This window comes from Eublepharis macularius, chromosome 19 (assembly GCF_028583425.1).
Source record: "Eublepharis macularius isolate TG4126 chromosome 19, MPM_Emac_v1.0, whole genome shotgun sequence".
In the NCBI taxonomy this organism is placed as follows: Eukaryota; Metazoa; Chordata; class Lepidosauria; order Squamata; family Eublepharidae; genus Eublepharis; species Eublepharis macularius.
This window is the reverse complement of record NC_072808.1, coordinates 19,673,168-19,807,033: the sequence shown is the minus strand read 5'-3', so window position 1 is coordinate 19,807,033 and position 133,866 is coordinate 19,673,168. Positions and strand designations below refer to the sequence as shown.

The 133,866-nt window shown below is 48.5% G+C and overlaps 2 protein-coding genes and 1 long non-coding RNA gene across 8 annotated transcripts; 1 reads left to right on the top strand and 2 right to left on the bottom strand.

Moving 5' to 3' along the window:
• The first annotated feature begins 16,702 nt into the window (after positions 1 to 16,702).
• On the top strand, positions 16,703 to 54,318 carry CRB3 (crumbs cell polarity complex component 3). 6 transcript variants are annotated; one of them, XM_055003218.1, is made up of 5 exons: positions 16,941 to 17,035; positions 40,117 to 40,356; positions 44,251 to 44,300; positions 45,452 to 45,592; positions 53,966 to 54,318. In XM_055003218.1, exons 2-5 carry the CDS (start codon positions 40,281 to 40,283, stop codon positions 53,984 to 53,986), a joined length of 288 nt encoding a protein of 95 aa, XP_054859193.1. In that variant the 5' UTR covers positions 16,941 to 17,035; positions 40,117 to 40,280; the 3' UTR covers positions 53,987 to 54,318. The 6 variants fall into 6 exon arrangements, with proteins under 6 accessions (XP_054859190.1, XP_054859193.1, XP_054859192.1 ...); XM_055003217.1 differs by lacking the exon at positions 53,966 to 54,318 and adding an exon at positions 52,460 to 53,393; XM_055003215.1 differs by lacking the exons at positions 16,941 to 17,035; positions 53,966 to 54,318 and adding an exon at positions 16,703 to 16,888 and having other exon boundaries at positions 45,452 to 46,237.
• Positions 54,319 to 54,471: 153 nt separating this feature from the next.
• Positions 54,472 to 125,373, bottom strand: DENND1C (DENN domain containing 1C). The gene is made up of 23 exons (XM_055003219.1): positions 125,301 to 125,373; positions 121,058 to 121,122; positions 119,171 to 119,214; positions 117,637 to 117,686; positions 114,835 to 114,954; positions 114,570 to 114,639; positions 114,389 to 114,469; positions 111,420 to 111,515; positions 110,802 to 110,855; positions 106,693 to 106,803; positions 103,355 to 103,455; positions 84,929 to 84,974; positions 83,623 to 83,724; positions 80,389 to 80,514; positions 77,690 to 77,791; positions 76,745 to 76,832; positions 69,351 to 69,391; positions 67,410 to 67,481; positions 64,682 to 64,738; positions 62,073 to 62,210; positions 60,161 to 60,216; positions 55,596 to 55,809; positions 54,472 to 55,478 (listed from the first exon to the last, which is right to left on the bottom strand). Exons 1-23 carry the CDS (start codon positions 125,315 to 125,317, stop codon positions 54,876 to 54,878), a joined length of 2,454 nt encoding a protein of 817 aa, XP_054859194.1. The 5' UTR covers positions 125,318 to 125,373; the 3' UTR covers positions 54,472 to 54,875.
• Positions 99,350 to 100,156, bottom strand: LOC129345978 (uncharacterized). Its single transcript, XR_008598667.1, has 3 exons — positions 99,955 to 100,156; positions 99,679 to 99,798; positions 99,350 to 99,439 (listed from the first exon to the last, which is right to left on the bottom strand). It is a non-coding gene; the product is annotated as an uncharacterized LOC129345978 (long non-coding RNA).
• Positions 125,374 to 133,866: the final 8,493 nt, after the last annotated feature.

Here is a 133,866-nt window from a genome sequence, read left to right as displayed (position 1 = left end):
TAGGCGATGTATCACATAGCATTGTAACACTGTAGCAATGTAGCAGCCATACTGTGCGGAAAACCCCTAGGCAGAAGCTCAGTTACAGCAGCAATGAGAACAGACTAGGGCAGCGGTGGGCAATTGTTTTGGCTCGGGGGCCACTTTGTGGGAGCGGAGGTTAGCGGAGGGCCGCACCTTTTAAAATGATTGCATTCATTAGTTAACTTTGCATTTCAGAAAAGGTATAAATTGTATCATAAAAATCAATAAATATAAATTAAATAAAATAGTGGTAGTTTTATTCAATTTATTTATTGTGCTAATTTCATATCATCTATAGCTGCAAATCTCGGTTCAAGGCAGATTTTTCTGATTGTCTTGGCGGGCCACAAAAAACTCTGTAGCGGGCCGCATGTGGCCCGCAGGCCGCAATTTGCCCCCCCTGGACTAGGGAATTGCCTCTTTGTAGAAGCAATTGTCCAGTCTTTGTATGGCGCCCAGCCCTATAGGGCCTCCTTTCATTTACAGACAGTGACAATTTTAATTGCTGTACCTGGAGAGAATGCTGTTGAAGGTACAGCTGCAGGCTGGGTCAGGTGATTTCCTTGTTGCTGGGCTGGCACCCACATACCTTGGTAGCAACATCTAAGGATCTTGGAGGCCACATTTGAACAGCCCTTCTGTTGCCATCTTCTGCCAGCAAGTAAAGACTATTTTTATTTACAGAGGAGTTAGCCTTGTTAGTCTGTAGTTACAGAATAGTAAAGGGTCCAGGAGCACCTTTAAGACTAACCAACTTTATTGTAGCGTAAGCTTCCGAGAACCACAGCTCGAATGCATCTGACGAAGAGAGCTGTGATTCTGGAAGGCTTATGCTACAATAAAGTTGGTTAGTCTTAAAGGTGCTATTGGACCCTTTACTATTTTTATTTTGTCATGCATTCCCTCTGGGATCCCGCTTTCCCCAATATCTTGAACTGTTGTTTTTATCTTTTATATTTATTTTAAGTTTTGGTTTTCAATCGTTTTAATGTTGCATTTTATGTGTTGGTTTTAATGATTTTTCAGATGACGTTTTAATTTGTATGTTTTAATTGGTTAGCCACCTTGATGGCCTCATGAGGGCAGAAAGGTAGGTAAAAAAATCTTGTTAGTAATAATAAAAAGTAAAAGCCCCGGGGAGAGGCCAGATGGAAGAAGATAGCAGGGGCGTCCTATAACTTGAACGGTACCAGATATAACTTTCATTGCACCTGCTGAAGGCACGAAAGCAGGCCAGGCCAGTTTTTCTTCTAGTCAGCGGGCAACTCTAAATGACCCACCTCTAGCTGAAACTCCCCCTTGCTCTCACGTTCTTTCCCACTGTTTTAACCAGCTGTTTTTCAATACTCCCGCAGGCTCCCCATTGTAAACCCCCCCCCCAGCTACAGCCAGAAGTCATATGGGTAACAAGTTATAAAAACAAGAACTGCTTCTGAGCTGACTCCTTTGAAAAGTTGTTGGTAACGTGTTCGATGAGTTAAATAACTGGCTGCTTAACTTCGAGCATATGACCCTGACCCTGAGTTGGGCCAGTACCATCTTTCCCAGCCAGCCAGCCCACCCCACTTCCCTAGATCCTTTCATCCCACAAAGCATTGAGCACTGCAGTCAGCCCCTTCTCCGAAGGCATCTTCCATGTTCAGAGGAAGCATGACTGATGCTGCCATGCTGCCTTGCCCAGGTCTAGTGCTATGGGAGCAGCAGCTGCTTTCAGGCCATGGTCTTTTCCAGCCTGCCCCCCAGAGATCCTATGGAGGCTGGGGCTGGGTCCCTCTGCATGCATAAAGCTGCCTTCTGCTGAACCAGACCCCCGGTCCATCAAGAACCGTATTGTCTACTCAGACAATACTGCTCTCCAGGGCATCAGGTGGGGGTCTTTCACATCAAATACTTGAGATGTCAGGGATTGAACTTGAGATCTTCTGCCTGCTGAGCAGATGATCTTTTGCTGTGCCAAGGCCCTTGCTGGGTGATATATGCTGGGGCTCTAAAGCTGCCTGCCCCAGAGCTGGCAATAGCGGTCCATCTATCCCAAGCCTCTCAACTGGCTAGCGGAGATGCTTTGGTGGATCTCTTGCCCTTGCAGATCAGGAAGCCAGCTGGTCCTCTCCTCCAGCCAGGAGGGGAAGGAGTTCTGAGACTGGACTGAAACCTCCCCACGCACAATTTTGAAAAGCTGCTTCCGTCCCTCGTCACGGATGCCGAGATAATTGGTCCCCATGAATGAGCCAGACGCAGATTTCCACGTGCTGCTTACCCCCTGCCTCCTGCTGTCGTAAGCGCTTTTAAGACCTGCTTTCGTACATGCCTGATCCTTCTGCTTTGAATGGTCTGTTTGTTCTTTCCTCCCCCTAGCGGGGCAAGGCTGCTGCAGACGCTGACCTAGTGGAGTGCTGGGCTCACACGCCTCCCCACCGATGGTCTTGCTGTGTGTGTGAGCCAAGATGTGACCCTAACATTGCACACAAAGCAAGCCAGTACCTGCCCCGTCATTTGAGGAATCCTTTCTTCCCCCTCACACCAGCTGCTGTTAACTCTGCCTTCTCTGCACGGAGAGCACAACCAAGGCACCTCCCCTTGGAGTGTCACCTTCTTTCTTTCTTTTCTAGGTATCCTTGTGTGCCTTTAACAGTTGCTGGGAACGTGTGGGACGCTAGCAGTGAAGCTCTTCTTCACCCTTTACCTCCAGGACAAGAGAGCTTCACATTCTGAATTCCTGCAAGTTGCGGTTAAAGTCATGAGCTGGCAACTCTTTCAGGCTGACCAAAGAGGTTCTGGCTTTTGTACCTGTAACATTTGTGTCGCACAGCAAGGGAAGCTCATTAAATGCAGATTAGCAAAGTGGCTCCCCTTGAAATCCCCTCTTCTACACCACAATTAAAGGTATAAAAGCCTTGCCCTTTAAGAACACAAACGGGCCCAGCACTCTGTTTCCAACAGTGGGCAATAATAGGCTTCTGGCAATAGTCCCCCTGTCACTTTTTGCCCCCAGTGTTTGGACAGGAACATTTCCCGTTGCGATAATCAGTCATGATTCATAGGCCTCTCCTTCCATGAAGGTGTCTCATCTTTTAAATCACCTGAACAGCTTTTTGTGGAGGTCAGCTCTATGAAGAAGTATCTTCCTTTGTCAGTCGTTAAATTGTGTGTGTGTGTGATGTGCTGTCAAGTCGCCTCCGACTTGTGCTGTCCTAATGAATGAAAGACCTCCAAAACGTCCTATCATTCACAGTCTTGCTCAGATCATAAAATCATAGAATCATAGAGTTGGAAGGGGCCATACAGACCATCTAGTCCAACCCCCTGCAAACTGGAGGACGTGGCTTCACATCTATACACAGTAATGGGAAATACCATAGTTTGGATTATCTTGATCCTGGTTCCCAGAGAGACATCTTCATCTTGTCGTGCCTCTGGTGGGGTGAACCACCGTATGCTGCCACCACTCTGGGATTTAGGGTCCCTTGGGAAGGCCCAGAGTACCCTCCCAAACCTTCTGACCTCCGTAACTTGGCCAACAGGCGTGAGGACCTGGCAGAGTAACAGCAAACAAAATAGTTTATTTACAAGGAGGTCAGTTAATAGCAAACAAACAAGCAAGCAAGCAAGGTGCATTAGCAACAATAGATGGGTGAAATCAAAATAAGCAAAAGGCCCTAGCACGACTGAACTAGGGTTGCCAGGCCCCATCAACCTCCCGGCAGGGGACAGGCGTCTGGCACTTATTTGGGGAGAGGGGTGAGTGCGGCGGAGTATGCATGCGTGCGCCCGCACAAGCATGATGATGTCACTTCAGGAGTGATGTCATCGTGCGGCCCCTGGGCAGGCGACTTTTTCGGGTGCTGTGGAGCACGCTGCAGCACCAGAAACAGACCGTTCTGCTGTGGATCAGGCCAGTTTATGAGGCGCTGTGGAGTGCAGGAGCATTGCTGCACTCCACAGCGCCTCAAAATGGGCCCAATCCATGGCAGAACGGGCCTGTTTTGGGCGCTGTGGAGCACAGAAATGCTCCTGTGCTCTGCCACAGCTCAAAAACAGGCCCAATCCGCACCGAAACGGGCCCATTTTGAGTGCTGCAGAGTGCAGAAGTGTTCCTGTGCTCCACAGCAGCCCTGATCCAGGCCAAAATGGCCCGATCCCGGCAGCTGCAGCGCATGGGAGTGCACTGTGCTGTGGGGGAGTGCACAAGGAAGGTGCACCCCCCTGCTGCTCAGGTAAGTGGGGGTGGGGAGCGGGAGATTCCTAGACTGAACTCCCTGCCCCTCTGCCAGGCCTGCCTTCTCACCCTCCCTGGATGAGGGCCTCTCCCGCTAGCAGAAACCACCTCTGGCCTGCTCCCTGGGAGAAAGAACTCAGGCTTTCCCCCTCCCAGACTTATATAGCACTAGCCCCCGGTGTTCTGATTGGCCAAAAAGGGCGCCAAAATGGCCCAGGGGCTCCTGGGAATTGTAGGCAGGCTCACTCCCACTGCTAACAGGCTTCTGATGCTTTGCTAAGCCTTCTTGGCACAGCCAGATCATGACAGGGGATAATAATAACATGCTTGGTAAACCACTCTGAGTGGACGTTAAGTTGTCCTAAAGGGAGGTATATAAATCAAATGCTGTTGTTGTTGTTGTTGTTGTTATTGTTTACTCAAGACTGGCAGCAGCTCTCCAGGGTCTCAGACAGAAATATTTCACATCACCTCCTGCATAGTCCTTTAACTGGAAAGACCGGGGATTGAACCTCGGGCCTTCCGCATGCCATGCAGATTCTCTTCCATACACGCTATCCTGACAAACCAGGCCCTTAGAGAGGAAGGTCATCTTTAGGGCGGCAGAATGTCATGTCTGTAGCCAGGGCTCAATCTAAAAGCCTCTGAAACGTCGCCGCTGTCCTGTGTAGGCCAAAGGGCATAACCTTGAACTGAAATAGCCCTTGGTGGGTGGCGAAGGCCATCTTTTCTTTGTCCTCTTCCCTCATGGGAATCTGCCAATACCCCTTGGTCAGATCTAGTGCCGATAAGAACTGTTCTATGAGGACACCCGCCCGGGGCATGGGGTAGGCATCGAACTTGGTGATCTTGTTGACTTCCCTGCAGTCCATGCAGAACCTGACGGATCCATCGGGTTTCGGCACCAATACCACTGGGCTGCGCCATGCACTTTGGGATGGTTCGATCACTCCCAGCTGGAGCATGTTGTTCACCTCCCTTTCTACCTCCTCCCACCTCTTGCGGGGAAAAGGTCTCCAAGGGGTCTGGGCCACTTGACCACGTGGGGTGGGTATGGAGTGGGACACCAGTGAGGTTTGGCCAGGTAGGTTAGAGACGCTCTCTGGCAGGTCTCCAAAGTTGCTCTAACTGCTCCCTCTGCAGGGGTTGGAGAGCTTCATCTATTACGGGGGGGGGGGGGTCCCGTTCCTGTCTCCTTGGGCCATCCAAGGTAGGTGTCCCTCTGGAGGTTTGAGCGGGTCCTCAGCCAATTGACATTCGGAGGTGAGTCGCCCACACCATTCCTTGAGATCATTTACATGCCGGCGTTTCTGCTGCTGCTCTGACTCCCTGCACTGGAACCTGGTGTTGGCAGTAGTACATGCCTAGAAGGTGATAGCTGGAAATGAGCTCTCCAGAGTATCAGCTCCATCTGCCTCCTCTCATCCCAAGTTGTTGTTCTGACGGCTTGCTGGAAAACTAGCCCTGCATCTAGAGAACTGACTTCCTCAAAGACACATGCAGCTCCTAACTGAGGACCATGCCCCAAGACAACCAGTTAACGGGAGTTAGGCTCATCTGGGTCCAAGGTAGGCTTCTTTCGGGCAGGCTCCGTGGCTGCCTCTTTCAGAGCAGTTCGCACAGCCACCCCCCTTGATGAAGCATAACTATCTCTTGCCCCCTCATGGTCACTCTCTTGTAATAAGCCCAGATGGGTGAGAGTCAAGCACAGCAGTGGTGGGTTACACCTCTCCAAGCAGTCGGTCCAGAGCCTCAGGCCACAGATAATCAGTAAGCTGTCCTATTGATGTGACATGCCTTATAAATCAGTTGCAGCAGGGTTCAGAAAGAGTGCTTCAGAAAGAGAAGACTTGCTTTCCACTTGGAAGAGCTCCTCTGGGCATCTTTGTGCAGATTCAAAGGCAGCAGAGAAGTGACATCTTAGAGGATTGCAGAATGCATCTGTCATAGCCATGAAAGCTTGTGCCACACTACAGGTCAGTATTTAAGGTGCCACACCCTTCTAAATCCATGGACTTCAATGGGCTTAGAAGGATGTAACTTTGTTTAGGATTTCAGTGCGATGAATGATTAGTTCATCGTTGTGTCTTCTGTGCAGTCCCACATGGGAACTGTGGAGGCACAGATCAGCCTGTGCAGTTCCCACGTGTGCCTGCACAGAAGAACGCTCAACAAACAACATTGACAGGTAAGAGCAACCCTGTTTTTTACCTCAATCAACTAACCTGGTTATCACTTTGGCTGGTTATTTGCAGATTTGAGGTAATGTAATAGAGCTTTTCTCCCACTAGGGGGTAGAAACGCACAGGACAAGTAACATTTGTAAATGTCACAGAGGAGTTAAAAGGTCGAACATAAAAAGATGGAAGGATAATTTGGGAGGTTATTGGCAGAAAGTGACATGGTCTTGCGAAGGAACAGACTCACAATCCCTGTTCCCTCAGATTCCAAGAGTCAAAATAACCCTGTGGCTGTTCCAAGTTGGTGCCACGACCCCTTTTCACTTTTAGAATCTCTCTACTCGAGACACCTCCGCGCGTGTTCGTCAGGTGTTAGCCAGGAAGCCTAGTTTTAAACTGTGCAGATCGCTCCTCAAAGTGTTTGTTAATTTCATCTTCACCTCCCCAAGGGCTCTGTCAATTTCACTTGTGCAGTCTAAAACTCTGTGGGATCGCAGCCAGAGGGCAGCGAGGAATGGAAATGGGCTGGAGCTGCCTTCCAGATATGGGCTTGGACCGGGAGAGGTTCTAATAGGCTGAAGTTTCCCTTCTGGCTTCTCACAGCCCCTTCACACAGCTCCAGTGTATAGCAACGCCTTGGTCCTGCCACTGCCTCTGTCTTTTTATACTACCCCTCTCAGCTAACATTTCATCTCCCAACGTGTTCTTCTTGTGTCAGATGTCTCGTGTAGAGAGACTCAGGGAGGTACCAGACTTTTTTCTGGGTAATAATTTCTGCCACCATCAAATCTGAAATTGACATCTGGATTTGTACAGCTAGCGGCATGCATCTGCATTGTTATTTAGAAGCTCTGCTTAATTACTGCATCTCCCACTTTGCTTGTACCAGCTACGATGTGGATGATCGATTGCACCTTTGCAATTCTGAGCCATCACACTCGAGAGATGCCCTTCCCCTTCACTGCTGTTTGGAAAGCAAGACTGAATAGGCACGGCGTATTTACAGAGATCCCGCCCTGAGCATTCAAAATACAAGGAAGTTTAACAAACAGAAGTAAAAAAGCGAACACCTGCTTCAAGCTGAGCGTCAAGCTGAGCAAGAATACAAAAAGGTGAAAACACGAAATCCTCTAAACCCTAATCTCTATACTTATCCTAAACAATGATCAGTCAGAATAAGCTAATAAATCTCGAAGTGGCATCATTTAAAAGTCCCTCATTACCTTAGTTTTCCGTGTAGGGACTTCTCCCCATTGTCCCTCAACACATGAACAAAATGGAGTCCCTAAGTAAAGGTTTAGTCCTTCATGGTTTCAGTGCTTGCGGATGCTGTGACTTGATGGTAGCTGGGGACAGAGATAGCACTAGTGGCGTTGGTGGATGATCTCCGTCTGAATATAGACAAAGGCCATGCCTCCTTATTGCTCCTCCTGGATCTATATGCAGCCTTTGACACAGTAGACCATGCAATCCTGTTGAGGCGTTTAGAAACAGAAGTGGGCATCAAAGGACATGCATCGTGTGGTTTAAATTGTTTCTTATGGAATACATTCAAAGGGTTGCCATTGGAGATCAGCTATCTCAGGAATGGGATTTATGTTGAGGGGTCCCGCAGGGCACAATCTTATCTCCCATGTTATTCAACTTCTGCGTAAAGCCTTTAGGAGAACTCATCCACAGCTATTGAATTGGATGTTATCAATATGCAGATGATACCCAACTCTACATCTCACTATCCAGGTCCCCTCAGGATGTAGTGGAAATCTTGTATCGCTGCCCAACAGCTGTGGTGAAATGGCTGGAAACAAATTGAAATTGAACCCAGACAAGATGGAAGTAATGCTTCTTGGGGAGGCAGAGATCTTGAAGGACATTGTACTTCCCACTTTTGATGGCGTTCATCTGACCCTTGCTGACTTGGTTAAGAGCTAAGGGGTCTTAACTGGATCCAATGCTACTACTAGAAAAACAAGTTAAGGCAGCCACAAAAAACACCTTTTCAAACCTTACTCTAGCCTGGAAGATGGCTTCTTACCTCGACCTGGCCGACCTGGCCACCCGGATCCATGCCATGGTTATATCAAGTCTTAACTATTGTAATGCACTATACATGGGTCTCACATCTAAGTTAACTAGGAGACTCCAATTGGTGCAAAACTCTGCAGTGTGACTGTTATCAGGAGTGAGCAGGAGCATGAACATCACCCCCATTCTGCAATCACTCCATTGGCTACCCTTCAGTTACCGTGCTCAGTTCAAGGTTTTGGTTATCACATACAAAGCTCTTCACGGCCTTAGTCCAACATACCTACAGGACCGCCTCCTTCCCTATGTTCCTATGTGGCAGCTTTGCTCATCTGAACAGGATCTCCTGCAGGTGCCACCCTGCACATGGGTGAAATCAACAGCAGCCAGTACACGGGGCTTTCTCTGTGGTGGCCCCTGCCCTGTGGAATGGCCTGGCTAAGGTCAGGAGAGTTCCCCCCCCCCACTCTCCTAGCTTTCTGCAAATGATTCAAAACCGAATTATTCAAAAAGGCTTTTGCATTGTGGGGGGGGGGGAGTCTCAGATGCTTCGCTAATGAGTTAGGGACCATAGCCTTCACCACTATGTTACCTTACATACTAGCTGTTGTTTTAAATTAATATGTGCTCCTATGAGCTACCTGTGCTTCATGTTGTCTAAAGTCAGCCCTATAATTGCTTGCGTTCTGTTTCAGCATTTCTTCAACACTGTATTGGATTCTTGCTAATGCTGTCTTTGTAAACTTGTGTTTATTTACCCTATGGCCTTGTTTATGCATCTAATGAAGAGAACTGTGGTTCTCAAAAGCCTATGCTACAGTAAAATTGGTTAGTCTTAAAGGTGCTACTGGACCTTTACTATTTTGCTACTACAGACTAACACGGCTAACTCCTCTGGGTTTATGGAAATGTCCTTGAAACTGACTGTACTAACCTCACACTGTGCAATCTGCCTTGAGTTTCAGTGAGAAAGGTGGACTAGAAAGACATTAACAACAACAACGACAACAACAATACTTGGGAGCAGCCTATCAAACTCAGTTGGTCTTAACTGCAAGTAAAATGCATAGAAACAGGCTGCTAGAAAATGAGCTGTGACCTAAGCATGTTCTAGTTCCTTTGTGGAATTACATCGCTGACATCCCTTCTTTCCGCCCTAAAAGAGCCCTCAAGGGTAAAACGATTACAGAGTAGCAAGCAGCATAAATGTATAAATTAAAACATACAAACAGGAGTGTTAATTCAAGCAGGTGAGTAGCAATGAACATAAACCAGCCCTCCAGAGCATAGGAGATGCCGCATGCAGGGCCAGAATGAATGCCTAGTACAGGCTGCGCAGGTCTGTCTGGAGAACATAAGAACATAAGAACATAAGCAAAGCCATGTTGGATCAGGCCAGTGGCCCATCCAGTCCAACATTCTGTCACACACAGTGGCTAGAAATCCAGTGCCATCTAAAGGACTGTCAGTGAGGCCAGGACACCAGAAGCCCTCCCACTGCCTTCCTTCCAGCACCAAGACAACAGAGCACCACCTCCCCACAAAGAGAATACCATCTATCTCCTGTGGCTAATAGCCACTGATGGACCTCTGCTCCATATATTTGTCCAGTCCCCTCTTGAAGCTGGCAATGCTTGTAGCTGCCACCACCTCCTGTGGCAACGAATTCCATGTGTTTATCACCCTTTGTGTAAAGTAGTATTTTCTTCTATCTGTTCTAACCCGACTGCTCAATAATTTCATAGAGTGCCCACGAGTTCTTGTATTGTGAGAAAGGGAGAAAAACACATCTTTCTCTACCTTCTCTAACCCGTGCATTATCTTGTAAACCTCTATCATGTCTCCCCTCAGTCGTCTTTTCTCCAGGCTAAAGAGCCCCAAGCGCCTCAATCTTTCCTCATAGGGAAAGTGTTCCAACCCTTTAATCATTTTAGTTGCCCTTCTCTGTACTTTTTCCAGTGCTATGATATCTTTTTTAAGGTGTGGCGACCAGAACTGTACACAGTACTCCAAATGAGGCCTCACCATCGATTTATACAGAGGCATTATGATACCGGTTGATTTGTTTTCAATCCCTTTCCTAATAACCCCTAGCATAGCATTAGCTTTTTTTATGGCAGTCGCACACTGTGCTGACGTTTTTAGTGAGTTATCTATCATGACTCCAAGATCTCTCTCTTGGTCAGTCTCCGCCAGTTCAGACCCCATCAACTTGTATTTATATTTTGGATTTTTGGTTCCAATGTGCATTACTTTGCACTTGGCTACATTGAACCTCATTTGCCACATGGATGCCCACTCTTCTAGCCTCGACAGATCCCTTTGGAGTGCCTCACAATCGGCATCTCTTTCTCCCTTATCGACCCCTACACCTGCAACTGCCTCCTAGAACACCTGCCTGATGCCGCATCATTTGCTCCCTTCAAATCTTACCCCATAAAACTCTTTTCCTTGAGGCCTTGGGCATAATTCCCCCCCCCCACCTCTACTGAAACTGAGCTTCATCACATATAGTGGATTGCACAGCTACTCTTCTTACCTGGATGGGGGATACACTTCTGGGCAGTAGTATATGTGAAAGGGATCTTGGGGTAAGAGTGGACTGTAAACTAAATATGACCAGTCAGTGTGATGCGGTGGCAAAAAGGCCAATTCAATCCTGGGTTGTATCAAAGGGGCCATAGCATCGAAATCGCAGGAGGTCATAGCCCCTCTCTATACTGCCTTGGTCAGGCCACACCTGGAGTATTGTGTGCAGTTCTGGAGGCCTCACTTCAAAAAGGATGTGGACAAAATCGAGAGGGTGCAGAGGAGAGCAACGAGGATGATCAGGGGTCTGGAGACTGAGCCCTACGAGGTAAGGCTGAGGGCCTTGGGAATGTTTAGTTTGGAGGAGATTGAGGGGGGACATGATTGCTCTCTTTAAATATTTGAAAGGCTGTCATTTGGAGGAGGGCAAGGAGCTGTTCCAGTTGGCAGCAGAGGGTAGGACCCGAAGCAATGGGCTTAAATTACATGCAGAAAGGTACCGGCTGGATATTAGGAAAAACTTTTTCACGGTCAGAGTAGTTCAAAAGTGGAATCAGCTGCCTAGGGAGGTGGTGAGCTCCCCCTCACTGGCAGTTTTCAAGAAGAGGCTGGATGAATATTTGTCAGAGATGCTTTCGGCTGATCCTGCACTGGGCAGGGGGTTGGACTAGATGGTCTGTATGGCCCCTTCCAACTCTATGATTCTAACCTCTTCAGCTACCTCTGCCTTTTTCTTGCCTCCCATGCAAAAGTTCAGATTGTAAGCTCTTTGTGGTAGAGACGTGAAAATTGCAAATACATCCATCGGAGAACAATAAGCATGGCACCACCACAGAGAAGGCCCTGTCTTTCATTGCCATTGTCAGATGCCGGCAGCACCTGCCATTCTCATGCCTGAGGGCCGAGGGCTGGGCCTGGATGTTATGATCATCTGTGCCGTTAAGTTGTGCAGTAAGGTGTTTCTTCACTCTCATGGGATATAAATCTGTTTGTTCCTGAACTCATCTCTCCTAGACTATCCTTGTTCCTACCTCTGAGACAGGAGCCCACATAACCCGGTGTGTCCTCCCCTGCATAGATGTTTCCCAGTGGAATTAGCCAGCCTCTAGGGAAGGGGGGAGGGATGCCAGCCTGTGGGTGATGTATGTTCTTGATACTTGCTTGTACCTCATTCCTGACAAAGAATCCAGTAAGATCATGATATGAGCAACTTTTCAATAAAACTTTACTAACCACAGTGGAAAGTCAGTTGGCAGATCCTTACAACCATCCACCTACATTCAATTGGTGGGATTAGAACATAAGATGAGATTGCTGGATCCAACTTGTGCTCCAACTACTTCAGAATATTGTTTTACACAGCAGCCAACCAATTGTCCCGGAGGGCCAAACAAACAGGGCATAGAGGCTGAAGTTCTCCCCTGCCTCAAAGCACTCAGTTTCAGAGGTTTACTGCCTCTGTATAGGGATGCTCCCTTCAGTTACCAAGGAGAGTAGCCATTCTTCATGAATTTCCTTTTGTCTGTTCCGAGTCTCTTCCCCAACTATGTCATAGGGAGCCCCTGAATTCTAGTATTATGGGAGAGAGAGAAAACTCTCCTGCTGTTCGCTTTCCCCACCCTATGTATAATTGTCAGACTACGGAATCCCAGTTATCTAGAGTTCGTCTCCCCCCTTCTGCAAGAAGCACAAAGTTTCTTGATATCAAAGGTTTATTGAAAGGCAACGCTCAGGATACAGTTATCCATATTCCAAGGACTAGGAAAGTCTTGGCTGAACAAAGGCTTTGTTGAAAATGACACACAAAATGAAAGTAACAACACTTCAAACACCCATTCCCAGCCTCCCCCCTTAGTCCTGTCTAGAGGGCCTGGGAAGGCGAGGACGTCAAGGTCGGCCGGAACGGGTTGATAAGAATTCTTCGCTCCCATGAATATATGCGGCTCAGGCAGCACCTGGGCCTGGAGGGAGAGAACTAAACAACTACAGATTATGAGAACATGGCGTAGCTTTGGCTTGAGAACTGACTAGCAAACTGACACTCTGACATTCTGCCCCCCCTTAAGACCCCTCCCCTCACCCTTCTGCTCCTGCTTTCTCTGGGTACTTTTTATGGAACTTAGCAATCAGTCTGGGAGCATTTACATGGGAAGCTTCTACCCACTCACGAAACCCCTCCTCAAAGTCCTTCCACCTAACTAGGTAAAAGAACTTATTGTGTCTGGAGTCCAAGACTTCTTCAATTTCATAGTGAACTTGATCTTCTATCATGGTTGGGTGTGGCACCAATCTGCTGGGATGCCACTCAGCTGGGGGAGGTGCTTTTTTGAGCAGGCTGACGTGGAAAGTTGGGTGGACCTGGCGTAGATAATAATTTTATATCATGTCTCCCCTTAGCTGTCTTTTCTCTAGACTGAAAAGACCTACACTCGCCAGCCTTTCCTCATAGGAAAGGTGCTCAGCCTTGGGTTCTCCAAGATGTTGAGAGACACTAAGCAGCCATTGTGGGTCTCTGCCCAACAATGCACTGTTCTCCCAAACCCACTAGATGCTCTGGGTATCTACTCTGCCACCAGCTGCTTGTTTTTATTTCCCAGCACTCCTAGCACTCCCTCCTTGTTGCTGTTTACAGGCTCCACCTAGCACCTCTGAGTGGGAATACATGTTGCAAATTAGCTGGAGATGCTTAAGTGCAGGATTGTATGTGTACTCCTCAATTCATGTGCATGCTGTTCTTGTTCAGTACACGTGAATGCCATTTTCACGGGAGCTCCCTTTGTGTGATCACATCTGCAAGTGATTCCAGAGGGCAAAGTACCAATTCCACTCTGTTTTTGCTGCACGAACAAGTACTGTAGGCACCTTTGACTTGCCAATTTGCATTTCTTTAAGGTATGAGAAAGTGTCAAGATCTCCATTTCAATGAATGGATGTGGTGGGGAGGGAAACTGAAATACTTTTAGCAGTTGAAAAGGAACTAATGTGAATGTATTCACATGGAGCAAACTGAAGTGTGACTGTGCGAGCAAGGGCTTGAAAAGTTGGAGAGGAGACAGGCGAAATGAGATTCATTTGAGCATCCCTGGGTACTTAGGGATGTGTATTTCCACCCTCTCTCTCCAGCTTGCTCTGATTAGCTAGCTACTGCAGGGACAGCTTACTGCATTTCGATACTCTGGGGATCTAGTGATCTGTTGATCAGCCACCTCCCTTTCCCTGGCACCCTTTAGTAACATGTTTAAGAGGGGCTTAGCGTGGTTACAAAGAATAACCTTCCCGCATTTAAAATAAGGAATTCCTTATTAAAAAGGAATTGTCCATACACATACTTTACACAGCAACTGTGAGCCAGGATATAAATTAAATACACACAGTCTTCTGTCCTGACTGATGTTAAAGATAGGCTGTTTTCAAAGTTATAGTGTTATCTCAGTCTTCCATTACTTAGTCTTTGTCTGGGCTGCCTAAGGAGTTAACCACATAACCACATAAGCATCCTTTTAGACCTGATACCTTTCTTCATTTGAACTGTCTGGGGCTCAATTAGTGACGTTTCCAAGCTTCCTAGAGGGGTTTAATTCTCTGCATTCTCCCTTTTAGCTTCCTTCCAGCTCCTCTCGTTTTAGCAAGGCTTCCTTTCTTGAAATCAAATGATTGTGTTGAACTTTGGGGGTAACTTTCCCTTGATGCGAATGTTGAACTTAACAGCATCACCGTTTCCAAATCAGCATGACCAAATTTACACCTCACACCAGGTTTAGAGTCCGGCTCAAGTCCAAGTTCAAAGCTGCTACTCCTCTGGCTGGCTCTGTGACCAGCGGCTCCAATGCACAGTCATTTGGGATGTCTAGACAGCTTGAATCTGTGGCACGAGCATATAATTACCCAATTAATGCAAGGGGAGTGTCAGTCGCCCAGTATTACAACATTCTCCCCTCTGGTCCATCTTGAAATCTGCTTCCTGGTTTTGATAGGGAGGGAGAGGAAAAGTACACCCCCCCCTTTTAAATAACCCTTAGGGACCAAACTACCTGGATATGCCATCATATGTCAACAATGCTTCAAAAAGTGGGCAGGTTTTCACATGGGAATAGGCAGTCATTCACATTCCCACCCCCACCCCCCCGGAAAGCTAAGAAGCAGCCTTCTAATTGTGCCTGGAAACTGAGGGAGCCATTAAAAACTTTTAGCATCAAAGACGTTTCAGTTGGGATGATACCAGTTCATGAACAACTGTGGCTGGACTACTTCTGCTCTATCTCACAAGTGCATGATGTTGCTGTCGCAGACTTAGTCAGACAGCTGGTGCGTCAAGAGCTGTTTTCACACTGCTTACCGGCCACAGAACATCGCGCCGAGCTCCCGGAACGACAGCATCTTCCTGGCACGATTTCCGTTCTCGCACGAAATCGCGCCAAGAATACACTGTCATTCTGGGAGCTCGGCGCGATGTTCTGTGGCCGGTAAGCAGTGTGAAAATGGCCAAGTTCTACTGAACAATACAATAAGCAGTACAGGAGAACATGTCCAGTACTTTCTGTATCCCTCAAGCCACAGGCACAATACCTTGTGGAGTGAGGAATTTTCTTAAACCTCCCATGCAGTACCGCAGAAGGAAGAACATTAAAGCGCACTAACATAAATGCTCCCCGGAGGTAAGGAGAAGTCAAACAAGAAAAATACTCTGCCAAAGAACCATTAGAGGAAATCCCTCATCTCATAGGGGAGCATCTACCAGAGGCGAGGCTCCTAAGTTCTTCTGCTCTCTGTGTTATGAAATAATAATTATAAGAATATCATAATGAGTCTTTTTTGTGAAAGGTTTATTAGAACATAGAACACAATTTTTGAATCACAGTTTGTTGCTTAGTTTTCACGATATTGTGTTGCTGTTATCCAATTATCATGATACTCTCTTGATGTTGTACCTCTGTGATGGACAAACAGGTCAGCCTCTCTGCAAAAGAATAAATGGACATTAAAAATAGTGTTCACAAAGCAGTGGGGGAACAGTTCAGTCTGTCGGGACTTGGTTTCTGACCTCAAAGGAACCGTCTGAAGGGAGACTAGCATGAAAGTGCTGAACCAGGATGGATTAAGGGGTTTCACAGCATTTCCCCCTGGGCTAAACGGGGATTTGGGATTTTAGTCACATGATACATTAACCTGGGACATCCTACCCATTATAGGTGTTAGTTAGTATATAGTTTCTGTATTTTTTTTGTGACTAGATTTGTATTTTGCATCATGACATATCAACCTGTGCTCCTAACTGCTGCTATTTTATGTGTTATCTGTTTTATATTTTATATTGTATTGTTTTACTATTGTTGTTTTTAAACTGTTTTGAATGTAAGTTATATGGAATGTTTTTACTTACTTGTAATCTGCCCTGGGCCTGCTTCGGGGAGGGCGGAATAAACATTGAACGAAAAGAAATAAAATGGCTCTCTTCCTTTGTCATTGATTGTTTTCCACTTTAGATAGCTGCACCAATTCGGGTTCCCAACCTCCAGAACTACAACTGATCTCCAAGTGACAGATCAGTTTCCCTGGAGCAAATAGCGGCTTGCCAGGTGGAATCTGTGGCCCTACACTCGGCGGAGAGCCTTCCTCTCCCCAGGCTCCACCTTCCCCGGGTTCCACGCCCCCCCCCAAACCTCCAGGAGTTTCCCAACCCAGAACTAGCAACCTGACATTCCAGCCTGTCTCCCAACAACCTGCGGCCGCGGCCTCTCCTCCTTTAGCACCGCTGGAGCTGGAATCCGCTTTCAGGGGCCCTACGGGCTCCGGCTCGTTTTCTCCCTCTCCAGGTGCAACTCAAGGGCAGACATTTGCTGGCTTGGGGCAGGAGCCCTTCCCTGGGCCCCGCCAGCCCCGCCTTCCCGGAAAGGGCAGCCGCCCGGCAGGCCAGGTGAGAGGGGGCGGGGCCGCACCTGGCTCAGGTGCGCAGGGGGAGGGGCGGCCCTGCCAGTCACGTGCCCCGGGGAGGCGCAGGCAGGGGCAGAAGCGCGCGCCGTCGAGCGCCAGGCCGGAGGGTCCCGCGGGCGCAGCCCAGCAGGTGAGTGGCGCGCCTGGGCCGGGGGGGGGGGAGAGAGGCGCTGCCCCCGGGTCCCGCCGCCGCCTCGCCCGGCCGCGCCTCCCGCGGGGAAAAGGCCTGAACCGCCGCGGGTTTCCTCCTCGCCAGGGGTTCGGTGCGGCTGGCCCACGGCCCGGCCCGGCCCGTTTGGAGGCCTCCTCGGGGTGCCCCGTCGGCGGCCCTGGGCCGGCTGCTCGGCAGGGCTGGGGCGCGTCGGCGCCTTCCCTCGGCGTTGCCGCACGTGCGCCGCGGGCTCCGCGTCCGGCGCTCCTCGCAGGGCTGCCAAGTGCCATGTTAGCGCCGCGCCCGACACGGAACTCCCCAGCGCACGTCTGAATGGGCGTCGCGCGCCTGTAAAAGCGAAAGCGTAACGAATGTGCGTAAAATCCCGAGAAGGCGCTCTTGCCGAGAGGCTTGGAAAGGAAGTGGCCGGGTCCGTCTTCCTTCCTTCTTTCCTTCCAAGGTGGTTTTCTGGGGCTCGTCGGCAGGGCTCCATCCGCCTTCCACCGATAAGTTGAGGGCGGCGACCCCAAACTCTGTCAAAGGGAATTCCAGCAGGTGCAGCGCCCCCCCGCTCCGCCCTGCTGCTCCTTCTGCGGGGCCACTTGCTCTTCCCCCGCCCCGTGGTTGAGTGCCAACTGGCTGGGCGGGGGGGGGGGGGCGCGCTCTGGCCCGCTTCCCTGCCTTTAAGAGCGGCTTGGAATGCAAGAGCCAGCAGGTGAGGCCTTTTCCTTCCCGGAGCTCTGCATTCCCCTCTGCTCGGAGGAGCGCAGCCTGCTGCTCTTAGAACAACAGGAACTTCTGGCAGGTGGGATCCGCTTCTAAACTTTCGCTGCTTTGCAAGATTGACTTGTTGCTAAGCGACTCTGCTGTTTTCTCCTTTCCTAACATGAAATGCAGGAATTGAACAAGCTCCTGCTTTATTTTTCACAAGTTTAGTGTGTTTGTGTGTATACAGCCCCCCCCCCCCATTCGTGAACAACAGGCTGCTTCACAGCTATTTCCCACACTCTGCAAAGGCAAACCCAAGTTTGCCATTAAGCCTCCCGGAGCTGCTTCTGCCAGCCACTCACCCTGTTATTCCTCCTCCCCCCTGGCCTGGTTGCTCATCTACAAGGGAATCACCATCCTCTTTTGGGTCCTGACCCGTATGGTCCGTGAGCCAGGGGCATGCCCAATTGATGCTCCCCACCGCATGAGGTCAGGAAAGCTTCCACTGTCCTGGACTTACACAAACAATGCAAAACTGAATTATTCAAGAGGCTTTTAAAAAAATCAGATAATAGGGATGTACTGTAAGGAATCAGTCTCAGCGGGATGCATCAGTAGTGGTCTCGGGACCAAAGACTTTACTACTACGTGCTACTGTTTGCTATCTGCTTCTTCGTGTATGATCCTACCAGGTAGTTCTGGATTTTTGTTGCTTAATGTATCTGTTTCAGCATGTCTCTATTAGATATCTACTGGCTTAAATCCTTGCAAATTTGCATTTATAGACTCTACTTATTGAAATGTCCTTGAAATTAACTGTACTGAGAAAGACAGACAATAAATAAAATGTTGCCTTGGCTAATTAGAAGAGTGCCGGATTGACAAATTCTGCAGGCACCAGAGACGGTCTGTTGTGCTTATGAGTGGAGTTGATGGGCGTTCATTTGACTGGCCTAGGGCTGTAAAACTAGGAGCAGAACATCTGGAAAGGAATGTGTGTATAGCCACATTGTGATGTCTGCCAGATAAAAAGGGACTGCCTTGTTATGGGTTTCTGTGTATGTGGGAGCTGTTTTTAGAGGATCTGGGGACTGACACGCGTTTGTTCTCAGAGGAAGATTGGGGATTGCCAACTTCTTTTTCTGGCAGGGCTCCTGTGCCCTTAACCTCTGGATTTCCTGCTATCCAAAAACCCAACGGCCTCACTCACTGTTAATTGCACAGGCATGTCAGCAAAAAACTTCCTACTGAATTCTGCTTGCCCTGCCAGAAAAGCGCACTTGCACCCCTATTTTTAATTCATCTAGCCAATATGTGTGTTTAATGTTTACATGTCTGGACCAGTATGTTAAAAGTTTTAGATTCTCAAAATGCGATCTATTGAAGAAGTAGCTGGAGATGGCATTTTGAAAGACAGCTAGAGTTTTACCAGGCAGATGGTTAGGAATATGCTTCCATTATTGTTATAATTCAAATTTACTTGGTTCATTCCTGTAACTTGTGCTTGGAGTGAAAAGAAAGATACCTTTAGACGCATTTAGCTGTTAAGTGGCTGCACCTGGTGAGCTTTCAGTATTGTAGACCATTAGACTTTGGCTACTATTGGTTTAGTCCGTGCTGTGGAAACAACACATCTGTTTGTTTTGGAAAGAGACGTTCAAAGGTAACTGAAATGTATTTGTTTTATGCTGCACGGTGGCTGCGTGAGCCGTGCTGGTTCCAAAGGCAGGAAGCCTAAAGGGCCGCCTGCTCTCTTGCACTTACTGACCGGGAGCCCAGTCCCACAGCAGGATCACCCCTGTGCAAACCTCATTTAAATAAACGGGTGTTATTCTGGCTCAGCTTTCGTTCTTATGGGTGGTGCTTGCTCCAGAAAACCTACTGAATTGTGCCCTGTGGGTCAGAGCAGTCTGCAAGCTGCTCTTTGCGGTACTGAAAATCCGACCCCTGTAAGGTGGTGGCTGTGCTCTGTCTGTGGTATTCCCTGGCCCCAAAGAAGTCTGCCTTGCCTCAACCAGGATCAGGGCCTTCTCGGCCTTGGCTCCCACCTGGTGGAACTCTGTCTGTGGAGACCTGGGCTCAGCAGGAATTGTTATCTTTCCTCTCGGCCTGTAAGGCAGAGATGTTCCGCCAGGCATATGGCGGTTGAGATGGATGAACTGGGAAACTGGCCTCCTGCCATAGTATGTGGGGGAGGGGGTTACCCCCATTCTGTTAACATCTAAAAGTTGGTCATCTGGCCCACGGATTGCTGTTTGGGTAGCAATATGTGTGCTGCTTTCTTTTCAAAATGGTATTGTTGTATTTATTGACGTTTTTAACTGATTTTAAATTGACATGTTTGTGTATTTTATACATGTTGTATTCCGCTCTGAGCCCGCTCGCCGGGAGAACGGATTAGAAATATAATTAATAATAATAGACTGTACAGAAAGACAATATGAAATCACTTTGTGAAATAATCATCAACCTCTTAATTGTTGAGGATACTGTTCTTGGTTGGTAACCTGGTTATCCTGTAAAACGGTGATGAAGCCATGGTGAACTCACCTTGACCTAAACGGTGAACGCTTGTCATCTAGAAAAGGAGGAGGGGGTGGGAATCTTAACACACCGTTTGTTTAGGCTAAAAATAGCTTGATTGCAACGCGTTTGTGGTTCTGTAACATTTTTGCTAGCCTTGCTTCGGTCTCGGCACAGCTTGAGATATTCTGGGGTTGTGCATCGGCAGCTGCTGCTAAGAAGGATCGGCATGGTGACTTCCCAACAACTTGGGATGACCTCATCCTGCTCGTGTTGATAGTTAAGTTGGTATCACCCCTCTTTTTACAGATTAGTCATAGAAACTTGTCAATGGGCATGGAAAGGAGTTGGCTATGAGGCATCCGTCTGACCTCATTTCTAGCTCTGATTCCAGCAGGAAGGAAAGGAGGGAGGGTTTTTTGTCAAGGCAGGTCCAAAAATACCAAATATCTCCTTCTTAGCCACAAGGAAATCCATTCCTGGATTCGGTTTCGTTTTCGCGGCCATGTCGGACGCTCCTCTCGGCAGGTCCGAGAAGAAGCGGCCGAGCAGCCTGACCGGGCAGCTGATCTGCAAAGGTTAGCCCCCAGGGCTCCCAGGGAGGGAGTCTGGGTCCGGGACGCGACGGGAAGAGCCCTCTGGCAGATCGAGGCAGGGGGTTAATTGCCCGTTTGTCCCTATGGAGGCCGGCAGACGTGCGCGGCACCTTGTGTGCTGCCGGGCCATGGAAAACGGCAAAGAACAGGATTAGGTGGAAGCCTGTAAGTAAGTGAATCCCTTCTGTTACTACAAGCACATGTGAAGGAGTGGTGGGATCTGAAGTTTAGAAGATTCGGATTCCCCCCCCCCTCGCAGAGTCTCAGAAGATTGGCGGTTCCCCCCCCCCTAAAATGGCAGCAAAAAAGCAGAGTCCTGCTTTGGGCAAGTCAGTTTCGGCTGCCCTGCAGGGAAGAGGCGAGTCGCTTGAGGAACTGGTGAAAAGATCGGTTATCGAAGCCATAAAACCCTTTGTTGACAAGTTGAATGCAACAGATCAAAGGGTGGGCTTAATTGAGAGCGATGTGAAAGCCATCAAGGAAGTAGTGGGGGGGGCAGAGAAGTCTGCTCGGGAAAATGCGTCACTTATGAGAGCAACGAACAAGGAGCTAAAGTTGGTGGAAAACCAGCTGATTGGGCTGCAAGTGGAGCGAACACAGACCATTTTGCGTCTCCAGAATGTTAAAGAAGAGGAAAACGAGGATTTAAGGGATCTTGCCTCGGAACTTTTAGCGACACCCGTGAGGGCAACTAAAGAAGAAGTAAAAAGCGCCATTTTGGGAGTCCGTCGGGCATCTTCAAAATATGCAATGAAGCGGCAGCTGCCTCGCGAGATTGTTATTGAGTTCTCATCCAGGAGGGTCCGGGACAATATCCTATATAACTCATATAATGCGGAGTTGGACTTTCTGGGAAATAAAGTCAAGATACTGAAAGACGTTCCATTTTTAGTCCGGAAGAGAAGGTTTAAGTATAAAAAGCTGGCAGCTCTTTTGAGGGAACGTGACATAAAGTAGAAATGGCTACTTCCGGAAGGAATCGGGTTTAGTTATAAAGATCAAGCTTACAAGATTAATTCGGAAGATCAGCTAAGGGATTTTGTGGACAAAAATCCAGAATTTGGGCCAGACACCAAGCAAAAAGAAGAAGATTTGAAGCCTGAAGGGAGGGGAGAGGCAACGAGCGCTGCGGCTGTAGCTGCTCAGAGAGAACTGCGTCCGAGGCCCGGGGGGGGGGGGGAGATTTAATTTGAACTGTAATTTGTATTTTGTAAGATCAACCATTCCATCATTACTTTATTAAGCTATTTTCTTTAATTATGGCAGTATGAAGGGAAAGCATTGAAGTGTAGTGTTTAGTGTTTGTGAGTTGCCTTCCCCATTTTTCCACCCCCCCTTCCCTCTCTTTTTTTTCTCTCCCTTCTTTCCCTCCCCTTGTACTATTGTAGTTTTTTGTAGTTTATTGTTCTAGATGTTAAAATAAAAAATTATTAAAAAAAAAAAAGGAAATCCATTCCTGGTGTGTGTGCTATGTGCTGTTAAGTCGCCTCTGACCTATGGCCGCTCTATGAATGAAAGACCTCCAAAATGTCCTATTATTAACAGACTTGCTCAAATCTTGCAATCTTTGATTGAGTCAAGCCATCTTCTTTTAGGTTTTCCTCTTTGTTGACTGTCTTCCACTTTTCCTAGCATTACTGACTTTTCCAGAGAATCCTATCTTCTCATGATGTGACCAAAGTACGGTAGTCTCAGTTCTGTCATTTTAGCTTCTAGGAGAATTCAGGCTTGATTTGATATAGAAGCCACTTATTTGTCTTTTGGGCCGTCCATGGTATCCACAAAACTCTTCTCCAGCACCACATTTCAAATGAATCAGTTTTCTTCCTGTCAGCTTTCTTCACCATCCAACTTTCACATCCATACATTTCACGGCCAACAAGCCGTTTGCTAGACAGGCTGCGTAGCTCTTCCTTTAAACAACTGCTCTCTGCTGAGAGCCGGAGCTCTACAAACGGCAACAGTTCCTTATGGGGGATGTGATGGAGTTATCAGCAAGGATGTAGATAATAGATGCGACTTTAACTTTTGGAAGGTTGCATAGACTGCTGCATAAGGGTAGTTTTCAGGCTAGGCTGGCCAGAATTCCTAGAACTGCAATTCCTAGGCATGCTTCCATTGACCTCATCATGATATGTATCTGATTAGCCAGATGCATCCTACAGCTGTCCCCTCGTGCACACACTGCGGCGCCTTCCTCTGCCCTCATTTCTCTCTCTTTCATAAGCCCAAGAGTTTAGAGGACAGTGTCAGAGAACAACGTTCCTTCATTAAGATAGGAATTCATTATTGGTAGAAGTGATAATTGTCCAGTTTTAAAGAGAAAAACTGGACTATTTAATGGAGAGAGAAAGAGCTATTACTGACTTTTAGTCATGGTAGCTAAATGAAGCCTCCATATGCAGAGGCAATCTACCTCTGAATGTAAGATGCTGAGGATGGCCAGCTGGCCAAGGCCATACTCCCATTTCATAATATTCTCTGCTGTCTCCTTCGAATAATAACATTCAATTTGTATACCGTCCTTCAGGACAACTTAATACCCACTCAGAGCGGTTTACAAAGTATGTTGTTGTTATCCTCATGACAATCACCCTGTGAGGAGGGTAGAACTGAGAGAGTTCTGAGAGAGCTGTGACTTACACAAGGTCACCCAGCTGGCTTCAAGAGGACGAGTGGAGAATGAAACCTGGCTCTCCAGATTAGAGTCCTGCCGCTCTTAACCGCTACACCAAACTGGCTCCCATCTCCTGAACATTCTGATCGTGGAAGAAAAAGAGACAAGGGAGAGATCTTGTCATTGTCTCGGGATGGCCTTACAAACCATCCCATCCAACCCCCTGCCCGGTGCAGGCACAGCCTAAAGCACCCCCGACAAGTCTTCACTGAGCAACTCCTTTTGGGGGGTGGGAGGTGGGGGAAACAAACCTGTGCAATCGCCACATTTGAACTCCATGTGGTTCTAGAAGGCAAATAGATAGGCCGTCTGACATTCAGCCAACTCATTAGGATGGGTATGAGGAGCAGGTATAAAAGGATAACTGTATGCAATTAAGTGTGTGGGGGGGGGTCTCACAGGGACTGGTGTTTGGATTTTGGAATGGCCATTTTCTCCTTGCTCCTAAAGAATCTGGGAGTGAGGAACGTTCTCTACAAGCAGAAGACAGGTACACCATAGAGAAGGGTATACATTAGCCTGTTTCTTGGCAAGGTATATTAAGATGTGCAGGAGACTCCCCCATCCCCACCTGGATTCAAATATGCAGTCTCTATCCCACCTGCAGCTTGAATTGGCCCAGTCCAGAAAAACATCCAACCCTTGATTTTATGTAATTGGTGCCTTTGTGTGTTGCAATACACATGCTAGGAAAACAGACTCCCTGTAAATGTTTATTGGTGGGTGTGTGAACAGGCTGGAATGATCTAGGCAGGAGAGAGTGGTGTGTAAATAGAGGGGCTCCTGGAGATGTAGACTATGAGAGAGAGAGAGAGAGAGAGAGAGAGAGAGAGAGAGAGAGAGATTTCAGTAAGGGTTGCCAACCCCCAGGTGGGGCCGGAGATCTGGAATAATAACTGATCTCCAGACTACAGATACCAGTTCCACAGGAGAAAATGGCAGCTTCAGAGGGCAGAGTCAATGACATCACATCCTACTGAGCTCCCTGCTCTTCCCCCCTGCCCCAATTTCCAGGAACTTCCCAACCCAGAGTTGTGGACTCTTCCTCCTCAAAACAGATGGAGCGCAGTTGGAGGATCTTTTGATAGAGGCTGAGGATTCTTTGCAGGGTCATGGAGAGGTAACAGAGGTTATAATGAAGATGCTTAGAAGATCTCAGATGATCTGGAGACAGCAAATTAAGATTGGGAAGGGGTGTCATCCAGTCTTGAAACACAGAGAAGGTACAGCTTTTAAGCAGCTGGTTGCAGTTGGAACTAGGAACAAAAGGATAAACAAAGGATAAACAAAATCAATAGTAGCCATGAAAAATGTACTAAGTTACATTGAGCAAATCAAGAAGTAACCTCCATATGACACTGAATTAGAAATAAAGTGCCGACTCATTTAATGTCTAACTCTATGGAAGTGTAAATAAATTGAATTTAAACAAGAACCAGCGCTCATTAATCAACTGTCCAAAATAAACAGAACATCTCAATCATATAAAGAAGACATATTTATGTCTCTACTTATAAGTTTTCCAGTGTTTCTTTCTAATTGCTTCTAGCTGTATCATTTATCTGAATGGGTTTACACTTGAGCAGGGCTTTTTTTCAGCTGGAATGTGGTGGAACAGAGTTCCGGAACCTCTTGAAAATGGTCACATGGCTGGTGGCCCCGCCCCCTGATCTCCAGACAGAGGGGAGTTGAGATTGCCCTCCGCACCGTTTGGCGGTGCGGAGGGCAGTCTAAACGCCCCTCTGCCTGGAGATCAGGGGGCGGGGCCACCAGTCATGTGACCATTTTCTCAGAGGGCAACCCACTGAGTTCCACCACCTCTTTTCCCAGGAAAAAAAGCCCTGCACTTGAGTAAGCATTTGCACTTTTTATGACTGAGATGTTCTATAAAATTTGGACAGTTGATTAGTAAAGTGCAAGTTCTTGTTTAAATTTACTTTATATACGCTTCAATAGAGTTGGACATTACATGAGCTGGCACTTTATTTCTAATTCAGAGTCATATGGAGGTTATTTTTTTTTTATTTGTTCAATGTAACTTAGTAAGTTTTTGGTTGCAGTTGGAAGGCAATGATTGATTCTAAAGAATGGAAAGATTCTTGAGTTGTGTCTGAAGAAGGGAACTTTGACTCTCGAAAGCTGAAACTCTGGAAGTCTTCTTGGTCTTGAAGGTGCCACTGAACTCAGACCCAGGCCTGTGTGTGTGGTGCATGCCAGCCTAAACTAGCTCTTAGGACCCCAGCTAGGGTGCAGTGAGCCTCATGTATTCATTGCCACAGGATGGGGTAAAGCAAAGGATCAAATTAATTCCTTGGAGGAAGTTCATCTCAACAGCTGGAAATGCAGCATTTGTGTTTTTGCATCTGCCAGTGTTGTGTCCCATCTTGCCCTGCTGGAAGACTCCCCCTGGGGCATTTTGAGAAGGGTCTTTTGGAGGTAGGTTGCCATCCTCCAGGTGAGGTGTGGAGATCTCTTGAAATTACAACAGATCTCCAGAGATCAGTTCCCCTGCTTTGGAGGGTGGACTCTATGCCATTATAACCTTCTGGGGTCTCTCCCCTCCCCTCTCCAAAGCATTATTCCCCCCCCCCAAAATCTCCTGGAATTTCCCAGCCTAGAGTTGGCAACGCTCGTTGGAGCTGATTGACTGGGCTGAGTGGACCATTTATCAGATTCAACAAAAAATCCTTCCCGTTCTGTAGATTATGCAACGTTGTTTGTTTTCCATGCTGGAAATGAAAGTGGTGATTGGAGTGTCCTCCCACTGAATAGGCAATCTGGAGAATCTTCCTCTTGCAAGGTTCTGCTCGGCGGAAGGTGTGGTGCATGTGAAAAAGAGAATTCTGCAGCATCGCTGCATCAACGGCTCTTTGTGGTTGTGGGGGCAGGAAGACTTGCTAAGCCTTCTGATTCTGTGATTCTAGGCATTAATTGTTTAGGCCAAAGCGTAACGTGAGCGCTGAGGGGCTGGTTTGTGGCCCTGAGGCCCGTTTGTGGCCCTGAGGCCCGTTTTCAATGTGCCTTAGTTGCCCATGTCCAGGTGGGACCGGGAGTTCTCTCAGAATTAAAACTGATCTCCAGGCGACAAGTGATCAGTTCCCCTGGAGGAAATAGCTGTTTGGAAAGGTGGATTCTTTGGTAGGATAGCCGTGTGAGCTCCCTCTCCTCCTCAGGTGGTGCCCCCAAATCTCCTGGGATCTTCCCATTCAGAGTTGGCATCCCTACGTCACCTCCAGGTTAATGAGTGGAAGATAATTACTACAACAATAGGAAATAGCTCAGAGCAGGAGTATTGGAAGCAGAAAGGAGTTCCTGTAGGCTGGTTAGTAGTTTTGTGAGAGATGCATCTTTGCGTCATTGGGATGTCTGGATCAGGCCAATTGTGTCTCTGACATCGACGTGCTGTGGCTTAGTCCTGTTGGGTGGAAGTTGTCTTAGTCTGCTTCTAGACAAGGGTGTGTGTGCCAGTCTGAAGGAGGCTGTGCGAGCCCTCCAGTCTTGTCAACAACAACAACAACAACAACAACAACAACAGAGCTTATATACCGTTCTTCTAGACAGATTAGTTCCTCGCCCAGAGCAGTGCGCAAGTTAGTGTTATAGTTACCCCCACAATACAGCTGGGGAGCTGGGGCTGAGAAGAGTGGCTTGCCCACGGCCACCTACTGAGCTCATGACAGGAGTGGGATTTGAACCAGTAGAGTGCTGATTCATAGCCCAGCCACTTAACCACTGTTGTGCATGCGCTTTGTTCCCAGTGAAAAGAGGTTGCTTTAAATCTCCCTGATCCTGTTGAGTGTCAGGGAGACTTAGACCAGAGTTGGGGTTCTGGTACCCCACCTAAGTTGGCCAGTCTCCAAGCGGAGCCTGGAGTTCTTCCAGAATCACAATTGATCTGCAGACTAGAGAAATTTTTTTCCCCTGGAGAAAGTGGCAACTTCAGAGGGCAAACTCTATGGTATACCATATATTCTAGGTGAAACCCCTTTCTAAATTATCCCCTCCCAGGTACCTACCACCCCCAAATCTCCAGCCGTTTCCCAGGACAGAATTGGCAACCATAACTCCACCTGTGGAACCCACAAAGGGAACATATTACAGGTGTTGTGTGCAAAGTTTCCTGCATGTATTCTGACCGAAATCAGGAACATGATTGAAAGTGAGGGGGGAGGAGGAGGAGGAGGAGGAAGAATCAACTTCAATTAGAATCGCCAACCTCCAGGTAAGGCCTGGAGTTTCCCTGGAATTACAGCAAATCCTCAGAGTGGAGAGATCGGTTCTCTTGGAGGAAATCACAATGTCAGAGGGCACACTCCATGGCATCACAATCCTGCTGAGCTCCCATCCCTAACTCTGCCTCCAAATCTCAAGGAATTTCACCAGGTCAGAGTTGGCAACCTTAGCTTGTGTATGTATGTCTGCTTGAACTGCAAAAAAAAAAATCAGGTTATTTTATTATTATTTGTTGTTACTTCTGGGTACTTCATAAATTGTAATAACGATGTGTAGAAGCCCCTGAACAATAACCACATTGTGTATTCAAAATCTCTTGTGTTGGTCAAGAAATGCACCCTAGCAGTACGAAGGAGGCTTCCCTGCTTATTTAATTTATTTAATTTATTTATGTCCTTTAAGTCTGCCTTTCTCACTGAGACTTGGGCAGATTACACAGTGTGAGATTAGTAGAGTCAATATCAAAGACATTTTCATAAACAATGCCAAAGGGGAAATAAATACTAGTTTAACAAAGACATAGCATTAGCAAGGATCCAGTACAGAGTTGAAGAAATACTGAAACAGCATAAGCAATTCTAGGACTGGCAATTCTAGGTTAGGTTGGAATGCAGAAGATATCCAGGGAAGGTGAAGGTGGGTCGGTGTGCAGATGGAGCAGATCATGGGGCATTACAGCGCACCACCATGCAAGGAGCTGGTAGTAGTTGTAAACTGCACATTGTCTGAGTGGGTGTGCCACCCTGGGAGCTCATTCGCTGCCTGGCATGCAGACCTGCTTTCAAACTGCAGCAAAAGCAAACTCAGTGCTCTTTGGTTGGTGACGGGGGTTGTTCTCTCCCCCCATCCCTGTATCAGGCTGATCTTTGGAAGCTCGCAGAGGCTGCGTTACGAAATGCTTCAGCAACTGTGCTCCTTGCTAACTGTCCTTCAGTCCCAGTTCAAAAATGCAAGGTGACTATTTTTAGATCGTTTTCCCACCCTACCCTGAAGGCTTGAGGGCAGGTCACAAAATCTCCCTGCCTCGCTTTATCTGCTCAGCAGCCCAGAGAGACAGGCTTGAGGACGAGACTGTGTCTTGCCAACAGCACCTAGGGAGCCAGACAGAGATCAGAACCTGGAATTTCTAGGTCTCTTGGAAGCATGACGTGGATTTAATAACTATTGTAATAACTCTGCCTGGCACCGAATGCTAAATTCCTCTTGTCCTGGGCAGAGAGCATTCATTCAGCAACACAAACTAATATATCGAGAAAGGGAAGAAAACAGTTAAAGCAATTTAGAAAATACAGTAAAGAATTTATAGTCATAACTCAGGATGTCAATAAAACAATACTCTGACCTGGACAGCCCAGGCAAGCCTGATCTTGTTAAAGCCAAGTGGGGTCGGCCTTGGTTAGTAATCGGATGAGAGACTCCCAAAGATGACTGTGATTACAGAGGCACACAATGGCAAACCACCTCTGTTAGTCTCTCGCTTTGAAAACCCCGGCAGGGGTTGCCATAAGTCAGCTATGACTTGATGGCACTTTCCACCACCAAACAAAAAGTGACATTTTACAGGATGCACTTTAGGATGTTTGAAGGACTTCACGTGCCGTATCTTTTGCATTTTCTGGGCATATGGGAGGGGGAGAGCAGAAAGGGTTGCCTTGGCTTCCGAATGCATGAAAAATTCAGGGCAGTAACGCTATCAATAGTTATTAATTATGATATCTAAAATGGAATTTAGCAATCATAGTAATTATGAAATATAATAACTTTGAGAAGGCAGAATGGTATAGTCCCGTCTTGTCAGATCTCAGAAGCTAAGCAGGACCAGCCCTGGCTGGAACTTGGATGAGAGACCGCCAAGGAAGACTCTGCAGAGGAAGGCAATGGCTAACCACCTCGGAGCCTCCTCACTTGTCTTGAAAACCCTTTGATAGGAGCACCATAATTTGGTTGTAGCTTGATGGCATGCACATACTTCCATGGAACTTCCACGTTTAGAACATCCATGCACCAGACATTCAAACTAGCTATTCCTTTTTTTGTGAGTTCATCAGGGAGCCACTCTGTGCGCCGCGAAGTCGCACAGCAACTCTGGGAAATGGGTTCTATAAAAAAAGGAGAGCGCAAATGGGCTTAGAAAGCTGCCGCCGTGGGAAGAAGAGCTCCTGCTTTTCTTCCAAGCTTTCCCCCCCCCATACAAAATCAGTGCCGGGGGTGGGGGCATTTCTCCTACTGCACGTGCACACACATGGAACAGCAGAAATGGGGAAACGTCTCCCTTCCATACTGGTTTTGCCTTAGAGGAAAGGCAGGAGCCTTACCTCTCCCTGTGGCAGCTTTCTGAGCCCATTTGCGCTCTCCTGTTTTTTTAATGGAAGCCATTCCCTGGAGCTGCTGTGTGACTGGGCAATGCATGGGTTGGCTCCATGGCAAACTCGTAAAAGAAGTAATGTCTAGCTCGGCTGTTCAAGGGATACGCAATGGGAAGGATGAATTGCTAAAGGCAGGGATCCTCCATTTTTTGCACATCACAAGTGATGAAGAATTGCTTCCTAAAATCATAAGGTGTAGCATTTCTGCAGTACCTTTACAGCCTGTAAGATAGGACAGTATGGTCCCCCTATTGCAGGGGGCAAAGCTGCTGCTGAGGGAGAGTGCCTTGAATGCTGAGATGTGATTGGAACCAAGGCTTCAAAATATGCCAGGATGTAAAAAACATGACACACAAAAATGCCTGGATATTCGTGTGTATGAGAGCCGTTCCACAATTCAAGAAACCTGTGCTTTTGTATAAGTTTGAGGCTGGAATTCTGCTCATCTTGGCTGTGTGTTTCCAAGCATCTATCTCATCCATTCATTTAGGTATATGCTTATAAACACTGTGTGAATTGGCCCTGCATGATAGCTTCTAGGGTTGCCAGGTCCTCCTGGCGGAAGATGGGGGCCCTAGCACCCACCTTGCTTTCTTCTTCCTTGTGCGCACGGGAAATGACGTCCTCATCTGGGCCAAATTGGCCCGAATTAGGTCTGAATCAGCCTGGAATGGGCTGCTGCTGAGCGAGGGAGCGCTTCTGTGCTTTGCAGCGGCCTGATCCAGGCCAAATTCAGGTTGAATTGGCCTGGATTGGGCTGCTGCCAAATGTGGGAGTGCTCCTGTCTGTGCTCCGCAGCGGGCCGATCTGGACAAATTCAGGCCGAATTGTCCTGGATCCGGCCTGTGTGAGTGCGCCACACCGCTGGGGAGTGTGTCTCTGAGAGGCCTATGCTTCCCCCACCGGCCAGGTAAACGGGGGTGGAGAGTGGGAGTGGGGGTTCCCCCACCTCCAGCGGGGGGCTGGCAACCCTAATAGCTTCGAATCTGGAATTTAGCAAGCAGGTTTGCAGACACCCCCTCCCCCCTGCTCTGTCTACCATAATGCAATATGCTCCCTTCACTCTAAGAAACTAGAAAGACGCGCAACAATTTCTAGGACTTTTAAGAGGCCTCTGGCGAGAACTAGCATTCCTTGCCCTTTTTTTCCAGGGCAAGGAATGCCGGTTCTTCATCATGAGCGGAGGCTGGAAGAGGCCCCCAGGTCCTTGGGTTGGAATTCTTGGCTCCCTGTGACTGCATCCCCTTTGGGAAGAACTTAGCGCTCCTGCTTTGGAAGGACAATGAAGATTTTGATGGATCCTGATGTTAGAAAGCAATTAACATGCTGCTGTTATAGAGGGTCTAGGGCCAATAAAGGCTTTTCTTCCTTGATTGGTTAGACTGCAGCCTCTGGAATAAGGGTGTCCTGGACTGTCTCTTGGGCTGGATAGTGCCTAGTTTTGAGTATAGTCACAGAGGTTGTCTGTCTTGGTCCCAAAGAAGGAGGGTGTAGGACTTTGTGATACTCTGGGAAGTAAGAGGCAGAAGAGGGTTTGCTACTGGCTTGGTTAGACTTAGGGGTGCTCTTCTGCCTGCCTCTCTTAGGAGAGGGGCCGTGGTTCAGTGGTTAAATATGTCCCACACAGGAGGTCCCTGGCTTTAATCTCCAGCTAAAAGGGGTGGCGTGAAAGAGCTCGACCAGAGATCCTGGAGAGCTGCTGCTCTCCGGAATACACAAAACTGATCTTCACAGACTGGTGGGCCTGACTTGGTGTAACTACAAAAGGGCCATGGCTCAGCAGAGGAACATCTGCTTTCCTGGGTCCTGGGTTCTGTCCTGGGTTCTGGCTCCAACATGTCCAGTTAGAATGATCTTTGAGTATGGGATGGACGCTCAAGAGCCGCTGCCAGTCTGAGCAGATGAGGTTGACTTAGGCCCCTTTCACATAGTTTAAAACGCCACTTCTGAGCAGTCGCCGCTATCACAATGGCTTTGGCTTGGCACCTGCTCTTTTCACACTGTTCGCAGCAGTTTCGATTTGGCATCCTGTTTTTCGTTTTAGGCAGGTTTTGATGCCTTGGGCCAGGGGGTTGGACTGGAAGGTCTGTATGGCCCCTTCCAACTCTTTGATTCTGTGCCTCGGTGCAGTTTTGGGCTTTCAGGGCTTTGCAATAGACCTCACACTTTTTTTAAACTTTGAGGATGCATATTAACGTTGCAGTGTTGGAACCGATCTCCACCTTTTGCTGATTGGGCTGTCCTCTGCCCACTGGAGAGGCAGTTGGTAGCAGGGTTCTGGGGGAAAACATGTACGACTCTCATTCGTTTTTTTAAAAAAGCCAAACCAGGAAAGGGTTTAAATGCTGCTTCTTTACCTCGACATTATAAATAATTCCTGGCTAATTCTGCTCAGACCAATCGACTAATGATGAAAAGGAGAGGGACAAGAAGAGAAGCGAAAGTGTTCACACTGGCATTAATCAGGACAGCTGTGACTCAGCAGCTAATTCAAAATAAAATTGCAGTATGTCCACAGGGAGATAAATTGGGGGTGCCGCGGATAGAAATTAGTGCTGCATCCCATAACTACCTTGCAAGTGTGAAATCCTTGCAAACATGGAATGCAAAACAGATACTGAAATGCTTTAAAATACCAGTGTGAAAAGGGTCTTTGATAGACCCAGGAATCTGCGTTAGGTAGCTTCACAGAGGTGTGCATGTCTATTCTGCTGTCGGGAACATTAGAGAACTGCAGCGCACTCCAGAGTGGTGCTGTCAAAGACTTTGGACTTGTGGCTCACTTGCCAAAGTAGGTTGATATTTAGCTCGCTAACTGGACTGACCTGTGCAGGCTATTCCAGTCTGAAATTCCACCTCTGCATAGCGTTGCCTGGGAGAGGACAGAAGAGTCCATTGCCCTGCAACATCATTAAGAGCTCTCTCTTTTTCCCAGCTGTTCCTGGGACTGATTCTCCTTTGGATGAGAACTCTGGAAACTTAGCGTCTTTTTCTAATGGTTTGTTTTGTTTGCAAATGTATATTAACCCATCGAAGCAATGGGCATTCCACACACAGGCATCCAAAGTGCTGATCCTGCACCAGATGCCAAAAGGCACATAGCATGGATCCTCTGCACTTCCCAGCCCATAAACTTGCAGTTTGGATTGTCATCTCTCTCTCCAAATTCAAAGTTGCAACTTCTTCTCTTTCCTGCTCAGACTACTAGCCTTAGCCCCTCCCCAGTTAAATTCCTTCCTTCCATTTTTTCTCTTCAATGGGGTCTCAAAGGGGCTTCTCCGTTATTCCTCACAACAGCCCTGCAAGGTAGGTTGAGCTAAGTGCGTGACTAGACCAAGATCACTCAGCAAGATTACGGGGCAGTCTGAAGATTCAGACCTGAGTATCTAAACCCTAGTCCGCTACACCATGCTGGTTGTACCTGTGCAGTCATTGTGTCCCACTGAAAACATCAATTAGTCCTCCTTGTCTATTAGCAAGTGAATCAGAATAATGAAAGTTTAGTTACCCAACGGGAGTAGAGTAGTAACTGAATCACCATGGTAAAGAAACTGAACCGATAGTTCCAGAAACCCTTGTTGATTGTCTCTTTGGGATGGTAAGTTACGCCTCAGGCGTCTTGCTAGGCAGAAAAGACTGTTCTTTGGGTGCAGATGTGCCTGCTTATCTTTCTGCTTAGTATGTAGATGTTGATGGTGACATTTGCAGGTAGCCCAATGAACAAAGCTGCACGCTGGCATCCCTTCGGCTTCCAATTTTGAATTGCAAAATTCTTGATGGTCTTTCCCCTATTTATCTATAGAGTAACACCTGGAGACAGGGCACGACTCTTCAGTTTTTAAGATTAACTTTGATAAAGTTAATATGGTAAAAAAAGGGGTAATGAAAGTTATAAAATGATTCAGAACTGTCAAATTCTGTTTAATCAAAGCCATGTGGAACAACCTGGAAATATTCTACTATATAAAAGGCTAAGTGTATTCAAGACAACTCGCTTCTTACCCTGGGGAACCACCAGAGGGTGCTGCTGAGGAGAGAAGCCCAGATGAGGCAACCAGACCTCCAGAGAGCGTGCCGCGGCAGGAAGCCCAGGCCAGGATTAGGAGCAGAGCAGGTGGCAATGTCCGCCCACCGCTTTCAACCAGCTGGAATCAGGAGCGGAGCAGGTGGCAATCCCTGCCTCCCACCTTCACCCAGCTGGGATCAGGTGCAGAGCAGGTGGCAATGCCCGCCCACCCTTTACCCAGTTGGGATCAGGCGTGGAACAGGGGGCAATACCCACCCTCTGCCTTCACCCAACTGGGATTAGGAGCAGAGCAGGTGTCAATGCCCACCCACCCTGCATTCACCTAGCTGGGATCAGGAGGGGAGCAGGTGGCAATGCCCACCCCCTGCCTTCACTCAGCTGGGATCAGGAGCCGAGCAGGTGGCAATGCCCGCCCACCACCTCCACCCTGCTGGGATTAGGCACAGAGCAGGTGGCAATGCCTGTCCACCCTTTACACATCTGGGATCAGGTGTGGAATGAGGTAATACCCACCCTCCACCTTCACCCAGCTGGGATTAGGAGTGGAGTAGGTGGTGATGCCCATTCCCTGCCATCACCCATCTAGCATCAGGAGTGAAGCAAGTGGAAATGCCTATTCTCTCTTCACCTGGCTGAGATCAGGAGCAGAGCAGGTGGCAATGCCCGCACCCTGCCATCACCCAGCTGGGATCAGGAGTGAAGCAGGTGGTAATGGCCACCCCCACCTTCACCTAGCTGGGATCAGGTGAGGAGAAGGTGACAGTGCCCACCCCCTACACCCTGCTGGGATCAGGAGCAGAGCACGAGGCAATGCCCGTCCCCCTGTTTAACTTGCTGGAATCAGGTGCAGAGCAGGTGGCAATCCCCCCCCTACTTCACCCAGTCAGAATCAGGCACAAAGTAGGAGGTAATGCACATCCCTTCTTCACCCAGCCAGGATCAGGAGTGGTGGCATTGCCCACTCCCGTTTCACCTGGCTGGCATCAAGTGTGGAGCAGGCGGCAAGGCCCATCCCTTCACCCAGCTGGGATCAGGAGTGGAGTAGGTGGTGATGCCCATCCCCTGCCATCACCCATCTAGGATCAGGAGTGGAGCAGGTGTCAATGCCCGCCCGCCCTTCACCCAGCCGAGATCAGGAGTGAAGCAGGTGGTAATGGCCACCCCCACCTTCACCTAGCTGGGATCAGGTGAGGAGAAGGTGAGAGTGCCCACCCCCCATTCACTCGGCCACGATCAGGTGCAGAGGAGGTGGCCATGCCTGCCCCCCTCTGCCTTCATCCGGCCAGGATCAGTGACAGAGGAGGAGGGAATGCCCGCCCTCCCCTTTCTAGGGCCCGTTGTATTTTTTCCCACAACAGTCTTTGTTGCTAGTGTCCAATAACTTGCTTTGCCTAATCTTGGTCTGCTCTGAGGAAGTGGGTGCTGGCCCATGAAAGCATCAACCTTGGTCAGCCTGTTAGTCTTTTAAGGGCCACAAGATTCCTCTTTCTTACTCAGACATGCCTTCCACGCCTGGATTAGTAATTGTAACTCGTGTTTCTTATGCCTCTACTGAACAAACTGGCACCAGTTCTTGGAGTAACGACCTTGACATCATCCTACTATATAAAAGGCAAGCTGTGCTGGTGATGACTCACTTTTTATCCCCGCACAGGCGCACTGTGGCTTGCGCAAGGATAAAGTGTCATCACCAATATGGCTTGCTTAGGGAGGGCTGATGTGTCCCTCACAAGGCTCCATGGTGGCCACAGGAAGGCCTGGCATGGCCCAGCATTAGAATCATAGAGTTGGAAGGGGCCATACAGACCATCTAGTCCAACCCCCTGCCCAGTGCAGGATCAGCCTAAAGCATCTCTGACAAGTATTCATCCAGCCTCTTCTTGAAAACTGCCAGTGAGGGGGAGCTCACCACCTCCCTAGGCAGCTGATTCCACTTTTAAACTACTCTGACCGTGAAAAAGTTTTCCTGATATACAGCCGGTACCTTTGTGCATGTAATTTAAGCCCATTGCTTCGGGTCCTACTCTCTGCTGCCAACTGGAACAGCTCTTTGCCCTCCTCCAAATGACAGCCTTTCAAATACTTAAAGAGAGCAATCATGTCCCCCCTCCATCTCCTCTTCTCCAAACTAAACATTCCCAAGGCCGTCAGCCTTTCCTCGTAGGGCTGTCTCCAGACCCCTGATCATCCTCATTGCTCTCTTCTGTATCCTCTCGATTTTGTCCACATCCTGAGGCCTCCAGAACTGCACACAATACTCCAGGTGTGGCCTGACCAAGGCAGTATAGAGAGGGGCTATGACCTCCTGCGATTTCGATGCAATGGCCCCTTTGATACAACCCAAGACTGAATGTGCCTTTTTTGCCACCGCATCACACTGACTGGTTATATTTAATTTACAGTCCACTCTTACCCCAAGATCCCTTTCACATATACTACTGCCCAGAAGTGTATCCCCCATCCAGTATTTGTGCTTCCCATTTTTGTGGCCCAGATGTAATACTGTGCACTTTGTGTGCTGGTGGGGAGGGCTGTGCTCCTGCACCAGCCTTCTCTGTCGCTGCAGCAGCCTCCTCAGGAGCTCCGGAGGGTTGTGCCACTGCAGATGCTGAGGCACTGGGGAGGCCCACCACCCTGGCACAGCCCTCAGCACGCCCCGAGCAGGCCGGGGTGTCACAACAGGCCATGGAGTGCTGCTGTGCTCCACACCGGCCTGATTTCCGCCACTTGAGACTGAATTGCAAGTGCAAGAACACTGCCGGGACAGCACAATGGGCCCTGAAGTGCTCCCGCACTCCGCACTGGCCTGATCGTCGCCAGTGTAGAGCTCAGGAACGTTGCTGGGGTGGTGTGATGGGCCACACGGGCCTGCTTTTGGCTCATTTGAGGCAGAAATCAGCCCGATGCAGAATGCAAGAACGCTGCTGGGGTGGCGCATGCCCTCACAAGGCCCTGCTAGAGCTTGTTGTATTGTGAAACATGATGGGCTTTGTTGCTAGTGTTTAATAATGTCTCTGAAAACATTAAGCCGTTGGGTTATAGGGCCTTTTCTGTAGCGGCCCCTATGCTTCCTGGAGGGTATGAGGAAAGCCCCATCCTTATTTGCCTTCAGGAGCTGCTGATTGTAAAACGTGTTTTTAAGAAATATTTTAATAAAAAGATTAAAATCCCATTAGATGGGGAAAAAGAAAAAAAAGAAAAAATATAAAGGAAGAAAGAGAAGAAAAAGAGAGTGAAAAGAAAAAACCAGAAAATAATAAGAGATGAAAAGAAAAGAAATAATATATAATAAACCATTTTCAGTTCTCTATACAACACACATAACATCATTGCAAACAATATACTTGTAGTCTTATTAATATATAAACTTAACCTTTTCTATATATCCCCCCCTTTTCATTTGTTTAGTTTTCCCAGATTTATCCTCTTATAAGTCAAATGCACAAATCATCAGTTCATTTTTTCTTGTTTCACACAGAAAGTCAGTAAGGGGTTTCTAATTCGTTATAAATGTAGACAATGTTTTATCTCTAATCAAAGCTTCAAGTTTAGCCATCTCAACTAACTCCTAACTGTTTAAGGAGCTCCTCAGAGGCATCTTGAAAGGCACTGGCAGTAGTGTGACCACTGGCCAGTCCTGTGCAGGATTTTTAAAAATTATTATTTTGTACTTCCGAGGAGGGGTATTTCATTTTCAGTCCTATTTTGTTTCTGTTGTTACTTGCCTTGGGTCCCACTGTATGAGAGAAAGGTGGGTTTATACACATATTCACTAAATTGATAACACTGAGAACCTGTTTGGGGGTAGTGGTTAGAGTATCAGACTTGGAGACTCAGGTTCGAATCCCCCGCTCTGCCATGGAAGCTTGCCGGGTGACCTTGGGCCAGTCATACACGAAGGAGAAGAGAATGGTAAGATGCTTTGGAGCCCCATTGGGCAGAAAGGTGATGGATGGATAGATGGATGGATGAATGAATGACCAACCTTTAAAATGAAAATAAAGCATCTCAAGTCTTCTTCAAGCCCTTCCTCAACAGGGGGCTCTTTGGGTATTGCCCAGTATTTGGCAATATCTGGTAGTTATATTTCCATTTTTGCAAAATGGGGCTGCAAGACTGTCCAGCGAGCCTGTGGTTGAACTGAGGTTTGAGCCCTTGTAGATGCCATGCTGGCTGGCTCTAACAAAAAGGTCAGTTCGTGCACCCTTCTAGGGTAGTGAAGGGAGGTGTGGCTCAGTGGGAAAGCATCTGCTTTGCTCATAGAAGGTCGCAGGTCCAATCTCCAGCATCTCCAATTTAAAAATCTTGGCTAGCAGGTCTTGGAGGAAATCTTTTTCAGTTCAAGACTCGGGAGAGCAAAGCAGGTGAAACGCACCAGTAACCATCTGGTCCTCAGCTAAAAACAGGCCAGTTATGATGACTTCCTCCAATTCCCTATTAGACAACATGCTGAAAACCTGGGATAAATATAGGAAAATCTTAGCTCCAAGTATTTCTCCCCTAACATCTTTCATTAACCAATATCGGTTTCCCCCAGGGAAGAATTTAAGTGAGTTTAGGGAACAGAAAGGCTCTGGGATATTGTTGATTATTAATTGGATTAAAATGGGACAATTCTGGATAAATCTATAGTGGAAGAAAGGTTTGGAATGAGGATATCTTGGTTTAGATATCTTCAGCTGAAAGATCTGTTCACCAAGCTGATCAGGTTCAAGGATTTGCTTCGGCCCCTAACTCCTTTTGAGGAAATGATTTGGAGTGGGAAAGATGGTAAACAAGGGTAGGATTTCAACCCTTTACAAATTATTATTAAGGGTGACACATAAAGACCCTCTGCCATACCCAAAAAATTGTCTGATTCTTTAAAACGGGTTTTCTCGGAATCTGATTGGAAACATATATGGAACTCCCTTTCCAACAAATGTAGTTGTTGGAATATTAAACTCCAATTTTACAACCTGTTGTCTGATTGGTATTTAATGCCACATAAATTGAACCAGATGAACAGGTCGTTGAGCCCTCTGTGTTGGAGACCTTGCAAGCAGGAAGGCACGACCCTACATGTGTGGCGGGAATGCCATTTCGTTCAGGGATTTTGGAGAGTGGTTCACAAAGAGATATCCAATGTGGTGGGTCTTTCCTTGCCATACTCCCCGGAATTTTTCCTATTGGATTTTTGGCCCGACTCTATGCTAGATAGGAATACCAGATCTCTTGTTTTGACATTAGTTGCCTCTGCTCGTCTGGTCATTGCTGGGAATTGGAAATCCCTCGTAGGCCCATTGCTAAAAAAATGGTATCAGAAAATCTGGGAGCAATATTTGATGGGTAGGATTATACACAATCCATTTTTTCGGAACTTGCATATGGTAGTCCCTTTATTCGAATATGATGAAATATGGAAACCAGTTTTAGATGTTTTAAATGCCAAAGAAGTAATCCCCCCAATGCAACAAAGTTTAAATGCTCGTTTATTGTAATTGGGTTTTTAACAATTTGCCAAGAGTTGTTTTGATAATTTCTTTTATGGGTTAATTTTAATCCGTTTCTTGTTTGTATTTTATGGTATTATCATTTCTTGTATTAAATCTTTTTCTGTATTAATTTTTTTTAAAAAAAATAACAGAAAAAAACAAAGCAGGTGAAATGGAGCTAGATGGACCAAAGGTTTGACTCTGTGTAAAATACTTTCATATGTTCTTACAGGGCAGTTGCTTGTTTAGGATGTCCTATTCTGCTAACACTGGTTATATAGTTGTTGTTTTTTTTAAACACTCATGGTTTGGCATTCTGTGACAAAGGTCTATATATGCTGGAGCTTTCTTCCAGTCCACTGTCTTGCCCAAAGCAGAAGTACCCATAGATTTTGAACATTTTGTTTCTTTTATACTCCAGGTAAAAATCCAGATTTTTAATTTCATGTATTTCAGGACTCTCCTATCACATCGCATTGCAGGACTTCGCCCACTGAGAACCTGGCAGAGGCATTTTGGAGGCAGCTAACAGTGCAAAAGGTGTGCGTGGCTGGATCGTCTTCACTGGGTGATCTTTGAGATCTCCACTTTCCCCCCTCTCCCGGCTGGGGAGGAGGGCAATGGCAGGCTCCAGTCAGCTAGCATTCCTGTTGACAGTCTCGCTCCAGTTCTTGGTAACTTCTGTGTTTGGCCAAGGTGGGTGCTGCTCTTGCCACCTTAAATGAAGTCTGTCTGATGGGAAGAAAGAACTCGTTGGGGAATGGAGGAGGGTTGACCGAGTTTCTGGGCTGTTTTCCCACTTTCTGGTGGATTGTGTCTCATGCTGGCTTTCTTTGCTTGCAAGAAAAGAACTGGCTCATTTCTCTAACTCAGCTTCCCTGCTCTGCCCCTTCAGGGGGGGAAAATCAAGGATCTCCAATGGACAGATCCCCCCCCCTTACCAGATCATGACAGATCCTCTGATGTGATGAACAGATGATTGTTGGGCTTTCAGGCCATCATGTTAGAGTGGAATGAAATTTTAAAAATCATGGCTTGGCAGGACTTACTATCCTTCCGCCGGGCCTGCAAGACAGAGTTCTTCCGCCAGGCATATGGCTGAGGCTGGGCCTCCACTGGTCTGAAAAAGGGGGTATATAAAATCTTAACCCTCCCTGTGAAGGCTGTCCACCATCCCATTTTAAATGTGTATTAATACACTGTTGTTTTAATGTAGATGAATTTTTTATTGTATTTTAGTGTGTTGTTATCCACCCTGAGGCTGCTCGTGGGGAGGGCGGAATAGAAATTTGAACTAAATAAATAAATAAAAATTAAAATATCATGAATTTTGTAAACTGCTGAGTTTCCCTACTCAAGTAGTGAACGTGAAATTTCTGAATAAAAATTGTGCTTCGGTGAATTTCGCTTCAATTCAAGAGCATTTTAGTATTTTTTGTTCAGGCAAATTGTGTATCTCAAAACTGTAATCTCCAAAGTACCGAATACTATTGCGTGCCTCTCTTTAAATACTGTCAGGTGAGAAACACCCGTGCATGTTGACTATGAAACCCTTTTGACTATTGGTCTGAATCCGGCAATACTCTGGAGCAAATATCTGAGGATCTTCCCTGCTTTCCCCTCTCAGAAGTCATTTCCAACTCTGGGAACACTGACTTAACCGGGTTGTGGGACCCTCATATGCGTGGCTGGACTGGAGTGAAGGAGGAGAAGAAGGCAACATTGCTTGCTTTCCCCTCTTTTGACAGCAGGGCTCCACTGAGAGAAGAAGCAGGAAGGGTGATTTCACCTCCTTTTTCTTCCTCTCTACAGTCCTTGGACCTGTGTAAATATTATTTCATGGGGGTTCTGCATCCCCCGCTGGAGGTAACTTTCCTGGCATCAGAAGTGGCTCCTGGGGAAAGAGGAAAGCATGGAAGTTACTGGATTCAACCCACGGCTATTAATTTTGATAACCTGTAACAAATCTCAGAGATGATCAAATAATGTTAAATAAAGGTACATTATTTTACCCCGTTATATTCTGTTCTGTCCGGTCTACACAGAGCCTAGAACTAAATTGCTTGCAGAGCTTTTGAAGGGCTTAAGCTCTTCCTTGGAAGCAGAGAAGCTGGCGTCCCTTCTTTTGGATGCTGACCCATTATCCTTTCATGCTCTTCTTGAACATAGGTTTTTTCAAAAATATAAGCAGAGGAGTTAGCCGTGTTAGTCTGTAGTAGCAAAATCAAAAAGAGTCCAGTAGCACCTTTAAGACTAACCAACTTTATTGTAGCATAAGCTTTCGAGAACCACAGCTCTCTTCATCAGATGCATCATATTGTAGCATAAGCTTTCGAGAACCACAGCTCTCTTTATTAGATGCATCTGATGATGCATCTGACGAAGAGAACTGTGAGTCTCGAAAGCTTATGCTACAATAAAGTTGGTTAGTCTTAAAGGTGCTACTGGACTCTTTTTGATCAAAAATATAAGGGATTAGTATATTAAACCTTTAATTAACTAACTATTCCCTTATACTCCAGAAACTCTGTCTCTTTTGCTTAGCAATAAGGATCCTCAATTTACCTTAGCAATCATAAAATGTGTCTTGGTCCTTTTAGCCCTTGCATCCCAAAAAAAGATAAGGAATAAGTATTTTCCGTTGCTCAAGATTTATAAATCAATAAGCTTCTTAGGGAATGAAAGGAAAGGATGCTGACACATTTGTATCAAATAGATTTCTGTTGTTTGCTTTGGTAGCTTGGAAAATATGAGCAAAAGCCAAAGGATGTCATGTTTTAATATAAGAATTTTTAGACTTGGTTATTTTAGCAGTGCTGTTCATGATTTATGTTTCTTTTCTTTTAATTCTCTGTATTTGTTTGTAATGGCCCTTGGCTACACAATAAATGCTTTTTTGCTTTATATAAATAATGTAAAATATTTGCATATCTGGAGCGTTTGGAGGATATTTGACATCCAGATATATCGAAGAGAATTTTTTATGAAATAAATTTACTTAGTATCTTGTTTCAAGTAGGTCAGTCACTCATATCGTCTAGCAGGAGGGCGAGTAACAGTTTGGAAAGGGTCATAAAACTCAGAAATCCTGTTGGTCGAGGTGCAGTCTGAAGTCAAGAGTTTTCCTGAGAGCAAAACTGAAACTCCCCCCTTCTTCAGAGTGTGTCATTCTGGAGAGAGAGGATTCCTTGAGGTGTACTTGTTCCCAGCTAGCTCCACTTGTAAATAGAAAAGCACTTTCAGGGTGTGTCTTCTGCAGGTTGCTCAGGTCGAGCCGTGAACTGGCATCTGGCTGAGTCACTTGTTCCCTTCCCAGTACAGCCAAGGGTGTGGATTCTGACGTTTGGAGAGAAGGGAGGGTGGCAGAAAGCTGGTTGCACCACTTTCAGTACTTGCAGAGACGGTCTAAAACAGGCACTGCGCCTTTCCTAGGAAGGGTTGAAAGCAAGGAGCTTACGCCTAACAACGAAGCCCTTCTTGTGGCTTTTGAAACATCGTTGCCTCCCTTTGCTGATCACAATTGCAGCCGAGCTTCCTCTCCCTGTGATGGGGCAGGTTGAAGGCAGATTGTCAGGTCTGCAAGTAGATGATCTAGCAATGCCAGGGTTAAGTACCCCAGATGCCCTTTCCAAGTCCCAACGTGCATATCTGTGCTCCACTGGCTACTAAGGAGCCCCTGACGAGTGGAGAGCAAAGAGTCTGAGGGCCTGCTGATGCAAGCAGTCTTGGGGTGTGACCAACACCTGTTTGACAGCAGAGGAAGAAGGCAGGTCTTACTCAACAGGAAGTCAGGCTCACTTCCAGCTCTCAGTTGATTGTATACTTGGTGGCACACCTGCCTTACATAGCTCAAAAACAAGTGGGTGAGAGTGCGTGTGTGTGTGGAGGTTCTTTGTACCAGTCTCTCAGCACCTCAGCCTCAAATTGACAAAACAAGTCCATTGTGTTCCCCTCTGCATCAATGCCCTGCCTCTTCCATGGATAACCACTGGCTAGATCAGAGCCCAGTGGCCCCTTCTGGGCTACCAGCACCACTGGCGCTCAGCTCCAGTTGTTCCTGGCTCCAGCAACCCTCCAGAGCAGCAGCCCACCATGGCCTTTCCTTGGAAGCTAAGTGGCCAGTCAGCCCTATTTTTCATTTTTAAGTACTCCAGGTGAACAGACTGTCCCCTGGCTGGCAATAACAACCACCTTAGCGCCAACATCACCCCAATCCCATCTAGAGGGCCAGTTTGGTGTAGTGGTTAAGAGCAGCAGGACTTTGATCTAGAGAGCCAGGTTTGATTCCCCACTCCTCCGCTTGAAGCCAGCTGGGTGACCTTGGGTCAGTCATAGCTCTCTCAGAGCTCTCTCAGCCCCATCCACCTCACAGGGGGATTGTTGTGGGGTAATAATAACACACTTTGTAAACTGCTCTGAGTGGGTGTTAAGTTGTCCTGAAGGGTGGTATAGAAATCGAATGTTATTATTATTATGTTACGGCAGAAAGTGGATAACGGAGGATATGCTGCCTGGATAAGACAACTGAATGGTCCTTCTTTTTCCCCTCTGTTCCTAACTCTGTTTTTTGTCCTCTCCCGAATCATTTAGGAAACAACACAACGGAACCCACATCTGTCTCTCCTCCATATCGCCTTTCGGTATGTATGTATGTATGTCGGTCTGAGTGATTTTTAGGGGTGACCGGCGGTTGAGCCAAATCTCCTTGTGTCTAGAGGAGGCTGTTGTAGCTCACCTTGGTTTGGCTCTCCTGTGGTGATGCAGGGAGAGGATTTGATCCTTTGCAAGCCCTGGCCTATTGTGGCAACTCAGTATGTGAACCTGCACAAAAACAATCATCGCAAATATAGAAAAAATTACAGCCAAAGAGGGAATCGCTATGATGGAACATAATTCTTGATGGAAAACAGGGGAGAGCTCTTTTCTCTGGTGTGTTAGCAGTGATCTCAGGAAGGGGTGAGCTAGATTTGGGCTGTAGGGCCAGGATCTGGGTCATATTAAGACCGAGTTGGACCAATTATTGATACACTGATGTGCAGCTTGCCAGAGCAGGTTGATCTGAATACGTGTGTTAGGGTTCCCAAACTCCTGGGGATTCGCCCAGCAATCAGCGGGAGGGGGCAAACTCAGGCACCTCTCAGCCGGCGCAGCAACATCACTTCCATAAGTGACGTCTTCGCGCTGGCCGCAGGACATCCCCGCGCTCAGTTTGGGGCTGCTTTGGGCCCTGAACCAGCTGAATCGGAGCCATGTGGAGCACGAGAGCACTCCCACGGCCAGCGCGACATCACTTACGGAAGTGACACCGCTGCGTGCATGGCGTGGTGATGTCATCATGCTGTGGCTGGAGCACACATGTGAAGATTAAAACCAGACCTGAGAAAGGTACATGCCAGGTCCCAACCCTCCCGGCGGGAGGCTAGAGGGACCTGGCAACCCTAACATCAGAGGGCCCAAGTGCTTCATTCAGACGGCAGCAGTTGGAGGGGTTCCCATGACAGCCCCCAAAGGTAATGCCCCCCCCCCATCCCTTGCAATATTGTACTTCTTGAACCAAAATATTTAAAGAGCAAGCAAAAGGGGCCAGGTTTGCAAAAGAGACTTTTGTGTGTTTATTCTGTTCTTAGCTGTCCTGCACAAAGCAAGAGGGAGACGAGGCAAGCAATCAGAATATTATACATAAGCAAAAAAGTAGCCATGTAGGATATATACAATGTGTGATTTATGAAGTACTCAGTGCTTAGAGTAAATAAATAGTGACAACAAACATGCCTTCATTTTCTTGGGGCAGAGCTCAGAGCTAGCGGCTGCCATCGCGGTGCCGTCCGTCTTTTGTGCGCTCCTGCTGATTGGCCTTCTGATCTTTATGGGACTCAAAATCCGAGAGAAACGCCAGACTGAAGGCACCTACCGGCCCAGCAGCGAAGAGCAGGTGGGTGCTCGCGTGGCGACTAATGCCAACCTTAAGCTGCCTCCCGAAGAGCGACTCATCTGAAGCGGGGAAAGGATGCTGCACTCGGGTGCTAACTTTCATGGAACTTAAAAAATGGCAGGGACTTAAAAAATGAAACGGACCTGCCGCTTCTCAGGTTTGACATTGCTAGCAGGGCCCTAAGTGTTCAAGACCAGCTGGCTGCAAACTTCTGTCAACAGAAGAGATCTCAGTGGCTGTCAGGGGCTTTTGAGGAACTCAAGAGTTGATGGTTGGCACTCGATGCAGTGGCAAGATCAGATCTCATTCCTCTCTGCGAGCGGAAAAGAAACGGCTTCTTGGTGCCAACTGCCTGGTGCTGGGCCCTCCTTTCTGTGTGCTGTGCAAAAGGAAGAACTCTTCTCCCTGGGAGTGGAGCGTGTTTCTGGGAGCCAACACCAGTTGTTGCTTTGTGTGTCTAGGAAAGGACATGGGAGTTGCCGTTGGGTTTTCTGGGGCCTTCCACTTGTGGTCTGGAGCACGTGGGGGAGGTTGGGGTTGTATATTTAATTTTTTTAAACGAGTGTATTGCACTACGCCTTGAAGTGTGCCACTATTTAATGAAAAATAAAATGCATCTCCTTTTTCCATTGCTGTGGGAGAAGATGGCAGCAGTCTGCTCTTGTAGCTTGTGCATTCAATTTCCTGGGTGGAAAGGTGACTCCTAAATCTCTTAAATAAATAAAAGGACGGCAGCACCAAACTCAACCCAACAGACTAAGTGAGGCAGACCCCAGAGGGGGGTTGGGATCCTTTTCTTCAAGCAGCTCTGAAACTGGACTGTGTTCCTTGTGCGCCACAATAATTCCAAGCGTCTACAAAGCCTTTTGCATGCATATTCAAGTGTGAATTTCTTCCAGTTGGGAGCCAGAGGCCAGGTGGACTGGCTCCCAATGAAGGAGAGATTGCCAGCTGATTAGAGCAGTCTCTTGGCTGCTGCTCCTTGTCAGCAGCAATGTTAACTTTAAATATTCTGAATTCCAGTCTCTGGGTTGCTTTGACTTATGTCTGTGCTCTGCCTTATCTACAATTGGGGAGTGGAGGAGACAGCCTTTCCAGTGGCTGATTCCATTTTAATGTGGGAGCATTTGAAGAAGCCAAGCTCTGAGAGCCAAGCTACAAGTGACGAATGACACTTGCCTGGCAAGTGAACTGACTCGCGTGTATTCCTCCCAGAGGAATGCATGTGAGTCTGCTCACTTGCCAGGCAAGTGTCATTCATCACTTGTAGCTTGGCTCTGACTCTCAAAAGAACATTCTGTAGTCTTTAAGGCACTACCCAACTGCAGTGTAAAAGTGGGATGAGTTTTTGATGATGTGGTAAACAGTGTTGCTTTCACAGACTGGAGGGGTATAATGTCAGTGCCAATCAATCTGTTCAGAGCCATGTGGAAGCCACTTTAAATCTCTCGGTGGCCACATAATTTCAGCCCTTTTGCACACAGTGAATCCCCAGAGGTTTCACTGCATGGCCTCGAGCTGCTTAAAGAAACTGGAGAGGAAACAAGCATAGAAAAAAGTGCAAGGTGGAAAGTTTAAGCTCCCTTTTCTAATTGGCTGGTACAGTCCCTAAAATGCTGAATTGCAATGAACAGAGGGCCAAGCTAGAAGTGACGGATCACACTTGAACAGCAAGTGAACAGACTCGCATGTATTCCTCCCTGTTCACTTGCACTCCACTTGCACTCCACTCGCTCACTCGAGTGGAGTGCAAGTGGAGTGTAAGTGAACAGGGAGGAATACACGTGAGTCTGTTCACTTGCTGTTCAAGTGTGATCCATCACGTCTAGCTGGGCCCAGAGAAGAGAAGGCTCTGCTGGCCTTCACAGTGCCATTCTTTTGGCCTTCACTGACACCTGATTGTGTAGCTGGCAGTTCCCGCCAAGAGGTCACGTAGAACGATATTGTGTGCCAAGGCTGGACAATACCTTTCCCATAGGACACCCCCCCCCCTGCCCGAGAGAACTTCTGTCTTCCTCTTGGGCAATTTAAACCCAGTCGGTGTCTTGAGAGGGTGAGGAAAACCGGCTAAAATTGTCCCGCTCTCTCCTTTGTTTTTGTGACTTCTTGCTTTTGTGGCCGAACAAGTCGCTGTCTTTGAAAGGGTGTCTGATTTGTGGACACAATCCTGTGGAGGTGTGGTAAGTGTGCCTAGTATATTTTCTCATGGCTTTGAGGTCAAGAAGCACATTGCATGATTGTGGCATTTGTTGACCAACTCCAGGAGTGGCCAAACTGTGGCTCGGCTTAGCCACGTGCAGCTCTGAAGAGGGCAAAGCGCAGCTCATAGGCCAGCAGGCTCTGTAGGGCTAGTGGCGCTCAGGCACGTCCCATTTTAATCCGGAGGAGCCAGGTGGAGCGCACGCGCGTATGGGAGTGCATGCCAGCTTTTGCTTGCCTCAACTGCCCCCTTCCTTAGCCTTTCAGAGACCACTTCCACGGCTGCTTAAGCCTCTTCCCCCCCCCCCACTTTTCATTTCTCAGAGCTTTCAGGGAGGGGGGGCTTGCCCCTTTCCCCAGGTGGAGACCATGGCTGTCACTCCATGGGAAAGAGGAAGGCTGCCTCTGCACAGAGCGGAAGGATATTCTCACAAACGAATCCTAGGCTCACTTATTTGGAAGTAAACCCCACAGATTTCAGCAGGGGTGGCTCCTGAGTACAAAAAGGATTCCATTCTTACAGATCAAACCTGTTCAAGGAGGTGAGCGTTGGATTGCAGCCTGATCCCACATACGTTCACGTAAATGTAAGCTTCGCTGTGTTCAATAGAAGTTAATCCCCCCAAAGAGGATTGCAGCCCCCAGAGAATACAGTTGGCGGCAGGGAGACTTGACTGGTGGCAGTGGAGGCTGTGAAGAGCCAGAGGAGCCGAATATGGCTGGGGAAGAAGGAAGTGAGAGAGACTCCCTTCCCCTGCGGTCTGTCAAAGGGCCGGGATCGGGGTCGGTGCTTGACCAGATGTGCTTGTGCAGGACTCCTTCTTACGTGGAACGGGCTGCTCTCCTGTGCCCTCGTTCTGCGTGTCTCGCCACTCCCTGGGCTGAGAGAACTCTTCCAGTTCTCTTCCTCCATCTTCCGATGGAAAAGAGTCTCAGTGTCATTAATTCTGAAAATTCTGCTGTTTTATGGACTCTAGTCTTTTGACCTGACGATAAGGCAGGCTCTAACTAGGTGTTACAGCCAGTACTATTTTTTTGGTACTCTGTGCAGTATAAGTTCCCGAGGAAAAAGTAGGGGCCAGCCATGCAGCTCTTTGTGTCTGAAGATTTAGAAACATTGAGCTGGAAGGGACCCAAAGGATCATCTAGTCTAACCCCCTGCATAATGCAGGACATTCACAGCTACCACCCGCTCCCCCAGTGGCTGGGGTTGCCAGGTCCCACACTGGGGCCCAAACCAGGGGTCATGGGGGGGGGGCACGCATGGGGAGAACTTGCTTTGCACACGCACTCTGGAGAACTTCCTTGTTGTGCCAGAAATGCCGTCATTCCCACCATGAAAAGGAAGTCAAGGTCCCCTACACGTGGCTGGTTTGATAAAACATTGGCCCCCAACTCTAGTTTATCAAATCGGCTCAGCACATGGGCCTTCTTTTCCTTGTCGTGCTGGGAATCACGTCATTCATGGCATGACAAGGAAGTCCTTCGCAGCGTGCAGGAGCGCAATCTGGAGCTCCTGGGCCCGTTCTGCATATCTCCCTTCCCCCCAGCCAGGTAAGCAGTGGGGGATGGTGGAGGCTGGGGAGTGGGGGATCCCCCACCAGGGGAATAGGATCCCAACCAGTTACCCCTGCTCTGTGCCCAGAGGAAGGCAAAAAATCTCTAGGATCCCTGGTTATTTGGTTCAGATAGGCTGCCTTTGATCTCTTCAAATGAAGATGAAGGCCTTGTCTCGTATAGACATTTGAATCATCTGACATGTGAAGAACATGTGTCGGGAGTTGAAATGTTAGCCAGGAAGGGTAGTTTAAAAAGACAGAGCCAGCAGCAGGGCAAAAGCTTTGCTATACACTGGAACTGTATGAAGGGGCTGTGAAATGCCAGAAGGGAAACTTCAGCCCATTAGAACCTCTCCAGGTCCAAGCCTGGCTCTGGAAGGCAACTCCCACCCATTTCACTGCCCTCTGGTTGCCATCCCATGCAGTTTTAGACAGGAGAGGTGAAATTGACTTCCAGGAAGCAAAGATGAAATTAACAGACCCTCTGAGGAGCGATCTCCGCCAGCTCTGTTTTTTAAACTAGGCTTCCCGGCTAACACTGCATCTCCCTACACTTGACGAAGACGCACCGAGGTGTTTTGTGTAGAGAAACTCTCCATGATCGGCTTGAGAGGCAGACTTCCTAGTCACAGCAGGCACTAGGTGGCAGCACCATCTAGCTTATAATTGGTCATCTAGTTTCCCAGCAAAAGGCAGACTGGAAAGAAAAATTTGGGAGCACCTTTAAAAGCAGATTTATTGTAGTGCAAGCTAGAATCTCATCTTGTGGGTGAACTCACAAACCAGTAAGAGATTTGGAAAAGCAGGAGAAGAGCACAATTGCTTTCTGGCTGAGACAGTCAGTAGTGGGTAGAGAGACGGAAGCAGCAAGTTCAACTTCCCTTCTGTTCATGTGTCCACTCTTCTCAAAGGTCCCCCAGGCATGGTGCATGCATTTCCAAATGGAACGTATTGCACTGGAATAAGGGGTGTGGTACCTGCAGCTTCCCTACAGATCTGGGAATAGAATCAAGCAGCTGTGCAAAATTAAATGACACTGAACACTGTAGCTCCTATTGACCACGAATGAAGCAAAGACCCGGAGACCAGGAAAACAAACGCTCCATTTTTTCTCTCTCAGAAGTCTTGGTTTTGAAATGTTGGGGTCCCTGAACTTGTATTGCACCTTTGGTTTTCATTTTGTTGATACAAGGGGACGATCAAATGGTCTCACAGTGTTTTGGTATCCGAAGGGGGGAAATCCAAGCGGCAGCCCATCTTCTGGCTAATTAGCATGATCCTCCACAACCCAGCAGGAACTGCATCAGAAAAAGCATTTCTGAAATGAACACACAGCAATCCTTTTGCCAACCTGCAGTCTTCTCCAGGGGGGTTGCACATCCCAGCTCCCTAGTGAATCGTGCCCCATCAAGGGCTGTCGTTCTTAATGGTATCCAAAATCCGCCACTTGGAAGTGGCCGCTTCTCTTTGCCTAGAAATATACATATACAAATTTGCATTATACAAATGGAAGATGATAAATATGAATACAAATGGTGTAAGCTGTCTAAAGAACCGAGATATTCAAATGTAAGTCTCAAAATATAATATTTCTTTTTCTTGTTTCTTTTCTAGATGAAGTTGCCTAAGAAAAATGATCTAGATGAGAATCACAGTTCAACAGGTTAAGCATTTAAATGTTGGAGGTCTCTACTGATTTCCTTTCTTTTCTGTCTGTAATCTTAGGTGGAGCCGCAAGGATGGATAAAGGGATCCTCCCTGCCCAACAAATGGCCGGCTATACTGTTAAGCTTATTTCACCATAAGCACTTCATCAGGGGACAAAAAGATTGGTCCGCTGGAATGAATGAAACTTCCCAGTAGTTCTCAATGGAAATTCAAATGCATTCTCTCTCGGCATACTACAAACTAATGGCCATACGCATCAAAGAGAATGCATTTGAATTTCCATTGAGAACTACAGGGCGCATCTTGTTCAAATTGACTGTAGCAGGATGCGGCGCTTGCATACGGACATCAGTTACTGGGGAGTTTCATTCATTCCAGTGGACCGATCTTTTTGGTCCCTGATGAAGAGCTTATGACAGTACAGCCAGCCATTTGTTGGCCTGGGGGGATCCCTTGGGGTCCTTCACCCATCTTCACGGCTCCATCTAAGATTACAGACAGAAAAGAAAGGAAATCAGTAGAGACTTTCGACATTTCAATACTTACCTGTTGAACTGTGATTCTCATCCAGATCATATTTCTTCGGCAAGTTCATCTAGAAAAGGAATAATAACAAGAAAAAGAAATATTATATTTTGAGACTCTTATATTTTATATTTAGCTTGTTTCTTTAGACAGCTTACACCATTTATGTTCCTATTTATCGTCTTCCATTTATGTAATTCAAATTTGTATATTTCAAGATATTTATAAGTATTTATTAAGAGCACTTGTCACTTTAGCACAGTAGATAACACTTACCAAATATTTAATTATTATAGCATAGTATTACTGGTTTTGTCCCCATTTGTGGTTCAGGTTCTGTTTCAGGGCCGCCTCTCATGTTCTTGCTCCCTTTGCCTAGAGGCCTGGTTGCCTCTGTCGTAAATGCTGAACTTGTTCCTAGAGGGTTCTATTTGACATCTTGTCTGAACAAGATGTGGCATACTTGTTGAACATGGTTCTGATCCTCCAAATGGTGTTCTGCCAAATGTTTGAGCTGCAGAGTGCCTTTGAACCTCTCTTACGTGGGCCATGTGTGAACGTTGTCCGTGTGGAATACATTGCAGAAGAAAAAATGGTTTGTTACAGAAATTAATGTTCATGCTATTGCTGCATTTAAGCATGAAATGATTCAGGAATGTGCTCTCTGTTGGCTTACACTCACCACTTAGCAGTGGGAATGCACAGTAGTTAAAAATATGAACGTACACGTATACATACACGCTTGAGACATAGCAGGTGGCTGCAGACTTAAGTCTCTTCTGTGCTTTCTACCAACTCATGTCTGGAGGGAGGGGAGAAACAAGCAGGACATGAAGAACTCTATTTTTATCCTGAAAGTAGAGCTGTTCCTCCATCTGTACTCACTTTCCAATTGTTCTTTCACATCTTTGAACAGGTAGGATACTCTGCCCAATCGAATCCAACAGTTACTAAAAATGTGTGACTCCGGAACCAGAAGTGAAGCTGCTGCCCCTGTACAATCCAAGTGTTGTGTCGGACTTGGCTACTCAGTGGCTGAGTTCCACGCTGCCACTTCCCCCAGTGGGCTTGGCCACTTGCAAACAGACACCTCTCCTGTTGGGATGCTTCAGAACGGACTCCTCCTTGCCTGAGCATATAGGGGGAATGGGTGGACCTTGCAGCATAACAGGGGAAGGAGATGTCTCTTCTCCAGGGGCTTCATCTTGCCATTGTAATCTCCTCCATTCATTTCTCTGTCTCATCAAAACCCTCCCTCCCCCTGTTTTGTAAATTAAACTGATTTCCAGTATTACTGTCTTTCTGCTTCCCTGTCCTTTTGGCTCTGAACTGCACCGGAGAGCAAGCAACAGCTTCTTCTCCTGCCCTGCCCTTTGTCAATTTGAGCACGGCTGTATACTTGACTATTCCTCCTTGGGTGTTGGAGGTCAACAGCATAAGGCACCCACCCAGGTCAGTTTCCCTGATCCCATTGCTGCACACTTCCACACTGAAACTGGGAGGAGGAGGAGTCAGCTTCATGTGTTCGTGTGGTTACTCCAGCAGTTGTCCATGGTCAGCAAGGAAGGGAACTCATTGTTGCAGGTTTTGTAAATTTATCTGAACAGATATGGAGCTGCCTTGCCAGCTGTCTGAACACACACAGCCAAAAGGAAACCAGAGTCTTGAAGAAATGCTCTGGTCCCAAGAGAGCACAACATTCAAAAACCAGTGGGGGAACATTTTAACTTTCCAGGACATTCAGTTGCTGACCTAAAAGGAGCAGCTCTCCTGAAGAGGAATTTCAAAGGGAGATTAGAAAGAGGGACTGCTGAACTGGCAACTGATAGTGAAGCTCAGGACAATGCATCCACCTGGACTGAATCGAGACCTAGGCTTCTTGTCTCATTGCCAATGATGATTTCTCCACACCCACTACCCATCTGCATACCCCGCCCTATCCAATCACGCCTGCTATTGTCATTCACTAGTTATTGTCATTTGGTGTCTGAAATCATCCCACTCGCATTCTAGCTGTATGTAAAGAAGTGAGCTGTCACTCATGAAAGCTCATTCCATACCACAAATTTTGTTAGTCTTCTAGGTGTTACTGGACTTTTGCTCTTTTCTACTGGTATCAAGAGAGTTTGGGGCAATTCATGCAGTCTTTAGTTTTTACAACTGTATTATAGCCATAAAACTCCCTAAATTTGGGGGTCTGAAATTCATCAAAACTACCGTGTGTATCTACTACACTCCACACCACCTCACCTCCCTCCCTCTATACAATAAAGGGCAGAGGCATTCTGTTAAGGACCCCTGGCTGTAGAAGAAACAGTTGACCTCAGTATTGGGGTGTTTGCATGATGACCAGGTGCTGTGGATAACATTTATCTTCTGCTTACTAGAGTAGAAAAGTTTTCAAAGTGTTTTGTTTGTACAGCCCACAGAGTCACAGACATAAAAAGAAGGGGAAAGATCTAGGGTGATAAAAGGACATTTTGGAAGACCTGGCATGTTGTGAAGGAAGCGAAGATCTCTGCTGGATTACTATAAACTTATGCTACAGAGCAGTTATGATGGCCGGAAGAGTGTTCAGTACCTTAGGTAGGTCTTTTCAAATGAGTGTATTCACTAAATGAATGTACAATTAAGTGTGTATATGGAGGAGTAGTTTTAATTAACTTTTTTAAAAAGTGGTTTTTAAGGATATAATTGGACTCTGCTGCATGATTTTCCCCGGAGTCTGCTGAATACTAGCAGCTAGGCGACCCGTATGCTGGAGTCAGGGCTGAACTTCACGGTTTGTCCCCAGATCAATTGTTTCCAGTGCTGCCTTTCGCAGAGCTGCTCCCCAGATCCACAGGCAGGGCTGGCGTAGCTTCCAGCCACAATAGAGATGGGCGCGAACCAGGCTGGTTCGCGGTTCGCGAACCAGTGGTTCATCAGAGTCCATTTCTGACGAACCACCATGAACTTTAGGTTGGTTCTTTTTTGGTTTGTAACTGTAGACAGCCTGGCACCGATCGACCAGTTTCCTAGGCAAAAGGTGATGGACTTCCTGCAGATCTTCTGCTGACCCGGAAGTGACGATTTACTGACCTGGATGTGACGTTTTCATGAAACAAAAGAACTGGTTCGTGAACAGGGGCGGGTTCGTGGAAGTTCATGGTCCATGAAATGCGATGAACCACGAACCACATGGTTGTTCCCCCCCCACTTGTTCATGCCCATCTCTAAGCCATAGGGATTTCTTGCTGAAGCTCTGTCTAGGAGGGTGCTCTCTCTCTCTCTCTCTCTCTCTCTCTCTCTCTCTCCCTATGTGCAGTCTGCTTTCTTTCAACAGTTCCCTTCTAAGCCTCAAATCTCTTTTTCAGTTCAGACACCCTGGCTTGGGTCAAAGTCCTGGAAACCAAAGGGTGGTGGGGGCTAGTGATCTTCCCAACAGTTAAGGCAGCCTCCTCTTCTAGGAAACCTGGCGTTGCTTTGAAGGGTGTTGCAGCTGATTGGGTGCTGGAGCCTCTGGGCGTTGGAGGATCAGCCTCCGGGAGGGGGGTGGCTGGAAAGGGAGCAAAGGTATGGCCCATTCCAGACTGCACTCCAGCCTCCACTGCTGTGCAGAATGCTGTTTCATTTTCACGAAGAGTGGAAGCCTCAGTATTGGCGCTGTGGGTCCTTGCAACCTGGGACAGCTCTGGATCAGAAGTAGCCCTTGCCCTCTCCTCTTCCTCCTCTAAGGGAATTGCTGCCTTCTCCTGGTCAAGGCTGTCCTGTGTCTTGTTGGGATCATGGCCCCAGAGACCGTTGCCTCCGGACACAGCTGTGGTAGATGGTAGCAAAGAACCTTGCATATTCTCTTGCTCAAGGGAGGTCAGGGGCATGGTGTCCTCAAGTGAAGAGTTCTCATCCTGCTCCTCAGACAGAGTTTCATGGAGGGTCTCCTCACTGGGCCTCAGCTGCAATAGACAAGGGGAGTCAGTTAGGGGTTCCCCCCCTTTCATTTGCAGCAACAATAGTGTTGCAGCTGCACACACCTTTAAGGGTGGCCTACATCCTGACCTTGCAGGGCTTACCTTAGTATAGAAGTTCCCCTCCTCTAGGCTGGAGAAGTCCAAGCTGCGTGTTCCATAGAGAGGCCGTCCCGCTTGGCTTGGTTCCAAGAAGCTTAGTGTCTCAAAGATTTCTCCTAAGAGATCAAGCCCACCTGGATCCAGGAATCCTGGCTGCAAATCTTCACCTCCAAGAGTGAAGGTATCATGCTCCAAAGGGGACTTTGGAAGAGCTGTGCTGGAAGAGTGGGAATACATGTAAGAGAACCAAGTACATTTCCATTTGGATACAGAAAAATACTGGTCCAGAGGAGTTAGTCTGTAGTTGCAAAATAGTAAAGAGTCCAGTAGCACCTTTAAGACTACGCTTTCGAGAGCCACAGCTCTCTTCATCAGATGCATGAAGGGTATGAAGAAACTGGCCAGAGACTTTTGCAACTGATTTGCATTTACATGACCCTCCCTCCCGGCACCCTCTCCCCCCTCTCCTCACCACCTTATATATCTGGTCAGTTTCTCCATACCCTCCATGCATCTGATGAAGAGAGAGGTGGCTCTCAAAAGCTTATGCTACAATAAAGTTGGTTAGTCTTAAAGGTGCTATTGGACTCTTTACTATTTTACAAAAATATTGATATTTGGAACAGCATCAGCACAAGAGTCCATAAAATATCCTAGGAAGAGTGCATGTTGACAAGCACAGCTTCCATCCCCCTGCCCTCCACATTATCTCTGGCTCCTGTCTACAAGTTCTTTACAAAGAAAGCAGGGAAATGGACCTAAATTATTGCTGTATACTTTATTGCTTTATACTTTTATTGAAACAGAAAATGCTTCAAGCAGAAAGTGAACGTGAGTGACACCTGAGTCCATTACCTTATTCGTTTACTTCATTCATAGCCTGCCTTTCTCACTGAGAGCTAAACTACAAGAGATGAATTACACGAGGGCATGCATGTGAACGGAGTTACAATGTTAGCCGGGAATCCGAGTTTTAAAAGATCAGAAGGTTTTGCTAATTTCTTCTCGCTGCAGAGCTGCAAAGATAGCTGCTCAGGGGGTTTGTTTATTTCCTCTTTGCCTCCTAAAAGGGGAGGTGAAACTGACAGAGCCTTCTGGAGGCAAAGAGGAAATTAACAAATCCTCTGAGGAGCGATCTTCTGGCTCTGTAGAGAGGGGAAATTGACAGAGCCTTCTGACCTATCTTTTAAAATTCAGCTTCCCGGAAAACATTGCACTCCCCTCATGTTCATGTTCTCGTGTAATTTGTCTCTTGTAGTTTAGCCCTGAGACTCAAGGCAGAGTAGAAAATATAAAAACAATGCCGTTGTTCAGTCCGTGTGAGCAATGCAACAGGACTGTGGTGGTAGAAAGTGCTGTTAAGTCATATAGCTGAATTACAGCAACCCCTGCTGGGATTTTCAAGGCAAGAGACTAACAGAGGTGGTTTGCATTGTCTGCATAGCAACCCTGGACTTCCTTGGAAGTCCCAATTACTAACCAAGGCCAACTCTTAGAATTGCAGTACTCCTGGTGTGGGTGTGGGATCCCCTGCTCCCACCCTCTGCCACCTGCCACCACTCACCTGGCCGGCAGGGGGGGAAGGCAGGGGAACAGGCCTCCCGGGTGCACTCCTGGGGCAGCACAACAACACCATTTCTGGGAGTTCTCCTATGCTTCATATGGAGCCTGTTTGGGCCCCCAGTAGGCTGAATTGGGCCTGTTTGGGACCCAAATCAGTCCAGTGCAAAGTGTGCGCATGCAAAGACAACAAAAAAGGTGAGTACTGGGTTCCCCCCACCACACGCACTGGGAGGGTAAAGGGACTGGGCAATCCTAGCAACTCTACTTAGCTTCTGAGAGCTGACAAGATAGAGCTTGCCTAGGTTATGCAGGTCAGGGTGCAAAAGGACTAGGATTATACAATTAGGAGGCAATGCAGACAACAGCAAAGATGACTATGGCATGCCGTGACACAACCGATGCAGAAAATGAATTACAAAAGGAGAAGACAAAAGCAAGACCAAACTGTGCAATAGACTCCAGTCCTCTACCCGTCTGAAAGTATCTTCCTGAATCATTCTTTTATACTACAGCCTTGTTCCATTTATTCAGATGCCCTCCTGAACAATTCTGTTTTACACATTTCAGAATCACAGAGTTGGAAGGGGCCATACAGACCTTCAACCCCCCTGCCCAGTGCAGGATCAGCCTAAAGCATCCCTGACAAATATTCATCCAGCCTCTTCTTGAAAACTGCCAGTGAGGGGAAGCTCACCACCTCCCTAGGCGGCTGATTCCACCTTTGAACTACACTGACCATGAAAAAGGTCTTCCTAATATCCAGCCAGTACCTTTCTGCATGTAATTTAAGCCCATTGCTTCGGGTCCTACCTTCTGCTGCCAACTGGAACAGCTCCTTGCCCTCCTCCAAATGACAGCCTTTCGAATACTTAAAGAGAGCAATCATGTCCCCCCTCAACCTCCTCTTCTCCAAACTAAACATTCCCACGGCCCTCAGCCTTTCCTCATAGGGCTCAGTCTCCAGACCCCTGATCATTCTTGTCGCTCTCCTCTGCACCCTCTCAATTTTGTCCACATCCTTTTTGAAGTGAGGCCTCCAGAACTTCACACAATACTCCAGGTGTGGCCTGACCAAGGCAGTATAGAGAGGGGCTATGACCTCCTGCAATTGTGATGCAATTTGTGGAACAACAGAAGTGTGGGAGCCTCTGGAGAGGGTAAATGAACACAAAAGAGGGTGGGGTCTGCATCTCTAACAGGAGTGCAGAACAGAAAATTTTAACGTGCAAACTTGTCTAAATTCCCCGAGATACGATTTGTTAATGAATTTCACTGAAGGCACAGAGGCTGAGCTCCTTAGTCATAGATCCAGAGGAGTTAGCCGTGTTAGCTCCTTAGTGAATCTGAAACTGTGAGATGCAGAGCAGGAGCCGCTTTCTCACCACACAAAATTATTGTCCCACTTCAGGATGTGCAAACTTAATCTGTCCTGCTCTTCATTCAGTGCTGAGGGCTGCTAGCTGGGTCTGGTTGGATCTGGTCTTAAGGGGTTTGCAGCTCTGGGGACTTTGTGCCCAGTTTATAAACTCCAGCTCCAACCTTCACTCCCATGATCATAAATAATATGCCTACATGCCTGTACGCTATGGGCAGCAATCCTAAAAACACGAGGGAGTTCCTCCAATCGACCTCAAGGTGAGTCATTGAATTCTAGAGTTGGAAGGGGCCTGACAGGCCACCCAGTCCTGTCCAATATAGGAACAGCATAAAGCGTCCCCGACAAGTATTCCTCCAGCTACTCCTTCAATGAGGGGGAACCCACCACATGCCCAGGCAGCCGATTCCACCGCTGAATTACTCTTAACATAAAGTTTTCCCTAACCTCTAGCCAGTACTTTCCCTCATGTAGTTTAAACCCATTGTTTCAAGTCGTATCCTCTGTTGCCAACAGGAACAGCTCCCTTCCCTCCTCTCAGTGACAACCTTTTAAACACTTAAAGAGAGCAATCATGCCTTCCCTCAACCTACTCTTCTGCAAACTGAACATTCACAGTTTCCTCAGAGCCAGGCTACAAGTGACGAATGACACTTGAACGGCAAGTGAACAGACTCGCGTGTATTCCTCCCTCTTCACTTGCGCTCCACTTGATCACAACGTGGGCCCTCAGTCCTTCCTTGCAGGGCTTGGTCTCCAGCCCCCAGATCATCCTAGTTGCTTTCCTCTGCACCCGTTCGTTTCTCCACATCTTTTTTGAAATGTGGCCTCCAGAACTGCACACAATACTCCAGGTGGGGCCTGAGCAACGCGGCATAGAGTGGGACTATGACGTCCTGTGATTTGGATGTTATGCCTGTGTCGATACACCCCAACATTGTGTTTGCCTTTTTTTCCTGCTTCATCACACTGACTGCTCATATTTAGCTTCTTTAATTTTGTGTGAACAGTTTTAAGATTGTGTTATACTGCAGGCAGTTGATAAGATAGCCTCTGTCTTCAGAAACTCAAATCATACTATTTTTTTAAAATCTAAGTCTGAGGAGCTTTAAACTTTAAAAAAGGTTTCAGAGTTTTAGAATATAATAATGGAAATCAAGTGTCAAGGAATGTATTTTTCTTTACCAAGGGACTTTGTTGTTTTCCCCACAAGAGACTACCACAGCTAACATGGAATTATCTCTCTTTTTTTAATTTAGCAAGGCACAATAAAAACCTTCACCTTTTAGAACAATGGGTAGGCAAATTCTTTAAGGGAATTCTGTTTTGTGCTTCCCAAGCATATTCGCAACTACTCAGTCTATGTAGAAAGCTCCAGTATAGCCCTATCTTGTGCCTGTATACTCAGGAGTAAGCTTCCTTTTGAGTTCAAGTAGGCATAGAATTGCAGCAAAATTTTGGCTCCATGTTAGTTAATTGGGGAGAGGAAGGTAACATTTAGACTTTCCATCCTAACCACCAAATTGTCTCAGGCCAAACTTGCCAATAAGATGTTATGGTCTGAGAAACAAAGTTGTAGTTGACTGACAGATAGCATCCAGGGACGACCTGTTTGCTTTGCACACCGTACCTTTGGGCCTGCAGTTCCGATGTACTGTTCTGTCTTTGTGGCCGTCGAGGACGAGACTGGAAAGGGAAAGAGAATGTGTTAGACAAACACTTTGACTTGTCTTTCAGGGACCCTTACACCTGTCCTCTTTGCCCTGTCCCATCTGTTATTCTTCTGAGGGTGGAAATACACTAAGTACCTAGGGATGTTCAAGTGCAGGATTGTATGTGTGGTCCTCAATTCACGTGCAGGCTGTTCTTGCTCAATGCACGGGAATGCTGCTTTCACAGGAGCTCCCTTTGTGGGACTGCATCTGCAAGTGACTCCAGAGGGCAGAGTGGCAATTCTGCTCTGTTTTTGCTGCAAGAACAAGTACTGTAGGTTTCTTTGACTTGCCAATTTGCATTTCTTCAAGGTGTGAGTAAGATCTGCATTTCAATGAATGGGTGTGGGGGAAACTGGGATTCTTTTAGCAGTTGAGGAGGGACTGATATTGAACGCATGAATGTATTCACGGGGAGAAAACTTAAGTGTCATTGTGCAATCAAGTGCATGGAAAGTTGAAGGGGGGACATGTGTAACAGGGTTCACTTGAGTGTCCCTAGGTACTTCGTAATGTGTATTTCCACCTTGGGGGAGACAATGCCTACACCTTTTCCCTCCATATGGAACTTGCACTGCTATATTCCCTACCCAAAGGGGAGGTGGATTGGACAGCCATTGGACACCAAGGTGAGGGCCACAGAATCACATAGAGACTCCAGAGACATCAGAGATGCCTTTGTACAAGCTCTCTTCCTTTGCGGTGCTTAGCATTGGAAATATCTTTACTACCAACACAAAGCAGTTTTTACCAGTCTTTACCAATCATATGGGGGAGCAGCTAGAGATTTCAAGCAGCGCATGTCTGCTAAGCGTTCTCAATGACCTACAATTCCCCCTGGATCCTTTACTGTGAGTCAGGACAGTCAAACAGGCATAAAATCTATAAACATTTGCAATGTTGATTCTGTATTGTTCTTTCCTTTCTCTCATGCGCATTACAACTTATTTCTAGCACAGATGTGATTCTTGCACTGATCTTTCCCCATATGGGATAAAAGACTCTGATCACAAGTGGACTATTCGTTGCAAGAGGCCTCCACAGATTTCACTCTGGGTTAAAGCTTGCCCAGAGGCTGCTGAGCTCTGCAGGGCTTACTTATGAGTAACTGCGTTTATGTACAAGTCATAGAAGATGTGGGGGCCCTAAAGTAGCTCATCGTTTGGGCTCTCTGCATAACCCATTCCTCAGCATCTTACAGATCCCCGTGCACAAATCAAGGTGGACGGCCGTGTTGGTCTGTCTGCTGCGGGAGAAAAGAGCAAGAGTCCAGTAGCACCTCCAAGACTAACAAAATTTGTGGTAGGGTGTGAGCTTTTGTGAGCCACGGCTCACTTCTTCAGTTAGACTGTCAGTAGTAGTAGAAAAGAGCAGTAGCACCTATAAAACTAACATAATTTGTGGTAGAGTATGAGCTTTCTTGAACCATAGCTCACTTCTTCAGATATAGCTAGAATGTGAGTCCAAGTGAGCTGTAACTCACAAAAGCTCATACCCCACCACAAATTTTGTTAGTCTTATAGCTGCTACTGGACTCTTGCTCTTTTCTACATGCACAAATATGACACACACGGGGCACGAAGACCACTCTTGTGCACAAGGTGGGGACTTTTTTTGCTTATATCCTTCTGCAGCCTTCATACAAGGCTAGCGCATGGCTTTTCAGGTAAGCCACCATTGCAGATGGAGACTCATAGCCCCACAGCTGCCCACTGAGTCCACCAGATGTTTACATTAGCACTCTGCAGACATGGACTCAGGGCAGTCTGCTCCCTGACAGGGTGTCCCTTTTTGCATTAACTTTCCCCCCCACCTCCAGTTCCTCTCTACCTTCCCAAAGTGCTGAGTGATGGGCAGCCGGCTTTGCAAGCTCTCAGACTGGCTGTTCCTGGTAGGCTGGATGGGGCTTGAGATCTGATCATAGTGCAGGGCACTGCCCTTGTGCTGTTCCTGGTCCATACTGGAGTCCTAGAGGAGGTTAGAATTATATTGAGCATCAGCTCTGTTCCCATTCAAAGAAAATGATACCCCTTTGTAGAAAACCTGGGATCTTGACTACCTCTGAGTCTCTCTACACGAGATGCCTTGGCATGTACCCATCAAGTGTAGGGAGATGCAATGTTAGCTGGGAAGAGTAGTCTAAAAAGACAGAGCCGGTGGAGATCATTCCCCAGAGGGTTTGTTAATTTCATCTCTGCTTCCTGGAAGGCTCTGTCAATTTCACCTCTCCAGTCTAAAACTGTGTGGGATGGCAACCAGAGGGCAGCGAGGAATGGAAATGGGCTGGAGGTGCCTTCCAGAGCCAGGCTTGGACCTAGAGAGGTTATAACGGGCTGAAGTTTCCCTTTTGGCATTTCACAGCCCCTTCACACAGCTCCAGTGTATAGCAAAGCCTTTGCCCTGCCACTGGCTCTGTCTTTTTAAACTACCCTTCCCGGCTAACATTGCGTCTCCCGACACGTGTTCTTCACATCTCATTTAGAGAGACTCTGTGACCAACCAGAAACTACCTTTAAGATGTATGCTTATTGAAGAGCAATGATATATACAACAGAAAATCATAATAGTCAGTGTGGTACATTTCCATACAAAGAGATGTAAAATATAGAAATGGTAGCTATTGGCTACGTATAATTTCAGATGTTTGATTCCAATTCTATGACAGGCAAAAAATTAGTCATGAGTATTTAACTTCTATAAATACACAGAAGGAGGAATAACCGAAATAAGCATTCCACATATATTGTTCATATACTATGACCCTGACAGGTGTGAACTTCTCTTTAGAAAGTGGTCCTAAAATTCTGAAGAATGTCCCTTACTGGAGGAGATGAAACACTGAAAAGCCTACACACAATGTACTTTGATGAGAATCACACTGAAACTCCAAGGAAGAATCAGGCTGAATGGCAGCGTTTTTAAAAGATGCATTTCAAGTCTTCTAGTTGGAAATGTACCAAGGTAACCACTGCCTATGTGGTTCTCACTTAACTGCGTTTCAGTGCATGTGTCTGTCTTTAGGAAGCTCTCTATTATTTTGCGCAGCAATTCAAATAGACTTCAGGAGCTGTAGATGGCATAGCACCAACAAGTTTGTGTCAGAGGGCAGTAGCAGCCAGCCAGTAGCATTAATAATTAATAATAATAATAACATTCGATTTATATACTGCCCTTCGGGACAACTTAACGCCTGCTCAGAGTGGTTTACAAAATATGTTATTATTATCCCCACAACACTCACCTTGGGTGGGGCTGAAAGAGCTCCTAGAAGCTGTGGCTGACCCAGCTGGCTTCAAGTGGAAGAGTGGGGAATCAAACCCAGTTCTCCAGATTAGAGTCCTGCTGCTCTTAACCACTACACCAAACTGGCTCTAAAGAGAGGCTGGATCTCCTCCACTGCACGATGAAGGATTCCTTTCGTAGTGCAATGCTAAAGCTGCCGACACTGGATGTTTCCCTTTAGAATTACAATCACTTAAAGAAGGGGTCTTCAGTATGGTACCTACGGGCACCATGGTGTCCACTGGCATGTTTCCTGGCCACCCATTTTCAAAAGGGGGGTGGGGCTAGCAGGGCGATTGTTTGGCCACTGGAGATCTGATCAGCTGTGCAGAATACAATATTTATGCTCTGGGACATGAGGAGTGGGAGAACTTGCTTTCCCAGTGCCTGGAGACTTGATTCGGATCAGGACCGGGGAGCTTCCCCCCTGCACGATGGTCCCAAACCCAAATGGCCCTGGTGTCACATTGCCTGCCCACTAGGGGCTGCCCATGCACTGATGGGGAGGAGCATCCTCTCATCAATCCTAGTGCACGTGCAGCACCCCCTGGGGCAAATCACACCCCCCCCCCCAAGAACTGGGGTCTCCAATGTGCCCAAGTGTTTTTAGAAAGTAGGCGGAGCCAAGTGGGAGTTTGCCCAGCAGGGGTTCTGATTGGCCACTGGAGATCTGATTGGCAGTGCAGATTTTTTAAAATGTTGCTTTGGCACAAGCACAAAGTTCTTAACTGTAAGTCCCTCTACACAAAACAACTTACACAGGGATGCTCAAATGACCTTTCTCTGTGGCCTTATATTCAGGTGCCCTCTGTCTCCCTAGCAGTGCATGTGTATCCACAATGGGAGAACAAGTGTAAGATCTTTCACCTGAGCATCCTCATGTACAAGACTCTCTTCATGAGACATCTTACACAATGATGCTCAAGTGTAAGGGGACGCAATGTTAGCTGGGAAGCGTCTATATGATCGAGTGGAGCGCAAGTGGGGCACAAGTGAACAGGGAGGAATACGTGTGAGTCTGTTCACTTGCCATTCAAGTGTAATTCGTCACTTCTGTCTTGGCCCCACGCCAGAATTTGCATGGTGCCCACTGGGTCAAAAAGGTTAGGGACTTAAGCATTTTAAGAAAAAATTCAGAAGGCGGGGGCAGTCCTCACCTTTTCCAGCAGGTGACTTCGCATATTCCTCAGCCCCATTTTGGCCTGGCCTTTAGCCTAGAGAGATACAGACAGGGAGTGAAGAGTTGGATGGTGCTCAAAGGAATCTTAAAGCTGACCATAGATTCACAATATGGATTTATATGATTTGCCGATCTTAATGCAAAAACTCAGTGATGGTAACCAAAAAAACAACAAGAGAGAATAAGAATTCAGGGCAAAGTTCTTCATCATTGAACTTTGAACCTAGGATGTCAAGTTACCAGTGAGGTATGGGCTGGGAACTAGGAATGGTCTGCTGGGGTAGGAGCAGAACAGGGTTGCCACCCTCCAGGTGGGGCTGGAGATCTTCAAGAATTACAATTACCAGACTACAGAGATCCATTCCCCTGGAGAAAATGGCTGCTTTGGAGGAGGTCTCTATGGCATGATACCCTGCTGAGGTCCCTCCCCTCCCCAAACTCTGCCCTCTCCAGGCTCCATCCCTAAATCCTCAGGAGTTTCCCAATTGAAGTTTGACAACCTTACTTGTAGGACATTCTTATAGTCCAAAACTCTGCTCAATGAACAAAGACCAAAGGTGGAGCATCCTTTAAGAGATGGCTGTCCATTTTCTGCTTGAAGACCTCCAAAAAAGGGAGAGCCCCACTGCAACACACTAGTACCACTGCTGAACCACTGTTAACATTATGAAATTTCTCCTACTGCTCAACCCCAAATATCCCCTCCTGTATCTTAAGCCCACGAGGTCCTGTCTTGCCCTGTAGAGTGGCAGAGGACAAATCCCTGCCCACTTCCATGCGGCAGTCCTTCCAGCCCCAATATAATGTGGTGGGTAGGAAGTGGCCTTGGCATAGGACAGATATTCAAGGCAAGGAGATGAAAAGGTCAGGGGGAAGGTCTTCCCCTTTGAGCTAAACTACAAGAGACGAATCACACAAGGATGCTCACATGAAGCGAGTCACAATATTAGCCGGGAAGCTGAGTTTTAAAAGACAATCGGAAGGCTTTGTCAATTTTCCCTCTCAACAGAGCCAGCAAAGATGGCTCCTCAGAGGATTTGTTAATTTCCTCCCCCCCTGCCAAAGGCTCTGTCAAAGAGGAAATAGACAAACTCTCTCAGGAGCAATCTTTGCGGCTCTGTAGAAAGGGGAAATTAACAGTCTTCCAATCTGTCTTTTAAAACTCAGCTTCCTGGCTAACATTGCAACTTCCTTCACGTGAGCATCTTTGTGTAATTCATCTCTTGTAGCTTAGTTCTCAGTTCACCCACTACAAGCTAGCACTTTAAGGGAGCCTCCACTTTTCTCTTTCTGTAGTACTGTTGCCATTCAACTGATTGTTTATTCTTGAAAATGTAGACAATGTTTCTTATATAATTATTAAATTCTTGGGATACTCTGAGCAGGACAGCATGCTTTCTCCATGGCCCAAAAAAGAACTAAAACACCAGAGCAGATCAATTCCTTCTGACTTTTATAATGCCTCTCTTCCCAGTAATAGACAATTTCTTCCCCATCACACTGTGGGGAAAGGATATCACTGCTGGGTCTAGCACTAAGGAGGAAGTCCACTTTTTCCCTTTCCCATTTAGCAGTACCCTAAAAACCAGGGTAGTGAGTATACATAAGAACACAAGAAGAGCCCTGTTGGGTCAGACCAGTGGTCAATCTAGTCCAACATCCTGTCTCACACAGTGGCCACCAGTTCCTCTGGAGGACCAACAAAAGGGCATAGAGGCTGAGAGCTAATCTACATGAGACGAATTACATGAGGATGCTCAAATGAAGGGAGATGTAATATTAGCCAGGAAGTGTAGTTTGAATTTCACCTCTCTCTACAGAGCCGGCAAAGATCGCTTCTGGGAGGGTTTGTTATTGATAGAGCCTTTGGGGAGACAAAGAGGAAATTAACAAACCCTCTGAGGTGCAATCTTTCCTGGCTCTGTAGAGAGAGGTGAAATTCAAACTACGCTTCCTGGCTAATATTGTGTCTCCATTCACTTGAGCTTCCTCGTGTAATTCATCTTGTGTAGTTTAGTTGTGAAACCTTCCCCTGATGTTACCTCCTGGCACTGGTTTTCAGAAGTTTACTGACTCTGAATACGGATGTTCCATTAGTTACCATAGTTTGTTGCCACTGATAAGACCAGGAACTTGTCTAGTCCCCTTTTAAAAGCCATCTATGCCTGTGGCCGTCACCATATTCTCGGGCAGCGCTTCTTCCTAAAACACTTTTTCTGCTTCTCCTTCCACTGATGGCCTTACAGGCAGGTTTGGGGTTTGTGCCTGGTGGAATAGAGATTTCCAACAGAACAACAAAGACTCTGTGTGGGAAGAGGCAGAGCTGGAAACAGCAGGTGAGACAGCTAAAGCCCCATCAGCCGCCTTGCCTGGCAGAGGAGCCCGGAGGCATCCGGAGGGGAGGGAAGCGAATGGTAAGTTTGCTGGAGCCCTGCGGTACTCCGCTCTCTCAGGGAGCTAGGAAGGGCTGGATGGGGGCTTCGTTTGGAGATACCTGCAAGGCCTCTGGATCATGCAGGGCTCCCCCCTCCAAACCTGGTGGGAGACAGAAAAAGAGCAAGGCCCAAGATGCATGGCCTTGCATCTGAGCAGCTCTCCCTCTTCCTTGGGGCATGATTTCAGATGGAAAGCGGGTGGTGGTGGGGAGGGGACTGTTGGCTGGCACATTCCAGTAGCCACAGACAATAATTGCTCAAGGACCTTACATATTGGTACACATTCCTGACCGCTGGGTTGGCCTTGTTTTTCACTGTACTGATCAGGGCTCCTCCGCCTTTCTGGGAAGAGAGAGAGAGAGAGAGAAGGTGACGCATCTGCGGTGAACAATCACTTTTGTTAAAATTCCAAAAGGTTCCGAAAGTTTCTTGCAAGTGTCATTAAGGCTTTTGGATGTTAATAACTGTGCTAACTCTGTAACCATCTGTAGCCATCCGATCTTTCAATTTTTAATTGTAAATATGTTTTGTATGTAGAAAGGTTTGTAAAAAATAAAAAAAATCTATTTTCCTAAAAAATAATCTATTTTCCATTCCCTACCATGGAGAACACAGAGTGGGTTTCACTTAAACACATGAGGCTGCCCCTTATACTCCACCAGATCCTTGGGGCATAAAGGTCAATACTGTCTACTCAGACTGGAAGCTGCTCTCCAGGACTTCCACATCTCCCACTATTTTTAACTGGAGATGCCGGAGATTGAACTTGGGACCTTCTGCATACAAAGCAGATACTCTGCCACGGAGCCAAGGTCCCTCCCCGAGCATCTTTAGATAGAAGGATTTAAGAGTTCCTTCCAATTGCTTCATTTGCATTGGGTTGTACCCTAATGCAGGTGGAAGAAGCAAGAAGGGAAATCTCCCCCAATTTTCCTCTAGGCTGCGGCCCTGGAGCCCTGGCTTTTTGCCATCAAGAATTCTCCTTCCTTCAACAATGCCTTTTCAGGAATCCCGGGAGGAGATTCCTGAAAAGGAGAAGTGGTGCGAAGATCCACTCCCACCAGCGAACCTGCAAGATATAACCCATTATTTTGTGGTGATCCTTACAGCAATCCTTCTGTGGTAACCAATGCCAGTGGGGTAAACCAAGTTAGTCTTTTGCAGCAGGCGCAAAGAAGAAAAACCATGGTGGTCTTAAGAAATAATAGATTGATTGTAGGAGATGCTCTCATTTACAGATATGCAGACATGCACCGTCTAACACAGGTCCCCTACGTGGTGCTTGTGGGCAACATGGTGCCTGCTGACACCTGTCCCAAAGCCTGCCAGATGTTTTTAGGTAGTGGGTGTGGCCAGATGGGGCTTCCCCCCAGCATGACTTCAAATTGGACACTGGAGAATTGATCAGCTATGCAGATTAAAATAAGGTTGTTTCAGGGGTAGCTGCCACATAGCATTTGTTTTATCCCCTCTGACTCCTATTTTCCTAGTCTATTTTTAAAATTACCTCTCCTGTCCCCTGTGCTGTGGGCTTCTTCTGTGTGTGTGCGTGCGCACGCGCGCGCGCATGCGCGCGTGCTTGCGTGCGTGCGCCTCCCATGACAGTTTTATTTCTGGTTGGCAGAGCCCCACACACAAAGTGGAGGTGATGAGGCTGCAAGAGGACAGGCAGGGGTGGGGCGAGCAGGAGCCGCCCACCCTGACAGCCACAGCAGGAGCAGCCAGCACCACGTGAGCTAGGCAGGAGGTGGCATGGCAGGCTGCCAGGCTAGCCAGCAAGATGGTGGCACTGCAGGCCCCCCAGGTTGGCTGCCCTGAAGGCAGAGATGGAGAGGATGGGATCACCCTCCCACCCCTCCGCAGGACGCACAGGTTTCCTGCTTTTTTAAAAAAAATTAAACAGTTTTATTGTAATCAAAGACATAAGATACAGATTGTAGTTGGTCATTTACAGAAAATTTTAGATTAAAAAACTTTACAATAAAGTGTAGTAAAATATAGCAGTTGCTTATGAGAGTCAAAAGGCGAATGAATACTATAATACACAACAACATACATAAAAACCCTGCTTGTTTAATAAGAATAATAATTTAGACAAAAAAATTCTGTACGCAAGCTGATTCATGTAAAAAAAAAAAAGGCTGGGAGGACCAGAAGGTATGCCACCGTCAAAGGCAATAGTTCCTCCAAGAAAAAGGGCCAAACTCTCACCTTCAGGTTCTTCACCCACAGCTGATAGGAATGCATGTTACCTGTGGAGGAAGAGTGCACAGGTGAGTTCCTTTGAAGGGCCTGGCTGCTCCATGTCTTTCTAGAATCCTCAGGGTGGCTGGCATACAAAGATATGTCATCTGCCAACTCTCTGGGTACCAGGGGTTTAGCATCCTGCAAGGAACTGGGCGCAGGAGGCAAAGGGCAGCTTCAAACACATTCATTATCTCCTTCTTGTAGGGAAAAGTGTGTGCAGACTGTCAGATATAATGATCATATGGGTATGTATTTAGTTTCATGTGTCTGCTTTCAGGGCCGGCCCACCCATTGAGGCTGGTGAGGTAGCCGCCTCTGTTGGAATAGGCGACTCAGCCTGCCTTTGGACACTGGGGGGTGCTGCATGCCTCTTTGAATGTAATGTATAAGTCTAGCAATCTGCCACTCTCTTGTCTAAGGTGGGAACGCCTACTGACTCCTCCTCTCTTGCCTCTGTGCTTCTTGGGAGTTTTCACACCTTCCCTCATGCTCTTCCAAGAGAAAGATGTAAAGCCACCATGCTCCTCATGGAGCCCTTCTCTTTGTCCACAAACCCTGCACCTACAGCCTCGCTGCCTATATTTTCAGGCCGTGGTATTAGCTTAGTGAATGTAACTCTATAGATAGGTTCTTTCCCTTGATATTACCAGAAGATATTGCTATGGAGAAATCTGCTACAATAAACTGTAAGTTCTATCTTTCTATGAATTTTGTCTGAGGATTAATTAATGCACGTTTGTGAGGGTTTAAACGCTTCTGACTAAATTACTCTGCTATATGTTACTCTGCTAAGTTACTAAACTAAAATATATAAAATACCATAAATCTCTAACAGGGTTATGGGCCCAGTCTTGAATAAGTTCCTCAGGGCCAAAGAAAAGCCCATAGCTGAATCTAGAAGTAAAGAGTTTCAAACTGCAAAGTTTTTTCCTTGACTGCTGGTCTAACAGCCAGGCAGAACAAAAGGACTTAATTAGCGCGTGAATGCCCTCACAGGCAACCTCACGAGGAACAAAGAAAGAAATTAGGTGAAAAGTCTAACAGCTTTTTCCCTACCCTCAAGCGTGCACAGAAAAAGCAGAGAAACCTCCTTTTTAAAACGTTTTGGCTAACGTGAGCCAGGAAACTAAAAGTTAAAGAGGGAAAAGTAAAGTTTTCTAGAGAAATACTTTGAAATTTCTTGAAAATGTCAGACCAGTTACTACAAATTGATTTATTCAGACAGCTATTTTCGAATAAAATGGAAGATAATGGAGATGTGAATGCTCATATTGAATCTTTGTTGAATCAAATAGATAAACTAGCTACTGTTGGTCAGATTCTAGATGAAGATTTGAAAATTGCTCTGGTTTTAAGCTCACTACCAAAGAGTTATTCCAGTTTAGCAAAGTCTCTTACTGAAAAAAGGGCTACATTGGAGGAAGTGCTAGATCAGATACGATCACAGTACAATGAACAGAGATCTTATCCTCAAGAAAAGAAATGCAAGACTGACTCATGTTACATGGTCAGAGAGGTCAGACCCAGAGGGGCAGGACCTAGGCAAATTGATTACTGGCAAAGAGCCAATCCTAGAGAAAGGCAGACTCCTCCCTTCTGCCACAAATGCAATAAGCCCGGTCACCTCCAGAGGGAGTGTTTTAGCAACAGGAGCTACAGCCACAAGGGCAGAAACAATTATGCTGCTGCGAGCAGGAAGCCACAGGCAGAGAGAAACAGAGAAGATTTTTCAAAAGCAAGAGCTAGTAATTTTAGAGATTTTCCTCAAACAAGGGCTGATAGTAATTATCATGTGTCTCATATTGCTCGAATAAATGATAGCCCACAGTGCCCTTGGGTCCTCGACAGTGGCGCCTCAGCGCACATGGTATCAGATATTAATCTGTTTTATGAATTAGATACCAGTGCATCTAAGAATGTTATGATGGCTAACGGGACGAATGTGGAAATTAGTGGGAAAGGCTCCATTATGCTTCATAGCAATAATGATTTCTCTAAAAAGATAATTAAAGTAGAAGAAGTTTTATACATTCCTGATTTAAAGGCAAACCTACTAAGCGTACCTGTACTATCACAAAAAGGATTTTCTATACACTTTGAGAATAACAAATGTACAGTTTCTCGCGAAGGAGAGATATATTCCACAGGTAGTCTCAGAAATGGAGTCTTTGAACTGGACTGCCAAGGAGAAAAGGCCTACAGGGCAACAACAGCTACCACAAAAGGAGAACCAATTGAACTTTGGCATAGAAGATTTGCACATCGCGATATGCAAGCCATAAAGGAGCTGCAGTCTAAGGACTTGGTAACAGGTATTAATATAAGTGCATGTGGCAATGATGATGAATTATGTGTTTGTTGTATAAAGGGAAAGGCAACTCGACCTTCAATTCCCAAACAAAGCCAAAGGTGCTCAAGGCAACCACTTGAACTAATCCATACTGATTTATGTGGTCCTATTAAACCAGCATCAACAGGAAATAACCTTTATATATTGTCTTTCATTGATGACTTCTCGAGATATACAGTGTGCTATTTGCTGAAAGAAAAATCGCAGACTGAGCAGAAACTGCGTGATTATGTTTCCATGGTGTCTAACAAGTTCAACAGGAAACCTCAAGCCTTTCAAAGCGACAATGGCGGTGAGTACGTTTCCCATGCCACACAGAGATTTCTCAGGGAAAATGGAATCCAACATAGATTCACTGTTCCCTATAACCCCGAACAGAATGGGGTCGCCGAGCGCAAAAATCGTTCTATCATGAATATGGTCAGATGTATGTTAATAGATTCAGGACTTCCCTACAGACACTGGGGAGAAGCGGCCATGACTGCAATCTACTTACAAAACAGATTGCCCACTAAAGCTACAAACAAAACTCCTTATGAGTTATGGCATAATAGGAAGCCAAGCATAGAACATCTTAGAGTATTTGGATGCAAAGCATATGCGCATATACCAGAGGAAAAGAGATCTAAACTAGAACCCAGAGCCTTAGAAGGCATCTTTGTAGGATATGCTCCAGGATGTAAGGGATATAGGATTTTTAACCCAGAAACTAACAGTGTTACTACAAGCAGAGTTGTGCAATTTGATGAGCGACATAGGAGCAACCAGAATGCTGCTACACGTGACCCTTCAGAGGGAGAGAATGATGACAGCCAGCTGCTGTTGTATCGGCCAGATGTCATCGCTACGCAAATGCGACCAGATATCCAACCCGGTGATGAGGCAATGGGTGCAGCCACTGAGCAGATGCAACCAGAAGCCCGACCAGGTGAGAGAATAAAGGCGGAAATTCCCAGGCCAGTAGATGTGCCTGAGGAGCCAGAGCCCGCTGCGGAGGCAGAGGTGACTCAGGACCTTAGGCGCTCTCAGCGCGTCAACAGAGGAGTTCCAGCCGAGAGACTGACCTACCTTGCAAGGTCGTCGCCACCACAAGAACCAACTTCATGGGCCGAAGTTCAACAAATGCCTGAACCAGAAGCAAAGAAATGGAAGGAAGCAGCACAAGAAGAAATAGATGCTCTGCACAAGAACAAAACATGGACTCTCACAAAACTACCTAAGGGTAAGAATGTTATTGGATGTAAATGGGTTTTTAAAGCTAAGAAAAATGAGAATGGTGCAGTTGAGAGATACAAAGCTAGATTAGTAGCCAAAGGATATTCTCAGATTTATGGAACTGATTATGATCAAACTTTTGCACCAGTTGTAAAATATTCCACAATCAGGATGCTTTTAAGCATAGCAGCTTCTAGAAACATGCAAACAGAACACCTGGATATAAAGACTGCATTTTTACATGGTGAAATTGAGGAAGAATTATATATGAGTCAACCTCCAGGGTTCATAGATGAACAGAACAAACACTTAGTATGCAAACTTCAGAAAGGACTTTATGGTCTTAAGCAAGCTGCCAAATCTTGGAATGATAAACTGACCAAAATGTTACTTGATCTAGATTTTAAACGAGGCAAAGCTGACCTCTGTCTTTACAGTAGATACAAGAATGAGAGATGGACTTTTATTTTGTCTTATGTTGATGATCTTATCCTTTGTTATGAAAATTCAAGTGATTGTACTGAAATTATATCTCATCTAAACAAGGAAGTTGAAGTGAAACGCTTGGGCAATGCTAATTTTTATTTGGGGATCCAGATCGAGAGAGAACCAGATGGCAGTTACCTTCTCAGCCAAAGACAAAAGATACTAGAACTACTGGAAAGTTTTGGACTAGAAAATGCCAATCCAATGCCTACACCAATGGAAGTAGGTTTTCTGAAAGAAAAGGAACCAAATGAGCCTCTACCAGAGAACAACGGGTACAGAACTGCCATAGGCAAGCTTCTTTACCTAGCAATGACAACAAGACCTGACATTGCAACAGCTGTAGGTATTCTATCCAGGAGGGTAAGTAAACCCACTGTGAATGATTGGACCGGAGTAAAAAGAGTAATGAGATATTTAAAGGGTACTGCAGATTCTAAACTAAGGCTGCCAGCTAGTAAAAATCCCACACTATTGGGATATGCTGATGCAGATTGGGCTAAAGATAATTCAGACTGGAAATCCACTACTGGTTATGTGTTTTTCTATGGGAATGGACCTGTAACTTGGGCCAGTCGTAAACAAGAAATTGTGGCCCTTTCATCCACTGAAGCAGAACTTGTGTCAGCTTCAGAAGCATGCAAAGATTTACAAATGCTTTTGATGTTACTTAAAGATTTTGGCATTATAGAACCTTTACCAGTTAACATGCTAGAAGATAACCAGAGTTGTATAGCCCTTTCTCTTTTAGAAGGAAATACTCCGCGCACAAGACATATTGGGACACGACAGCAGTTCGTGAAGGAACTTCAAGCACAAGGAATTGTGAAGCTGCACTACTGTCCCACTGAAGAAATGACAGCGGACATCTTTACCAAGCCGCTGCCCAGAGACAAGTACCAAGGTCTACGAAGTGACCTGAACGTTGTGAATGCTGACGACATTCTGAGTCGAGAGGGAGTGTTGGAATAGGCGACTCAGCCTGCCTTTGGACACTGGGGGCGCTGCATGTCTCTTTGAATGTAATGTATAAGTCTAGCAATCTGCCACTCTCTTGTCTAAGGTGGGAACGCCTACTGACTCCTCCTCTCTTGCCTCTGTGCTTCTTGGGAGTTTTCACACCTTCCCTCATGCTCTTCCAAGAGAAAGATGTAAAGCCACCATGCTCCTCATGGAGCCCTTCTCTTTGTCCACAAACCCTGCACCTACAGCCTCGCTGCCTATATTTTCAGGCCGTGGTATTAGCTTAGTGAATGTAACTCTATAGATAGGTTCTTTCCCTTGATATTACCAGAAGATATTGCTATGGAGAAATCTGCTACAATAAACTGTAAGTTCTATCTTTCTATGAATTTTGTCTGAGGATTAATTAATGCACGTTTGTGAGGGTTTAAACGCTTCTGACTAAATTACTCTGCTATATGTTACTCTGCTAAGTTACTAAACTAAAATATATAAAATACCATAAATCTCTAACAGCCTCAGGGCGCTAAGGCGCCGGAGGGGCACTGGCCTGGGGGCAGGCGTGCACACCACAGAGCTGCCGCCGCCACCACCAGCCAGGAGTGCATGATGATGGTGGCAGTGTGGGGCAGCTGAGCGGGCAGCCTCCTGTTCAGTTGCTCTGCGGGCCAGGCGCAGCCAGCAGCCAGGGTGGTTGGCTGCACCTGGCCTGCACATCAACTGAATAGGAGGGCTGGAAGGCCCCCCATGCGCGTACCCAGCCCCAGCATGATGATGTCACACACAGTGATGTCATCATGCAGTCTGGTGCACGCGCACATGCGTACACACACACACACACACACAGAGGCAGCCCTTAAGCTGCCTCAGGTGCCGGCAACGCTGGAGCCGGCCCTGTCTGCTTTGGCTGGTTGCACCTTCCCAGTAATCCACGTTCCGTTGGAAGCTTTGTCTTGTATGGAAATGCCTTCTGTGCAGAAAAGGTATAAGATTACTCAGTGAGGGCTGGGTGCATAATCCCCCTTGTAGGCCTTACTTCCAGATCTGGGACAAAATGTTTAATGCTATCATTCTTTCAAGATTTTGAAGACCAGGAATCCAAGATTTATTCATCTCTTGAAGCTGAAAATGACAAAATTCTGCCAATTTGTGCCAGATCACCTCCTCTGTGTTGCTGCATTGGAAAGTCTCTAAGAATGTATCCATGTGACCCTTCTTTCCTGGAAGTTACACCACTGGAACACTCCTCTGTTGCTTAGAATCCTGCCGGAATGGTTCCAAAATCCAGAACGGTTCCTTATTTCTCCCCCCACCCTTCCTTTCAGGTCTCTTTCTCTTTGGAGTTTAAGCAAGTTTTGGAGCTTCTGTTCCGATTTGGGATTGAACTGACCTGGCATTATTATATCACCTCGTTTGTGGTTTGTGACTCAGCAGGTTACAGTAAGGAATTCTGCACCTCTCCATTGCCTACTTTTCTGCCATTATCTGCTCATCTGTCCTCAAAGGCTGCTTCAGACCAACATCTAAAGAAGGGCTGAGATGTCGGCCACAGCCAGACCACGAGTGTTCTCCGTGGCGGAACTGCCTTCCTGAATATGTCAGGAAGACACTCACCTTGCGGAAACTATTCAGGAGGGCTTTTGGAACAGATATCTAACTTTGCCCTAAATGCTACACAGCTGGCAACTAGTTGGTGTTGATTTCTGGGCAAGATGGTGGCCGTTAAAGTATTTCAAATAAATAAATAAATAAATCATACACTTAAGAACACATTTGCATCAACGGCACACAACTTGCTTTGTTTATGCATTCTTAATGCATCATAATGCCTAACAGCAGCAGCAGCAACGATTTATACACCACCTTTCAGGACAACATAATGCCTACTTAGAGCCATTTACAAAACCTGTTATTTTTATCCTCAATCACCCTGTGAAGTGGGTGGGGCTGAGAGAGCTCTGAGAGAGCTGTGACTGACCCAAAGTCACCCAGCTGGCTTCAAGCGGAGGAGTGGGGAATCAAACCCGGCTCTCCAGATGAGAGTCCTGCCACTCTTAACCACTAATAATATTATAATAAGGTTGAGCATTCCATTCCCCCACAAGGGCTTGTATGCATGTTTTATGTGTTTAAAATATTGACCAGGGAGTAACGTGCAGCTGAGCTCAAGCATTTCAAGAGTAGTTGTGGAAAGTTTTTCTTCTTCTTCGAAGTGCATACAGGAAGGGGTACTGAGGATGCCATGTGACCCTGGGAGGGATCCAATTTGTTGTGAGTCTTGTGTTCAACAGCCTTTGTGTATCCATGTTACAAGTTAACAGAAAAACAGAAAAGGTTGAGTTACCTGGGGACAAGCTTCTGCTTATCTCCTGCTCAAAGAGGTCACTGAAGTCCTCTCCAGCATTGAGTTTCTCCAACCGGTCATCGATGAACTGGGAAAGGTTGAGGATGGGAACAAGAACATCGGAGGATGAATGTCTGCAAGTGCAGTCACGCATGTGCAGTCCTTGTTTATTTATTTATTTTTTATTAGATTTTTAGTCTGCTCCTCAGAGCGGAGCACAACATAATAATATATATAAAGATAAAAACAATGGTAGTAATTACATTATGTTAAAAACCATCAAAGTACAGCACACACAGTGCACCCCCATTCTCTAAATATCAGGGCCCGTGGGGCAGAGTGGCCACCTATTTGATGACAACCTAAACTGGGAGGGCATGTGTCTCCCCACCCACCCCCCACTAGCAGGAGGCCTGTTGGAGAAACTGCCCCCCTCAACCCCCATAACCCTGCTGGAACATCTCTGTCTTACAAGCCTGGTGGAATGACAACAAGTCCCGCTGGGATCAGGTCTTCATAGAGAGTTCCACCTGGTGGAACCGAAAACCCCCTGGCCCTGGTTGAGGTAAGGCTAGGGATCGCCAGCAGCTGTTTCTCTGCTGACTGGAGCATTCTCTGGGGAACACCGGGTCAGAGACGTTTAGTGGGGACATAAAGGGCTACAGAATTAAGCCACTTTGGGCATCTCAAGCAAGGAGATGTCAGAAGGCATCACGCAATCCAGCCCCAGGGAGCGATGCAGAGCATCTTCCTTGCTCTCTGTTCTGTGCCTCCAGTTATTCCTGCCCTTTGCTTGTGGCTCTCTATGGCCTGGGGATGGCGGCAACTGAATATGCCATATGTGTGAGCTGATGCGACTTTGGGGGTTCGGCTGGATGGGAATTCTTCCATCCCTGTTCACTCGAAGGCCTGCTTAAAACACCCCCTGGAGGCACGAGCCTTTACCTGCTTGAAGAGCTGCAAATGCACTGCCCGCTGCAGAAAGGTCTGCGTGGAGCTGGATCCGTGCTTCAGAAAGCTCTCTTGACAGAAGGAGATGGGCTGACCCTGAAGGCAGAGAGAGAAAGGCGGTTGCCGATGAAGACACACAAAGCTGCCTTATACTGAATTAGGGTTGCCAGCTCCAAGCTGGGAAATTCCTGGAGATTTTGGGGGGGGGGGTGAAACCTGGAGAAGGCAGGGTTTGGGGAGGGAAGGGACCTCAGCATGATATAAAATACAATTGTATTGTATTGCGTTGTAATTTATTGTATTTTATGATGATGTGAGCTGCCCTGAGCCCATTTCTGGAGAGGACAGGATATAAATCAAATAAATAAATAAATGCCATAGAATCCACCCTCCAAAGCAGCCATTTTCTCCAGGTGAACTGACCTCTGTGGCCTGGAGATCAGTTGTATTTCCAGGAGACCTCCAGCCACCACCTGGAGGCTGGCAACCCTATACTGAACCAGACCTTTGGGCCATTAAAATCTGTGATCTACTCAGACAGCGGCTTTCCAGGGACTCGGGCAGAGGTTCTTCACATCACCTTCTGCCAGATTTATAACTGGAGAAGCCTGGGCCGATTCCAGATGACTAACCTTAAGGCATTTCATGCCGCCCTCTTCCGGATCGCGACGGGGAAAATGCGAAATATCGCGTTTCCTCGTGCAAGTTTTGCACGTCGTCGCGCAAAACTCGCGCGAGGAAACGCGGTATTTCGCATTTTCCCCGTCACAATCCAGAAGAGGGCGGCATGAAACGCCTTAAGGCTAGTCATCTGGAATTGGCTGGTGTTGAACTTGGGGCCTTCTGCACACCAGGAAGGCATTCCGCCACCAAACCACAGACCCTCCCCAATGGCGGTGAGTAAAGACAGAGACAGACAGACAGACAGAGGCCTTGAGGCACTATAGAGACGGTTCCAGGGTTGTCGTGCTGGTCCAGAGAAAAAACTAAAAGCAAAATCTGTGTCATACTTTTTAAAGCAGTAACAAAAAAAAGCGTGGAAGCTTTTGAGTTCTCTTCATCAGGCTGGATGTTAAAAGGGGGTATTGGTGGGGGGAGATGTTTCAGGCCACAATCTGAGACAATACCCAAGCAACACCATGCGAAGGCCACCAGGAGGAGAACAAGAGCACACTTACTGGCAAGGGGCAAGGGGTTGTCAACTCCAGGTTGGGAGATCCCTGGAGATTTGGGGGTGGAGCCTGCGGAGCACAGATTTTGGGGGGAGGAACCTTAGCAGAGATCTGATGCCATACAGTCCACCCATGGAAGCTGCCATATTCTCTAGGTCAAGATGGGGGACCGTGTTAGTCGGTCCATAGAAGTGGAAAAGAGCAAGAGTCCAGTAGCACCTCTAAGACTAACAAAATCGGTGGTAGGGTATGAGCTTTCATGAGTCACAGCTCACTTCTTCAGATACAGCTAGAATGTAAGTCCATCTGTCCTTATATTTTGGAGAGTGGAGTGATTACAGGAGACGAATGATAAAAGCTGGTGAATGACAACAGCAGGCATGATTAGATAGAGTGGGGTATGCAGAGGGGTGGTGGGTGTGGAGAAATCAGCATCGGTAATGAGACAGGAAGCCCAGGTCCCGGTTCAGTCCAGGTTGATGCATTGTCTTGAGCTTCATTATCAGTTGTAATTCAGCAGTTTCTCTTTCTAATCTATCTTTGAAATTCCTCTGCAGGATAACTGTTACTTTTAGGTCAGCAACTGAATTTTCTGTAGGGGAACTGACGGCTGTAGCCTGGAAATCAGTTATAATTTCAGGAGCTCTCCAGGCACCACCTGGAGGTTGGTAACCCTAACTCCACCCCTACTGATCTTCAGCCAAGTGAGGACAATGGGAAGCAGTAGGAGAACCAAGGGACACTAACAAAGAACAGCTCATTAAAGAAAGAGCTGGCACCCAGAAAGGCCCTGCTTCCTGTTTCTCCTCCTCCTCTTCCTGGGGTGCTGTGCTGGATGGGGAATGGCAGCCAGGCAGGCAGGCTGGCTGTGAATCAACCCCAGTAGCCTCCACCAGACTCCCTGCTCCTCTCTGCCAGGTGGGCAGTCATGGTGCCTGGAAGAAGCTGCTCTGCTATTGCTTTCTGGTTGCTGTGCCTGCCCGCAACGGGCTAGGGAAGGAGGTCAATGGCGGCGGCGGCAGCCTCCAGGTGCCATTTCTCTGCTGGGTGGTGCAGCAAACCGTGCCTGAATTGCGGCCACTGTGGGGGAGGGCTGGCTTGTCACCCCTCCAACTGGGCCAAAGACGGGTGCCCTGGACAATTGCCTAAGTCTGCCTAGCGTAGGGCTGCCTGCCTCCAGGTGATGGCTGGAGATCTCCAGGAATTATAACTGATCTCCAGGCCATATAGATCAATTTCCCTGGAGAAAACAGCTGCTGTGGAGGGTGGGCTCTATGGCATAATACCCTGCTGGGGTCTCTCCCTTCCCCAAACCTTGCCCTCTCCAGGCTTCACCACCAAGATCTCCAGGAACTTCCCAACCTGGAGCTGGCAACCCTTGGGTGGACCAGCTCTGCCCGAATCAGGCTGCAGGTGCTTCTCCAGAACAGAAGAGAGCTTCCTTACGTCCAGCTACACATTTCTCTCTTTCTCTGGTGGGCTGAGCATGGGGAGCAATCCAGGGAGAGTCAAAACACTCACCGGGTCATAAACGAGTGCCTCGCGGTAGCTGCCGAACAGCAGCGCCTGTGCCCTGAGGAAGGCTCGGGCTACGCCATCCCCAGTAGATGCCGACTGCTTCTTCAGCTGGTACTTCAGTAAGGAGATCTGGAGAAGTGAAGAAGATCAGCTCAACTTCAAACTTAAGTGCTTTCCACACAATCTCAAAAGGGTGTTAAGAACAACATTTGATTTATATACCGCCCTTCAGGACAATTTAACACCCACTCAGAGCTGTTTACAAAGTGTATTATTATTATCCTCACGACAATCCCTCTGAGAGGTGGGTGGGGCTGAGAGAGCTCTGAGAGAGCTGTGACTGACCTAAGGTCACCCCGCTGGCTTCAAGTGGAGGAGTGGGGAGTCAAACCTGGCTCACTAGATTAGAGTCCTGCCACTCTAACCACTACACAAAACTGGCTCTCAGTCCAATCTCACCAAACTGTTCCCCAATCACACTTCCTATTTCGTGTGAAACACAACCATCCTCCAGTATTACATCTTTTCCCTTATCTCAGCGCCAGCGCAGTGAGTGTGTTCTTGGACACGTTTGTTTGTTCATTTATTTATTTATATCGCACCTTTCTCACTGAGACTCAAGGCGGATTACATAGTGTGAGATTAGTACAATTAGTGGCAAGGACAAGGGCAGGCATTTCCATACAGTGTCAAGAACATTTCCATAAACAATGTCATAGGGTAAATGAATACTGTTTCAAGAACATTTCCATAAACAGTGTCATGGGGTAAAAGAATATAAGTTTACAAAGATATAGTATTAGCAAGAATCCAGTATGGGGTTGAGAAATTGCTGAAACAGAACATAATCAATTCTAGGACTTATGTTGAACAACATAAAGCACAGGTAGGATATAGGAGTACATATTTAAAGCAACAGATAATATGTGAGGCAACATAATGGTGAAATGTATGGTTTCTAACTCATTAGCGAAACATCTGGGATCCCTTTCCTACAATACCACCCTCTTAGCTGAGAAAAAAGGCCTTTTTGAATAATTCAGTTTTGCATCGTTTGTGGAAAGCCAGGAGGGTGGGGGTTCACCTGACCTCCTGAGGCAGGCCGTTCCATAGGGTAGGGGCCACCACAGAGAAAGCCTGTGTATGGGCTGCTGCTGATTTCGCCCATGTACAGACCGGCACCTGCAAGAGACCTTGTTCAGATGAGAGAAGCTGCCGTGGAGGGACATAGGGAGGGAGGAGGGCCCATAGGTATGCTGGACCAAGGCCATGAATGGCTTTGTAGGTAATAACCATTACCTTGAACTGAGCACAGTAACTGATAGGTAGCCAATGGAGTGACTGTAGGATGGGTGTGATGTTCAAGCTCCTGCTCGCTCCTGATAATAGTCGAGCCGCAGCGTTTTGCACCAATTGGAGCCTCCTAGTTAACTTAAATAGGAGACCAATGTATAATGCATTACAATACTCAAGTTTTGATGTTACCATAGCATGGATCCAGGTGGCCAGGTTGGCCATTTCGAGATAAGAAGCCATTTTCCAGGCTAGAGTGAGATTGTAGTAAGTGTTTTTTGCAGCTGCCTTAACTTGTTTTTCTAGTAGTAGTGCTGGATCCAGTATAACCCCTAAGCTCTTAACCAAGTCTGCAAGGGTCAAACAAACTCCATCGAAGGTGGGGAGTACAATGTCCTTCAAGATCTCTGACTTCCCAACAAGCATCACTTCAGTCTTGTCTGGGTTCAATTTTAATTTGTTATTTTTCAGCCATTTTACTACGGCTATCAGGCAGCGATCTAAGATTTCTACTGCATCCTGTGGGGACCTGGATAGCGAGATATAGAGTTGGGTATCATCTGCATATTGATGACATCCAACTCCATAGCTGTGAATGAGTTCTCCTAAAGGTTTTACATAGAGGTTGAATAACATGGGAGATAAGATTGTGCCCTGCGGGACCCCACAAAATAATTCCCATTCTGGAGATAGCCGATCTCCAGTGGCAAGCCTTTGAGTCCGTTCCATGAGAAGTGATTTAAACCAGTCCAAGGCACATCCTTTGATGCCCACTTCTGTTTCTAAACCCTCAACAGGAAGGCATGGTCTACCGTGAAGGTGCCCTGAGTTAGTGACTGATTTACAGTAGATCTCACTGGTTCACTTATGTGATCTTTACTTGATTTTAACAGCCAAGATGGGCAAGGATCAAACACACAAGTATTATATTACATACTTAATGCCTGAACTGAAGACCTGAAAAATACCAAAATGGTTTGAATCCCTTGCATACCAGAAAACTGTAATGTTCAAACACTGGTAAAAAGTTTCAAAGGGTTAGAGGGCGCTCTCCTGTTCTCCAGCGTTATAGATGTTTGTAGAAAAACACAGGTAACAGGGTAGTACTGGAAAAAATGGTTTAGAAAGCTACATGGGTAAAGGTTTAGGGACTGTGATATGTATGACTGTGTATAGCTTACTGCATGTTGCTGTAAGTAGGATCTTACTATGTAATTTTTAGCGTAATTTAATACATCATGCTAATATTTATGCTTTGCGTCAGTTCTGTTTTCAGATTTCTGGTTGATTCCAGGTTTCTACAACACCCATTGTGTTGTTTATTGTATTGTTTATTGGATGTCCCGTCCTGTTGATTGTATTGCCTTACTCTGGGTAATCTCCCTTGAGTTCTAGTGAAAAAGGTGGGCTATTGATAATGTAAATAAAATAAATAATTAATAAAAAGCAAGGACTTTTTATGGACACAAAGATTTTCCAGTTTGTTTAAAAGGAAAGTTCAATGCTCAAAACCAACAGTGCAATCCTATGCAGAGTCATTTTCCCATGTCCTCACCCTTGTGCAAAATTGCGCAAAACTCACAGAACGACGCCGTCTTCATGGTGCAATTTCTGACATCATTGCGCCATGAAACGGAATCATGATGGAGTGACGTCAGATATTGCGCCATGAAGACACTGTCGTTCCGTGAGTTTTGCACGATTTTGCATGAGAGTAAAGATGTGAAAACAGCCCAGGTCTACACAGGATCCTACTCAAGTCCACTCAATGGGACATACTCCCAGAAAAGTGACTTTAGGATTGCACTGTAAATTAAATCAAAATAACCGTTGTGACTGGCTGTGAAGACATTGTCAGGTGAAGAGCATAAGGAAGCCCCTGAGCAATAGGGAGATATTAAAATATCTGCTATAAAATAAACATTTTATGAAAACAATACGAACTACATCACTCGGGAGGTTTTCCAGGTCCTGGAAGGGTGATTCCAATGTGTTGTTGTCAATGTTCAGAATGACGACATCTTCCAGGGCTTTGCTCCTCACTCTCTATGGATATCCAAGACAGAATCGAGAGATTATAATGAGCATACTGGCAATCTCATCTATTAGGAAAACAAAATCCAAGCAGTGGTTGTTTTTGCACGTCTTTACCCTCGAGCAAAATCACACAAACCTGGTGCCTGGTTCATTCCTAGCTTTTGGGATCCCTAAACACATATTTTTAAAAAGTTTAAAAATATGACAAATGAAAAAGGGAACAGAAGATGATGGAGATGAACTGCGTCCATGGTGTTGGCAGGAGCAATTTGGATTCTGAGACCATAGACTATGTCTTCTTGAAGATGGCCTGCTAGCACACGATTGACGCCACTTGTCAAGGACAGCACACTCCTAACACTGTTTACACAGAAGTAAAGAAGCTAAATATGAGCAGTCAGTGTGATGCTGCAGCAAAAAAAGATGAACGCAATCTTGGGCTGTATCAATGAAGGCATAACATTCAGATAACAGGATGTCATTGTCCCACTATATACTGCATTGGTCAGGCTCCACCTGGAGTATTGTGTGCAGTTCTGGGGGCCTCACTTTAAAAAGAAAGTGGGTAAATTGGAACAGGTGCAGAGGAGAGCAACCAGGATGATTGAGGGCCTAGAGACCAAGCCCTGCGAGGAAAGACTGGGAACGTTCAGCTCAGAGACATGATTGCTCTCTTAAAGAGTGTTTAAAAGGCTGTCACTTAGAGGAGGGAAGGGAGCTGTTCCTGTGGGCAACAGAGGAGAGGACTCGAAACAATGGGTTTAATCTACAGGATGGAAGGAACCAGTTGGATGTTAAGAAAAACTTCTTCATGTTAAGAGTAATTCAGCAGTGGAATTGGCTGCCTGGGGATGTGGTGGGTTCCCCCTCATTGGCAGACTTCAAGGAGCGGCTGAACAAACACTTGTCGGGGATGCATTAGACTGTTCCTGTATTGTGCAGGGGGTTGGACTAGATGGTCAGTAAGACCCCTTCCAGGTCTATGATTCTGTGATTCTATGAAATCAAATTAGGGCACCAAAAAGGGTGAGATATAATTTGATTTTTTTTTATTTAACAATTTTTTCCAGCCTTTTTTGGCCCCCTTTGAGCTTGAGTCCCTAGACAAACAGCACTCCTGGCCTCCTCTCTGATTAACCCTGGCACCAAATAGTATAAACACTTGAGCCTGCTTTGTTTCTCCCCTATGAATGGCAGGGAATTGCAAACTCACCTCCATGAGGCTGGTATGGACTCCAATGAGGTAGGGCATAGGAGCACTGTAGAAAAAAGACAGGGGGTATTTATTTATTTACGTCATTTATAGTCCTCCTTTCTCACTGAGACTCAAGGTGGATTACATAGTATGAGATTAGTATCAAGGACATTTCCATAGAGTGTCAAGGATATTTCCATAAACAATGCCATAGGGTAAGTAAACACAAGTTTACAAAGACTGAGAGCCAAAACACACGTTAAGAACTACACGTGGTTGCGCACGTGTCCGCGCTCCCGTCTGTTTCGGCCCGCCCGTGGCTGTTTCAGAATTTCGGCGCGTGTCCTGCCCGCACCAGACCTGTGATTGTGTGTCCGCGTCTGCACGTGCCCCTCCTGACGACCAGCGAGTTCCCAGAACAGAGCGGCTATTTTTACCATCCCGGGGGCTGTGGACCTCTCAATGACTGCTAGATGGCGCTATTGCCTGCAGCTTGCGAGCGAGCAGGTGACGCGCAATGGACTGGTCCGGGGGCCTCCAACGCGGGCCTCAAAAGATTGGATGACTGTTTGGCTTCGTGTCAGAGATGGCCCCCCTGGCTCCCCCCCGCACTCCGGGATCTTGCCCGGCTGCCTGAGGGCTTCGAAGCGGGGCGGGGGGCCCTGTCCGTTGGTTGGTGCTTGTCCACTGGGGGAGGGCATGCCTTTGACAAACACAGGCAAACACAGACATGTCTTCACTTGGGGAGGGGGGAACATGTTTGTGAGAAACACACACGGGACTGTCCGAAATCCCAGGGCCCGCCCAGGGCTTGGGGGGAGTGCACGGGCGAGGTCTAAGACATGTCTGTCAAAAAAAATTTTCTTGCCAAAAATCCAGGGGCGCACTGCCCCTGGTGCCTCCGGGTGGACCCCATCACGGCTGCGTCTGGTTTTCCGTTCAGAGGCCCCAGGAATTAGGGGGGGCTTGATCAGCTCTTGACCTGCCGCATTGACCCGGTCGGTGTCTCCGATTCCCGCTTTTTCGGCTACGACCAACCAGCTTTCGGCCTCCGCGTGGTGCAACGCAATTGGCTGTGCAGTTGGTTTGCCCGCGCAAACCCCCGCAAACTCGTGAGGCTTCCCCTGCCGACCAGACGTGCCTCCGCCATCGTCGCAAAGCATGGCGGAGTGGGTGCCAAGCAACTGGCGTGAGGAGTGGGCGGAGCAGGCGGCCGCGGCCATGGAGGAAAAGGGGCTGACGGAGCACGAGCGGGAGGCGGCGGAGGAGACCATGGTGCCGTTCCGCCTGGAGTCGCTGTTCCCTGACCGTGTCGATCTCGCCCACACGGTCCGCAGGAACTTGACCGCTGTTGTGGAGGACATCGAGGTCGACATGGTGGAGAAGGAGTTTCTGGGCGAGCGACCACGAAGTAAGTCTTGTCAAGAAACGAGTGGGCGGCGGCCCCCGGAAGCTGTTCCTCGATGGGTGCAGTGTTCTGCAGCGGGCCCAGGAATGTTCCACCTTTGAACTCCAGGAGCTTGGGCAGCCCAAACTATATTCTCTGTTGGGCGGCCCAAGCTCTATTGCTCTATTCTCCTCTGAGGCCTAGCCTAGCGGCTTGCAAGCCGGCTCTGTTCTCCTCTGACGCCTAGCTGGCCAAAGGGGGACATTGGCCTACGGCCGCACAGCGCGGTTAGGAGCCACGGGATTCTAATCTGGAGAACCAGGTTTGAATCCCCACCCCTCCACTTGAAGCCAGCTGCATGGCCTTGGGTCAGTCACAGCTCTACCAGCTGGTATTTGGCTGGTCAGCACTCCAAAGTTAGGTTCTCCTCTGAGTTCTAGAAATCCTGTCTGCACCCAAGTGTCCCACAACCTAGAAAAGCATTTCTATTGATTTCAGTAGAAGCCGGGCTCAGTGCACAGTACATTGCCTGCATGGTTCTACCTCCTGAAGCAAGATAGAGAGCTTCCAGTGTTCAACCTTTTGTGTGCATTTTGCTATATAGGAAGTTCTGGAGTGTGGCATGCTATTTTAGCATCTACCATCTGAAGAATGTGATTGAGATCACAAGATTCTGCACTTTGGAAAGAGGTTAGGTAAAGGACTATGCAGCAGTACCAATGCAGGTTTTATATGTTTTTTATACACCCAACCTCCAAAAGGAGAACTTTTAAAGAGCTGATTTTTTTGTGCTTGCTCTTAACAGGATTGAATAAACTGTGAAATATTAAAATGATATCTAATGGTTATAATGATTATGGTCAGCAATTGATGGTGATACAGAAGTGAACATAAACAAAAGGTTGCAGCTCTGCTTGTCAGAGGCAATATTACATCAACAAACCGACTGTACAGCCGATTGTGTGGCGCCAGGCGCAGGCCGAGCTGCCAGAGAGCTGGGAAACACAGCGCTCATGTTTGAGGATGGTACGCACAGCTGGAAGGCTTGCTCTGTTCTCCACTGAGGCCTAGCTGGCCAAAGGGGGACATTGGCCTGCGGCCTCGCAGCGTGCCCGGGCAAGTTCCACTTCTATACTCTGGGTGCTGGGGATAGGTCAACAAAAGGTGCTGGCGAAGGCTACTGGTGGCTCTTGCCAGGGAGAAGGGACACACGGCTCGCATGTTTGGGGAGGGGCCGCACAGCTTGCGGGCTTGCTCCCTTCTCCTTTGAGGCCTAGCTGGCTAAAGGGGAGCATGGGCTGGGCCAGCAGCGTGCGCGGACACGTCCCAATATGACCAACAAGAGTCCAGCGGATATGCACGCTGTGTGTCCTGGTGCAGCCTGGAGCGGGGAACTGTCAGGGAGATGGGACGCACATAGCACTCATGGTTGGGGAGGGTCCACATAGCTTGCAGGCTTGCTCCTTTCTCCTCTCTAGGCCTAGCTGGCTAAAGCGGAGCATGGGCTTGGCCGGCAGCATGCCCGGGCAAGTTCCACTTTTGCACTCGGCATAGGTCGGGCGAGAAGCGTGTCCAGACAATTTTACGGTCAGTAGAGAAGCGGGCCCGGTCATCCCCCAATATGACAGAAGAGGTGCTGGGGAAGGCTGGGGGTGGCGATTGCCAGGGAGAAGGGACACACGGCTTGCAGGTTTGGGGATGGGCATCACCAATCGATTGAAATTCCTTAATCGTTACACCGCCTGTCTTTCAGCCAGTGACACCGAGCGACGGATGGAGGCTGTGGGGTTGGCCCATGAGAGAATCCAGGCACGCCGGGACCAGTTTTGGAGTAAGTGGCTAATGGCGGCCCACTGGGCGCTGCGAGGTCACTGTTGGGTCGACAGAGGGCGCCTAGATGGGGGCTTTGGTCGGTGTTTCCACAATGCTCAGTAGTATGGTTGGTCGGGGCAAAGACTGCTTATTGCATTCCAATTGGTTTCCCGCCAGCAGGCCCCACTGCGGGGAAGGAAGAGGAGGAGGAGGAGGAGGAGATTGACCTGCTGGATGGTGGGATGTCTCCTGCCGCCTTTCTCACGGCAACTCAGCGTGGAAGACCGCACGCACCCGAGCAACTCCGCGAAGAGCCTGGGACTTCGACCCCGCGTCCACCCTCGCCAAAAAGAGTGAGGGCATTCTCGCGTGTCCCGAGCTTTGCCCAGGTGCTTGGCCGTCGAAGGGGGGGGCCGTCTGGCTCGATGGACAGTTGAGTGAATGGACACAGGGGGCCTGGGGTTCCCGCCTGCCATGGTGAGCCCTGTCTGTCGGCAAAATAAAGCTTTGTTTAAACTTAACAGGCTCCGCACACTGAATACACATGTCCTGGATCCGGAAACGGGTTGCGCTTTGAGCAGGTCTGCATGTTTTGGGAACCCATTTTCTGGGATAGTCTTTAAACAGAAGGTGCTGGGGAAGCCTGGAGGGTGCTCTTGCCGGGGGGCTGGAACACACACACAACTTGGATTTGGGGGGAAGGGAGGCTGAGGTATAACGTTTTCTGGCTCAATATTGACACATGAGGTCCAGGGCACACCTGGGGGGTGATCTGGCCAAAGGGCCTGGAACCAGCACCCTGGATTTGGGCGGGGGGGGGGGGGGAAGGAACACAGATCTGGCAGGGCTGCTCCTTTCTCCGCTGGGCCATGGCTGGGAAGAGCCATGCACGGCCCTGCCGTGTCTCCACAGGCAGGGGAGGCCTGGAGCAAACCCTTTTCTGGCTCAATATTGACACATGAGGGGGGGCAGGGGGGTTTGGGGACTCCTTAGCCAAGTCTCCCCGAAGTGGCCTGTGTCCTCCATGTTGAGATCGGGGGGGGGCAGGGAGGGAGAAGCAGGACAGGACACAAGGAAGATTTGGAGAACAGAGGCCGCGGCTGGCCAGTCGTACAAATTCAATGAGAGGCTAGTGTTTTCTCGCAGGAGTGATCTGAAGGACAAAAGAGAGGTCCCCAGGGCGCGGCCAGGGCATGCCTGTCGCGGAAACATGTGCAAATCTGGCCAAAGGGCCTGGAACCAGCACCCTGGATTTGGGCGGGGGGTGGGAAGGAACACAGATCTGGCAGGGTTGCTCCTTTCTCCTCCGGCCCATGGCTGGGAAGAGCCATGCAAGGCCCTGCCGTGTCTCCCCAGGCAGGGGAGGCCTGGAGCAAACCCCTTTCTGGCTCAATATTGACACATGAGGTCCAGGGCACACCTGGGGGGTGATCTGGCCAAAGGGCCTGGAACCAGCACCCTGGATTTGGGCGGGGGGGGGGGGGAAGGAACACAGATCTGGCAGGGCTGCTCCTTTCTCCGCTGGGCCATGGCTGGGAAGAGCCATGCACGGCCCTGCCGTGTCTCCACAGGCAGGGGAGGCCTGGAGCAAACCCCTTTCTGGCTCAATATTGACACATGAGGTCCAGGGCACACCTGGGGGGTGATCTGGCCAAAGGGCCTGGAACCAGCACCCTGGATTTGGGCGGGGGGGGGGGAAGGAACACAGATCTGGCAGGGCTGCTCCTTTCTCCGCTGGGCCATGGCTGGGAAGAGCCATGCACGGCCCTGCCGTGTCTCCACAGGCAGGGGAGGCCTGGAGCAAACCCTTTTCTGGCTCAATATTGACACATGAGGGGGGGCAGGGGGGTTTGGGGACTCCTTAGCCAAGTCTCCCCGAAGTGGCCTGTGTCCTCCATGTTGAGATCGGGGGGGGGGGGCAGGGAGGGAGAAGCAGGACAGGACACAAGGAAGATTTGGAGAACAGAGGCCGCGGCTGGCCAGTCGTACAAATTCAATGAGAGGCTAGTGTTTTCTCGCAGGAGTGATCTGAAGGACAAAAGAGAGGTCCCCAGGGCGCGGCCAGGGCATGCCTGTCGCGGAAACGTGCAAATCTGGCCAAAGGGCCTGGAACCAGCACCCTGGATTTGGGCGGGGGGTGGGAAGGAACACAGATCTGGCAGGGTTGCTCCTTTCTCCTCCGGCCCATGGCTGGGAAGAGCCATGCAAGGCCCTGCCGTGTCTCCCCAGGCAGGGGAGGCCTGGAGCAAACCCCTTTCTGGCTCAATATTGACACATGAGGTCCAGGGCACACCTGGGGGGTGATCTGGCCAAAGGGCCTGGAACCAGCACCCTGGATTTGGGCGGGGGGGGGGGAAGGAACACAGATCTGGCAGGGCTGCTCCTTTCTCCGCTGGGCCATGGCTGGGAAGAGCCATGCACGGCCCTGCCGTGTCTCCACAGGCAGGGGAGGCCTGGAGCAAACCCTTTTCTGGCTCAATATTGACACATGAGGGGGGGCAGGGGGGTTTGGGGACTCCTTAGCCAAGTCTCCCCGAAGTGGCCTGTGTCCTCCATGTTGAGATCGGGGGGGGGGGGCAGGGAGGGAGAAGCAGGACAGGACACAAGGAAGATTTGGAGAACAGAGGCCGCGGCTGGCCAGTCGTACAAATTCAATGAGAGGCTAGTGTTTTCTCGCAGGAGTGATCTCGCAGGTCGCGCCCCCCCCCGGTCGGTGAAAAATTCATGGGGACACCGGCGGCCGCCAGCGCGGTTCCCACCCGTCGGTCTCAGCAGACGCGAAAAAGGGAGGCGGGCCGGGCGGGCGGCGATGCGGGGCTCGAACAAGGAGTCCCAGGGCACTAAGCAGGCCTTCCTGCTTGTTGCTCTACGGGACTCCTGTGCGGCAGCCCCCTCTGATAGCATGCATATTTCGGCTGCGACCTTCGGGGAGGGAATTCAGGGGGGGGGAGGCAGAGCGCATCTTAACATCGGATGACTTCACCCTTGCATCGCACAAAAGGGAAATATGAAGGACAAAGGAGTGGCGCTTGGGGCGCGTCGAATACATGCCTGTCGCGCAAACATGTGCAAATGAAACGGCCCGCAAACCAACTTGGGGCCCTGAGAGGAGAACATGCAAAACCTGCCCCCACGGGGCCTGTCGCGCGCCCATTGAATCCCACAAACGAAACCTGCTCTGTTGGAACCAGGTGCCAGGTCGCTTATTCATGGTGGAGCCCCGCGGCAGGCCTCACCGGAAACCCTCCGCCACTCTTGGCACAAGGCAAATCTCTCCTGCAAGTCCTATAATTGTGCCTCAAACACAAAGTCAGGAGAACAGAAACGGCAGGGGGGTTTGGGGAGTCCTTCGCCAAGTCTCCCCGAAGTGGCCTGTGTCCTCCATGTTGAGATCGGGGGGGGGGGCAGGGAGGGAGAAGCAGGACAGGACACAAGGAAGATTTGGAGAACAGAGGCCGCGGCTGGCCAGTCGTTCAAATTCAATGAGAGGCTAGTGTTTTCTCGCAGGAGTGATCTGAAGGACAAAAGAGAGGTCCCCGGGGCGCGGCCAGGGCATGCCTGTCGCGGAAACGTGCAAATCACACTGCCTGCACAGCAACTTGGGCCCCAGAAAAAAAGAAGTAGGCAACGCGGGCCAGGCAAGGATCGAACGGGGATCACAATGGACTCAAAGCCATCCCTCTTGCCGCGCGCCCATTTGATCCCCCGAACGAAACCTGCTCCGTTGGAACAGTGGTGGGGAAAGTCCTCCCCCTGCCCCGAGAAACGGCAGGCTGGGAAGGAATATGCAGATTTTTCCTATTGTGCACGCCTATCCGCCCGGTACTGCCGGTATTTAACCGGTGTGCGCCCCGAAAAGTAAGGCTTTTCAGCCCATAACCGACCAAGCACCATCCCCTCGTCTTCGCCCGATGCTGAAACTTGGCATCCGCCACGCAGCGTCGAGCACCCGTGACCTGACCGCAAGAGGGCTGGGATGGAGCCTGTGGGCGATAAAACCGGGAATATGAGGGCGACTTCTTTATTCAGAGCCAAGTTCGACCGCCGCGCAATGTGGCGGTTTGGTGAGAGCCCCGTTTCCACGTGGAGCAGGGTTTCTCGCGAGCTCGAAAAATGCTTGCGGTCATATGCCCACCCATGAACTCAGCTTCTGCTGAGACGATACAACACTTAGGGCCCCCGCGGGGGCCCGACAAAACAGTGACAAAAGGAAGGGCGCAGACAATGGGCAAGCCATCACCATGAGTAGGCCTGGGTGGGGAAGTCCTGTGGGTGGAGCGGAGCCTGGATGACTGGCTGGCCAACCCGCTTATTCGTATGTAAATTGAGAGCAGAGAGCATGGGAGCAGAGTAGCTGCAATGGTTGGGCGGGCGCCGGGCAGGAGCAGGCACAGTCAGCACATTCTTTCCCCGCTGCAAGCACACCTGGGCTTTCGCAAGGCTGCGGAGAGGCTGGATTGCGGTTTGCCTTGGCGCCCACCATGACTGAAACGTCACGATCGCTGCGTGGTGTGCTGGCGGCGTAGTCGCCACATCTCCATGGGCGCCGCCGAAATCCCACATGGCCCTGCTGCCACACTGTGGCCGGCAGGGTGGTGGAGGGCCCCGATTCCACGTGGAACCGGGACTCTCACCATTGCACTCCTTTGTGGTTAAATTTTGTGCGGCAATGCCCGGACCAGGCCGGATTAGACTAAAGATCCAATAGCCTGGCCTTCGAATTTGGCTCTGAATAAGGGAGGGCCCTCACGCAACCCTCCCGATCTCTTGGTAAAGGACATTAGCAGAGCACCAGGCATCCTGAAAGGCGCACACAAAGCGAAGCCCAGTAGGCTGTATGTGCCACCCCCAGTAATCCCAGCTCTGTGTCCCTGCTCCCAGGCCTGCCAACCAGGGTCCCCTCTGTATTATTCCCCGGAAAATATCCCAGGCGTGTGCTCCCGCTCCCGGCCCAGAGCACAGTCAAGGCTCCCCCCGGGCCCTTCCTGTGAAAACTCTCCCTGCAAGCAGCTTCCAGATTTGCCTTTAGTGAGGAGTCTGCTGGTTTTCCATGTCACCAAATGTGGGAGATTCTGCCCAAAGAAAATATGATTTCCTCATGCAGTTGAGCCAATTCTTTATAGTTGTTTTATTAAACCAAAATGTCACATGCACGCGCACACACACACACACACACACACACACACACACAACAGTTTGCCGCAACCCTATGAGGGGGTCATGTTTAATTCAGGTGACCAAACAGCGCAATGAACTCATTAGGTGTTATAAAGAGTGACTGCTAGATATTTATCAATGGTATATAAAGTTTCAGGAAATTGTTGGAATCTAGTGAAAGCCAGACTAGAAGCAATTTTGGGGTGGGGTAATTTTAAGAACGGCTACCCAGGAGCTGGACTTTGCTTAGCAAGAGACGATTTTAAACATCATTATAGGTTGAGACACATTTTGGGGTGAAGTCTTCCATGATGGTTTTTTTTTTGTGTGCCTCTTTCCATTTGTATGCACCGGTCGGAATGGGACCTGGGGATAGGGAACACACAGCAAACCAAACCCGGGGTATGCCGTGTGAGCCCCAACTCGAAGCGGTTCCCGCCCCCAGGCCAGAGCAACCGCCAGGCTGCAACAGCACGATCTCTTGAAAAATAAAAGTCAGAGCATGTAGAGGGTTGCCCTAACTCCGGTCAGGCGGGCGGTCCAAGCACCAGCCAAGCCTCTAGAGGCCCCTCCCCGGCAATAAACAAAAAAACCGCGAACGTGATGGGTCGCCCAGGATCGAGCGAGGATCCCCATGAGCACAAAACCGTCGTTCTATCCTCGTGTCCATGGGGTCCTCTGCCTAAAACGGCACCGAACGGCACCAAAGAGCAGTCCTTCGACCCGGCCACCCTCCCCCGTGCTCGCCCAAACACACAGATGCTGTCCCTCCGCCCGCCTCACCACCATCCCACCCCCCCGCCCTGGATAGAGACACACAGTCTGAAACCGGCTGTACCGGTCACAGCTTTATTGGATTATCGGCCATGCTGGAAGTGCGCACTTATGGCGGCACGAATCGATACTGCCCGCGCGGTAAGAGCGGCCTCGGACCAGGGAATCTGCGGCCGCTCATCCGCGGGCTCCATCAGCGGCTCGCGCGGGAACGGCCCGTAAACGATGTCCCCGCGCGAGAGGCAAATGTTGTGAAGGATGCAGCAGGTGGTGATTACCGCGACCATGAGGCGCTCGCTGACAAGTAGGGGCCGCTGTAAATAAAGCCAGCGATTTTTCAGAATTCCGAACGAGCGTTCCACACTCATGCGCGCCCGGCTCAGTCTGTAGTTAAAGCGCTCCTGGGCGCGCGTTGATGGCGCCGGATAGGGCTTCATGAGCCAGGGCCGAAGAGGATAGGCGGGGTCCCCGATGATTACCGGGTCGAATGTGACCCCCTCCAGAGTGACCGGCCGCTTCGGGCGACGGGCGCCATCCTCGAGTCTCTTGAAAAGGGGCGAGTTACGGAGCACACGCGCGTCGTGCGCCCTTCCCGGGAAGCCCACAAAAATGTCCAGGAATCGTGCATCGCTGTCCACCACCGCCTGGAGAATCATGGAGCAGTATCCCTTGCGGTTGATGTACTTGTCCCCAGAGAAAGGCGGAGAACGGATCTCGATGTGTGTCCCGTCCACGGCGCCCCAGGCATTGGGGAATCCCCTCTCCTCGAACCCGGAGATAATGTCCTCGAGGTAATCGATGCAGATCCACTTCTCGGTCAGCTTTGCAGCGATGAGCTCGCAGACCTCGTCGAATATCCCGCAGACGGTAGAGACGCCACGGCCAAATGCGGGCAGTGTCGCGGAGTTTGTGGTTCCCGTGGCAAGCTTCCAGATGGTGATGGCGATCATCTCCTCGGGAGGGACTGGGTCGCGCATGTGGGTCGTCTCGCGGACGAGATCTTCGCGAAGCTCCCCAACAATGTACTCGAACGTGGCACGTCGCATTCTGAACTGCTGCAGCCACTGCCCGTCACTGAACTCGTAGCGCTCCCACCACGGCCACCAGTGAGGGCATGCCCGGGGAAGCACCCATGCCTTCCTCGGCGGGAAAGCAACAATGAAGCACTGCGCCATCTCCTCCACGGACGCAAGTGTTGCCACCAACTGCCGCAGTCTTCTTCTTTGTCGCGCGCGGCGGCCGTTAACTTCCTCTCCCAGCCGCCTCCCGAGCAGGGCCACAGTGTCAGCTGTGGCAGCCGTAGAGCGGATGACCGACCGCGCGAACAAGGAGAGCGCGACCGCAAAGGCACGGAGTGTTTCTCTCGGCGGCTGGCCCCTGCTGCTCCTCTTCCCGTGAGCGGGCGCCATGGCGTGACGGCGACCGCAACGGTTCCCGCCCCACAACGGCCCCTTCTCCTTAGACGTCCGCCCCCCCGCCCCCTCGTGACGTGGCCGACACTGTCCAATGCCGCGCGAGTGTGACGCCCAGACGCTCTCGAGCAGCCGTCTCTTGCAGCGAGTCGACAGGCGATTGGTCCCCTGCCGGCCACGTCAGCGTCGCGCCCCCCTCCAACTTACTGTAAAGGCAGCCCGAAACTGACCGCGAAGACAGCCGTTGACGATCGTTTGTTGCTCCCGAGCCCAGCAAAGGACACCCAGAACGGCCAACCGCAACATGGACTCCACCGCGCCTCCCGAACCCGCAAGCAGTCTGCCTCTCTTGATCACCCTCAGCACCAGCCCCACGTCCTGCACCGGTGCCGGACTCTCGGTGGTCCCGGCGGCCCGAGGCAAGAAGGCAAAGGCCGCCCCCTGGTCTGACGAGGAAACGAGAGCCCTCATCCAGATTTGGGGGGACGACGCTGTGCAGAGCAGGCTTTCCGCAAGCTACAGGAATGTGAGCCAGTTCCAGTGGATCGCGAACGAGATGGCGGCCAGGGGTTTCCCCAGGGACTGGGAGCAGTGTCGTGAGCGGGCGAAGACTCTGAGAAGGGGCTACAAGGAGTGTGTGGACGGGAACAGTCGTTCGGGACACGGGCGGAGGGTTTGGCCCTTCTTTGAGGAACTGAACCGGTTCCTGCGGCTGGAGCAGGATCTGGTGGTGCCACGGGTGATGGGCACTGGCGTCCCCCCAACCGTCGTTGACCGGCGTCGACGTTCGGCCAGAGCCACTGAGGGGGAACCGGAGGGGGATACCGACAATGTGGCCGGCGTTGGAACGGAGGACACCGAGGACACCTTCGAGGAGCCCGCCGGCGATTGCCTCCCAGAACGATCTGTGGCAGCAGCGGCCGGTGACCACTCCGCGGCAGAGACCGTCGGTGAGTAATGTCCCGTGGGCAGTTGTGCGGTCGGGAATGCGGGGTGCCTGCGGGAGGGAGGCCCCCATCTAACACCGTCTCCCTCGTTCTTCACACGCTACCCAGCCGACACCACGGCCGCCGGGACACGCCGTCTGTCTCCGGCGGAGCGAATGTCGAACCTCCGACTTCGGCGCCGGGAGCGCCCGCACAACGAGGCGATCGTGTGCATGGAGGCGACTCGGCGTGCGGTGGAGAAAATATCGTCGGAGCTGACCGACTCCTGCGCAGTGGAGAAGGAGGCGCGGCAGAGTGAGGCTGCTGACCGAGGCGAGCAAAAAGAACTGTTTAGCCGGGCGGTTGAAGCGGCAGAGCGCCAAGCAGCCACGGCAGAAAGCTGCATGCGCGACATGGTGCGCCTCCTGGAGAGGATGGTCTCCGCGGTTGAGGCCCCCGCTGCCCCACCATCAAGCACTGCCGGCCCCAGGGACTCCGCAGACGGTGAGGCCCCCACAGCCGACGCTCCCGACCACGCTCCCACGGCGGATCCCGCCGCAGATGAGAACCGGCCGCCGGAGCCGCCCGCTCCACGCCCAAAGAGGTTCCGTGTCCGGGCCGACCCCGAACCCCTTCCTAGGGGCTACCTGTTTGCAAAAAGGCAGCGCTGCCCACCACGACGCTACCGGCTGTAGGGTGTATGAGGCCCCTCTGCACCGGGGTCTAATCGTCTGATCGGGCATTCCTATTAATGTGTTTTCCCAATGTTGGGGGGGTTACTTTTTGTTTCTAACCGGTGTCGGCTGTGGGGCGGATTTCGGACGCATAAGGGTGGGAGCTTGGGCGGTGGGAGACGCCGGCCTTTCGAGAGATCCGGCCGGGGAGGGGTGGCGGCCAGTTGTGCCGGTCACGGTCCACGGGGGTTGGTTGGGGGGCGGTTGCTTGTTATCCAGCACCACCCTCGTTGACTTGTGCTCCAGCACTTCTAATGTTCGCTTGAATTGAGTGCACCATGTTTTTTTTCCTGAATAAAGACACTTTCACGACCGCTTTGCTTGTCTTTTTAGCAAACACTGGGGATTGGTAAAGGGGAACAAGTTTTTCCTCCCTTTTACATTCACTTCGCCCCACCCCAAACTACGCTGCCTCACCTCCTTCTGCAAGGAAGCGCGCCCTCCCCCCCCCATTCCCTGCCCATTTTATCAGAAAACAATACATGTAAAGTTATGTTTCCTACTTCGCCGAGGGAACGGCCCCCTTCCCGGCCATGACATAAGCCCGAATAGACCCGTTGCCCTTGGCGGGGCACCGCGGCCAGTGAACAAGTCGCCCGCTCACTGTCATCGGTGCTCCGCGTTCGAATCCGCAGTGCACACACGTGGATGATCGCAACATTCAAGCAGTCATCCACACGTGTGCACTTTTATCAGTCGCCACCCTGCACCGTGACGGCCCCCCCCCCGGGCCAGTGAGGGAACGCGGTTGGGAGAATAAAGAGCAAGCACACACACCGACCCCCAAAAGCCCCATCACGGGGTGATGTGATGGCTTCCTCGGGCTCATTGCCCATTGGCTCCTTTCCCGTTTATTTGCCCAATGGTTGCCACTTTTAAGCTGCAGGAAACATTTTTGGTTCACTTCATTCCCGCCCCCAAATTCCCGGCAATCCAAACAAATGTTTTGCAGACCCTCCCACCCCCCCAAACCGATTGGACCTTTCCCCCCGAGGCCACGCCCCCCCATTCCCCGGGGTCTCTGTTGGCCGAGGCCGCCCCCCCCTTACAGGGCGAGAGATAAGCCCGAATAGCACCAGCTACCCTTAGCGGGGCCCCACGGGCAGTGCGCACGGCGCTCGCCCACTGCCTATGGCGCCCCGCGTTCGAACCCGGTGTGCGCATACGTGGGCGATTGGAGTACTGATCAACCGACCGCGCATGCGCATTTTGTCCTTTTCCCCACCCAGGCACCCACCCAGTCCCACGAGCCCCCCCTTTCCTGACGGAGGTCCACCCATGCCCCCCCCCTGGTGCCCAGCTTGGCCCTAGAGGAGAAAAGAGCAAGCTTGCAAGCCGCGTGTCCCGTTCCACAAACATGCAGGCTGCATTGCCGCACCCCTCGCTATGGGTGCTATGTGTGCCCCCTCTGCCAGGCACCCACCCAGTAGGCCTCAAAGGAGAAGGGAGCAAGCCTGCATGCCAAAGATGGGTGCTATGTGTGCCCTCTCTGCCTGGCAAGAGCCAGTAGGCCTCAAAGGAGAAGGGAGCAAGCCTGCATGCCAAAGATGGGTGCTATGTGTGCCCCCTCTGCCTGGCAAGAGCCACCTGAAGGCTTCCCCAGCCCCTTGTCCCTCTCAGCTTGGGACATGTCCAGGCACGCTTCTCGCCCGTCCCACGCCAGGCACCCACCCAGTAGGCCTCAAAGGAGAAGGGAGCAAGCCTGCATGCCAAAGATGGGTGCTATGTGTGCCCTCTCTGCCTGGCAAGAGCCACCTGAAGGCTTCCCCAGCCCCTTGTCCCTCTCAGCTCGGGACATGTCCAGGCACGCTTCTCGCCCGTCCCACGCCAGGCACCCACCCAGTAGGCCTCAAAGGAGAAGGGAGCAAGCCTGCATGCCAAAGATGGGTGCCATGTGTGCCCTCTCTGCCTGGCAAGAGCCAGTAGGCCTCAAAGGAGAAGGGAGCAAGCCTGCATGCCAAAGATGGGTGCTATGTGTGCCCCCTCTGCCTGGCAAGAGCCACCTGAAGGCTTCCCCAGCCCCTTGTCCCTCTCAGCTCGGGACATGTCCAGGCACGCGCAGGGTAGTGTGGCCCCTGGAGGTGGGGGGTGGGGGGGGGTCTCCTCACGAAACGACTGTAAACAGGGATACAAGAAACATTTATTTACAACGCAACCGTGCTTGAACAAACCCCAATCACAGCAGGCTCTCTTTATGAGTGTGCACCGTCACCCGCCCCCCCCCCTCCCCAGCAGTGTGGCCATGTCCCGGCGCATGTCCTGGACCGCTTGACCAATAGCCGTGATCTCCTCCGCCATCCTGGTCACCGCCGCCTCGGTTCGGTTCACTGCAGGAGAGAGCACAATGAGAGCCACGCACCCGCCATCCCGGCAGCTCACCCCATCTCCAGTAATGGGTTCCCTCCCCCCCCACCTGTCTCCATTGGGGAAACATAGGACAATGGATCTTGCCGGCACGGTGATCAATACCGCGGCCACCACATAGCCACAGATCTTCGCCGTCGCCAGTGGCCCAAAACCCTGATGGCCCACCCGCCTCTCGAAGCAGAAATGGCACCCCGCTTACACACTCTGAGGCAGGCCTCCACCGCGACCTGCCCACGCACTGCTATGGGCACAGCCTCCCGCTCCAGCTCTGCCCTGCGCCCCTCCTCCCGCGAAGTCCCCGCGCTGGAACCGGATGAGTCTGTGCCGGTACAAAACGTTATGTGTTCAGGGATTTCAAGGGCGGGCAAAAGATTCACTTCTGCCAACGCCAGGCCCATCAAGCGCCCTGGCCGCGGCAGGGGGGGAGCCCTCCCCCGCCCTCATCCGCACATCCGTGTCACACCTGCAGACCCACCTTGCTCCATGGTTGTGGCGGACTCAGGGCGGATCGGGCTATCCGCCACCACTCCGGTGGGCGATGATGGCGGCGCACGGAGGACAACCGCGCCCGGCACCTCCTCCGCCTCCTCTCCACTGGTCACGGATATGATCTCTGCCCCGTGCTCCTCCCCTGCAGAAGAGCAAACAGTCAAGACACAGAGCTCCAGCGCCGCGCTCCCCTGGCCCGCCAAGCCGGCACACCGCGCACTTTTTTGTCCCCCACCGGCAAAGGGGGCGTGCGAAGAAAGTCAGGGCCGGCGCAAAGCGCGCAAAGCGGAAAAGCTGCTCACCTCTCGGCTGCTGTCCCGCCGCCGCCAACCGTTCAGACTCCTCCTGAAGGCGCTCCATTGCGCGGTGGTGTGGCGGTGGTCGGAGCTGACCCCCCTGGCGCCAGCGCAGGAAGCGGTCCCGGAGCTGGCGGAACTTCCCACGGCATTCCTGTGGCGAGCGCGCGACGCCCGACACCGCCAGGCCGCGGGAGAGCGCCTTCCAGGCGTGCGGTGCACGTGCCCGCGCCCCGCGCATGAGCTCCCCCGCGTAGCCCATGCGCAGGATCGCTGTGAGCAGCATGTGGACCTCGAACCGACGCCAGGGGCTGCGCGCTCGGACACGAGGCGGCATCGCTCCACGCTGTGCGGCGCGCTCGCGTCTGGAAGGACTGTTATATCCCCTCGGCGAACGGTCCACAGCCACACTCCACGCACCCCGAGGGGATGCGGAACACATCAATCATCACGAGGCGCCCCGATTCGGCAACCCCAAGATCCGCCCCCACCACAAAGAAAGGTGGATTGGACCATCCAGGGAATTGAATGTCAGCAAAATGTTCATTGGGCGGACATGCAGGCGGGGAGCCGGCCCTCAAGACGTAACAGAATCGGCGGGCACAGGACCGGGGAGCCCAGTCCTTCAGGCCAGAGACGCCAACAGGTGTCTGCACAGCCGTGGGTCCTGCACACATGCGGCCAGTCAGCGTGTGGCGGGCTCTGGTCATGCCGGGTGCAGGACCTGCCCGCTGCTCTTGGGGCTGGCACCCCGCGTCACTTCGAACAGCCCTTTCAGCAAACCCCAACAAGCGTCGGCAAACCCGGACAGCGCGCATAGAGTGCTATGACGCGATGCCAACTTATAGTGACGATCAATGCATGACGCCACCTGCCGGCCACTTCAGGTGCAGCAACTGATGGCCTATTTCTCGGCCATTTTCCTGTGAGCATGCGCCAAGGGAAGCGCGTCACAGAAGTACAGCCGAGAACCCGTGGACGGTCGACCGCGAACGCGTGTAGGGGGGGTGCCGAAACACACGGGCAGCACGTGAACAGCAAAACCCGCTGGAGACACGTGTAAGTGCAATCGCGTGGACGGCACGTGAAATGCGTCACGTCTGTTTCGGCTCATAGCATTAGCAAGAATCCAATACAGAGCAGAAGAAATGCTGAAACAGAACACAAGCAATTCTAGAACTGACGTTAGACAACATGAAGCACAGGTAGTACATAGGAGTGCATATTTGAAGCAACAGATAACATGTAAGGCAACGTAGTGGTGAAGTCTCTGGTCCTTAACTCATTAGCGAAGCATCTGAGACTTGATCCCTACAATATAGCCCTCTTATCTGAGTAAAAAGCTTTTTTGAGTTATTCGGTTTTGCATTGTTTGCAGAAAGCCAGGAGAGTGGGGGCTTTCCCGATCTCCTCAGCCAGGCCATTCCGCAGGGTAGGGGCCACCACAGAGAAAGCCCATGTACGGGCTGCTGTTGATTTCGCCCATGTGCAGGCTGGCACCTGCAGGAGACCAAGTTCAGATGAGCAAAGCTGCCCTGGAGAAACGTAGGGAGGATAAGCTTCAGATATAGGGCCCTTGGGCAAGATGCTGTCAGAGGGCTGACCTCCCAGTACCATTTTGCCTCTGCACCCTTGATGCAGCTTCTAGGGAAAAGGCTGTTACATCCAGTCAGCCCTTCCCATTTCATATGTTTATGAGCCCGATGCCTACATGATCAGACCAAAGATTCCCACCACTTGTAGGCGTGGGAGATGACCGCCGAGGGGGACCTGCTATAACAAGAAAGAGAACACCACATGGCCCGCACACACTCTACAGCTGAAATGGAGGCAAGGGGGGAAACTGGATAGGAAACAATGGAGAGAAAACGGAGTCATAAACGGCCTGCCTCCGTTTTGGAAATGGTGACATCAGAAATCGGGTGAAAGAGCTGCCAGCGTTCCATGAGTGGGGCGCTATTTTTAAGACATGGGGGGAAATGGCCAATGTTGCCAACCTCCAGGTGGTGGCTGGAGATCTCCGGGCAGTCGTCCACCTTGGAAAGACTGAAGAAGCTTTTGCTGATTTATTGGGAGTGGCAATTTTGGCAGGAGGAAGTTACATTGTGACAGAGAACTTTCAACCTTGTATTAACACATGTAGGCGTCTGTACTTCTGCAACAATTAATGGCCGAAGATATTTACATGAGAGAAAGTATGTGTGTCCTGCTGAAGATTTCTTTAACCTGATGAAGGAACTGGATTCCAGAAATAGGATAAATACCAGAAGCTGGTTGTATTTGTCATCTGTCTGTGGCTTTAATTGTCTGCATTAGACTATTGGGAATATACTGTAATTTAATTTGTTGAACTTTTGGTGACACCACATTATAACATTTAATTTAAAAGGACATGGGTGTTACTTGAATAATTACGAGTTACTACCACACGGTGGCTCTGTTGTGTTGTTGGTAATACCACACTGTGGTCCATTGTATGTATTATAGCCAACCTCCAGGTGGTGGCTGGAGATCTCCTGGAATTACAACTGATCTCCAGGTCACAGAGATTAGTTTGCCTGGAGAAAATGGCTGCTTTGGACGGTGGACTGTATTGGCGTTATACCCTGCAGAGGTCCCTCCCCTCCTCAAATCCCACCTCTCCAGGCTCTATCCCCCAAATCTCCTGGAATTTCCAAGCCTCCATGGAGGGCTCAGGGTGTGGGCAATTGGATACAACCCAGTGAAACTTTAGGGCCAAAATAGAGGGAAGCCCCACCACCCTAGCAAAGCTTCCTGACTGCCCTTCCCACAAGGTAAGAACGTCTTCCACATCATGCCCCAGCTCCCTGGGACTGCCTGCCCCCCAGTTCCTACTCTTGCTCCACAGGGAACCTGCTATTACTATTCAGTCTTTCCATCCTTCAGCCTCTGTGATTGCATGAGGCTCCACACACATGTTTAAAATCAGTCTTTGCAGCCCTGAGGGCTAGAAACTTAATTTTTTTAAAAACGGAAGAGGGTGCTTGCACCTCTCAGATTGCAAAATTCTGCAGCTGACCTTAATTGTGTGGGTAGCAACACACAGCAAGAGAAATCCCAATGGCTCACCAGCAGTAGTCAAGGAGGTGCGAGGGCAAGGCAGGAATGTAGATGTGTTGCCAGTGCATGGGATACAACATGGTGGAGGAGGCCTGCACACAGGCCGTGAGCTGCAAGAAGAAAGGGGGCCTTTCGTTAAAACACTCTTTGGGGAAAACTGGACTCGAGCCCTGGCTGGTGCTGCAGAAATGACACTATTTCAAAGTGTCCCAAGGTTATTTATATCCTACCTTTCTGCCATAGACTGAGAGCTGAGCTACAAGTGATGCCTGATACGAGTTGGACACGTGTCAGTTTCCCTCAAGTTTTGATGGGAAGTGTAGGCGTCCTGTCTGACTTGCAGCTTGGCTCTCCGTGTAAAAGCCCATTGAAATCAATTGAAGTTTGCAGAGAGGTCAGTCTCACATTAGAGCTTGGCTCTAATATGGACCAATTGGAACGTGCAGCCCCAGCCCCAGCAGTGTCCCCAGCTCCTCTTGATGAGCCCACGCGGCCCCAGCTGGGCCAAGCCGCCACTAACCCGAGGTGGCTCTGGGCAGATACTGGCTCCCCAGCTCAGGCGCCCAGATACTGGAGCACAGGCAAAGCCCCTCACCACCCCTCTGCAGCTGCGGCCCCGTCCCACCGCCACACTTCAGCCCGGCAAGGTGAGGCAGACGCCAGGTGAGATTGCACTGCTGGCTGAGCCAAGAGTAGCTGGGAGTGCTGCCGGGGACGTGGCTGCCCATGTTCCCTCGGCGGCTGCCTCTAAGGTGCAATGGTGGGATGGGCCCCCACTCCTGGCTCCACTCGGCCCGGCAGGGCAAGGCAGATGCCAGGCGAGCACGCACTGCCGGCAGGGCCCCATCCTGCCGCTGCACCTTGGAGACAGCTGCCGAGGGAGCACGGGCAGCCATGGCCCCGGCAGCACTCCCAGCTCCTCTCATCCCGGCCAGCAGTGCGATCTCACCTGGCGTCTGCCTTGCCCTGCTGGGCTGAAGTGTGGCAGTGGGACAGGGCCGCAGCTGCAGGGGTGGCGCAAGGGGCTCTGCTTGCACTCCAGGACCTGGGTGCCTGAGATGGGGAGCCAGTGTCTGCCTAGAGCTGCTTCGGGTTAGTAACAGCTTGGCCCAGCTGGGGCAGCACGAGCTCGCTTGGTGGCCACCTCACCCTGCCGGGCCGAGAGAACCTGGGAACGCTGCTGGGGCCGGGGCTGGGGCTGCGCGTTCCAATTGGTCCACATTAGAGCCAAGCTCTAATGTGTTAGACTGACTGCTCTGCAAACTTCAATTGATTTCAATGGGCTTTTACATGACGAGCCAAGCTGCAAGTCAGACAGGACACCTACACTTCCCATCAAAACTTGAGGAAAACTGACACGTGTCCAGCTCTTATCAGGCGTCGCTTGTATCTTGGCTCTAACACTCAAGATGGCTAATAACTTTTACAAGTGCACAAATACACAATCATAATATTAAATGATAAAACAAATCTACATACGTCTTAATAGCATCTTGTTATTATCCTTACAAAAATCCGGTAAAATAAATCAGGCTCAATATCCCCTCGCTGGAAGCTGAGGGGGGGCAATGAGAGAGACTGGTGTGGCTAAGGCCGCCTGGGGCCAGTCTAGGCATCGCAGGGAGAACAGGCGATCCCTCCACGTGCCTTTTCAAGCACTAAAACACCCGGCTGAGTCAGGATCTGGCCCTTCTGGCACTTTTTAGAAAGTGGTCCAATTCTTCTCTAAAATGGTATCGGCAGCCACAAGTTGAGCCTGTGGCTGCTATAACATCTAGTTTGATTAGGGTTGCCAGCCCCCCACTGGGAGGTGGGGGATCCTCTGATCCCACCCTCCACCCCCCATTTACCTGGCCAGACTCTCCCAGGGTGTGCTCCCAGATGGTGTGGCATGCTACATGTGCACTGCAGCCGGCTGATTTCGGCCCAAATTGGACTGTTGCGGAACACAGAAGCACTCCAGGGCCCATTGCGCCACCCCAGCAGTGCTCCTGCACTCTACAGTGGCCCGATTTGGACTGAATCAGGTCCAATTCGGCCTGCTGTGGAGCGTGGGAGCATGCCCAGGGGTGGCACGTGGCCTGCACAATGACATCACTTCCCAGAAGTGATGTCATCACACAGGCTGGGAGTGCGTGTATGCAAAGGTACCATTAAAGTAAGTGCCACGTCTCTCACCTACTGCCCAGAGGGTAAGAGAACTTAGCAACCTTAAGTTTGATTCCCCTGGGTGAGCTCATGGCAGAAGAGAGATTTTCTAATTCAGAGTTCAGTTGCTTAACCACTTCTGTCCCTTTTGAACAAGCACCACCCCTGTCCACATGCAAGGGTGTTGTGTTTCTTAATAAGCAAGAGAGTGCTAGACAAAGGCCAGGCCCTTAGCAGCACCTCCTCATAGCTCTTAAAGAAGCCTAGTCAATATGTATGGCCAACCCAACATTGAGCTTGGACAAGGGAAAACCTGGGTTCTCCCCACTTTCCTGCCATGAAGTTCACTGGGTGATTTGGGGCCAGCCACCTTCTTAGCATGCCCTGAGCTGGATAGGAAGCTAAGCAGGGTTGGCCTTGGTCAGTAATTGGATGGGAGACCAGGGTTGCAGAGGCAGGCAATGGCAAACCATCTCTGTTAGTCTCTTGCCATGAAAACCCTGCCAGGGGTCGCCATAAGTCAGCTATGACTTGAGGGCACTCTCCACCACCACTCTCACCATTTGTGGGGACAAATCCAGATTAGGAGCTTCACAGATCCTCTGTCAGGGTGCGATCAGAACTTGTAGGCTTTGAGCCTCCTTCTCAAGGTCCCCAAGGGAAAGGAGTAAATGCCCAGGGCAAGTGGCCAGACCCAGAGAGAGCCAGGCTAGAGAACAACGTTTGCTATTAGCTCCACTATTCCAGTCTCTCAGGATCCATTCTGGTTCTCAGCAACAGATGACTGGTGCCTGGCCCCACCTCTACCCCACTCAGGGGCCTGGCTCCACCTCTGCCCCATTAGACACCACTGGGTCCTACTTCCCCATCCCACCAAACTCTGCCCTTCCCCGATTTGCTGAGCACTTTCTTTAAACTCTTTTTTAAAAAACTGGTGTGATATCTTTTACTGGGACCAACCACCGAAAGTCACAGTGTGCAAGTTTCCAAATTCTCTCTCTATTTTTTTATGAACCAGAGCTCTAGAGAACTTGGCGTCTTGTATTCTGTTGTGTTATATTTTAGTTGGTTCCCACACAAGATATTCCACGAACTTTGGATGTGGAAGTTGTCTGCCAATAAGTGCAGCAGCTTTCAGGTTTTGCCTGTAACTCCCGGGCTCTCCGCGCTGCCAGAGACTTCCCTGGGATGCTCCTTACTGTGCTGAGCTTGCTACTTGTGAGTAGGATCCGGCGCTCATGCAGCAGGCATGCGTAGAGCTGCAGCATGTTGTTCACGTCCACAGCCACAACAAATTCGGTGAGGTTCCTCTGTGGGAGAGGCCAGTGGTTAGATTACCAGGTGTGAAGTGGGTGCCGCGTGCTCCCCGTTTCTCCTTTCTGAAGCCCTCCCACCTCCACCTCCTCTGCCCTGCCTCTTCTTTGCTTATCCTTCGCAACGCATTTCTAGGAATGGTGTCACTGTTCTTTAAGGAACAGCCTCCTGCGTTTTGAAGAGCAGGACATGCAGGGCTGGATCTTTTCTCGGTGTTGCATTTCCATGCCAGGAGTAGGTTCAGCTGTTGCATCTCCACCTGTCCTCGGCTGCTCAGGGGACGTGGATGCCGCACTCCTAAACTGCACAAGTCCTTTGGTGCAGTAGTCCCCTTCCCCTGACGCTGGCTTGCAGTCTTTGCAGTGTGACCAGATCATGTACTTTCCCTTGTCTGTTCTTTGCTTCTCATTGCTGCAAAAGAAGTCTTAACGCTGTCCCTTTCCTCATGTTTCAGAGGAGGACAAGCCAGAGAGAATGATAGAGAGGTCAGGGCATCTGTTTACTCCTTACTGCTCTGAACTATCCTTCGATGTAGCCTTATTTGTCTGTAACAGTAGAAAAGAGCAAGAGTCCAGTGGCATCTATAACACTAACAACGTTTGTGGTAGGGTATGAGCTTTCATGAGCCACAACTCACTTCTTCAGATATCTGAAGAAACATCTGAATAAGTGAGCTGCGGCTGAAAGCTCAAACCCTACCACAAATGTTGTTAGTCTTATAGGTGCTACTAGACTCTTGTTCTATCCTTTGATGTGCAGATTGCTAATCTCAGGACTTCCTCCTTGCGACATCCTTCTCTTCCTTCCTTTGTCACACAACTATCTCCTCTCTCCATCTTGCACCATGGATGCAGGACTTGTCCTGCCATCCATACCCATCCTTAGACTAGATAAGTAGATAAGAATCTATCTCTCCTATTTCCTATCAGAGTATGGAGTTCCTATAATAAAGAACTCTGATTTATTTTCTTAACATAAGCCAATTTTAAGTTTATTTTCTTTCACACATTCATACCAGTCACCATGCCCCAAACACCCTTCATGTTTTCTCTGCAATTGATGCTACTCTCCTAACCCCCAATTATGGATACCTTTATATAGGTCCTGGGGCCAGCTATATTAATTTTTTAAAAATTGCTACCTCTGACTACATTTAATAAAGTGACATAAATGCAACCTCTCAGGTCAGTGCGCAAGTGGGGGGGGGGAATGATGTATGGTGGATAGAATGCTGGCCTTGGACTGGGGACATTCTTTATGTACTAAGGCAACCAGACTGTAAGAATTGTTAGCTGCCCTGAGCCCATTTGTGTGGAGGGTGGGGTATAAATCAAATAAACGAATGCCCAAAGGCTAGAAAACTGTGCCTCAAGTCCCAAGGCGCAAGCCCACAGAAGTCACCCTCGGTACAAAGGAGGGCCTCTGGCACCTACATGTAGAGCATAGGGGAGGGGGATAATAGAAGTATGAAGGATGGAGGGGGGAAAAGTAAACATTCTCCATTTTTGCCTGAGGATTTTTTTCAATTTTTTTCCCCCAAAGGAAATATTTGACGTTTGGAGAACTGCTTAAAAAAACACCTATGAGATAGTTTCAATTTTGGAATACTTTTTACTGGCTCCCAATCGGGGGGCCCAGTTTGGTGTAGTGGTTATGAGTAGGGGTGTGCACTTTGGGAATCCGATTCAGGTAAAATACCCAAATCGGACCCGATCTGGAAAGCGTTGGGATTTCCGAATCAGGGCCAGCAGATTCGGAAATCCAGAAGCAAAGCTTCCCAAAGCATTTGGAATGCTTTGGGAAGCTTTGGGGGACGCGGGGGGTTAGGTTTAAAGGGCCCTTTCGCAAGCAGCAGGGCCCTTTAAACCTAACTATTCCCTCCCACCCTTTCCTCCCCATCCCCCACTTACCTGGCACCGGCAGAAGAGAAGGCTGGCCCTCTGTGCCAGCTGGCCACGGTGGCCGTGGCAGCAGCAGGAGGAAAGGCCCTTTCTGCTGGCCAGCCATGCCAGCCGCTTCACCGGCAGGAGGGAAGGCCCTTTCTGCTGGCCAGCTGCTCCGGCTGCAGCAGCGGCAGGGAAGGCCCTGGCTGTACAAGGTAAGTGAGTGGGGGGAGGGGGTGGGGGGTGGGTGTGGGGGATGGAGTTAAAGGGTGGGAGTGGGTGTTTAAGGGTGGGGGCAGCCTCCCCCCTCCCCCATCACTTCAGTATGCTCCGAATCTTTACAGAGCATACCGAAGATACCTGGAAACCTGAATCCGAAGCTGCTTCAGATTTCGGGGATTTCCAGGGCCGATTCCAGACGGCCCTCCGCATCCCGAAACGTTGCGCGTTGTTGCGCAGAAAATGCGAAATGTTGTGTTTTCTCGCTCGAGTTTTGTGCGAGATATTTCGTGTTTTCCGCGCAACAACGCACGACGTTTCGGGATGCGGAGGGCCGTCTGGAATCGGCCCAGATCTTTTCCCCGCTTTGGGTAAACCCGAAGTGGGAAACTTGAATCTTTTTGGGTTGCACACCCCTAGTTATGAGCGCGGGACTCTAATCTGGAGAGCTGGATTTGATTCCCCACTCCTCCACTTGAAGCCAGCTGGGTGACCTTGGGCTAGTCACAGTTCTCTGGAGCTCTCTCAGCCTCACCAGCCTAACAGGGTATTTTGTTGTGGGGATAATGATAACATACTTTGTAAACAGCTCTGGGTGGGCATTAAGTTGTCCTGAAGGGCAGTATATAAATCGAATGTTGTTATTATTGTTATTATTATTATTTTAGACAAATCATCACTCAGCATGCAGATTTTTTTGCAAGACAAAACCTGATTGAGTTCTATTCAAACACACAGAGCCAGTTTGGTGCAGTGGTTAAGAGTGATAGGACTCTAACTTGGAGAACTGGGTTTGATTCCCCACTCCTTCGCTTGAAGCTAGCTGGGTGACCTTGGGTCAGTCACAGCTCTCTCTGAGCTTTCTCAGCCCCACCCACCTCATAGGGTGATTTCTGTGAGGATAAAAATAATATACTTTGTAAACCCCTCTGAATGGGTGTTAAGTTGTCCTGAAGGGCAGTATGTAAATTGAATATTATTATTATTGAGAGCCAGTTTTAGTGTAGTGGTTAAGAGCAGCAGGACTCTAATCTGGAGAGCAGGGTTTGATAACCCACTCCTCCACTTGAAGCCATACTTCGTGATGCTAAAATGGGAGTGGGGTCAGACCATGCAGATTAGAAATTTCATGTATGCAGACAGTTGTAGGGCTGCAAGCTCCAGGCTGGGAAATTCCTGGAAGGCAGGATTTGGGGAGGGGAGGGACCTTGGCAGGGTATAATGCCATGGATTCCACCCTCCAAAGCAGCCATTTTCTCCAGGGGAACTGATCGCTGTGGCCTGGAGATTGGTTGTCATTCCGGGAGCTCTCCAGCCAACACCTGGAGGTTGGCAATCCTACTGAATCAGACCATCAGTCTGTCAGAGTCAGCACTGTCTACTCCCACTGGCAGTGGCTTTCCAGGGGTTCAGGCAAAGGCCTTTCACATCACCTGCTGTCTGGTTCTTTTACCTGGAGATGCTGGGAATTGAACCTGTGACCTTCTGCATGCCAAGAAGAGGCTCTTCAACTGGGCCACAGCCCTTTAGAAGAGGAGCTACACCACAGCGTGGAGATTTTCCTCCTCGGGCACTTATGGCTGGCACTGCTGTTTTCTTCAGCTGCTGCCCCGACATGCTCAAACATGCTGCATGCAAAAGAATCTGCTGGCGTGCAGGGATGCTTTAGGCTGATCCTGCACTGGGCAGGGGGTTGGACTCGATGGTCTGTATGGCCCCTTCCAACTCTATGATTCTTTGGTTCTATGAGTGCATGCAGAAGACCTTTCACAGCAGAACAGCCACAGCCAGGCCCTCACCTCCACAACCCGGGAAGGGCGATTTCCAGGAAAGCTGCCTATGCAAAGCATGCCCCACCCCCAGTGGTCCACAACGGAAGCAGGAAGACTTACGTTTTCTGGAATTGTGGGCAGTTTGCTGTGATCAGGGGCAATGAAGTAGGCAGACTGGAAGGGAGAAGAAAAGAGGTTGGACGTCTGATTTGGCTAAAGGGGCCGAAGGAAGGCAAAATTAGTGCTGGTGGCATTAATGACCATTCATCGACTGGCAAGATTAGTCATGGGCAGAGTTGGTTTTTAGTTTGTACAGTAGAACAAAGCAGCCAAGCTGTGAGGCATGGACTGTACTGCTCCACATGTAAGGCAAGTGAGGGGAATCATTATTTTTCATGCCCCCCAATGTTAAAAATAAACTCTTTGCAATGAGAAAGATAACACAGCAGGAAGCAAACGGAACCTTGCGCTCTGATATGCTTGGGCTTTTCATTTTTTAAAAAACACTCACAGAGAGAGGTTTTTGCATGGGGCAGCATTCAAAAAATGGCACGCACATCCTTTCCGTCTGGAGTGGTGTGGTACACTACCACCTGAGAACTCTGCTAGCTTTTTCTGCTGCACAAGCCTGGACAGCAGCGGCCAGAGCAGCTGGACATCGCATAGGTGAGTGGAGCATAGGAGAGAGAGAGCTAAGAACCACCTATTCACCTGGTATTTGTTGGATTCCTCACTCACCAATGCTGACCCAGGGTCCAGATTCTGGCTCCGGTCTTGGTGTTGTGTGTTCATATCCTTTCCAGTGGTAATTTTCAATTTGGTCATCTTTGGGTCCTTGCAGGACAACAAGTGGTTAAAAAAGGACCCCAGAAAGATGAGGTGGCGCAAAACACACAACGCGAGGAAGAGAGGCATTGGGGGAGGCGTGGTTTCCGTGCTGAGTTTTTCATGGAAAAAAAGGCCTTGAGCTGTCAAATTAGACCAGGTGCTTCTTAAAATTTTGAGGGTATGAAACACTGTAAAATAGTTTGCTTTTTAAAAAAATCCACTTTCCCATGACAGCACCATCAGGTGCCCCCAGGTGAGGCCTAGATGTGGCAGGAGCATCCCTGGCTGGGAATGAATGACAGTTTCTAAAAAAGCAAATTTCGGAGGAAGAAATTCTCCTTCCCATGACAATGCTACTTCAAATTCTCTGTTCTCAACATTATTCCAATCCTTGAAGTAAGCAAGCCGGGATAAATATGCCTGAAGTGACAGAGTAAAGGGAGGTAAAGTATGGGAAGGAGGGTGTGGACAGGGGGCCACGCAATACAACAGACATGGCTGCCACTATTGATGTTTAGTTTGGCTCTGAGGCAGCTGTATGAAATGTAGAGTTGCCAGGTCCCCCGGTAGGGACAGGGGATCCCCCGCTCCCAGCCTCTGCCCCCCGTCACCACTCACCTGGCTGGTGGAGGGAAAAGGCATGGGAAGACACTCCCAGTACGTGCCAAATCCCCACCTCCTGTTGGGAGGATAAGGGAACCTGGCAACCCTAAAAATGCCAACCAGACATCTGGGGAAAGCCCCTCTCCCATATTAGGATAACTGGTTATTCCTCCTGTTATTGAACATTTTGTTAGTCATTTCAGATTCTACTTCTGGTGGGTAGCCATGTTGGTCTGCAGTAGACATCAGAATCTGAATCCAGAGCCACCTTAGAGACCAACAAGATTATCAGAGGGCAAGCATTTGAGAATCAGATGTCTGAAGAAGGGAGTTTTGACTCTCAAAAGCTTGACCTCTGAAAATCTTCTTGGTCTCTAAGGACGAAAATCCAGATTCTGTTTGTTCCTCCCTGTCTCCAGGTATGTAATCAATGATGCCGGAAAACAGCATCACTGATGCTATGATATCATTATCGGGTGAAAATACGGCAGTTATGTCCCAATCCACCCCCCACCCCAATCCTCCAGGAATTCCACAAATCTCTATGGTAAAGACCATTGAGATTGCCGGAATTCTGAGCATCATGGGGTGGGGGAGGGGCATAATGTCAATTCTGGAGTTTTACCTGGAAAAAACATCATGGAAATCTCCCAGGGTTCACCAGCAGTGGGCTGGCAACCTTATTGTTTCCAGACTTCTATAATCCTAGCCGATTACATCGTTTATTAAATATCTTATTTTTTTTATTGCATTGACTTCCACTGTGTAATTTGCCTTGAATCTTCAGTTTTTATTCACATTCTATTTCGCTCTGTATTTTAAGTTTTTAGCAGTCTAACAACTAAAACACACCCAGGACTCCAGTCTGCACTGGTGCTTGCCCTTGTGGAACAGAGACGGGAAGGCTGAATTCAGGTATAAAATTATGGTTGTGTGAACCACTTCCAGTTTTACAAGTAAACGGTGGGACGGGTGTTTGTCTGTTTTAATTTTCTGTCTGCTCGGCATACCCTGAGTTAGGCCCAATTTAAATACAAGACGGGCAAGTGAGAAGAACATGTGCCTGGAGCACTGCTCATGCCAGGTATATATACCGGCTCTTCTTTCTTATGGGATCCAACCATTCCTATCACTGCATTTACATGCTGGAAAGAAATGCTGCACACGGGCTCCTGCAACCGGTCACACAAACACAGCTGTTTAAAGACATGACTAGGAAAAGAGTTTCTGGGTTTGACCGCACGAGGAAGGGCTTGTGTGGCCCTGAGCTGCTGTGGCTGGCAGTACAGTGCCATGGTAACAACAAGCCTTTCACATGGCATTTTCCCTGTCTCAGTCTTCCACAGTGGCCACCCCTCCCAGCATCACTTGGGATGGTGGTGGTGGTGGTGGGGGAACGTTTCAGGCTTTAATAAAAACAGCAATTGACCTATCATTATAATGTCATAACAATCTGTCTGTCGAGTTTTCTGAATTCACCTATTTCATTTAAACAAGTATCTAGCCCTCTTTGTTGCAGAGTTATAAGGGGAAAGGTATATCTCTGCAAAAAAAGGGTGAGATACTTGCTTTTTTTAAATGAAAAGATAGGAAATTCAGAAAACTTGAAAGACAGATTTTTATAATGTTATAATAGTGTCATTTGCTACGATGGCAAGTGAGGAAGGGCCGGGGCAGAGGATGGGGCAGGGGAAATTGCGCTGATGTGGGTGGGCCTGGGAATATCTTGACTTCCCTGTCTGCATGGTACTATCTCAGCTTTGCAGCAACCTTCCCCAAAGCATCACAGTTCCTTGTCCTGTAGGTTTGGAAAAGACTGCAGGAAAGTTGGGGGGAAACCTGGAGGGTGCACAGATGCTATGGGGTGGGAAAGTAGGTGCCAGGCTTTCAGCTGTGGTAGGAGGCCTCCCTCTGGGAACCACTGTTCCCTGTTGCCTACCACCACTTCAAACTGAAGTGGGAGAAGAAAAAAAATACAGCACTTCTCAGGAAAACCTAGAAGTGACATCACACAGACTCTAGGAAATGCAAGAAACTCTTATGTTTTTTCCTAGAAGTAACATCATGGCACATGCAATGCTGGTGCCTCCTGTGTCCCTGCACTCCAAGCTCCCATCAGTTGCCAGGCCTGGTAACCCTATGGGGAAGTGATAAAAAACCAAGGTTCCCAGCAGCAGACAAGCTAGAACAAAGAGTGTGTGTATAAGTCACACAGCAAAAATGGTGGGAAGCCAAAGCTTTCTATGGCTTTACATGTATGAGATGGGAATACTTACAAATTCAAGGCTGATGGGGCTGTTGAATTTAGGCACCGGGTGGAGATACAGCATGGATAAGAATTCATCCAGCTCGGTAAACTAATGGAGAAGAGAAAGACAGAGGTAACGGAGGAGGTGGGATGGTAGGAGAGGGGAAGTTGATCTGATCTGGAAATGGACCCAGGACCCCTATTCTCACCTGCTCTTTAGCTAAGTTGTCAGCAATGTAATTGAGGATCTTGTAGAAAACTTCAAACCAGGGCAAGTAACTGCCAGAAACAGAATGGACAGTTAATAAAGAGCACAAACTCGGGTTGAAAAGAATCTCCACGGCAGAGCTGGGTAAGGCCACTCTCTGCCGGAGACTCTGAAAATCTGCTGCCCATCCGTTTACGAAGAACGCTGCTAGTGGTTGCAATGAGGAATCCAGCTCCTGGGAGGAGATCACAGGTGAACCAACCTACCTGAGGACACATAGGCAGGTGCGGAAGCCCTTGGCCAGTCGGCAGAAACCAAAGCGTTGCTTCCCCTCCAGGTCGGTGAGAGCAAAAGTAAAGTGTTGGACTGCAGGGGTCTCCTTAACCCTGGGTAGGAAATGAGGGAAATGTTTAAGAGAAGGAACACCAAGGTGGTGGTGGGAGGACAACAGATCAAAATGACCAAAATCGCTATAGTTCCTTAGATTACAACAAATTTATTGCAGCATAAACTTTTGTGAGCTACAGCCCTACTTTGTCAGATGAGTGCAATGGTCTCCTCAATTGGTAGAAATAATATAGAGGAGCTGAAGGATTAAGCAGTGTTAAGAAAGAGGTAGCGATTAGCAGGTTTCATTTCTATACAGTACATAAATGAACATGATCCAACCAAAGGGGGTGTGGCCTGTACCTAAGAGAGGCTAAAGATTACAAAATAGCATCACTGAAACATCCAAAGTAAGAAGATGCTGTTGTACAGTGGGAAAGACAACTTGCTAATGAATTCTAGATTATCAATCAATCAATCAGTACTTTATTGCTTCAGCACAGCCATAGCAAATAACAAAAAAAAAGCAAATAACAAAAAAAGTACAATATTATTAATACAAATTACTAGATTATAGTAGCTCCTCTCAGGAGTCTCTCTGGAAAGTTTTTGGATCTTTCAGGCAGCGCTTTCCAAGTCCTGACAACTGTGGCACACTTTCTCAAGTGTAACTTGCTCGCGTAACAGCCTCTTCTCCTCATTGTTGGGTATTCTGTATGATTCTTCAGCCTGGCAGAAGCCAAACTAGAGCTGTGAGTCAGTGACTCTTCTCTCAGAGTGCTGATAATTCTTCTTCCAGTTGAATGGAGACAGGATATCCAGAGGGGGGGGGGGTGAAAAGTTTGCCCTAAGGGCAGGTCCCCCTCAGAGAGAGCTAGTGTGGTGTGGTGGTGTCGGAATAGGATCTGGTGAGAGACCCAGGTTTGAACCCCAACTTTGTCATGGAATCTCTTTCTGCCTAGCCTACCTTATAGGGTTGTTGTGCAGGTCAAATGGAGGCAGGGAGGATGATATTGTAAGCTACTTTGGGTCTGCAGCCAGCCTCTGCCCCCCCCCGCCACTGCTTCCCTGGCCAGCCGGGGGGAAAAGGAGCAGGGAACAGGCCCGGAAGGCAACAAACCTCCCGGGCAAGCACATAGCAGGTACACTCCTCAAGTGATGTCATCATGCCCAGAAGTGGGCATGCTCCTGCACTTTACAGGGGTCAATTTTGGCTCTTAACCGGTGCAGGTGTGATGATGATGTCACTTCCCAGAAGTGACATCATTGCATCGGTGCTGGGAGTGAGCACCTGCTTTGTGCAAGTGCATGAGATTTATTCCCCTGGGTGAGTATAGAGACCTAGCAACCCTACTGAGGTTCCCTCGCTGGTTTCTTAAGGGCCCATATTTAGGGTCTGTATTGCCTACCTTGAATAAGGAAGTGTTATACACTAAAATCAGGCACGAACCGAAATACAAACCAAAATTCTTCACGAACTGGCAGTTCATCAGAGCCCATTTCTGATGAACTGCCATGAACTTTAGGCCAGTTCATTTTTCGGTTCATCACTGCAGACAGCCTGGCGCTGATCATTCAGTTTCTTAGGCAATGGGGGGGGGGGGAGGAATGCAGCCCTGAAAGTGACCTGGGCCGATTCCAGACGGCCCCCCCCCCCGCCTCGCGAAACATCGCACGTCGTCGCGCGTCGTCGCGCAGAAAACGCAAAATATCGCGTTTTCTCGCGCGAGTTTTGCGCGACGTTGCACAAAACTCGTGCGAGAAAACGCGATATTTCACGTTTTCTGTGCGACGACGCGCGACATTTCGCGAGGCGGGTGGCCGTCTTGAATCGGCCCTTCTGCTGCCCTAGAAGTGATGTTTTCATGAAACAAACCGGTTCGCGAACTGGGGCAAGTTCGTGGTTCATGAAACACGATGAACCACGAACCGCATGGTTTGTTTCCCGCCCTCCAGTTCATGCCCATCTCTATTATACACTAGTCTGGCCTTGGTCCCCCTTTGGGTTCCTTCTTGGTTCTCCTTGGGGCCCTTTTTGGTCCACTATGGCCGGAAGGATCAACTTTTTGCTTTGAAGACTGTGATATATGGAGATCCTGTAGTCAACATCCCTCTGGTTTTGTCTCATGGATTTTGGACTTGTTCCTGTCCAAACAATACTTTATTTACTTCAAAATCGTTTTTCTATTTTTAACTTTTATTTTTTCCTACCCTCAGCTGGCAAAAATTAAGGTTCATGTGCTAAGGTAGCATAGTGGGTTTGCAGCTCTCTCAAGTATTGAATATATTTGCAGTTTTATTTGCAGAAAACCAAGGCATTGCAGAAAACCATAGCACATACCCAGTGCTATGGTTACCATCCTCCAGGTGTGGCCTGAAGTTCTCCTGGTCTTATAACTGATCTTTGTTTTACAGAGTTTAGCTCCCATGGAGAAAACAGCTGTTTCAGAGGGCAGAGAAACTAAGGTCCTTCCCCAGGACCTTAAATCTCTTGGACTTCCCCAAGACAGAACTGGCAACCCTGCCCAGTATTTAGTTATAAATGATGCATTTGATGTTGTTAAAGCATCCAGAATAATTTTAGGTTTGATGGGAAAGTTAAGTATTGCAGGTCTGTCAAATTTTTCTCAAATAGCTTTTTTCCTAAACCACCAAAGGGGGGAGGCACTATTTTCCCCACGACTTTTTAATATTTGGAAACATTACATTTCTAGTGCATGTAAGTTCTGGCTGTTGCATACCTCTCGACATCGAAAGGGAAGCAGAATTTGGGCAGTATTTGAATCGACTCCTGTGGGAAGAAAGAAAAGTACTTGGTTATGATAACTAAGACATCAGCTTGAGCAGGCAGCAGATCTAACTGGGGTACCTTGAAAAGCAACTGTGAACCATAAAGATTCTTGTGTGTGAGCAATGCAAGTTTTTGGCACATGCATTTCGTGTGTTAGCTTTGAGGGGAACTTACTCATCAGAGGGTGTCTGAGGTGTGCCTTCCACCCTGTGTGCTATGGAGTGCTTCTGGATGTGTTTCTCCAAGTGCTTCCTCCCAGGCTTCTCTCAGTCAAAGCACATATTTATTTTGTATGTCTCATTCAATGTTAACAATTGCTGCATGATAAGTTTCCTGGGGACTAGGCACAAGATTTTTCCTTTGGCCCACAATTTCTCACTTATTTCACCATGCTGAGATGCCTAGTGGGAAATTAAGAGAGAGAATGGTTCAAAGAGACCAAGGCCATTTCCACCCATCCTTAAAGGGATGGCCCACTCACCGAATGCTGGTTGCTTTTCCTCTTGACTCCAGACGTTTCTGTTTTCAAAACGGTTGCAGGCTGTTAGGTTCTGGTTTTTGGTGTCTTTTCTGGGACCACACTTTCCTGCAGTCCCAGAAAAGGCACCAAAAATGGAAGCCAAACAGCTTGCAATCGTTTTGAAAACAGAAACGTCTGGAGTCAAGGGGGAAACTTGTTAGATGAACCCTTCTCTCCCCACTCTCTTTTTCCTCTGACTCAACTCCTCCAGTCCCAGAGTGGCTGCAAAGAAGTAAAAGATGGGTGGCAAAAACCATTCTGGAGCAACCCCGGCTGTCTATCTTTTATTCTCTGATATCTGAAGAAGTGAGCTGTGACTCACAAAAGCTCATACCCTACCCCAAATTTTGTTAGTCTTGTAGGAGCTACTGGACTCTTGCTCTTTTCTACTATCCACCATTTAGTATCTCAGGCAACATGGGACTACGCTTTCAGAGTGTGAGGTCCTAAATGCCCTGTAAGTATACCGTATTTTTTTCAAGATGCAGCAAAAGCAAATTAAAGAGAAAAGCTACACTAATACAATGCAGTGATTTCTGGTTATGTACATGGAAGTGATGTCACAGTGTCACTCCAGGAGTTTCCCAAACTCTATGGTTTTTCACATAGAAAATTTTAAAATTCCTAGAGCATTTCTATAGCGTCACTTCTGGTTATGCAGCCCGGCTGAACCCCAAAAACTCCCGGGGTTTGCTGGCCAACGACTGGCAACCTTATCATGAATAGGTGCAAAAATATTGTTGCCCACATGAGTGAAGCCAGGGGTGGAGACCCTGTGTGTGAAGCTCGCAAGCATTTTTTAAATTTGTAGATAGCAGCTACCCAGCAGGGGCCTAATTCAGACCGAGACCCTGCCTTATTTCCCCTACTTGCAATGACCCCAGCAACTGCTCTTTGTTCCTTTGGGAGAGAAACAGAGGCAGTGTGATGGAGTTGGGCAGCATTCATACAAAGGAGAACAGACCTGGTCATCGAACTCCAGAGGGAACTGCCTAAGCACTTGGGAATCTGCAAAGAGAGAGAAAACGAGCAGAGTTCAGCACACAAAGTAAAGATGGCCCTCTTTCGCTCCCAAGGGCTACGTGGAAACAGAGCTTGCTGGGACAGACCAGAGGTGTGAGGATTGCCATTGCAGTCTATTCCCCTCAAAGAACTCAATTGACCCATTTAACCCTTAATGTTCAGGAAGGGTTGTTTTATACAGGGAATAGGAATATGCCACTGTTTATTATATGTATTATCCTATTGCTGCATTGCTTTCTACTTCTGTAGTTACAATTTTTTTTTGCATTGATTGACATATCATGCCTGATACTTTTTGCATTGTTTTTCAATTTTGTACTCCTGTTGCCTTGATTATTGGCTCTTTCGGGCTATTGGACTGCATGGCTTTCCACTGCCTATGATTTCATACACTCCAATTGTCCCCAATTGTTAGGGGTAGCCCCTATTTATGGTACCCATCCCTGTTAAAGTTTTGCTTCTCTTTTGTACCTGTTTTCTCTTTCAGGGTCTACTTTCTAAACACTGTCTTTTGTGTTTACATCTATAGTAGAGTGCTTTGAATTGTAGCCTCCTCTTCTGCCTGGCTTAGGGTTGCCCAAACCGAATGGGGGCCCTGGCCTTCCTGTGACACCTGGAGGAGTGGCTGGCGAGCCCAGCCATTCTCCTGCTTCCACCCACAGAAGTGTCCGTCCGGAGAAGAGCCCATCCATCCAGCCCTCTCTTGCACCTAGGAAGCAGCAGGCCCTCTTGCCCCCGCTCCTCCCAAGTGCCAGAGAAGCACCCATCCAGGGTCACAATGATGTCACTGAAGTGATGTCATCATGTAGGAATCCGGAGCGCATGTGCGCTTTGCACATGAAAAAAAAAGGTAAGTAAGAGGGCCCTTGTGGTATATTTATTGTATATAATGGTCTGCTCCTCCCCTAATATCTGCGTGATTCAGTTTGGTTCTATTGGGCGGAGCTCTTGTTTCAGTTTCCAGTTTTATATGTTCACTGAAGTGGTTGGTTGTGGGAGTTTCCTCCTTGCAAATAAACGGCTGATGTTTTGAGCCAGCTTGTCCTGCAAGGTTCCCTGGGAAGTGTAGTCTTACAAAGATCAGCCACTTGATGATTCACTGGTTTGAAAGCACAAAAGGGAAGTTCCCTTTTTAGTCTTTTTGCAGAGAGCCCGACTGACTCTAGTTAGGGGTGAAATTGACCAACCTCCTCTTAGGTAGAAGGTGAAATTGACAAAAGGTCGATGGATTTTACTTGCCTGGGCTCTCAGCAAACAATAAAAAGGGAACTTCCCCTTGGTGTTTTCAAACCAGCGATTCATCAGTCCTGCAATGGACTTAACCTTTAAAAAAAAGAGGAAAGGGAGGATGAGCAGATGAGAGGCTAAGAGGGGAGATGGAAAGGAGGAGAGAAGGAGGAGCTGGATAGACAATCACAATGAAGTGAGAATCACAATGAGAGGGATTTTCTCTCACACACAAAAAGCCTCAGCTTTTTTCCTGCCTCCTGTTACGTTCCCTCCCTCCCCTCCAGCTCCTGGGGGAAAACCTGAGTGGAATGGCTTTTTGAAAGAAAGAGATTCCCTGGTGGAGAATCTCATCGAGCAGCTGTTCTTTGTAAGACTACCCCTCCCAGTGAACCTTGCAGGACCCGACATGTGAAGAACACATGTTGGGCATCTCGTGTAGTTTGGCTCTAAGACCCCCACTACAGACAAGCCAATCTTAATTAATTCATCAGTTCTTCCATTTTTATCCTGTTTTTCCTCCAGGAAACTCAGTGCTGAGCCACACTCATCTACAACTCTCTTTTATTTTCTTTGACTGCTATAGACAGAGAGAACTCACCATAATCTGCAGATGCTGGGCAGGCCGCTTCAAAGAACAGATCAAATATCTTCTGGGGATTTTCCCTGCGGGGTAGAGAACAATCAGTGGATTGAGAGTTGTCTAGCAATGGGTGAAACAAGAGCTTAGAAGTTCCTTGACTTGAGGTAGGAGCTCACGTAGTCATCAGGTCTTGAAAGAGCACATGAAGTTAGGGGAGGGGCTCCTTGGCACACAGTGATATTCAGCCCAGCCAGCCACATGGGATTAACTCCTCTTTTTTGTACTTTATATGATTTTCTCTTCTGTTTCTTCTTCCTTAGCACTGGTGTGACTTACCCTGAGGCCCCATCAGCTGAAGAAGACATCCCTTCCTGAACTGTAGTGGGGGAAGACACGAGGCAGGGCATTTTTGGCCGTTACACTCAGCCTCTGAAACTCTCCAAGTCCAAGTGGACTCTCCAAGTCCAAGCCTAAGCCTCTGAAACTCTCCAAGTCCAAGTGGACTCTCCAAGTCCAACTCTCCAAGTCCAAGTGGACTCTCCTCCTTCATTGCTCTCCTCAGGCAAAGAGTACTTTTGGCTTGAGGTGCAATAGAGTTTTGCTTTTTGTCTATGCTACCACTTAGCTTTTCTGATGGTTTTGATCTTATTGTGGGAATTTTTTAAATCTGTTTTAAGCATTGGTTTATAGAATGTTGTATTTATTTGTTTACAACCATCTTCCCAACCACTCTCACTCTCAAATTGATTTACTTTACTATTGATTATCTAGTAGGTCTGTAACAGAATGTTTTATCCATGCCTCATTAAAGTGTCCAAACCATCCAGTTCCGAGATTTATATCCCAATTCTGAACAGCTCAAAAGGCTTTTGATAATGAGGCCTAAAAACAGAGATATTTCTTTAAAGAACCTGTTACTTACAGTGAAATCCTAAGCAGAGTTACTCCAGTTAAAGATCATTGATTTCAATGGACTAAAACTGGAGTAACTCTGCTTAGGATTTGTTAGTACAAATAATTTCTATGGGTTCTTCTTGTTTTAATCTTTCCCATCAAGTCACACAGAGACTTCTTTTAGAGTTTAATATTTATTCTTTATTGAAATAAACTCTAATCTTTTTGAGTAAGCAAGATACTAAAATATAAAGGATTATTAAAATGAAAGCTACAATGAATGAACAAATACATGCAACAAAGATTAGTTTTCCTAACATCTCTCAATTAAATCTAATAATGATTTAAAATCAGGTCATAATCAGTCTGCTATGAAATGCATTGAATTCTCAATAAGCACACAGACAAATATATTTCTCACCTAGATCTTCTTCATGAGATTTCCTTCATCAAAATCCTAATCTCTCATCTGGGCGGCATCTTTTATACTAATTGACATGTTCTATCTATGAAGATATCTTTCACATGTGACAACAATATAAAAATATGATCGGTTTTAGATTTAGCTGATTCTTCAGATTTTCAATCATGTGACATTCTACCGAAGCCAAGAGTGACGTTACGGCGCAGGTGCAAGGTAAATCTTTAAAAGTTGCCAAAAAGTTACGTGAGCAGATTATGATTGCTCCATTCTATCAATTAAAGAATCACTTATCTACCACTATCCACTACTTTTAATTGGTTGTCAAAAGATAACAGGAACATCTGTATCCTTTTTTTGTATACAACCTGCTATCAAACTACATTAAAGTTCATACATAGTTCACTAGAATACATGTGCATAACTAGAGTATATTGTGATATAATCCCTATTCCTGCTATGGGGTGCATGAAGGGAAAGGGAGGATATAAATAAATAGGGTTCTAGTGGTAAAATGACAAAAGCATGGGGGGCAGTGCCAGGCACAACCCCTCCTTCGTCAGGCCTTGCTCTAATGGAGGTGGTGAACCCACGTCCAGGTTCTGCCACAAGGGACTGCAGGAGAAGGGCTGCGGCAGGCTGCTGAGAAGTCCCCGGGTGCCTCCCTCCAAGTTCTACCACCTCCCAGAGGATGAAGAAGGACTGCCTGTGTGACAGCAGAGCTCTTCACGCTAGCTGGTCTTGGTAATTCTGTTGCATAAACCACTTCATGAATGTTTAAAGTTGAACAGCAAGTAATACATATTAATTCAATAAGAAGTCCTCCCTACAAATAATTCCTGACAGCAGAAAACTAGTATGTCATAAAAGAAGAAATATGCATTAGCTTTCTCACTGATATGTGAGTTTTCTGGGTGTCGGAATATATATTTTTTTAAATGGAGGAGCATTCTGCTGTGATCCTCTACTGCGGTAGTTCTGTCCAGAGACTTGATTTGCCCTTCTCAGTGGGAATTAATTTAATTAATTTAATTAATTGCATTTCGAGCCCAGCCTCCCCACAAGCAGGCTCAGGGTGGGTAACAACATTAATAATATTAGAATAACATAAAATACAATATAAAATCAATAATATAATACAAGATATAAAAATTTAAACCAAATCCAAGTGGCAGTGTGTGATGTTAAAACACCTCATCAGGAATTCATTAGGGTAGAGAGGGCAGGCTGCAGATGTCTCAGCTAAACAGCAAACCAAGGCCGAGGCCGACCAAATAGCCCGCCCAAGCTTCAACCACAGCTGTAAACCTGGCGGAACATCTCCGTTTTACAGACCCGGCGGAACTGTAACAAGTCCCACAGGGCCTTAGTCTCGATGGAGAGGGAATTCCACCAGGGCGGTGCCAGGGCCGAAAAAGCCCTGGCCCTGGTCGAGGCTAAGCGAACATCTTTGGGGCCAGGGGCCACCAGAAGACATTGTTCAGCCGAATGAAGGGTCCTCTGGGGAACATATGGTGAGAGGTGGTCCCATAGGTATGTAGGTCCCAGTTCATTTAGGGCTTTGAACATCATAGTGAAAAACTTAACGTTGACCCGAAATTATATCGGTAACCAGTGCAGCTGGCACAGGAGAAGTCATATACAGGACAGGCCTCAGCCCACCACCAACATGTAGACATTAAGTAGGTCATTATAACTAACAAGATCTTGCCTGAATTCAGAAATGTGATCAAGCTATTTGGTTAAAGAATGCTGACGGGATCCGCTGGAGAAGGGCTCCCAACCTCCAGGCGGTGGCTGCAGATCTCCTGGAATTACAACCGATCTTCAGGCTACAGAGATCAGTTCACCTGGGGAAAATGGCTGCTTTGCTGCACTGAGATCCTTCCCGTCTCCAAATCCTGCCCTTCCTGATTCCACTTCCAACTCTCCAGGAATTTCCCATTCTGGAGTTGGCCACTTTAAGGGAGAGATTTTTATGTAGTGACCTCCAAGCAATGGCCACTTTTTGACAAAGGGGAGATCATCTTGTCCACTGTGTAAAAAGAAGCAACAACATCTTGCCACCTTTAGGTGTGATGGTGGCAGGCTTTAACGGGTAGGATCACTAAAGCATGGTGGCTCAACATGGTATAGCTCGAGTTCATCAGATCTCAGAAGCTAAACAGGGTCAGTACTTGGATGGGAGAACCCCAGGTACAAGCGGAGTTGCTCTATGGAAGAAGGCATTGGCAAACCACTTCTGCTCCTCACTTGCCTTTGAAACCCCTTGACGGGACCTGATGGCACACACACAACATACATTAGGGTGCATATTTTGCAGCCCTCTGCTTTCTCCCTTGCTATTCACTCTTCTGAGAAAAAACATGCTGAATGCAATTGCCAAGGGAAGGGTAATAATAAGCCTGGGATACCTGAGCTAAATGTCACACTAGGGGAAAGTGCTTAGCTTTTTGCCTTAGAGTTTTCAGGGTGGAAGAGCTTTTTCCTCTCTCTGCTTCTTATGATCTCCAATAATTCTGCAAATCATCCCCACCCCCACCCCTGCCGATGTCTGTTCCTGGTTGTTATAATCACTGTTGCTGAATCCCACCAGATAATTTCCAAAACTCTTTCCCTTGGCCAAAACACATATCCAGCATAGCATTCATTCTTGAGGACATTCTTGGGCCTTCCTAGGACTTTTGGGTCTGACTCAACATGCAACCCAAGCTGTTGTTTGGGTCAGCAATATTTACAGGTAAAACAAAGATCCAGTGCCTGAGCTGAAGTGTTGCCCTCTTGCAAGCTTGAGAGACCTGGAGAGTGCGCCTCTCAAATCTCTGGGGAGGTAAAATATCTGGGGGACCAGAGAAGTGGCTTCACTTTCTGCCCTGTAAAAATCATGACAGGCAGAAACAGTGGCCCACCCAGTGACTCATAGCACCTGGCTGGGTGGGGGCTCACCTGATTCGTGATCCCATGGTTCTGGGTTCATTCTGTCACAGCATCATCCTATGGGAGCGCGGAACTGGACATCTCTTCCCTCCATCCACATAAGAGAATCGAAGCTGAGAAGACTGAAAATTTTGCCTGTAGCTCAGTTTGGTGCATTTCAAAAAAGTATTTCCTGTGTGGCTTCTTGTTAGAGGAAGTACGAGGTCTGCTTCGGCCTTCTCTCTTGCCTGTGTGGTGGGGTGGGGGTTGGGGAGAAGGTTGGTTGGTTATTTTGCTGCGTTTCTTTCTACATCACTTGAACATCCACTAAAATCAACAAGAGCAAAGCAGAGTTTTGGATCAACACAGAACTTGGGCAAGGTGAGGATATGCAAAGATTTACTCTATAAGGATGCTCAACAAGATGGTTAGGGGTCTGGAGCACCTTTCTTATGAGAAAAGGCTCAAGAGTCTGGGACTTTTCAGTTTAGAAAAGAGAGGACTAAAAGGAGACATGATAGAGGTTAATAAAATTATGCACTGGGTAAGACGTGCAGAGATAACTTTTTCTCCCTCTTCCAAAATACTAAATGAAGTTGATGGGCAGTGGAGAGTGCCCTCAAGTCAGAGTTGACTTATGGTGACCCCTAGTGGGGTTTTCATGGCAAGAGACTAACAGAGGCAGTTTGCCATTGCCTGCCTCTGCAACCCTGCTCTTCCTGGAGGTCTCCCATCCAATTACTAACCAAGGCCGACCCTGCTTAGCTTCTGAGATCTGACCCAGCTCACTTGAGCTATCCAGGGCAGGGCAGGCAGTAGATTAAGTATGGACACATTATTTACACAATGAGTAATTAAAATGTGGAGTTTGCTGCCAAAGGATGTAGTGATGGCCACAGATATAGACAACTTTAAAAGCGGATTGGACAGATTCTTGGAGGATAAGTCTACCAGTAGCTACTAAAAGGAACTTCATACAGGGTCAAGCTAACTTTTATGATGGTTAACGACCAGATTCAAGCTTATAAAACAAAACATTATCTGGTATGCAATATACGGGTTAAAAGAAACTTTGGTTAAAGATATATAAATATCAGGATACCTAGTTTAAAATACATCATAGAATTAAAATAGAGTATACAAAATGCAAAAGAGCATCCTAGATAACCATTTTAAAGTTTGGATCTAGAGACCGAAAAACAACACTATATAGCAACCTCCTAATGTGACCTCAATCAAGACTCACAGAATCCCAGAGTTGGAAGGGGCTGTACAGACCTTCTAGTCCAACCCCCTGCCCAGTGCAGGATCAGCCTAAAGCATCCCTGACAAATATTCATCCAGCCTCTTCTTGAAAACTGCCAGTGAAGGGGAGCTCACCACCTCCCTAGGCAGCTGATTCCGCTTTTGAACTACTCTGACCATGAAAAAGTTTTTCCTAATATCCAGCCGGTACCTTTCTGCATGTAATTTAAGCCCATTGTTTCGGATCCTACCCTCTGCTGCCAACTGGAACAGTTCCCTGCCCTCCTCCAAATGACAGCCTTTCAAATACTTAAAGACAGCAATCATGTCCCCCCTCAATCTCCTCCAAAATAAACGTTCCCAAGGCCCTCAGCCTTTCCTCGTAGGGTTCAGTCTCCAGACCCCTGATCATCCTCGTCACTCTCCTCTGCACCCTCTCGATTTTGTCCATATCCTTTTTGAAGTGAGGCCTCCAGAACTGCACACAATACTCCAGGTGCGGCCTGACCGGGGCAGTATAGAGAGGGGCTATGACCTCCTGCGATTTCGATGCTATGGCCCTTTTGATACAACCCAAGACTGAGTTTGCCTTTTTTGCCACCGCATCACACTGACTGCTCATATTTAGTTTGCAGTCCACTCTTACTCCAAGATCTCTTTCACATACACTACTACCCAGAAGTGTATCCCCCATCCTGTATTTGTGCTTCCCATTTTTGTGGCCCAGATGTAATACTGTGCACTTGTCTTTGTTGCATTGCATCCTGTTCACAAACACCCACTTCTCCAGAGTATTCAGTTCTTGCTGAATTTTAATTCTATCTTCTTGGGTGTTTGTTGCCACTCCTCCCAATTTGGTATCATCAGCAAATTTAATGAGTAGCCCATTTACCCCTTCATCCAGATCATTGATAAAAATATTGAAAAGTACAGGGCCCAAAACCGAGCCATGTGGCAACCCACTGGACACCTCCCTCCAATCTGATGAAACGCCATTGACCACCACTCTTTGAGTGCGGTCCTCTAACCAGTTCCCTATCCACCGAACTGTCCTATAGTCCAGTCCACAGTCTTCCAGTTTACCCATTAGAATGTCACGGGGAACCTTATCAAAAGCTTTACTGAAATCTAGGTAAATCACGTCAACAGAGTTTTCACGATCCAGTAAGCTCGTCACTCGATCAAAGAAGGAAACCAGGTTGGTCTGACAAGATCTGTTGGGGACAAACCCATGTTGACTTCCATGGATCACTGAGCGGTCCTTCAGATGCTTACAGACTGATCCCTTTAAAATCTGCTTTAATATCTTCCCAGCAACAGAAATCAGACTGACCGGCCTGTAGACTGAAGTGAACAGGACTGAAATTTATTATTCAGTGTAATTGACCAGGGCCAGGGCCAGGGCCTTTTCAGTCCTGGCCCCAACCTGGTGGAACTCTCTGTTGAAGGATACCCGGCCCCTCCAAGACCTTATACCTGTTCCGCCAGGTATATGGCTGAGGCCAGCCTAAGGTTTCCTTGGAAATGCCTCCCAACTGGTCTCCTGTTGGAGGGTGGCAACATAACCACCTGCCCCTTCATATGTGAAGCCACAGTGACAGCACCAGTTGTACCCACTCTCCCCCCTTGTTTATGCTATGTTGGGGAGAGTGGTGGAGGCTGCCATCTGGAGTCTGATTGTACATATCGATGATTCTGATTTAAATGTATTTTAATGTTTTATCTCTGTATAATTCCATTGTTGTAACCTGCCCTGAGCCCGCTTGTGGGGAGGGCAGGCTATAAATTATATAAATAAATGAATTATACCTATTAAATCTCATACTGCTTAATTTGTGCCCCCTAAACTCTTTGACTCTTCTCTCAAGAAGCTGTTTTAGATTGCTAAAGCAGTGTGCTTTCTCCTCTTTTAAGACTTAATGTAACAAACACTCAAGCTGTACGGGTAAAAATGCAGTTTTATTCTTATCCCTTTTCTATGTACACTGTTGTTACAGCATATATCTTATTCATTCATTTGGAAAACGTCAGTACCTCTTCTCCATAGAAGCTGCTTGAGGTGACTTAATGTGCATACGAAGCCTGCCCCAAACTGGTTTATTGAGCAAGGAATACCCTTTGCAGAGGATCCAGGCAGCAGTTTTCCAGCTTGGGCTTCTAGTGTGGGAAAGTCACAATCTTCTCACTACCATGACTTGTTATTTCTGGGAAAATGAAACTCCCAGAATTAGCATTTCTGTTGTTTACTGGTTTGCCATCCAGAATCAGGGCCCTTTTCACACTACTTTGTTCCGAAAAATCACGAAATGTAGCGCAAAAAACACGGAAGATAGCATTTTCTCGTGAGAGTTTTGCACGATGTCGTGTGTTTTTTGTGCGATGTTGCGCAAAACTCTTGTGAGAAGACACTATCTTCCACGTTTTTTGCACTACATTTCACAATGTTTCGGAACCAAGTAAGTAGTGTGAAAAGGGCCATGGTTCCTATTGTCTAATGATTATGGTGTTTTCCACACAGACAAGGCTGTGGACATATAGATATTCCAAATACATCCAGGAAATACAACTGTCATAGTTCTTGATAACACAGTCTCTCTCTCTTTGTTTTTTTATAATAGACTTTCTCTCTTTGTTGATGGTAATTTAACATTATTCGTAGGAAGCAAAGCTACGGTCTTGTTAAAAGAGTAGAATAAGATCTACTGCTAGTTCAGAGAACCTAGGTGGGATAGTTGGTTCTGAATGCATTTTGTAATATACATCTTCCCCCTTTGCCGATATATTAGAAACAGGACTGGAAGTGCCCGTGCACGAGAAGCAGGAGGGAACAGCTAAGAACAGCACGAGGCCATGGACCCCAGTAAGGGATATCAGGTCATGATGAGAGCTCCAAATGGGTGTCAGGATTGTAAGTTTTTTTCCTGAAATAATGAACCCTGGCATCAGGACCTCAGTGAGGGGACAACCTGCACTCAACCACAGCGAGTTTGCAGATTGGAAGACTGACTCCTCCTTTGTACACATACACACAAAATTCCCACCACCAAGGAAACTAGACATTAGGGAGAAGCACTGTCACGGGCTGGGCCAGCCCAAGCAGGGTGGTTCAAGTCCAAACCTTAAGGCCAAAGTCAAAGGGGAGTTCCAAGAGCAAAAGCCAAGTCAAACCGGTGGTCAGAGCATGAGATAAAGTCAGGAGTGAGTCCAGAGTCCAAGAGCGAGGTCAGGCACAGTCCAAGGTCAGTCACCGATAGTGTCAAGTCCAAAAGCAGGCACGGGCAAGGTTCACAGAACACAGAGTGGTTGCAGGTAGTAGACACGTTGCTTCCATGCCCAGCAGTTCCTCCAGACTGGCTCTTATAGCCAGGCATGGTTTTCAGACAGCTGCTGGGGCTCTATCCTGCCACTACTCATCGTCACTCTCCAGCAGCTGGCGTTGGCTCAAGAGGCGAGCACTGCGCCGTCTCTCCTGCAGTTCCAGTCTCTGGCGCTGCCTGCGGCATTCCTTGGGCGTGGGTGAACCTGGGGGGGGGGTGGAGGCTCTTGGCTGCGCTGCACCTGTAGAAGTCCCTGGCTGAGCTTCCTCTGTAGTATTGGAGCTAGAGGGTGCTGGGGCCTCAGCTGCTGGCTGTAAGCTCTGATCAGCCAGCAGCTGTTGCTCCTGATTGCTGGCTTCTGCTGAATCAGGGCTAGGGCTGGCTACACAGGGCTCCTCTTCTCCTGAGGAGTCCTGGCTGGCTACACGAGGCTCCTCTCCTCCAGAGGAGACCTCACTCTCAGACTGGGCCATGACAAGCATGCTCCCTTAGCCTTCTCCTTGACATGGCAGTTGCTTATTTGTAGCACTAGCAACAAAGCCCATTGTGGAAAAAAATACAATGGGCTCTAGAAAGGGGAGGGCGGGCAGGCGGGCATTCGCTCCTCCTCCGTCACTGATTCTGGCTGGTGAAGGAGAGGGGTGGGCATTGCCACCTGCTCCCATCTTGCTCCCCTCCTGGGCTTCCCACCATGGCACGTTTTCTGGAGGGACATGGTGCCTTGCCTAGGCGTCCCTCCATGGCACCGCCCTCTGGTGGTGCACCAGGGTATAAAGTGAGTTGTCTGAAATACACTTACTCAATTATATAATAAGATTCCCTTTCCCTGTCCCACAAGCTGGAGAGAATTAGGCCAGGTTTGTGTACGTGTGTCATGCCCTCAAGTCATAGCTGACTTATGGTGACTTCCGGTGGGGTTTTCATGGCAAGAGACTATCAGAGGTGGTTTGTCGTTGCCTGCCCTCTGCAAGCCAGGTCTTGCCACCTATGTGCTCTGTTTTGGCTGGGTTCTGGCGAATGACACACAGACACCTCTGCATGGTTGGAATGGCCACAACTTTATTGATTACAGCAGATTGGAGCATTGGCCAGGCAGATGGGCACGGATCCTCCGTTGGCATCGACAGGCCCACATGCCGTTCGATGCATAACACTCCAGCCCAGTGCTGGCCCCATGGGACGGAAAGCTGTGTTCCGCCACCAGCCATGCTGGTTGGCCCTTGCCTCCCTTTTCCGCAGAGGTGAGCTGCCCGACTGCTGCACTCGCCCCTTAAGGATCCGGCCCAATGCCTCAAAACTGCCAAGCTCTTAAAGTTGTGACAGGCCCACAGCCACCCTGGTTAAGCGGTGGGGGGCAGGAAAGTGTCCTGCTCCTGCCCAAGCATCTCTGGAATGGTGCCAACCACACTGTGCTCTCTGTGGAAGAGGCCTCCTCACATTCCTCCTCTTCCCTCTCTGGCCATGCCTCTACCTCAGCCTTGCCCTCGGTGGCAACTCAGCCCACAGTGAGTCTGCAAGCTTCTTTTCGCTGGAGGTCTCCCATCTAATTACTAACCAAGGCCAACCCTGCTTAGCTTCTGAGAGCTGACGAGAACAGGTTCACCTGGGCTAACCAGGGCAGGGCAGGTCAGGATTTTAGGGATAAAAAAAAAATCAAGTGTAATGCAGCATCCAGTAAGGATCCATTTTACAAACTGAACTACTCCAACTAGAGTGCAGGCTACCATAAGAAGAAAAGAACTGAGAAGTGTACGTACCAGATAGTTTATCTTGTCTTTAGCATGTCACAAAGCAGCATATGGGCTACCATCCCACCCATGGTCTTAAGGACTAATTTTCTAAAAGCACTCATTTTTTATTCACTCTCAAAGCCCTTGGAGCAAACATGTTCCCTTGCCCCCCGTTTTCCGTCACTGTGCGTTGCTCTCAGGTTGTGGCAGCCTTACGCCAACAGGGAAAACATTCCACACCCTTTCCCTGAAATTCAATTTTAAGTGCAAAAAACACAGTAGTAATTATCTTTTTTACCAGAGGAGATTTAGGAGGAAAACATAAAGGCTGCCTTCTTCCTCATTGCTCAGTCGGATGCGAACCTGCTTATGGCTTTCTGGTCACTAAGAACAAAAGTTCTCATCAAGCTGATCCAACATTAGACAAGTGTTTTAAATAGGGATTTTTTTTTTAAAAAAAATCCCCATTGACATTAAACACATTGGGCTAGTTGTCTTTCAGTTCTATTTTGCCACACTGCTCCGCTGGAGCGTTCCCAGTCAAAACCCCTTTCCAGCTCTGAACCTGTCTGAGGAGGTTAGGAAAGCTCCGTCTCTCTGCCTTCTGCAAACGATGCAAAATCCAATTGTTCAAGAGGGCTTTTTTCTCAGATAGGAAGGCTGTACTATAAGGAAGTGGCCTCAAAAAATCCATCAGTAAATGGATAAGGAAGGAACATTACCTTAGTGCAGTGGTTAGGGGCAGAAGGCCTCTAATCTGGAGAGCCAGGTTTGATATCTCAATCCTCCGCTGGAAGCCAGCTGGGTGACCTTGAGTCAGTCACAGTTTCTCAGAGTGCTCTCAGCCCCACCCACCTCACAGGTGATTGTTGTGAGGATGATAATAACACACTTTGTAAACCACTCAGAGTGGGTGTTAAGTTGTCCTGAAGGGTGATATATAAATAATTATGTTATTATTATTACTATTTCTGCAAACAGTGAGGGTCTATAGATTTCACTACTAAATATTTCCTATGTTGTTTACTATATCAGTCATGGAATTTGTCAATGCTCTGCTACAACACTGTTAAATCTTTAAACCTTTCTTTTCATTGTTTCTTTCTCTTTCTCTTGCAAATTGCGTGTATATCTCCATTACGCGTATACTGAAATGTTGTGATATTGATTGCACTCACACCACATAATCTGCTTTGCGTCTCAGAGCTAAACTACACGAGACAAATTACATGAGGACGCTCAAGTGAAGGGAGATGCAATGTTAGCTGGGAAGCGAAGTTTGAATTTCACCTCTCTCTACAGAGGCGGCAAAGATTGCTCCTCAGAGGGTTTGTTTATAATTGACAGAGCCTTTGGGGAGGCAAAGAGGAAATTAACAAACCCTCTGAGGAGTGATCTTTGCAGCTCTGTAGAGAAAGGTGAAATTCAAACTATGCTTCTCAGCTAACATTGCGTTTCCCTTCACGTGAGCATCCTCATGTAATTCATCTGGTGTGGTTTAGCTCTCAGTCAGAAAGGCGGACTACAAATGACATAAATGAGTTAAAAAATAAATGACCAAAGACAGTGCTGCCTTCTAAAACCACTAGATAGAGTAAGTAAAAACCAAAATCTCGCGATAAATTCAGTCTGACTGCAGCATTTTGACTCACTTCTCATTAACCAATCCGTCTGTCAGCAGGGCAAGGTGAGATGGTAGAGCAGCGCTAGAGAAAGCTTAGCCAGGGTCCTCTTGGGCCCCGTATGATGGTGGTGACAACTAAGGGTGTAATTTCACTGTCCTTGTCGCTGTAGGTCCGGTAGATCGCGTGGCACTGGCAGTTCTGCAGAGGCCACTTGGTCCAGCCGGCCCTGCCAGGAGCTTTCCCGGTATATTAAAGGGCCAGCCCATCTCTGCAACGGAGCCAATGGCTTCCTTCACACAGGAACATGACAGGGGCTTCTTGTACTGTGTAGTGACATGCTGGTATAAAGAGGATCAGGCCCATCCGGGAAGGGGGTAAAGAGCGCACACTGCGAGTCAGGAAGCTGCTGCACGCAATGTTTCCACTCTCCCTCAAAACATAAATGTTGCATTTGCTAAATGCTATTTTTAAGAACAGGAGTTACAGCAGCCGGCATCATTTGTCCTACTTCCTCATTTGCCGACTAACTGACAGCCTGCTTCACTCGTTTGACGGAACGGGCACAAAAGCTTCTGCTGAAATCAGTCCTGCCCATCCTTAAGGCGTCACAAGGAAAGAGCTTCTTGGACAGCCTTGGGTGGCTGCACTGCCACTATTCATAGGAGTAAGGTGTGTGCTG

Bases quoted from the DNA above. Each gene is read 5' to 3' on its own strand.
- CRB3 (XM_055003215.1), top strand. From the start codon at position 40,281: ATGGCAGGCTCCAGTCAGCTAGCATTCCTGTTGACAGTCTCGCTCCAG. The intron at 40,357-44,250 runs GTGGGTGCTGCT...CGAATCATTTAG, and splicing joins AACTTCTGTGTTTGGCCAAG to GAAACAACACAACGGAACCC. The intron at 44,301-45,451 runs GTATGTATGTAT...TTCTTGGGGCAG, and splicing joins CTCCTCCATATCGCCTTTCG to AGCTCAGAGCTAGCGGCTGC.
- DENND1C (XM_055003219.1), bottom strand. The intron at 119,215-121,057 runs GTGAGTTCTCTC...CTCTCTTTGCAG, and splicing joins CCCAGCATCTGCAGATTATG to ATTCCCAAGTGCTTAGGCAG. The intron at 55,479-55,595 runs GTAAGCCCTGCA...TGTCTATTGCAG, and splicing joins AGGGGAACTTCTATACTAAG to CTGAGGCCCAGTGAGGAGAC.